The sequence below is a fragment of the Typopeltis vanoorti genome, chromosome 17 (genome assembly GCF_054136105.1).
Source record: "Typopeltis vanoorti isolate ZY-2024b chromosome 17, IOZ_Tvanoo_1.0, whole genome shotgun sequence".
In the NCBI taxonomy this organism is placed as follows: Eukaryota; Metazoa; Arthropoda; class Arachnida; order Uropygi; family Thelyphonidae; genus Typopeltis; species Typopeltis vanoorti.
The window spans coordinates 92,217,735-92,361,913 of record NC_143565.1 but is presented as its reverse complement, the minus strand read 5'-3'; the positions used below and the strand labels follow the sequence as shown (position 1 = coordinate 92,361,913).

General features: G+C 35.8%; 3 protein-coding genes across 4 annotated transcripts in view; 1 reads left to right on the top strand and 2 right to left on the bottom strand.

The window, feature by feature from the left end:
• Positions 1-26,711, bottom strand: part of Pu (GTP cyclohydrolase punch) — a 54,286-nt gene extending 27,575 nt beyond the window's left edge. The window contains exon 1 of the mRNA XM_090407028.1: positions 26,414-26,711. Within this exon, the coding sequence (XP_090263154.1) occupies positions 26,414-26,708 (295 nt within the window). The 5' untranslated portion in view covers positions 26,709-26,711. The remainder of the gene's footprint in view (positions 1-26,413) is intronic.
• A 34,500-nt stretch (positions 26,712-61,211) lies between these two features.
• On the bottom strand, positions 61,212-129,174 carry LOC150097633 (protein Churchill-like). Of its 2 annotated transcripts, none has more exons than XM_090407430.1 (5): positions 128,951-129,174; positions 126,869-127,007; positions 103,517-103,587; positions 92,227-92,351; positions 61,212-61,964 (listed from the first exon to the last, which is right to left on the bottom strand). In XM_090407430.1, exons 1-4 carry the CDS (start codon positions 128,987-128,989, stop codon positions 92,259-92,261), a joined length of 342 nt encoding a protein of 113 aa, XP_090263556.1. In that variant the 5' UTR covers positions 128,990-129,174; the 3' UTR covers positions 61,212-61,964; positions 92,227-92,258. The 2 variants fall into 2 exon arrangements, with proteins under 2 accessions (XP_090263556.1, XP_090263555.1); XM_090407429.1 differs by lacking the exon at positions 61,212-61,964 and adding an exon at positions 86,074-86,337.
• A 13,204-nt stretch (positions 129,175-142,378) lies between these two features.
• LOC150097632 (zinc finger MYM-type protein 6-like) lies at positions 142,379-143,107 on the top strand. The gene has a single exon (XM_090406962.1). It carries the CDS (start codon positions 142,379-142,381, stop codon positions 143,105-143,107), a length of 729 nt encoding a protein of 242 aa, XP_090263088.1.
• The last annotated feature ends 1,072 nt before the right edge of the window (positions 143,108-144,179 follow it).

Below are 144,179 nucleotides of genomic sequence, written 5' to 3'. Positions count from 1 at the left end.
GCAGACAAAGTTTGTTTCCTACTGTCTTGCCCTCTGCATGAAATATACAAGAGGTCTGGCTGGCAGGCCCCCACCTGCAATGTGGGCCACTGGTGGAATTATGGTTTTATTTATTTAGGGAGGTAAGATTTCAATCTGTGGTCAAGTGATTTCGTGACACTCCTTTTCCCTACTGTAGGACAGCTAGTTGTGTTTTATTGCTGGTAGACACCTGAGAATGTCTACGGGATTTGCTAGTGGACCCTCAAGCCCACAGGATTACTTGCAAATTGCTCGGGACACCTGAGCAACCTCTGTTCTCCCTTCTAATCACAAATTCAACCAAATCATGGACCCTCCATATGATGAGCTAGACTTCAAACAGCTATTGGCAGTCTTCAAGCATGTAGGTGGCCTGTTGCAAAGAAATATGGTCAGGAAAAGGTAGCAATACACCAAATAGCAGAGGTTGAATCAGAGGACTACTAATCCCCTGACCCTTTCCTCAGCACTTCTCAAGATAACACCAGGGATATTATGTCGCCAGTTATCGACCAACCCCTAATTGACTCAGATGACTCTACAGATTATCAGGTTGTTAGCAGAAAGAAGCGCAAGAGGGAGTCGCCAGCTGCAGAAATAATACCTCAACCCTTAGAAAGAACAGCTCCAATGGACTTAACAGCACAACCTGATGAAACAATAGAGACTGACTCCAGGGCACAACCCAAAGAGAAGATTCCACCAGTAATTGTAAGAACAAAAGAAAAATGGTCTTTAATTGCAGAGATGATGAAGAATACAAACATCAAATTTACATCAGCCAAGAGTACAGATGAAGGAATCCGGATTCAACTAGAAGTCCCATATCACACGTTTCAGCTTAAGAGTGAAAAAAAATCTAAAAGTAGTTATCAGAGGCCTGGCTGAAACCATGCCAGCTGAAGAAATAGCGACTGACCTCAGATCACAAGGCCTAGAGCCAATTAAGATTTCGCGCATGCACCGTGCAGACAAACGTCCCATACCCCTGGTTTTAGTTGAAATTAGTAAAGACCAGAGAGAAATATATAATTTAAAAATTGTCTGCAACCTGGTGATTAAGACAGAGCCTCTCAGAAGGAAGACATCTGCAGGTCGATGCCACCGCTGCCAGAAGTATGGGAATGCGCAGAAACTTTGTAGAGCAGAGTACAAGTACGTTAAATGTGGAGGCAATCACTCCTCTCATACGTGTTCTACACCACTCACTACTCCCGCCAAATGAGAAAATTGTGGTGGACCGCATCCGGCGAATTACAAAGGTTGCTCATCCCATCCATCTAATATGTCTAAAGTTAGAGAAACAGTAGTCCCATCATCTCAGAAGCATGCTACACCTCTTACACCAGAAAACCCTTTGCGAGCTTCTACAAGTAACAGATCGTACGCCTCAGTGGTTTCCTTACAAACCATAACCAGCAGAAACTATACCAAGCAGTCAAAACTCGGCTGCGATGCTTGCCGCCACTTTAGGAGAAATGATAACAGATTTTAGCAAATCAAATCCCAACTAGGCTGATACAAATAGATTTCTTAAAAATACCCAAGTCATATTCTCAATCATTAATGGATAATCCGGCCATCACAATAAATTCCATACAGGTCGCATTTTGGAATGCTAATGGGCTCAGTAATAATATTATAGAACTTCAAGAATTTACTAATCATTTCAAAATTGACATCCTATTAATCAGTGAGACTCATCTACGGCCCTGTGATAATCCCAAGCTGAGGAATTATTCTTTAATTAGAAATGATAGACCTAATGCCAGAGGTGGAGGTACTGCAATCTTTATCAAGAAAAACATCCGTTACAATGAAATAAAAAAGATTCCTACTACAACTAATCTGGAAAAAACTGGCATAGAAATTCACACCATTAATGCAGGCATTTTAAAAATATATTCCGTTTATAACCCTCCAGGCAGAACTCTGTTATCCTCTGATCTTTCTCAGCTGCCTGACACTACGGAAACAACAATAGTAGCAGGAGATCTAAATTCAAAACATCCCTTATGGAACAGCAGGTGTGCCAATTACAACGGAAAATCCTTCACAATTTTGCTAAGCTGAGAAATATTATCATCGCAGGTTCGATTGAACCAACACACTATGGAACACACGGAAGGCCCGATGTATTAGATATAGCCATATTCAAAAACATCTCATCAATTCCAGTTGCAAGTGGTGTTAACGACCTCAGTTCGGACCACAACCCAGTACTTCTAAAACTGGGAGAGGATCCGGAACTTATTCACAGTCAGCCATTTACTAATTTCACAAAATTCAAGGCTACAATCAACACTATCATGGATTCAGTACCAAATATCTCCTCCCGTGAAGACATTGTCGCGGCAGTCAACAACCTAGAAAACAAAATTCAAACTGGCTTAGCCGCAACCTCCTCTATTTCTACTCCAGCTCAAGTAAACCTACTTCCAGAAGAAATCCTTGCTCTAATCAGAAACAAAAATAAAATCAGACACCGCTTCCATAACACGCTATCTCCTCCAGACCGCCAAGAGCTGAACAGAGCATCAAACGTACTTCGTTATGCACTAAACGATCACAGAAATCAACAATGGGAAAGAAAACTTTGTTTCCTGAAAACTGAAGATAACTTTTATGGAAATTGGCAAAAACTTTCCGTACAGATCGTTCCAATATCCAGCCCATTCACGGAGAAAGAGATATCGTTTATGGAGACGATGAAAAGGCAGAAGCTCTCGCTGAAGCTCTTCAACTTCAGTGCAGTCCTAATTATGCGCATGCGGATTTGGTCTTCATAGAGAAATTCACCGTCGAGTCCGTACTGCGCTCCAGCAGCCTAGCAGCCGTGAAAATATCTGTCCCACCTCGCCTAAAGAGGTCTACTCAATCATTAGGAAGCTTAACAACAAAAAAGCCCCTGGCCCAGATGAAATAACCAACAAAACAACCAAGGCCCTTCCGCACAAAGCTGTCATGCATTTGGTAGCCATTATAAATGCAATACTCAGACTAAATTATTTTCCCGTCCGATGGAAACAAGCAGACATAATCCTCATTCATAAGCTGGGAAAAACACCTCAGTTACCGCAAAGTTACAGATCCATCAGTCCCCTTTCATGCTTGGGAAAAATTGCGGAAAAAATCATCCTCAATCAACTTCAAGATGTGGTGAACAAAAACAACACAATACCGAAAGAGCAGTTTGGGTTTCGAACCGGGCACAGTACTACACAACGAGTTCACAGACTGGTCGAATTCATCAGTACTGGATTCAATTGGCGACAACATACAGGAGCTGTTTTTCTGGATGTAGCAAAAGCCTTTGATAAGGTTTGGCACAAAGGCCTCAATTATTAATTATATATGGCCAACGTTCCGCTCTACTTACCAAACTTATTGACTCCTTTCTAAAAAACCGGAAATTTCAGGTCAAGTTGAGAGGACTCAAATCCTCTTTGAAAAGAATCACTGCAGGTGTTCCTCAAGGCTCGCTGCTTTTTAACATCTTCGTTGCTGACGTCCCTAACACGATATCAACCACCACTGCTTGCTATGCGGATGACATGGCAATTTTGAGTAGATCTCTCAGGTCGAACTTAGCTACGCAGTGCTTACAAACCGCAGCAACAAACCTAGAAAAAATGGCTCAGGAAATGGAGAATAGCTGTGAATGCCGACAAACGTACTATCATTTTCTTCACAAGACGGAAGGCATCCCACTACGGAGAATTCAAACTTTTCAACACAGCTATTCCATGGAAATCCAACACCAAATATTTAGGTATTCAACTAGATAACCGTCTCAACTTTAACTCTCACATCGACTATGCCTACAGCAAGTCAAACTCCGCAATTATGCAACTTTACTCTCTTCTCAACCGAAGAAGCCACTGAAAACAAACTACGAATCTATAAAGCAATCATTAGACCCCACATTGACTTATGGATCACTGACTTGGGGTCACACCTCCCTTGGAAACATCAAAAAGCTACAGGTCATCCAGAACAAATATCTCCATATGATGTTCAATGCTCCGTGGTTTGTCAGGAATACTCTCTTCCACAGAGACGCTGACATTCCTGATATTCACATGTTTCTCCGTGATAATACTGCCATTACATATTTGCCATTACCAAAGCAGCTAGTCATCCCAATCAACTCATTCGAGAGTCATCAAACTCAAGCGTCCGAAAGCGGCTCTGCTCATCGGTACAGTCGCTCCCACACTGCCCTAAAATGGGTGAGCCAGGTGCTCGATAAATTCTCATTAATTTAAGCCATTTTTCATAGAGATGAAGGGATTATAATCCAAGGGACTGAGGTCCATCCAGCCACAAAGGTTATAAGGAAATTATTATTGATATAAGTTTCCTTTCAGATTTGGAAGGTGTAGCTAAAAGCAAACTTGAATGATGCAATGAAGTTTTTAATGTAGTTCGCGAGTATTTTTAGTCAGTGAGTTGAATTCTGAAATTCTGAAACTGCAAGATTCAATAGAACAGAAGTGATTGAGGATATTAAAACAAAACACACACAAGTAAGTGAACTGTGTTTATAAGAGGGCGATTCGCTAGGCCTAACCGCCATCACAAGTACTATTGTTAACATACTTTACTAAATACTTCACAATGAGCGAAGAAGATGATGCTTATATTAAATCGCTGAACAACAAAAGGCGTGCGATTAGCATTCTCAAAAAAGATACTGAAAATGAATGGCCCAGCAGACTTAATTTCTACTCCCTGCCAGGAGAAATCGAAGAGTGCAAAGGCACTCCCCAGACAGAGGAGAAACTTGATTTAGTGATTTCTCCTTCTACAGACTTCGAGGAAGCTCGGGCGCGCAAGAAATGTAAAACCTCTGATGCAGAACCTCTCATGGATTTAGGTATTTAGGTATGGAAGAAGACACTCCCAGTTTTGATCCTACAGCCTCCCCCAAAGAGAGGGATACCTCCGATTGTCCTCCGAGAGAAGAAAAAATGGACACACTTAAGGTCCACCATGACAAACCTACAAATACAGTACGTCTCGGCTAAAAATACGGATGATAACATTAAAATCCAGTCTGCTACTGTAACAGACTTTAGAAAACTAACAAAAGAACTGGATTCAAATAATATCTAGTACCATACATTCTCTCTTGGCTCAGAACGAAATCTGAAGTCGTCCTAAGGGGTGTTATAGAGGATATAAACGCTGACAAAGTAGAGGCCGACCTCCGCCACCAGGACCTCTCACCCATCAAGGTCAGCAGGATGACTAGAGCGGACAAAACCCCTATGCCTCTAGTTTTAACAGAGATACATCAAGCCTATAAAAATCGATGACCTCAAATCAGTATGTGGACTCCGAATCACCACAGAGCCTTTGAGAAAGGTTTCAACTCGGCAATGCCACAGATGCCAAAGATTTGGTCATGCTCAGAGACTCTGCAAGGCAGAGTACAAATGCCTGAAGTGTGCAAAAAGCCACCCCACTAACACCTGCACAAAACCAAAAACCACCCTGGCAAAATGCGCCAACTGCGGCGGCCCTCCCACTGCCAATTATAGAGGTAGCACCCAAAACCCGAAAAACAGACAGTCGGAAGCAGACAGACTCTCTTCCTCCCCTAGCAGATCTATCCCAGAGACCACAACTCCACAACCCCCCACGGACAAGCAAAAACGCTCAGAAATCCATACTCTGAAACCAGAGGTCTCTAAAAAATCAACTCAACAGAGTCAGACAATGACATATGCAGACGTAGTTCGTACAAAAAAGTCAACCCTGGAAAAGAATCAGCCAGCACCACTATCAAACTTGACAGCTATCATTACCGCCTCTCTAGCAAATATGCCGCTGGACTTTAGCAGATCCAACCCATCACCATCCTCCACTAAAAGATTCCTAAAGTATACACAAACTATCATCACAGCACTCACTAATGAACAGGAATAAATTAAAACCAGACTCACTAGAGATCATCGCGTGGAACGCGAACGGCCTGAGGAGTAAGATCTTGGAACTCCAGGACTTCACCCAAAGACATCAGCTGGATGTACTTTTACTAAATGAAAAATGTATCTAAGACCTTCAGACAACCCCAAAATTAGGGGATATCAACTGTACAGAACAGACTGTCCCACAGAGGAGGCAGCACTGCCATTTTCATTAAGAATTACATCACTCATCATTCTATAAACATCCCTCCTACCACTAACTTCGAGGTCACCGGCATTGAGATTCTCATGAGCTCGGTTGGCAAACTAAACATTTTGCAGCATATAATCCTCCACAAAAAAATCACTGTCCTCAGATTTGAACGCTATATTGGATACCAGAGAGCCTACCATCATGGTCCAGTCTGGAATAGCTGTTCTACCAACAAAAACGGACACATACTAGCAAACTCTACAGGATTCAACAACGTGGTTGTGGTAGGTCCCGCCGAGCCCACCCATCACAACACATATGGTCGAGCTGATGTCTTGGACATAGCCATGCTACAGAATATCAAACTCCAATACAGTATAATGACACTTAATGATCTATCATCTGACCACAATCCAATACTGTTAAAGTTGGGAAACCAAGAAAAACTGTCTCCCCCTCCCACTCATTCATTCCTTGGGAATGAATGAGTGGGAGGGGGGGAGACAGTTTTTGGGAAAGGTTGTCCAAGGTACTCCCGAATTATATTGGTCCCATACCCATCATAAAATCCAGAGAGGAAATTGAAACAGCTGTAAAAGATCTAACTGAACAAATTAATGCAGCCTGTGCAGCAGTTACTACCTCCACAACTTCCCACAGATCCAACCACTTGCCAGAAGATATTATGAACCTGATCAGGAAAAAAAAAACAAAGCAAGAAAAAGATACCACAACACCAGGGCACCACAAGACAAACGGATCTTAAATAGACTCAACTCGGCAGTGAGAGATGCCCTCACAGCCCACAGAAGTCAACTTTGGGAAGAAAAACTGACCTCCATCTCTCATGATAGCTACTCAATATGGAATCTTATCAGAAAGACCAAAAACAGAAATAAACCTCTTCCCCCTCTCCAAACAGATCTAGGCCTCATCCACACCAATGCAGATAAATCTGAATCAATATCAAAACATTTAGAAAAGCAATGTAAACCCTCATATGATCATCTTGATTTCAATCACATATATAGATCCATCGACACTTCAGATGTTCACTGAAATCTTCTGTCACATACTCCAGTCAAACTGCACCCACATCACCGGCTGAAATATATGATATAATCAAGAAATTAAACAACAAAAAGGCTCCCGGTCCTGACGGCATCTCCAACAAAGTGATAAAGCTACTACCTCGCAGAGCTATTGTGCATCTGACAAATATAATAAACTCCATCCTTCACTACAAATATTTCCCTTCCTACTGGAAGCTGGCAGACATAATGCCAATCCATAAGTCTGGAAAAGACCCGCGATTGCCTCAAAGTTACAGACCAATCAGCCTCATCTCAAACCTGGGCAAAATTGGCAAGAAGGTAATTTTTATCAGACTCCAAGAATCAGTACACAAGCTAAATATTCTTCCTGAGAAGAAGTTTGGGTTCTGTCAATTTCACAGCACCACTCAACAAATATACAGATTAGTGGAATTTATCACCATGGGTTTTAACTGGCGTCAATGCACTGGGGCTGTTTTCTTTGACATAGCCAGCGCATTTGACAAGGTCTGGCATTACGGTTTGCTATACAAACTGATATCAACTGGAATACCACTGGGAATGATTCATCTAATTAAATCATACCTTTATGATAGACGCATGCAAATCAAGATATACGGTACAATATCAGCACAAAAAACGCACCCTAGCTGGAGTCCCTCAAGGATCCTTACTGGCACCAATTCTGTTTTCCATATACATGTATGACATCCCACACAACCCATTGTCATCTATCAAAGCCCTATATGCAGATGATACAGCGATATTAGTCAGATCTCTAAAGCCGCATCTAGCCATCAAGAAACTGCAAGAAAACCAACTGCTAATCGAACAACATTTTCGTCAAACGGCGACTCCAAGTGAATCCTCAGAAGAGGATTCACTTAAATAAGAGAAATAATTCTCTTATTTAACGCAAAAATCCCATGGCTAACTGAGATCAAATATCTAGACATACTACTGGACAGAAAACTGACTTTCAGCTCCCATATCAAGACTCTCTGTGTAAAAACATCAAAAATCATAGCGCAGATCTATCCACTGATTAACAGGAACAGTCAGCTGAGCACCAGAACCAAACTACTCATATATAAATTGATGGTTCGTCCAATACTCACCTACGCTTCTCCGGCCTGGAGCCATACCGCTAATACTCATATTCTCAAGTTACAACGTGTGCAAAATAAATGTCTCAGAATGATCCTAAACGCTCCATGGTTGGTATGAACTGTGCAACTTCATCGGGACGCAAATGTCCCCTACATTTACACTTTCACTCAGACTATAGCAACCAAATTCTTCTCAAAAGCATCTGTGCACCCTAACAAACTGATCCAACTGGCTGCAGATTATGACGCAATGGATTATTTCAAACATAAAAGACCTAAAGCCATTCTAAACTTCAACACTGAGGACTAATCTCCAAGCCCACCCAGGGCGAGCAATTGGCTCATAAACTTTCTCCACTCACAGTTTCTCTCAAGATAGCCGGGAATATGAAAAGCATTTGCTTCACCACTTAGGTCAGTAATGTTGTAAGAAATTATTATTCACACTTCCTACACTTTTAAAGACATGGATATGGATTTTAGGGAAAAATTGTATTTTGAGAACTTACTACAGTTTAAATGTTCATTACAAAATAGGGAAAGCGATCAGTCAGCATCTGTTAGCGTCATCTTAAAAATCCATGAATGTTGACGCAATGGAGGGCACTTAAGTTGATTCGTGATTCAAATCTCATTTATTCAGTCTATCATTCACACAGACTTTTGTTTCTGCTGCTGCTTGTATTTTTTTAAGGATGTTTCCATGGTTACTGAGCATCAGAATTGGTAACAATAATTTATCCACATTTATCATTCTAAAACGTGGAGTGAACGTGTCAAAACATATTACATGAATGTTTGCATTGCGAGAAAGAAAACAAATCTGATTGCGAAACTCAAAGAATATTAGTAAACGAACTCATTTTGGAAATAAGATAAAATGCAATACACACAATTGAACTATTTTGATTATTTAGTATACAGTCATACCCCGACTTACGCTACCCCGTCTTACGCGAATCCGGAGTTACGCGTACTTCATTTGTATTCATATATGTACATAAATATACGAATATTTATTAATACTTTCGAAATAGTATATAAAATTCTCTCTTAGATTAATTAATAACATAAAAAAGTAATCTAACTTCCTCAACCATATGCCTGTATCTGGTAGTTGGAAAGACCTGAGTTCGAATCGAGCCTAGGACGCGAAATTTTATAAGGAAACTCTTCATTTAAAGATGTTATCTCTTATGAAGTTGGCAAGGTTTTTGTCTCCAAAAAACTCTCGTGTTTCTCATTCCCAAAACAGCCAAACTGACCACAAGAACACACGTAACTTGTAGCCATAATAAACTGGCCTCATAGTTTTAATTGCTTCAGCTGTAAGTCGGAATAACAGAACCCAACCGTCTATACTAGCGTGCCTTTATACGAAGGGTGTTTCCTGTTCGGAATCATCATTAAAAAAAAAAAAACACATAAAAATGAAAAGAATAGAGATGCAATGAATATAGTCAAGTACTTCAACTATTAGTCTTATCTTGTTCGAATATTTCAGCTAATGTGAACAAATCTACATTACACCAACAGACTCGTTTCTTCTAACAATTTAAATCTTCTCGAAACAGGTCTATCTGTTTTATATTTACGTCTCCCCCACATACACACCAGACCACGCAAGCTGTCTAAACCACATACTACCCCAAGGTTTCCAGGAAGGGAAAAAACAAAACCGTGCAATCTTTACGTGAGAAGCAAAACTGTTGATAAAGGTTGTTCTTCTTGTCTTAGATGGGATTTGAATCCAGGTCGCATTGTAACATATACTCCTATGGGAAAATATCCAATGGAATTCCTTGTGGAATCTCAGGATTTAATACCAAGCTAAAAATCTGATGCAAAGCTGATGAACATCCCGGTAATTATGAACTACATACAAGGGAGAGAGAGAGAGAGAGAGAGATGAAAGATAAAGTATTTATATTCGACATTTTTTTTTTTTTCAACAGGGGCCAACACTAATGCTTATGTGTATATTCTTCAAGCCTCCGAAGGTCTCATTGAGTACCCGCTGGGAGTAAATTGCCAAAGGACGCAATATTTCTCTTTGTCACCGCTTGGTATTAAAAGACGGAAGCTTAGCTGGCTTCATGCTGTCACCTGACCCACTTAGTCATCTAAGAATGATGCCGAATAGACATAAGGGAGTTAATACGTGCTCTTGCTTTTACTTTAGTTTTGGACTAGCTGGAGGTCTGTCTGAATGGTGAGCATAAATGAAGCTATATTAAAGGGAATGCGATGGTTTTAAGGCACTATAGCTGTGTGTGCGTGCGTGCGTGTGTGTGTGGATATTGCAGTTATTAGTATTCAAATAAATACACGTGAATTAGGAATATTATCTTAGTTCGTTCAATATCCTGTCAAATTCTCCAGTACCGTTTTTTTTTAAATCAGAATACATTTCTTTTCCTTTTAATTTTTCTTACCTCCCCTCCACTCACTAAACTGGATCAGAATGCATCTAATTGAAATAGAATTTAATTATTCATACTAACGATTTGCGTAGCTACATGTATCGACGTGGATAGTCCTCATCAGTTGAACAACCAGTTTACTTTATTGTACTTCGTGTAATACTTCATTTACTTCGTGGAAGTTCTAGGCTGAGGAAAATCCAAAGGTAAAAAACCTCTCGACGCGACCAGACACATTTCAAAAGAAGCAGGAAATTCCAGAGCAAATAATGAAGTGTGGCTAGTGTGAAGGATAGACTCATACGCCCATCCAACCAACCAACCACCCACCCACATTTTCCAAGCTCTGAGGCATCCTCATAAAGCGGAAACATATTTGATAAATTACTGTTCTTAACTGAAGCGTAAATTCTCACGAAGTTAATGATTTAATTCTTTCAGCTCTTCGTATATATAAATAGACATTTATTATTATTATTATTATTATTATTATTATTATTATTATTATTATTATTATTATTATTATTATTATTATTTAACCACTTGGTATTTTCCCTCTTAAATATAACTTTATATAAATTATATTTAAATTATACATGTTTTTGGTCGTAAAATGTTACAAAATATAAAACTTATTATTAAACTGACCATAGATTTTTAATTCGTACGTATGTTCGTACAATATTGCCTACCGGTTTCGCTAGTAACTGTGCAAGCCTTGAGAACGCTAGAGACTCTAGCTTTCTCAAGGCTTGCACAGTACAAAAAATGGTAAATGCAAAAAAGTTTAAGAATACAAAAAAACGTTAGTACCTGTTAGGTAGCTAAGGTAACAGGTTCGCGTGACATTTCTATTCAGTATCATGAACACGCGTTACGTGCAAACGCGTCATATGATTATTCGCGTACTGTAGTTCTGTTGTACTGAGGGAATTCATTAGATTTTTCCAAGTATCGTTCAGTATGGCCCCTTGATTTCTGTTTAGGTTGCTGCCTGTACGTAGCACTACTGCTGCTGCTTCTTTAAATAATCGATGTCTGTAATCTTCGTTTACGTAGGGCATAGAGCTGTTATTCCAGTCTATCGTGTGGTTCGAAGTTGAAAAGTGATGTGCTAACCCGGAGATTATCGTTCTGTTGTGATTTACATCGCCAACATGTTCTTTCTGTCTTATTCCCAGGCTTCTCGAAGTCTGTCCAATGTAGGAAAGACCGCACGTGCATGGAATATTATACACACCTGGATATTTATAAAATGGAACACTGTCTTCAGGAGATCTTAGAACCTGTCTGATGCTAGTAGTTGGTTTAAATACAACCCTGATGTTATGGGCCTTTAACAATCTCGCAATTTTGGTGGAAATTGAACCCATAAAGGGGATGACTGCTGTTGAAATTTACTATATAAAGTTATTTTATAACTTTATATAGTAAAATAATTTTCCTAAAAAATATAAGGTTATGCTTCCATGTTTCCATGACAACAAGAGATTGTGATTGTGGCAGAATACTCCATCTTTTCCCTCTGTCGGAAGCGAAATATTGTCAATATCATCACTACGACAGGCAGTTGGTGACTCTAAAACAGAACACTCGTATTGCTGTTGTCTGAATTCTGAATCAGTATGAGTTCTACGGTAGATTTTTTATGAGATGCCAGGTTAAAAATCATGCATTATATGAGAGGAAAACCGTACTTGTCTGTACTAAATATCGACTGAAAAAAAGAAAAAATAACCTTAGGATTTTTTTTTTTTTTTTTTTAGTCAGCTGGGATCGAAGTTATAAAGGTCTTTCTTCTGACAGTTGGGAATCATCCCATCCGAAACGTTGCCACAAATACATGAACAGCACCTGGCAGCAATGTTTTCATCACAATGCCATTAATCAACGCTGTTTGGTTTACAAGAACGCTAATTTCCCCCTATCGTAGTGGCAAAATTTGCATTAGGAAAACCTACGTAAAAACGCGTTGGTCCACCCCTCTGTACAGTCACGGCTCACAGACGCCTAGGAACAGATTCCACAAGGGGTCAAACATCCTCCATGCGTAACTCGACCCATGTCCACTGCAACAACTCCGTCAGTTTACGCTCCGTGCAGGAGGATCAGCAGTTCTCACACCCCCCGTTCTAGCATATTCCACATATGTTCAATTAGGTTACACTCAGGAGACTTTAGAGGGGAAAGGCAATGTGGCGAATTCGTTGTCGCGTTCCTCCGACCACTCAGTAGTTGTACGAATCCAATGAAAAGGTGCATTGTCCTGTTGAAAGATGGCACTGTGTTCGGGGTAGTCATCTAACAAGTCACTTCAGGAAAAAGCTCCCCAGAAGACAACACTACCTTCACCGGCCTGTTGCCAGAGGATAGGGCTTCATGCTGTTTACGCCAAATGCAAACCCGACCATCAGTATGGTGCAGCAGGAAAAGGGACTCATCACTCCAGAACACCTTCTTCCATCCGTCGGTGATCCATTGCCGACGTTTTTTGGCCCATGCGAGGCGTTGCTTGCGATACCTCTAGAATCAACCACGCGTAGCTGACCAATGTGAGCCCTTCTGCTGGATGTCTGTTCATGGTTAATCCAGTCCTGGTACGCACTTGTGGGTTCCTCCCGGTACGGGAGGAACCCACAAGTGGGGCTGTTTACGAATTGGCTTACGTCGCTACGTTTCCCCATTACTGACAAACGTTTGATTACGTACAGAAGATAGGTGTGTGCCCTACAGAAGCTGCACGTGACGCTGATATCACATAGTACTTTTTTTTTTTATCGCGCCGAATATGTAAATCGATAGGGGTGTTTCTAATGCTAAGGTAACTCGGTGTACAGTGCTGCCATGCGCTGTATTAAACGAACGATGAGGATGCTATGTTATTTCTGCTTAGTAATGTGTGACAAACGAGGGACAATGTCTTTTCTTTGACATTTTCGCTAAAGTGGAAAATAACATCTCTCTTTTAATCAAATGTGTATATGTGTGCGTGTTTATTTTTCGTTTCTAACGCTGTTGTAGGAAATATGAATAAAATATTTTCATAGGTACTCAGACGTAATTTTTACCCTTTTTAACTGTCGTCTGCTTGCCAAATCCATTTCCTACGTTTCTGTAATAAAATTCAAGCTATTTAAAGTTGGATCGATGAGTCACCATAATAACATTACAATTAACATCACATATGAGCAAAAATGGAGGAGGAACAAAGGTGGCTGCAGTTTTAGAAGAGACTACTTTTAATGACATTTTAATTAGCGGTTTTGTGGTAGATGCTGTTATGCTAACAGCATAACATGAATGGCAGATCACGCTTTGCATTCTCAACAATTAAAACTATAATGTCAGCCAAGTAGTCGCGTCTGAACTCCAATTGCTTGATTCTTTAGTACTCACTTTTTTAAAGTTTTTTTTATTCTTATTTTTAACGTTTCAAATTTGGCAGAATGCGTCCTATCAACCTCTCTCGAATATCATCAACAAACAGTTTAGTGCTGTTAAAACCTCATGTTTCGCTGATTTTAAACATAATTTTTAAACATAATGATATACGGAAGCATAAAAGATAAGATTATAGAAGAAAACAAGTAACCGTATTATTAATATTTATATAATTATTTTCATAGAAGATAGAAGATGTATATAAGTTTTTGAAACATTTGTGTGCAGATATTAAAGAAAGCGTAAAAATTCAACACCGAATTGAAATTAGAGGAATTTCTATACAGAATTGTGGACAGATAAATATTTTAAAAAAGATAACTTGCAAACATTTAATGAAAATGAAAAGGAAATAACTAAAGAAGAATTAGAAATCAGCCTGAAAGAAACAAGAAACGGAAAATCACCTGGAGAAGATAAACTAGGTTCAGAACTATATAAATATGCTGGAACTAGATTCAAAGAAAGACTCTTATTATTTTTAAATAAAATTTATTCAACTGGTATCCCCCAATAAAATGGAAAAAAGCAATTGTAATTCCTATCTTCAATAAAGGTTGTAAATATGACCTTGAAAATTATAAAAACGGCACTAAATAGCAAACTACTAAAATATTCTGAAGGCTTTATCTTAGAAGCACAAAACGGATTTAGAAAAGGACAATCATGAATAGATCCGGCCTTTTGCCGAAAATTAATAATAGAGCAAAGAAGAGAATACAATTTAGAAACACATTACATTTATTGACTTTGAAAAAGCATTTGATAAAGTTAAAAGAAGTATTTTATTTAACATATTAAAAGAAAGACAAATACCAAATAATATTCTAAAAGCTATCACAAGTATATATGAAAATAATCAAATAAAAATAATATTAAATCACGAGCTATCATATACGAGAGAGATAAACCAAGGGGTCCGACAGGGATGTCCCCTCTCAGCAACTCTTTTTAATATCTACTTAAATGAAATAATAATAAAATGGAATAAAAATTTACATCAGGGAATTAAACTTTCTCCTAAAGTTAACTTAAACACTCTCCTCTTTGCAGACGACCAAATAATAATTACAAATTCTGATAACTTACAGAAAGCTATTTTAAATCTAAATGAGATATCCAAAGATTATGGTATGATAATATCAACGGAAAAATCAAAAACCATGGCCTTTAAAGGACAAGATCCAGCAAGAACTAAAATAGTATTAGATAACAAGATCTTAGAACAGGTGAATTCATTTAACTACCTTGGATGTATGATCACATATGAAAATAAAAAAGATATAAATGTAAAAATTGCAAAATATTTAAAAATAACGGGTGTAATTAACTCTATATTTAAACCAAACCTAGTTCAAAAACAAACCAGACTAAAAGTATACAATACATTAGCCCTACCGGTCTTAATGTATGGAATCGAAATCTGGACAATAAAACAAAAAAGACAAACAAAGATTAACAACAGCAGAAATGAAGTTTATGAGAAAAACTGCGAAGTATACCCTATTTGATCACAAAAGAAACGAAGAAATTATGAAAGAATTAAACCAAGAACCAGTAATAGAAAAAATTAAAAAATATAAACATAAATGGATGGAACACGTTCAAAGAATGAAATCAGAAAGATTGCCAAAGGATAAAAGAAAACCAAGGCGTCCTCTTTAGAGATTCAACGATGACTTTTAAGGCCTAGAGTGGCCTCTTCCGGAAGAGGCCACTCTAGGCTTAAATCCTTGAAAGATGTGATGATGATCATTTTGATAGAAAATAAAAAGGTGTTAAAATTTTAGACAACATATTTATTAACATTTCTAAACATTATAAAAATTAAATGAAATTTCAAATGTCATATAACAGATTCCGTGATGTTAAATGTTGAACTAATGAAAACTTTTCAAATAAAGTTAATAAATAAAAAACGCTATGATGTCATTCAGATTGGTATTTAATATTTAATAGTTTATGTTCCTTTAGTGGTTTCGAAGCAGTGAGCGTCATTCAAAAATGTAAATATATTTAACATTTGAAATCAAACTCGAATTACTGAATGGAATAAATAAATTAAAAAAAAAATCAATAAGCATTACTCATTGCAATAGGCAGCTGTTGAGATCCTTTAAGAGCACTGTTTTAAGACTTGAACGGTGCGTTAAACTTTCTGGAATAATACAGTTAAGTACCGGATCATTAATCACAGCCATAACACGAAATTAACCTTTGATCTTTTCGAACTCCTGAAGAGTGTAATCTTTTAGTGTCATTAAGTGCTGCCTCATGCGACTACACGAGCGCGTGCCATCCATATTTTCCCGATAGCTCCCATTCTATGGTTCTCCAATACCATCAATTGCCGTAACAATAGAGCTGAGAACTGGATGTTGTCTGTTGCTTAGTTTAAATAGCGACAGGAAGGCCATCTACTGGAACCTCTTAACTTAAAAGCCTGTTGCTAACTTGTCCCTTGTGGGACAACAGGTTGGCAGCAAACATCGCAGTTTTTTTTTTTCTTTTTCGAAAATAAGATGCCCGAAGATACTTTTCAGTAGTTTTCCACAGAGACACATTCCTGCGTATAATTTAACTCTTTGTTTAATGGACTGATATATTTTACGTACAGCTAATGAAATATTTCGAATTTTTTTTGTTTCACTTCGCAATGCATATTGTTTTGTTTGCTTTCTTTATATTTTCTCTCTCTCTCTATTCCAACTTTCGAATTTTTCCTTAGATTACTTGTTTATAGTACTACAAGTACTATTTGATACATTAGTAATATAAAGAAGTTTATATTACTATTAAGTGCCATCAAACAAGTTCACAGAAGCACGATTACTATATTAAACACTATCAGCAAGAAATATTTGTAGTAAAGTACTTCTTTAAGTACTTGATCGTACTTAACATACTATGTTACGTATGTATCGACTTTAAAGTACTACAAGTCGTATACAAGTACTGTTTAAGTATTATCAAGTACTACAATTAGTATACTAAGTATTATTAACATGTTTGGTGTACTACGAGTACGATATTAAGTACTCTCAACAAGTTTATAGTACTACAAGTACTATATAGTAAATTAGTAATATAAAGAAGTTTATATTGCTATTAAGTACCATCAAACAAGTTCAGAGAAGTACGATTACTATATTAAACACTATCAACAAGAAGTATTTGTAGTAAAGTACTTCTTTAAGTACTTGATAGTGCTTAACATACTATGTTAAGCACTATCAAGTACTTAACAGGGAATATTCATCGGGTGACAATTATAAGGACATTAAAAGGCAAAAGTATATCGGGTAAGATGGAAGGATGAGAAAACAGTGTTTTGACTTGAAATTAAGAGCATTTAGTTTGAGATTTTGCAGCCTTTTATGTTAAAAAAAAATTAACTTATCGCCAACTTTTTATTTCGTTCCTACATTTATGAGGACAGACACACCAGCTTTTGTACCTTCTGCTTTTATCCACTCCACTCCATATACGTAGATATTTGCTCATTATTTCAAAAACCTTTACCTTTTTTCTTTGTTTATGATAGAACCATAATATCTACTTTTCGTTTTTCAACTTCCTGAATTATGTCAGGATATTTAATATTTAAACCACGTACATGCCATGTCGGAGTGCTTAAGGGTCAAAGCTGTATAACTTGGGAGGAGACTTCCACACAGCGGAGAACTAACTGGGACAGGGTACACCACGAGAAGTTGAGGATTGGACGTAATGTCCAATCCTCAACTTCTCGTGGTGCACCCTGTTAGGTGTCTGCCTGGATACTGAACGAACGAGGAGAATGGACTGGCATTTTGGGATTTAGCCAACCAAGCTGTATTCTTATTGGCTTCAACCACAAATAAAATGATGATACAACATGACAGAATTTCATGCCGGCTAGGGCGTCGCCCCGGTTAAACAAGGCCCAGTTGTTTTCGCCAGCGAACAAGAGCGAACAGTGAAAAGTCAGCTACTGGAACAAATCCTGGAACACATCCCAATTCAACATCACCAGAGTTCAAGATTGGTACTATCAATGTAAGAAGCATCAACTAGCAGAAGAATTAGATAAGTACCAGATCGACATAATAGGGGTGACTGAAACAAAAAAGACAAAAACTGTGAGATCTTTCTGAGAAATAAATACAAAATGTTATATTCAGGAAATGACAATCAAGAAAAAGAAGGAGTAGCCATAGTATTCAACACAAAACACGAGGCTAATCTTCTTGAATGGCAGTCAGTCCCAAGTAGAGTAATGTGGGCAAATATGAGAATGGGAAACTGAACAATAAGACTTATTTGTGCCTATGGTTGGTGTCACAGAAGGGTCGACTAAGGTAGAAGTGGAGAAATTTTTGAGGCTTTAGAGAAAGCAACTGACACAATCTTCTTCTTCTTCTGCAGCTTCTCCCACTTAAGTGGGGGTCACTGTTGATGATGAGTCTCCTCCACATCCTCCTGTTTTGGGCTGTCACCAGATCCAAGTTCTTCATCCTCAAGTCCTCTTCTACCAGCTCCTTCCGTCTCTTCTTTGGCCGCTCACGCTTCCTCCTTCCTTGCACATACATTTGCAAGACTCGTCTTCCCAGATATTCGTCCTCCCTCCTCATCACATCACCAAACCATCTCAACCTTGCCTCCTGTATCTTCGCTCCTAAGTTCGTAACTTTCACTGTTCCCCTCACATAGTCATTTCTCAGACAATCCTTTCTGGTCACACCCACCGCACATCCACCTGAGCATTCTCATCTCTGCTACTTCCATCCTGCTGATGTCATTTTTCCTCAGGGCCCCAGTTTCCATATACGTCATAGCTGGCCTCACTACTGTCCTATAGATTTTGCCTTTCAGATTGATCGGCACCCTCTTATCGCATAGCACTCCAGTCATCCCCTTTCAGTTCCTCCAACCCATTTGTATCCTGCATCCCACTTCCTTCTCAGCTCCTCTATCTTCTTCCACTGTTGAACCTAAGTATCTAAAGTCCCTCACCTTCCTGATGATATTTCCTTCCAGCTCCAGGTCTGTCTCTTGGCCGCCACCCACTGTGCAACACACATACTCTGTCTTACTTCTGCTCAGTCTCATACCTCTCTCTTCCAGTACTTTTCTCCAGTTTAGTTCCCGCTTCTTCTCTTGAATCTGCACACAGCAAGATGTCATCTGCATACAACATTGTCCAAGGCGCATCTTCTTTCACCTCCTCCGTCACCACCTCCATCACTATGTTAAACAGAAACGGACTTAATTCTGACCCTTGATGCAAGCCAACTGTTACTTGAAAACTTTCTGCCTGTCCCAGACAGGTCCGAACACTTGTCTTCACATTTCTTTACATATCCCGCACCAACCTGACATATTTCTCCGGAACCTTCTCCCTCAGACACCTCCAGACTTCTTGCCTTGGCACTCTATCGTATGTTTTCTCCAAATCAATAAATGCCAGATGTAGCTCCCGTTGTTTCTCTCGAAACTTTTCCATCATCTGCCGTAACCCAAAGTTAGCATCTGTTGTTGATCTACCAGGCATGAAGCCAAATTGTTCCTTTGCAATCTCCACCTCCTTTCTCAATCTTCCATCAAGAACCCTTTCCAGGATTTTCATTGCGTGGGACATCAACTTTATTCCTCTGTAATTTTTACAGTCTTGTGCATCCCCTTTACACTTGTAGATGGGGACAAGTGTACTCTCCCTCCATTCCTCGGGTATATTTTCCTGTTGGCAAACTTTCATGAACATGTCCCACAGCAGGTCAATTCCCTCTTCCCCCAGTGCCTTCCATGCCTCCACTGGAATCCTTTCGGGGGTCCACCGATTTTCCATTCCTCATCCTCTTCATGGCCTAAGTCACTTCCACTTTACTGATGTTCTGCACCATCCCCTCAGAAGGCTGCCCAACTTCTCTGTGAGTCCTTGCATTTTTCTCATTCAAAAGTCCCTCAAAGTATATTCTCCATCTGTTTCTTATGTCCACATCCCTCCATAATACTCTTCCTTCAGCGTCTTTGATCTGACTCACATGTAAGATGTCCTTAACATGTTCATTGCCAAACACGCGATATCGCGCGATGCGAGTTCTCACCAAACGGCCGATGACGCGTTATCGCGTGGACGTCGCTAACTAAATAAAAAAATAAAAAAAAGTTGGCCACCACACGAAATTCCAATTTTCAGCTTGGCAATGAAAGTGTTAAAGCAACTGACACAATGAAAAAGGAAAAGTTGGTCCTTGTTGGTAATCGAAATAGCTGAGTAGGAAATAATTGTCAGACATACAAAAATATTTTGGGAAAATGTTGGAGAAAAGAGCAAAGCTAACGAAAATGGCAAATACCTGTTGGATTTCTGCTCAGGACATGGACTGGTTATTACTAACACCATGTTCCAACATAAAAATGTGCACAAATTCAAATGTGGAAAAGATGCAAGAATTAATCAAGAAAAATCTCATCGAGTTTGTTATAGTTGACAGCGATGTTTTCCTGCTGGTTCAGGACGCAAGAGTATACGGAGGATTTGAAACATGAATTGATTACCATCCAGTATTGAGCAGGATAAAATTGAATTTCATATTGAAAAGAAGAACATGTAAGAAAGTTTTAAAGCGAATAAAAGTTGATCAGCTTTCAGAGAAGAACTGTAGACTAAAATACACAAACATCATTGAATTAAAAATGAAAAACAAATGAGATGAAGTGGCAAACGCTGAAGAAAACATTGACTGATTCAGCCAGAGAGGCATGTGGTGAGGTTGTCTGCAAGGACAGAAAAGTCAGAACTCTATGGTAGACCCAGAAAGTTAAAGAAGAAGTCAAGGAAAAGAAGAAAGAATATAGAAAGTTCCTGGGAAGTAATTCAGCTTGTGCTCTTAGAGAATACAGAGAAAAATGTAAGCGAAACACCATGTAAAACCAGCTAAACAAAAGTCAAAAACTACCTTCCTGATATTATTTTATTAGAGATGATAAAGTGACATGAAAACCGAAGATAAAGATTTTGAAGTTTTTTCCCACTTGGTTAGACTATAATAAATTTAGTTTAATCCTTTATCCAAGTCTAAGCAAACAAAGTTTGCGCCTGAAGTATCTTCAGGAATGAGGCAACTCCTGATAAAGGTGGACCAAGCTCTCATCACTCCTTGTCCGCAAGGAGATGTGTTTTGCATTATGGAGATACTAAGATAAGCGATGAGAGCTTGGTCCACCTTTACTACGAGTTGCCTCAGTCCTGAAGATACTTCAGGCGCAAACTTTGTTTGCTTACACTTGGGTAAAGGATTAAACTAAATTTATCGAAGATAAAGATATTCTAGATGTCTGCAGTAATTACTCTGAAAGACTGCTAAATGAAACAAGTAGTCTCAGCATGATGGTAGAAGATTCCCAACAGGAATGCACTAAGGAATAAATATCCATACTTGAAGTAGAAAAAGCCATCAAAGGCTTGAAATGCGGAAAGGCAGCAGGAGTAGATGATATTCGACCAGAAATGTGAAGTATGGTGATATACGAGTAAAAGTCTTGCAGTGGCTGCACTGCATAGTTCAGGAGACCTGGACAGAGAGTCGAATTTCGGATGATTGGCTCTCTCATTTTATTCATCAATAAAAAAGAGAAATAAAACTCTGTAGGGAATTACAGCGGTATTTCCCCACTCAGCGTTGCTGGTAAAATTTATGCAAGTATACTTGAGAAACGGCCAAGAAAAATTGTGGGGAAGCTTGATGAAGAACAAGCTGGATTCAGGTCAAATAGATGTTGTCAGGATCAGATCTTCACTTTAAGACAAATAGTTGAGAAATCTTGGAAATATAACAGGGATTTGTACTTAAGTTTTGTTGATCTGGAAAAGGCATATGACAAGGTGCCAAGAGAGAAGCTATTCAATACGGTACAGTTATATGGTGTCAATGGGGCATTATATCAAGCAATACTTAGTCTTTATTTGAGTTGCAAGTCAGCAGTTAGAATTGAAGGAAGTACAGGAAGGTGGTTTAATGTTAAATCTGGTGTCAGACAAGAATGTACATTATCCCCTCTGTTATTCATTATCTATATGGATCACATTATGAAGGAAAGTGGTATTAAACCTGATATCAAAATTTGAGATGTTAATGTCAGCTCGTTGCTTTATGCAGATGATGTTATACTTTTAAATAAATCTGCTACAAGTCCGTAAGATTCCCTGACTAAATTGAATAACTGTTGAAATAAATTTGGTATGAAAATCAGCAATAAAAAGACAAAGACAATGAAAATAGGCAGAAACATTCGAAATACCAACTGCATTGTGAATGGCGAACCTATAGAACAAGTAAAACATTTCAGCTACTTAGGCATGATTTTTAGTGAAGATGGTAAATTAAATATAAAAATAGACAACAGAATCAGCAAAACTGGTATGGTGGGAAGTCCATTGAATAAATTCATATGGAATAAGAGAGAAATTAGTCGGAACACTAAATTAGCTGTATACAAGACAGTGTTCAAACGAATTTTAATTTATAGATCTCACAGTTGGGTTAGAAACGAAACACTTAATCAAAGACCACAGATGTGAGAGTTCTGAGGGGCCTGAACAGATGGAATCAGTGGCAGAATCATATTAAAAATGACGACATTTTGAAGGAAATTGACATTGTTAGCATCCAGGAATACGTTAGCAGAGATAATCTCAGGTGGTATGGTCACTTAAACAGATAAAATGGGAAAGCAAAACAAGTGTTCTGCCAGGTTGGCAGGAAAAAGAATCAAAGGAAGACCAAGATGTACGTGGATTGATACAGCAAAAAAGTGCCTTAAAAGACAGAAATATAAGATCTGATAATGTTGGAATCTTGACAGAGAAGATTAATTTGGAGGAAAGTTCCAATTGAGGGTTAATATCAGAAATTTGATGATGATGACATTTCATGTCCCCCAAATCATAATTTCGAAATCAGCCGATTATTTTCGGATTTACTGTTCAGAGAACTAAGAAATCCGTCGTTTTCACGGACATTTATTTGTTCTTGCGAATAATGCCTGAGAACTTAGCCTCTCTCCAGAAATGGAACGAGGCTAAGTTAGTGTGGCGAGGACAACCCTGAGAAGTTCGCTAGTACAAAAATACAGTCTTGTTTTATTTCTCTTAGGAAATATCTGACTTCCCCTTATTTTTCATAAGCTGTTAGTCCGAATGAAGGTCTGATATCTCTTCTTGCACTGATTCATATCTGTAGCTTTAATGACTAAACTTACATCACATCAGAATTATTTGACAAGTAATTTAGATACCAACTATATAGGTTATGAAGCATTCATATATAGGAAGTGAACATGCTTTAGTAATTGGGATAATAATCGATAATTATTGCTCATTATCCACAATCATCTGAAGAATCTGGGATGATTAGCTTATATCCGGAATTCATCATCCAGAAGTTGGTCTAATTATAAGTGAATCTGTTCACGTACGAACAACTAAGTGATTGAATCTCAGTGGAGCATTCGCAAAAAGGATTTGACTATAATTAAATTTAAAATAGCTCCTGAATTCAGTTTTACATCGCCTTAATTGGAAGATTTCAGATTGATACGTATGGTATTTTGTTGAAATGCCAGTTCCTCTCATACGTATGTGAAGAAAAAGTTTTGTAATAAAAATGAACTTATTATGATCTGGTAACGTAATGAACTCAAAAACTCATCGAAAGTTTTTTTTATCTCCAAGTAAACAAGCACATAATCGAATCTTTACATAACAAAATGGGCATCTTTCATGCATTTCTTTAAACTCCAGTTAATTAACGAAAGAAACTTCATGGAAATACTAATTTTGCTTTTGATAATTCGAAAGGTCTGCTGGAGCGCATCGTATTTAAAAAATACGGACCTTTTCTTTGATGTTTTGAGATGATCAAAAGTGAATGGGGTATTTAATGAGGACTCTGTCATCCCTACCCATCCCTCAGAATTCTGAATAAGGTCTCTGTAATTTCTCTACGGATTTTTTTATTTTTTCTTTATGATATATTTTTTTCTTTAATTTTGATGGCGTCTCCTGATTTACGTCCTACGAATCCATGGCAAGCCACCTTAAATCCATTTGTCCTTGAATGCTGTTCAAGTAGTAGATTAATATGATGCCACAGATGACATTAATCTCCTATAGGAGACTATCGATCCTTATTAATTTCTCTCGCTGTCACTCACTCAGGTCTGAATACGTAGATGGCTTTGCAATTACGAAACCAATAACAAACAAACAAATAAACAAAGAAAAATCTTAAGTATTTCCTTAAAGACAGAACGCAGGATTATGCCCAACTCCGGACAAACTTCCTAATCTATTTAATGCCAACACTAACCTCGAGACGACGATCATTTCCTGGTAAACAGATGACCTCCGCACGTCATGAAGGTTGATAAGAAAGAGTTATCTACTGCAAGGAAGCCCATCTGAAACATATTTAAAACGCTACCTCATTGGCCAATGGTAGTCTACCGTGTTATTGGTAGGCAAGGATTCAGTTATTGTGTAAGCGTGAGGTAAGCAACAACCAGACAGAGAGATAACGAACAAAAAAACGCATATAGTCAGTTACGATAAGTAGATCGTTTGTTGCGTTCTCAGCTGATGGTTCGAGGATCAAGGTCGTGTAACTCTGATACCCAAGAATTGAAAATTCGACGTCACTTGACCCACAGATGATTTTTGGGGATTAAGGTAGAGGAAATGGAATTATCACATAATGTTTTTGGGTACGGGTTTAAGAATTACGTTATAACTAAATGGAAACTATGGAGTAATTCAACCACACCATCCAGTCCTTTAGGAATCATTCCAATAGCTGATTACTGATAGTAACAGTCGGATCTCATAGGTGTAATAAGAGTAATAATCATCCTGTCTTCTTTATAAGGAAGGAATTTTAATGCAAATAAAAAAAGAAATAAAATTAGATACGAAACAGTGTTTTAGTGCTAAACGAAGAAGTGGGGAAAGTGATCATCTTGAAAAAATTAATTCAAACAACGTGACGAACTTAACTGTCCCTTAAAAATAATTACTGAATTGCTCCTACAATAAAAATAATGCTGAGCACACATGTTTAGGCTAAGATGGTAGCAGTAATTTAATATAGAAATAATGCGTTTCCTATGGGAGTGGGGGTGGAAGCCATCCCAGCTCCTACGTTGCTGAATACGAAGCAAACTTTCATTAAAAGTGATTTTGAAGGACAGCAATTAGGATGTGATCAGAGCCGATGGTTTTTTTTTTAGCATGTTAAGATTTAAAAAAAAAAAAATTCTTTTAGAAGAGGGTTGAATAGAGAAGGAAGCAATGGAATGCAGAATGAGGAAACAAAGAAGAGGTAAGAGAGAGAGAGAGAGAGAGAGAGAGAGAGAGAAAATTACAATTTTATTGGCATTCTATTGTTCACAAACATGCTAAAAAGACTTAAAAGCAAGTCCTCCCATCCCAACAAAACCAACATTGGGTTTCAGTTTTGTGGTTTTATCAATTTAAAAATTGCCCATATTTGTTGGTTACGAGGAGAACAAAAAATTACGAAGGAGAATCATTACTTATTCTTAATCAATTGCATATCCCTTTAATCCTCTCCATCACTAGGATGGGGAATTATAATCCACTTTCACAACCCACGATTGGTTAAGGCCAGAAAATTAGGAACTAGGTTTCGATAAATAGGAGCCATTTTTTTTTTTTTAAAAAAAAGGACTCCACCATTAAAAAAACCTACCGGACGTAGCTGTCAGTTTTTACCATCAGTTTGTTTCTTGTTATTACAGGTGTTTAGTGACAGGGTCGGTTATTTTCCGATGATCTCTTGAGATGTTTTTAAAGTGGTTCATTAACACAATTCACTTTTCTCCCATCATCATTTAACGAACAATGGATCTTGAATGCTCTTCAAGAAGTAAATTATCTAGAAACAACATGCAGACGATCCTAACATCAGTAAAAATAATGACTGAAAAGGGGTAGTCAAGATAATCGACTTTTTTCGACACATTTTCCCATTCCGAAAAAATCGCATAATGGATTAAAACGATCAGGTTTCAACCCATTTAAAGGTGTAATGGTAGCCTTTTATTCAATTCAAATCACGTACGGGAAAGTAAATAATATATATATATATATACAGAGAGAGAGAGAGAGAGAGAGAGAGAGAGAACGCCTAAGTGCATTCTCCAACAGTTTAAAGTTTCATTACGTTTGACCTACCTTCTAACCGCTGATCATAACCCTTGGTGAAGTACATCAACGCTTTCGCTGCCCTGTCCGGAGTTTTCAGGAGTCCTTGTCTCTCTGGGTTCTCTCCGATCCCAATCAACAGCATCCGATAAGCTCGGGACAGTTCGACCACTTGAGACGGGTTCGAATCTTCGTCGCTGCCGTCAAAGTCTCGATCGTAGCGGTCGCTCGGTCGATGCTGGTGCCCATTCACCAGCGTCTTCACGGGGTGAATGGCTGACAGATCTCCGTTGACACCGTTCACGTGCTTCGTCAGGACCATCATGGATTTCTGTTCCGACATTGTGCGTGCCGCGGACGTGCCTGTGCGGCGATAGTCTGGTTTCCCCCTTCTCCGTCAACGCACCTTATTATCTCGCCGCATGGTTAGTGTCGCAACACTGCACCTAGGAGGCGCTCCAGTCGCTCTCTCTCTCTCTCTTTCTTTCCATGTGATTACAACTCACTGGGAGTATACGCAACATCGACACAGGGAATTAATGGGGAAAATGCACAGCTGATTGGTACGCAAGTTTCCGGAGAATGGTCTGAGTTTTGACGTTCGTTCAACATTGCCGCTAAATGACCCTACGAGAAAGAAAAAAAAAAAAAAAAGAAAAAAAAAAAGGAAGCGGGAAAACTTTTGCTACGAAAGTTCGACCTTCTCTTGATTGATATGAAGTATTAACGTGGGCGTTATGACCAAGATGATTCGCTTGTCATGTCGAGAAGAAATCACGGTCGGAATTCCCTTCTCTCTTTCTCTCTCTTTCTATCTCTGAGAACGAACCCGATAGATTCAAAATAGATGTCGTGTAAATATACTAATCGTATCAAAAACGTATTTTTTTTTGCTCGTTGTAGAAATTAAGGAAAAATAATAAGAAATAAACCAAATAAAAAGCATAAAGAAAATAATTGACAAGATACCATTTAATTTAAGATGGTTATACAGTCATCACACTATTAAAAAAAAATTTTTTTTTTTTTAAACATATTTTATATTTTCAAAAACATGGCTACAGAATAATCGAAACCAAAAAAAAAAAAAAAAAAAAATTGCTGAACAAACAATGAAGGAACGAAAAAACAAATTAATTGTAATATTCGACTATTTTTCATTGATTTATAACCTTTTTTTGTATGTATTAATGATGATAGCAATCTGAATGCTAGTAAGATAGATAAAAGGTAAAAAAATTTTTATGAAGTTATTTGAATATAATAAATACGATAAAATCATCGAAGTATTCATAATTCAGAGATTATTAACATACACAAATTCACCAAAATAAGACCAACGAAGAAATCACGAAATTCACAGAGAAAATTACCACTCAGTGAATGGCTTCTTCTTCGTCTATAATCTCTTGTGCTTTTAAGCGTCGAGATTTTGCCAAAGAGATTTCCGTGCCGCCTGTCCAAGGCTTGTTGTTTTGCTTCTTTTCAGTTAATTCCCTTCTTTTCCAATTTTTCTTTAATTTACCTTTACCAACCTTTCCTGGGTCTGCCTATGTTTCTTTTTCCTATTTTCTGGCTTTCATATACAATTTTTGCTATTCTTCCTTCTTCCATTGATTAAGATGTCCAAACCATCTCATTTGGGCTTGTGTCATGAATTGATTCAGAGGTGCAACTTGAAGGCTGTCTCTTATGGTTTGATTTCTTATTCGGTCTAGTCTTGTTTTTTGTGCCACCTTCCTAAGATATTTCATTTCAATTGTTTATAGTTTATTTGTGTTTCCCATTGTTAAACACCAAGACTCGCAACGGTATGTTAATGTTGGTAGAAACACTGAACGGTACACTGCCATTTTGGTATTCTGGGTGACTTCTTTCTTATCTGGGAGTGGGCCTTTCATTGCATAGAATAGCTTTGTTCCCCCGGTTATCCTGTTGTTAATTTCTGTGTCTAGTCTACCATCTTCTTGTATATATGATCCCAAGAATTTAAAAGGGTGCACTTGTTGCAGTTGATGATTCTCTATTTTTATTATGTGTTTGGTTGCTTTCTAGATATGATCATTGTTTTAGTTTTATTTATATTTATGGTCATATGTTGATGTTGTACTGCAAACCTTCAGCTGTGTTTGCTAGAATCACTGCATCATCTGCAAAAGCCATGTGTGAAATCCTGGTTTCTTTCAGTTTCCTCTATCCTAGGTGGGATTTTTTTGTTTTTCTTTGGCACGCCTTTTAAATATTTCATCCATCACAATAATGAAGAGAAGAGGGCTGAGGATACAGCCTTTCCTCACTCCTACATTTGTTTCAAATTCTTTTGATCTATTATTACAGGTTCTTACATAATTTCTGTTACTACAAAAGTAACAGAAATTATGTAAGAAATTATGTCTTGTATCTTGTTTTTCTTTAATGTTTCCATATTAAGTGTCTGGAAACTCGGTCAAAGGCCTTTTCGAAATCTATAAAACATGCATGTAGTTCTTTTCCATATTCCAATGTTTTTTCTGACATCTGTCTAAGACTGAAGATAAGATCCTGCGTGCGTCTGTTTTTTCGAAAGCCATATTGCATTTCGTCCATTTGGTTCCTAAGCCTCTCTTCTTCCAAAAAAATTGTACGGGCATACAATTTTCCTGGAACACTTAAAAGCGAAATTCCTCTATGGTTTTCACATTTACGGTTGTCTCCTTTCTTAAATATTGGGATTATTATTGCTACTTCCCAGTCTTTGGAATAATTTTCTTTTTCCATACGACATTGAATAGATGTAAAAGAAACTTTATGGCTTTCGTTACTAAATTCTTTACCATTTCTAGTGTTATTTGGTAACGGCCTGCTGATTTTCCCAGTTTTATTTTATTTATTGCTGCTAACAGTTCATTTGCATGAATTTCCTCACTTTGATCTTCTATTTTGCTTGGACGTCTTCTCCTAGGATTCTATTTTTTTCCTGCATCTTCCAATAATTCTTAAAAGTACTATTTCCATCTTCCCATGTCTTCGGAATTTGTGAGTAACTTTCCATCCTTATTTTTGATAAACTTTATGGGACATTCTTTCTCTGACCTCATTATTCTTAAAACATTATAGAAGAGTTTTTGGTTTCCTTTAAAATTTTGTTCTAAAGTATGTCCGAAGTCTTCCCAGCATTTTCTTTTCTCTTCTTTCACTAAGGCTTTAACTTTATTTCCTTGGTTGTTGTATAGTTCTCTATCAACCTGCAGCTTTGGTGTTACATATCTCCTCCACAATTGCTTTTTCTTTTTAATTTCTTCTTTTAGTTCTTCAGTCCACCAGGGTGTTTTATGTTTCTTCTATTTATTATTTAATGATACAACACAAATTTCTTTGTTTGTTTCTAGAAGAAGTGTTTTGAACCTGTACCATAGACTTTCTACATCTTGGTCTTCATATATCTCTTTTTCTACTTCTTTCATCTTCTCTTCTATTTTGCTTTTATAGTCACTGACTGTTTCTTCTTTCTTTAGTTCGTAGTTCTTTATCTTAACATTTATTTTCTTGCTACTTTTTCTACATTTTTCAACTTTTATTTTATGGATTGTATCCAATACTAATAAGTAGTAGTCACTGTCTATTTCAGGACCTCTATAGACTCTTGCATTTTTTGTATACTTCCAGTATGACCTTCTTATGATGGCGTAGTCAATTATAGATTTTTCATTTCTACTGGGCTCTTCCCTGGTAAACTCATGGATTTCTTTATGCTTCAACATAGTATTCGCTATTAATAAATTATTTGTAGGGCAAAGATTTATTATTCTTTCTCTATTATTATTCCGGGTTATTTCTACTTGTGATCCCAACACTTGTTTCGTTTCCTCATCTATTTGATTCCCTACTTGACCATTAAGGTCTCCTAGTAGTATGATATGCCCTTGAAGAAGTTCAAGGGTATGATATGCCCTTGAACTTCTTCAATTGTTTTTGTAAGAGTTCGAAGAATTCATCTTTAATTTTTTTATTAGCATTATCATTTGGACCATATGCAACAATTACAGTGAATACTTGGTTATCTGATTTAAAATCTATAGTGATTCTCAACAACCTTTTGTTTATTAGTTGCCATTTAGTAATATATTTTTTCAAATCTGGTTAAATTATGCAAGCTACCCTTTGTTTTCCCCATTCTCTTGGGTTTACCCCTGGATTTTAAAATTCATCCATTAATTCGTTTTCTTTTCCATGTAGACTTTTAATGTTCCATGTTCCGTATCTCATGCACCTTTTTCCTCGCTTTGTTGTGAACCATTTAGACAGTTCGGCTATCTCTTTGTTATTTCTTTTAATGGGTGAAATTTTAAGGTGTATATTGAATTAGCCTTCAGCAAGTCTAGTGGTGGGGGTGCCAACTTCTAGGCCCCAAGACCGGCCTATGAGAGAAGTGCTATCCTGTGCTATCCGAAATAAAATACGGGAAGTATTTTATTTCGCTCCTACCCTTCATGGTAAACTATGACGAGCATTCTCCGATCCGCCACCAGGGGACGCGCCCGATGGTGGTTACAGGTGTCCCCACACGGGAGTCAGTGAATGATCACATGAAAAATGTATCGTCTGCTTTTTTTCAAATTATGTAAAATTTAACTTAAAGCATGAAATTAACTCGAAAAATGGCGAAATCGATGAGTACTTTTGGGTTCTAGTATTATATATATATAATCCCTCCTTTAAAATAAGTTATATATGTTATATATAAGATAATATTAGAGTTGTGAGCACGTGAACTTAGTCACTGTCGAAGTGAAAGAAAGAAGAATTTTGAAAGGGTAATTCCAAAATTGCCATGCCTGAAGGAAATACGAAATACATGCTTATGTCATTAAGTAGGTGGGGAAAATTTCGCAGTAAGATAAGCTTAGACATCCTGCTTTGTTTGGAGAGGTTGCCTTTTAGAGAAGAAACATCCGTCATGCATCAATGAAGTGTTTATTTTCATTCAAATATGAAAATGAAAGTCAACTTCAGTTTATATTGTTACTCACTTACTATTGGCAGTAGTTCAACGTACATAGAGAAGTGACATGCACATTGTAATAACTTGCAGTTGTTATAGTGGTTGTATAGCCTTTTGGTTGTTTAGGGGCAGCTATTATATGTCACCATCTAGGGAAATTACTATGAGCAAGGAACTTGCAGTTATTGCATACTATTTCTATAAATGTGAATCGGTACCCCCCCTGATCTATGAAAACAATTGCTTTTAAGATAATCACATTAACGCGAATATATTGTGAAAGAATACTAATAAAAAATTACAACAAAAGGTGACTAACATTACTAAACGAGAGTATCATGTTCTTTGTATGTATGCGTATTCTTCTGCCGATTGGTCTGTTTGGTAAAACTAACACCCAAAATACTGGTAGGGCTAATGTATACAATACATTAGCCCTACCAGTCTTATTATATGGAATTGAAATGTGGACAATAAAACAAAAAGACGAACAAAGATTAACAACAGCAGAAATGAAGTTTATGAGAAAAATTGCAAAGTATACTCTGTTCGATCCCAAAAGAAACGAAGAAATTATGAAAAAATTAAACAAGAACCAGTAATAGAAAAAAAAAATATAAACATAAATGGATGGAACACGTTCAAAAAATGAAAATAGGAAGATTATCAAAACAAGCCTTAAAGTACAGTCCAAGCCATTAGGAAAAAGAAAACCAGGACGTCCTCTTAAACTCAACGATGACTTCTAAGGCCGGAACAGGCCACTCTAGGCCTAAATTCTTATTAGGCATGATGATGATGATGTAATGATGTTTTTACTGTTTATTTTACTGTATATGAGTGCTCCGTCATCCAACTAAGTTATGGAACACCTCTTCGACCTTGGAAAAAAATTGGATGCAACTACGCAATACGACAAGTGACAGTCCATGATCTGGTCTTCATTGTTACGTCATCATAAAAGTAATTATTGAATCTAAACTCTTCTGGTGGGTTCAATATTTTTGGGATGTTTGTTTTTCTCCCACTTTCCTATCTACTGATGCAGTATTTTACACATTCTTGACGTTTTGGTGTCTAGCATTCAATGGCAATAGCAATATCAGATCGTACTGCCTGTAAATTATTTACCAAGTATTCAATATGGTCTGCCCAATCTCAAGATGGGCATTTCACTCCCCCCCTTCCCCCAGATGCATCCTAAACTTTTTCATGGATAGTATTATAGTACTATTTTGAAAAAACTAACGAAAACCAAGTGTTAATAACATATTTTTCGAATGAAAGATAATTCACTGTGTTCTATTTATATGAATACAAAAATCACACAAATCTCTAATGCTTCGATGGGAATGTTCTGTTGAGAAAGAATTCAATGTCATAGTATGAGACAATGAACAATAGTTGCATTTTTTTTATCGTTAGTCGTCAAGAATAAAAAAAAATAAAAATAACACATTTGGGATATTTCCATATTCCATCAGTAAACTCGATTTAGTGAGACATTCGCTAGCACAAAAAAATTCAAAAAATTGTAATTTTATTATCTTAAACAGTAATGTAAACAAAGAGAGCAAAATATCTAGTTTCTTCCCGATTCGTCCTCCTCAATCGAATTAACTTTCGTAATTTTAATATTTTAAAAAATAAATTCCAATTTCCCGTATTTGCACAGGGGAGATACTGTTAATGGAAATTACTCTGTCTTAATCGCGAAAAAACATTTAGTTTCCTCTGCACTTTTCAACTAAAGGTGAGTTAGTCAGTCTCACGCAATTTACAAACAAAAATACACTGGATTAATAGCCTAAGTTACTTGAGAGTCTAATTATGGTTCCACAATTAGACTGTCATGTCTGAATGAGGAATAAACACTTTGGCAATGAATCCTATGCAGTTTAGGACCAACTCACGTTTAAGCGTAAGCCTAATCAGTAGACAAGCCATTGTGTGTGTGATGCTATCTAATTCATTGGACATTTAGAAGCTAAAAGAATTGGGGAAGAGGGTTTTGACGAAGATAATGATTATCCTTTTACACATTTTTCCTCATTAATATTACTGCTGTCGAAATTAGGGGATGTATATAAGTATCTTAGAACTTCTTGCTCAAATCCATTTTATGATTTTTTTGATCTGACGATATTACCAGTGTTGTAACCTATTCTTCTTATTCTATTCTATCTATTCTATTAACCTCCTTATACTTTATATCCTACCGGCTGCGCCATTTATGTTATGTCCCATTTTACGAATTTTATTCTATTTTATAATTTCCGCTTACCTAAGTTCTTCTATTATCTACGCACGAGATATCACCAAAACTTCTACTAATACTTAAATTATTTCTCCCCTTAGTACCCCTAATATTTGTATTTATACTGCGCCTTTTGGGATATTTAGTTTAAGATATTATATACAAAAACAAGGAGAAAGAACTCAAATATGTCTGAAAGTGTAACTATGTTGCAGTTGTGACACTTGATCTCGTTTCTTAACATTAATTTCCCGCGTGATTAGGTTCGTAATTTTTCAAGTGGTGCATTGGACAGCAATTTCAGACAACTCTTTTATCATTGAACAAAGGTTTATTAAATTACTTAACATGGTACAATAAATTTTTATGATTACTCAATTTAATGCAAAACTAAATACCTACAAACTCACATTAGCTTATTACAAGTAATTAGGCTATGATCCTTCAATGGGTATTTCGATCATGCCGCCATAACAATTCAACACATAAATTCACTTGACATGGACAAATAAGATTACTTCACACTATTTAACTATTCGAACTTAAGTAGATTAACTAAACCTTTTTTTGCACTAACACACAACTATGACATTTTAACTTTCCTATACATTACAACAGACATGCAAAATTCTCACGACACTTAATTACTTATATAATATTCCTTAGCAAGCTTACTTTCATTATATTCTGTCAGATACTAAAGGCCTAGTATAAATTTTCCTTGGTCACTTCAACAGTTCAGTATTAGAATAATGATACTTATCACAGACAAATTTTAGTTAACATTAGATATATTTCACAGTACTTTTCTTTCTTGAGTTTTTCATATGGGCCTTTACCTTCTTCTGATTGAGCTAGCTTGGTATAACCTCTTCGATAATCTGCTACTCCTACGTTCCTTTTTGAGTTGAACTATGCTTAGACACACTCTGAGTCATCTATATGACGGCTGTGCGACTCGCCACATGGACATCGATTTCTTTACTTCTTTCCCCTTCTCGTAGTTGTCACTGAAGTCGGAACACAAAGAATATGCTTTCTTTTCCTCGATTTTATGGCATTCTTCGCTTCTCACATAGGAAATACGGAACCGAAATTCCGCTCACTCTTGTTTCCGTGTTGTGGTGTCGGAGATATAACCCCTCTCGCCACTAAGGAAAACCCCGTGAAATCCCTACGAAAGAGCATGCGAAGGGCTCTCCTGGAACAGAATCAAAACCAAAACCAAAAAATCTTCATGGAGGGGGGGGGTTTCCAACCCTTTTATACCTGTTCTCCTAACGGCACTTTTTCTAACTTCTTTTCTCCGCCCCCTACTTGTTTTTACTTCACCGACCAATTAGGGTGGCGTTTTTCTGCCAAACGTCCTTTGATCAGCGAGCCTGTAACGATGTCTCAATCCGGGAATCGGCCCTGAGCGATAGTCTGTTGTTTTCCTTTGCTAGCCTCTAACTTAATCCCCTTTCCAAAATTTTTCTTCTATGAACTTACTTAATCTCTAGCCTCTCACATACCATCTCTTATTACTAATCCTTTTCTGTCTTATTTATTTAACTTTTCTCATTTAAATCATATCACAATATTAATATATTCTTTCTTTTGTTAGTTAGTTTAACAAAAACCTTTATTTTATATATATTTTATTGGATGCAAGAATCTTTCTTTTTCTTTTAATTAATTCAACTATTATCTTTTATGCAGGGTTTTTAATTTATTTTATTTATTCTTCATGTTACACCATGATAGCTGAGAATTCTATATTCTCAAGATTTATTTAACTTTTTATCAGGGTGTAACTTTTTATCAGGGTGTAACACCAGATCATTCGAGACATCTGTTTGTTGACATATGACAAAATATTTTTTCATGTCTATATGTTTATTTTTTGTGTCAATTTAATCAATTGGCAAAGTTAATTTTTTTTTTTCAATTTTGGGGATCCATGGATTAAATTTGCATACACATATGGGGAGAACGGGAACGTTCAGCAACAAACGGTGAATGTTTTCAAAAGTACAACCATCAATTCCTCTCCTCTCCACCAACCCTCCCCCACTCCGGATTGCTCTGAGAATCATGGAGTACTCTTCACTTATTTCCATCTTCGTGTCAGTTACTTCAGGAGAGTTTTCAGAATTTGAGAAAAATCTCCTTGCAGTATCATATAGTTTGGATTGTTATTTAGTAATGCTATTTTAGATGTAAGTTCTTTCTGGAAATGTTTGTTTTTCTGGTTTTTGAAAGCGTCCGAAATTTACCCTATAAGGGTATAAGATTGTCTGCAGTGGAGCATCATGTACCTCCATCTTGGATACTGCGCTAATCGTTTGGTTGCTCACGGATAACAGTTATCAAAAATACACCCGGAATGGCGTAAAATAAGTGAAGCCACCTCCATCAGAATTAGGACTAATGTCTGCTACGAGTCACCCATAGGCCGCTCGTAGCACCAGTTTCCAAATGTATGGCCGGAATCATCTGGAACGATCGATCATGTCATTGGAAGCTCAGGCTGCAAAGAATTGGTTCGAAGAACATACAGAAGAGATTATTCATTTTGAATGTCCAGCGGATTCATTGGATCAGCCAATCGATTATCTGTGTGTTCTTCTGGAACGTGCTGTGAAACGTATTGTGAAAAGTAGTAGGGAACCTCCCATGGAACTGAACACATCCCATAAACCCTTTCAGGGATTATGGGATGCCTTGAAGATATCATGCGTATAGATCCACGGTGACGTCATCAGACATCTATAGAATCAATGCCACAGCAGGTAGTTACTTGTGCGAAAGAAGGCTGAACACGATATTAGGAAGCTGGCCATAAATCCTTTTCCCAATGTAATTCAAAAAAAGAATAAACATCGGTAGTTTGTGTGTGTGTGTGTGTGTGTGTGTGTGTGTGTGTGTGTGTGTGTGTGTGTGTGTGTGTGTGTGTGTGTGTGTGTGTGTGTGTGTGTGTGTGTGTGTGTGTGTGTGTGTGTGTGTGTGTCAATAATAATAGATCAAGAAAAAAACAGCAAAAATCAACTGATTATATTTGAGTACTTGTGTCCGCCAGACTTCGTCGACTATAGATTTCTTCGCTATTCCTATGGTAGGTGGCCAGATTATGACCCAGCGAAAGTCCACAAAATTTTCGCTCTGTTAGTAGCCCTTTCATTTTATTTATGGTAAGGACTTATAGCAAGAAAATAATGGAGTGGAAAAGTTAAAAGGAACAGTTCTACGAAATGATTTTATGGGTTCTATCTGCAGTTGGAGAGCCTCCGTAGCTCAGTAGATCGATACGGAGTTGACGCCTTTTGGTTGGAGAGACCTGAGTTAGAATCCCGTCTAAGACCCAAAAACTTTTCTAAGGACTTTTCAGCTGAAAGTGAGGTACCCGGTCTTATATGGAGAAGAAAGGGTTTTTTATCTCGGAAACTCGGAATTTTCATCCCTCAAAACACCGTAGGAAGAACACGATTTATAGACATAATGCACTAGCTTTAAAGCCTTTAATTGCTTCAGCCATCAATCCAAACAATCAGTCACTTTCCAGTGAGACTAACTACTACACTTTTAGTTAAACGCATTTATAAATATTTCTCCTGGTTAGATGGGATTCATTCGAACTAGATCCTTGTACTTAAAGAATGGATGTAGTTCCAAATGCACTTAGAAAGTAACAACATATTAAAACAAACACATTTCATATTTACTTTGAGAACTACAATCCTAGTGGCCACGATAATAACTAAAGTGAGCAGACGATAGTTCGTGTTACTTTAATTTCCATTATACGCATGAAATCAGATAAGGCAACGTATTATATTCATTTCGAAAGATCTAATAATTCATTATTTACAATTATTTAGGAAATACAATTATAATACAGATTTAATTTTACATGATAAGAATAACTAGATTTTTTTTCTTCTCTAAACTTAAATTCATTTATAACGAACAAAATTCAAGCGATAAATCGCTTTATCAAGAAACTTGTAGAATGTCATATGCGTAGATTGATGTAGTAATACTATGGTGATGAGCCTTCTTGGATGAACTTTGGGAATGCATTTTGGGTGCTGAGGCTTGACCAATGTACTACCTAACAAGTGCATGCGCGTGCGACCTAATTAAATGTATGAGGTCAGTAATATACCTTAAGGAAACTCAAATACCAACATAATTGTAACTTATTGAAGTTATACGTCAATTATTGGCTTTTAATTTTTTTCGAGTCAAGTCATGTCTTGAATTTCAAAATGATTCCGTTGCGGCTGTTAATGAGGTTGTTCCTTGTTTTAACTGCAGAGATTAAATATAAGAGCTTCCTTAATATAGACCACATTCCCTAAAAGTGTGTAAACGTTGATTAACTATTTATAACTTTTATTATTATTAACTGCAGGATATATTTTTATTGAAATGAAAACTTTTTTTTTTTAAACTTACTTTCCTGATATATATTCTCTTCGAAGTAAAACGCTCTGGCTAAAGTTTCCTTGTTGCGAGTAAGTTAGACGTTTCTTCCAGACAATTGCTCTTAGATCATTACGTAACACGCAATTACTTCTTCCTTCGTACAAGAAAGTTTATTATGAATATTTTAGCAGACTTCTCGATAAAATATCAAAGTAATTTGAAATGATCCGTTACTAATTCAACAAGTTATTTCTAGAATGACGTCGGCGTATTACGTATGTAACGCCAGTTATTTTATAATTGGAGACATAAAACTAAATGACAGCACTTAATATATCGCTATTCTAATAATTTTCACAAAATAAAATAGTAACGTTGGATTTCCATGTTCGCAGCGCCCTCGAGCGTTTTTTTTTTTTTGTGGGTAATAATAAACTTAATGCTATTTTCAGTGATTTTTTTTTCTGTTGTATTTTACGAAATGAACAATTTATTATCCACATAATAACAAATATTAATTAGCATAATTAGAGTCGATGATTTCAATCTATGATGAAATAAAAATGAAAAAGAAATAGAAATACTGTATATTTATTTTATATAATAATAATAATAATAATAATAATAATAATAATAATAATAATTATTATTATTATTATTATTATTATTATTATTATTATTATTATTATTATTATTTGTTCTCACGGTGATTTCTCTTTAACTCTTCATTCTGTAATGATGGGATTCTAACGGTAGAGCCAAGACTAACCAAAGTCAAAATAACTGTATTTCTTGACAAATATTTAATTGTTATTTTACTTATTTGATTTATTTATTTACTTAAATAAGTCAGAGGAGCATGTTGAAATAACTGACACCTACATTTAACAGTTCTAAAATATAGAAAAAAGTCAAATAAATCAAGACCGAATTGCAATCACAGCGGAACTTGTTTGGGCACTTCTGAAAGTAATCATTACATTTAAGGAATTTCTCGATGATCGATGAGACTTGGTGGGTCACCCTAGGCAACGCATGGTTACCCTTGTCAACGGATACTTTTAACTATTGCGACAATAATGTCCGATCTTGCGGGTTTAATTAATAGCCCAGATCTGCTGTAACCCTTCCCCCCCCCCAGCCTTCTACCCACGTTTGACATCACACGATAGCGAAAATTGTATAACAAGGAGAAGTCCACAAGCATCTTTTTCAGTTATTTTAGCTGCCTTCACAACCTTTCCTTGACGTCCTAATGACATCCTTTACTATCAACTGCGAAGAGACGTTTGTGGCGTTGCTAAGGTAACCTCACCCTAGAGCAGTTTCGTGTCGTTGAGCGTAGAAGAGTGGCACGTCTTTTGATGAATGACACAAGTTGCCAGGGCTAGAGAACACGCTGGAATGTCGGAGGTGGTTACTGTGGTGGGGATAAAGGGCGGCAGTTGACTAAATGGATGGAGAAAGACGATCTGACAGAATAAAACTATTACGGAAAGGACAAGAATCATCATAATAATAATTCTCGGTTAATTGGGAAAACAATCCTGGACGTTTTCAAAGCAATATCTAAAGAGTAAACTAAAACTTAAACAGAATGGAATCGACCACATTTTTTATTTTGTGGGTGGGAGCTACATAAAAAAAAAGATGCAAATCAAATACACACGCAATTTACAGACAAAAAAAAATACTAGTTGTGGTGGGCGATAGATGGCGTTGATGGAGATGTTTCGTAGTAGAAGTGCGATGTAGTGGTTTAGACTGTTGTAGGTATCCTCCCGCGATGAGTCTTTGGACTGCTTGGAGGTGTCAGGAATAATAATAATAATAATAATAATAATAATAATAATAATAATAATAATAATAATAATAATAATAATAATAAATAATCCCAAGTATTCGGGATGATTTTTTATTTTAAATTAACCAAACTGGATTATCTGGCATGGATAACCTGTGATCTGGATTATTCTTGTCAATAGTAATATATATTGCAAAAATATACATTGCTTTTATATGTGATCATAACTAAACTAGATTGTTCGTGTTTACCACATTCTCTCTCTCTCTCTCTCTCTCTTTCTTTCGATAGTCAACCTGCATAATCTCTTGTTCTATACAGAAGCCTTCGTTTGAAATTAGTATTAGCATTAATACTAATTTCAAATTGATGTCATGGTATTCAGTCTACTCTCCTATGCGTCCATCAACTGATTTGCGTTTTGTAAAAAAGGGAAAACAGTCCTCTGTCTCCTCTCTAAGACGAGATTTGAACCGAGCTCTCAGGAAAGTGATGCGTAGCGCTGGTATTTTCTCCGTAAAGTAGAATAAACCAATGAACACACACACACATACACACACACACTTCGTGTCATAGCCTTAGTTGAACGTTCTTAATTCTTACCCGTGCAATCTAAACAACCCAGCCCAACACTAACAATGTATAAAAGACGGAACTGTCGAATAAATACTAAATACTGTTACAAAACGTCAGTTTATTACAGTGTTTCCCAACGTGGGGCGTAAGCCCCACAGGGGGAAATTTGAATATTTTGAGGACAATTAGAAAATGACGTACTAAACAAACTTACCATTGTCGGCGATAAATTGTCGATGTTGCAACCCTGACTTTCCGAGAAAAAAAGCTGACATCACTAGTACAGCTGTCAACATAAATACAGTATCAAGAACTCTGAGAAAAGAAAAGTGATGAGTCTATTAGAACTTTATTCAACATAAAAGGAACAATGACATGGGTTTCTGACGAGGGGAATCAAAATCTTTGAGGCGTTGAGGTGGAGTATGAATCCACAAAACGTTGGGAAACACTGGTTTATGACTATGTGCATAAATTTACTAATATCAATGTTTATTAATATAATTTTAATGTTTTTTTTTTTACTTAAAATTGTTACATTATACCTTTCCTGCCACGGAAGGAACTCGCAAAATGGAGATGAAAAAAGAAAGATGTAAAAAAAAAACTGGAAATGTTCTCAAAGATTTAAAATACGGACTCTCAATGATTTCGTTATCAACACGATGAAAATCCTGTCGGGAATACCAAATGAAGAACAAAAAACAAACAAACAATCTGCAGATGGATTGCCAACTTCCTGTCTGGGCGCACACTATGTGTGATGGTAGATGGTAGATGCCCTATCCTGCCACTATTCAACAAATGCCGGGGTCCAACAAGGTTCAGTTCTCTCACCGACCCTCTTCCTTCTACATGTATACATCAATGACCTATTTCATTTGACCTCCAACACAATACACAGTTTTGCACTCCTCCCTTTCATTTGATAAACCTCACCCTGTACAACTCACTTCAACCCACAGAACATCAACCACAACTTCCCTTAACGCAGACCTCCAAAACATCCACCAATGGGGCTCAGATAACCTCGCCAACTTCAACGCCAGTAAAACCCACTTCTGTCTTATTTCTCACAAAAAAAAGAACCATTTTCCCCATCATTGTTTTCGATAACACTTAAATTCCCAGACAAGATGAAATCTCTCTTTTCGGAATTACCATGACACCAGGCCTCTCCTGGCATAAACACATCACAACCATTGCATCCTCAGCTTCCAAAAAACTAGGTTTTTTCTTTCGCTCAAGACGCTATTTCACTTCAAAACAACTGTTAACCCTATACAAATCGCAAATCCGCCCAGCTATCGAATACTGTTCTCACATTTGGAGTGGGGCTCTTAAAAGCTCCCTCAAAATGATTGACTCAATACAGAGAAGAGCAATTAGACTAATAAATGATCCATCTCTTACTGACTCACTCACTCCCCTCTCCTCTCACATAGACGCTTAGTCTCTGCAATTTGTATATTCTACAAAATATTTTCATGAAAAATGCTCATCTGAAACAACATCAATAATTCCCCCACTCTCTACTAAACCCATTGGAACACGTACAGCCACCTCCCAACACCCCTTCACAGTACACCTCGAAACCTACAGAACAAGTTTCTTTTCCTCCTCCTTCCCTGCTACTGCTGTACTGTGAACAGTCTTCCCCCCGATGTATTTCCCAAGGAATACAATATACAGGCTTTTAAATCGAATGTTAACAAGTTCGTCCTCTCCCATCCCGCTACCTATATACGGTACTAAAGTACTATAGGTTGACCAGCCAACCTCTCGTACATGGGCTGCTCAACATTAAAAAAAAAACAAAAAAAAACTACAATATTATCTTAAATAAAGATTTGGAGAAGATGGGGAACCTAAGACGAAGATAATACTCTTACAGAAAATAGGATTTGACTTGACCGAGAAAGCTGGTGTTTTTGCTTTTTTTTCCCCGGATATAAACGAGGAGCAAAGGACGGATTTGCCAACAAGAAAGCTAAGAAACAAAACCAAGATCTTGTTAAGAAAATCGCATAATAAATAGCGTTGGTCTATGGGAACACTCCTCCTTTGTTTTTTGAGGGTGAAAAGGATTCAAGGGGAATGTGTGGGGAGGGAGGAAGGACGAGAAAATAATTGTGACTGCTGACAAGAATGAAATCTCTTTACACAACATTTTAAAAGATTAAATTTCAAACCTTTAAACTTTAAGCTGTTTGTCTCTTTGGGATAATAAATTGTGCACTCCCCCTTCCCAACAACCAGCAAAATATTTCTACTTATTCAAGAAAAAATTGTTCAGCATTACGACCAAAGCAACTTAGACTATGAAGTCCAAGTAAGAGGTGTTTGAATTGTTATTGACGGTTTGCTTACTTTGAGAGTTCGAATATCGGAGATTCCAAGATGCAAGCCCTGCCAGCTGTACATAGACTCATGAAAATGGTATTTACGAAAGTATAATATTATGTAAATTAATGCTGTGTAAAATATTAGTTAGTTTTATTTTATTTTTCAATAATAAGGTAAGAGGGGTGGAACGAACGTAACTGCCACGTATTTATTGATATTGTTTTCGTTTCGAACCTGGCAGAAAACTTTATATGTCACTGAGTCTAATTTAGTAACCTTTACTTCCGCTACTCACCAAACCAGCCATCTATGGACACAATCATGCTAACCGTGTTCCGAGACAAAGATGGTTTTGATTATAGACATTTTCGAAATAGCTGCTATTTAATTCAAAATATATGTAGTAATGCTGCAGAAATTATAAAAACTCATTAGTGGAATTCAGCCAACCAGAAATCTTCTTTCTCCTTGACCACGCCAAATTTCACATCGTTGGTACACGAGGAACATTTGGCTGAACTGATTTTCCCCATCCAACCGTAGTGCAGATCACTGAAGACACCATTTTGTGGATAAAGAAGCTGTCGTGGACAGATTCAATGTCAATGTAGTCTTTTTTTTTGGATCAGCATACAGCGTTCTCACTCGACGATGCAAAAAAAGTGTATATAGAATGTTGAAGATTTTATTGAAAAATCATAGAATGCTTACAAAAGATGAAGGATTTATCCTGGTAAAAGTCATTGCAAAATCAGTTATACTCTCAGAGGGAATAAAAGTGTGCGCACAGAGGTTTTAATATTAAGAATTATTTTAAAATTAGCTTTAGATATTTAGTATTTGAAAGACTAGGTGATTTCGTTTTCTTTTTTACTAAGCAAGACGTGGTTATAATATCAACTCTCCAGCCAACATACTGGGGATTTGAATCCTACCGTAGGCTTGGATGTTTAGTGAATGTTTTTAAAAAGTACGAAATGAAGTCCAGTGTATTACGCGTTAACTGTGTATGTGTTTCTCGAAAAAGGACACTAGTTTGTCCTTTAAAAACAAACAAACCATCCCGAAAATATCCCAAATGACAGAGCATAAAATGTGTTGACTCATCAACTAGTTTGGTTCTATACCAAACCATCCACAAAGAGTCCACAAATCATCTGCTGTGTCATTGGAGGTAGTAATTAACTGGTGCAACAGGCTACAACCATCGAGATGAAATGCAGCTCATTAGCTACTAATCTTGAGATAATTCTACAGTACTTTCGTCTATTACTTCCTTATGAGGAATATTAGTGAAGAGGGAGATAATGCCGAAGCTAATTAGCATATCAGTTTCCAATCGAATGGCTTTTATTTTTGCATGAAACTGTGGAATTTTATTTAGTTATTAAGTTATTTAGTTATTGGGTAAACCGTATATTCTAGGAGTCCTAGCATGAGTTTCATGCAAAAATAAAAGATATTCAACTGTTGGAAACTGACATGCTAATTAGCTTCGACATTGTCTCCCTCTTCACTAATATTTCCCATAAGGAAACGGTAAACTTGTTAACTCAAAAATTTCCATCTCATATTGTTGAATTATTCAAATTTGTTATTATGTCCGGTTACTTCACTTGGAAACAAAAAATTTACAAGCAAAGGAAGGAACAGCAATGGGGTCTCCCTTATCACCAAACTTAGCAACCCTGTTTCTAAAATACCTTGAAGAAAACATTTTCACGTTTAAACCCAAACCAAAAATTTGGCTACGATATGTCGATGACCTTTTTGGGGTCTGGGGTCATTCCCGAACAAGATCTACACCTGTTTCTAGATAAAATAAACCTTCTTCATCCTCGCATCAAATTTACGCTAGAAAAAGAATCTTCACAGGGCATCTCCTTTCTGGATTTACACATCCAAGAAAAGAAGATGGTTCCATCTCCACTTCTGTCTATCGCAAGGCGACATTTTCAGGTCGCTACATTCCCAATTCTTCTGCTCATCATCCATCTCAAAAATTTGGCATCATTAAATTATTAGTAGCCAGAGCACACAGATTCTGCTCCTCTGAAAAATCTCTAAATCAAGAACTGGAAATAATAAAAAATACAGCCACTAAATATTAAATGGATATAATCTTAAAACAACTCAAAAAAATCATCAATCACTTCCCCACATATCAACCTAGACAAGAACAAGCCCATAGGATTCCCATACCTTATGTCAACGGCATCTTTGAACGTCTTTCAAAAATTATGAAGAAATACAAACTTGCTACTACCTATAAACCAATCAACCAGATCTATAACTTGTTACCTTCTCCTAAAGACAAACTTTCATCTCTGAATGCTACCTGGCGTGTACGAGGTTCCATGCTCCTGTAAATTGTCTTTCTATGGACAGACAGGTAGATCTGTTCATAAATGCATTTCAGAACATCAAGACCATATCCGTCTTATCAAACCGCAGAAATCTGGCCTCGCACAACACGGAGTTGAAAACCCAAACCATAGGATCCGTTGGGGAAAAGACCAAACTTCTATATAGATCTTTATATAAACATGAAAGTTTATATATATATAAACTTTTTTTTATATATATATAGAAAGTGCTGAAGCTCTACTTCACAGACCAAATCTAAACCGTAATGACGTTCTTGCTATTCCTAAAGTATGGGAAATGTCATACAAAATTGCGTAAAATAATTTTTATATATGTTATCTTATTTTAATGTATTTTTTTCCCTTCAGATATATTTTCATTTAATTCTATAACACGCTACTGCACGCATATTGGGATTCCATTGTAACCATGCGCCCTAACTGTGTATTATTCCTAGCACTGTTTGAATTAACTGTACTGATGATGTCCTATGATACTTATGATGAAATATTAACTCATTAAAACTTATTGCTGTGGTTATTACGTATGTTTACTTAGTCATGAATTCTCCACAGGTTTTATTGTACAATAAATTCTCAATCTATCTTCATCTTCAGTATTCGATAATCTTCATATAATTTCTAACACTCTTTTTTGCACTCTCTCCACTGCATCAGAATCACCACGGAAACCAGGAGATCAGACCTATGCACAAGTCCAAGTGAGGTCTTATAAAAGCCTTCTAAAGAGGCGAAATAACTTCCTAATCTTTACATCTCAAGGTTCGTTTCAGCATTGCAATTATCCTCTGAGTTGTATTTGCAATTGCTATATGGTCCTTGAACTTCAACTTCCTGGCTACAGAAATTCCAAGATCCCTAGCCTAATCAGTTTATGCCACCACAATGCCACCAATATAATGAGACATTGAATGTCTCTGATCGAAGTTCATGATTTTATATTTACTAACATTGAACTGATGACCATTTTCCCATGCCCACAATTTCAGCCTATTTAAATCATCCTGCAAATACTGCATATCAGCCACATTCCTGAATACCATGCCTATCATTGCATCTTCAGCAAACAGCTGTATGTCTTGTTAAATCCTTCCTAACGTCATTCATGCAGAGATTGAATAACAGAAGACCAAGGATAGATTCATGTGATACACCACTGGTAACATTAAGTCATGCAGAATCACACCCGTTGATATACCACTTTTTGATATCTGTCAGTCAGCCATCCTGTTATCTACGCTAATATTTGATCATTCAAACCCATATTCTCCAATTTATGCAACCGTCTACCAAGCAGTATTCTGTTCAAAGCATTAGCAAAATCCACAAGTATCATGGTACATCCATTCTCGTTGTCCAACTGAATAATAATATTATTATAGAATACGAGCAAATTGCTAAAACAAGACCTTCCCTTAGTAATCCATCCGGTTGATTGCAAAGTATTGTATATACAATTACATTATTATATCTTTTAGTTGCATTTTTATGAAGGGGTTCTTTAAATCTAAAATCTAACAGACATGATGGATTAATTTTATTTAATTATGCCGAATGATTTTTTTTTTAAATACACTGCTTGGTAAAAGGTCAACGGACACCATTCTGTGAGGAACAAACAACCATGGCGCCCACTTTAATAAGTTGTAGGACCTCCTTTCGCTGCGATGACTTCAGAAATCCTATAGGGCATACTTTGCACAAGTGAACGATAGTAATCAATAGGAATTTTGAACCATTCGTGTAGGCATGTAATGAGGTTCTGAATTGTTGTGGGGAGAACGTCCCTTGATCTCACTCGACGTTCTAGTGCATCCACAGATATCCAATAGGGCTGAGAACAGGGGTCTGTGGAGGCTAATCAAGTGCGGTGATGTTCATGTCCACAAACCACGCAGTTAGGGCCGGTCCGAGAGTATCTGATTCCCCTAGGCAAAGAAAATTTAGGCGCTCCTATACATTGTCTCTATATATTTTTTCCCCGAACTATAGAGCAAAATCTGGTGCCCCGAAGCATAGCGCCCCTGCGATTGCCTTGGTTCGCCTAATGATAAAACCGGCCCTGCACGCAGTTACAGCAGCAACCTTATGACACGGTTCATTGTCTTGCTGAAACAGGCAAAAGTCAGTTCCACAGAAACCCACAAAGTAGGAAGAATTGCATTATACAGAATATTCAGATACCTCATACAGAATATTCAGATACCTCTCGGAGTTCAATGTTCATGGCACCACAAAAACAGAGATCCGTGGCCAACTAGGAAAAACATCACCATACAATCACACACCGCTAGCTCCGATCATAGTTGGGGTTACACACTCTGGTAAGAGACGTTCGCCTGGTATCCGCCAAACCCACAACCGTTCTTCTGCTCTGTAGATGGTGTACCGTGATTCGTCGCTCCATAGCAGAGCTTTCCAAGCTTCCACGTCCCACGGTCTTTGAACTAAAGACGACGGTGTATGTCGGTTGGGGCAATGTGGAGTTTGCATTTGGCGGTCCTACCATGGAAACTAATGTTGTGAGTCTCGGTGCTGAATGTTTTTGCGCAGATTCGTGTTCCAGTCGATGCCGGGAACTCCGCATTGAACGTTTTGGCCACCGAATGGAGGTTTTTACATGTTATCCTTCGTAGCACCCTACGGTCACGTTCAAGGAATGTGGTGGGTTGTTCACTGCGTGTAGTACTTGCATTTGATTCTCTGAGCTTCCGCTGACTCAGAGCATCACATTCCTCTAATTTATACCGGCTATAAACACGTTATTCCTTAACGATGCAACTCGCCCATGTGGGTGTCCGGTGACTTCTTTCCAAGCAGTGTATACAGAGTTAACAAAAGCTTTCCTTCCCTTTTTTCTCTGACGATTTTCTTTTATTTGCTTTTATATAAATATTACGTCTATTGTTTTAAATCCCCACTCAAGCAAATTAGCTTTTGAAGTTCGATTATTTTTTAATATTAACATGTTAAATTGTTACACCATTTATTTAATTTTTTTAATACTTTATATAAATTATTTAAATATCCGTCACGCGAGTATTTTTACTTTTTTTTATATTGATTTCACTGCTTTAACAGCTTTTTTTTATTGCAAATATTTTGTTATTTTCTCCCAGTGATCATTATCTTCTGGTTATATCATCTGTACTCTTTCTCTGTATCTTCTTCTCTCCCGTAGTCCTAAATGGACCATTCATGCATTTAAGGTCATTCATGGCTGGTAGGTGATATTCTTTGTTAGCCTTCTCCAATCATCTCGGTCTCTTGTTCTTGATGTCAGTTGAGAAAGGGAGGAATTTGTCCATTTTTTGATGTTATCAGTCCATTTTAATCGAAGTCTGCCCCTAACACTTGGTCCCGGAATGATTCCTTCTAGTGCTTGCTTTGGAATGTCATTAGCCCTCTCCACATGTCCGAACCATTTTATCTGTCTTCTTCTGATGACTGTCAGAATATTTTCCCTTTTTCACCCGTCTATTGAATCAATCAGTTGTCGGACATTTTCATTGGTTTCGTGAGCGGTACAGGGAATTCTCAAAAACCTTCTGTAAGTTTTCATTTCAAAAGACAGGAGTTTCGTCTCATCTTCCCTCAATAAAGTCCAGGCCTCACAGCCATACAAGAGGACAGAATTCACCAAGGTATCAGTTAATCTTAGTCTGGTTGCGATTGCTATTCTATTATCTCCCCACAATGGTTTTAACTTCTGTAGGGCCACGGTTGCCTTAGCAATTCGGTATTTAATGTCGGATTTTGAATGACCATCTTAACTCAACGTGCTTCCTAGATAAGTGAACTTGTTTACATTCTCAATTTGTTTATTGCCAATTTGTATCTTTAAGAGTTCAATGGCTGATTTTGAGGTTATCATTTTTATTTTTTGTAGGTTTATGTATAATCCATATTTTTTTAATGCTCAGAAAACGCGGCTGGTTATTCTTCTCTTGTAATTCTTCTTCACTTTCTGCCAGAAGATCGATATCGTCTGCAAAACGCAAGTTATTTATTCTTAGTCCACCAACTACTATTCCAGTGTCATATTCATAAAGAGCTTCATCTATGACATATTCCAGAAAACAATTAAAAAGAAGAGGGGACAAGATGCATCCCTGTCTTACCCTCCGTTCTGCCAGGAATGGTTCACTGCTGTAATTTTTAATTTCAATTCTCATATCAGATGAGGAATAAAGAGATTTAATAATCCTAATGATTTTGTTGTCAATACCATAATGTTCTAAAATTTTCCATAATGCCTTGTGCCATATTGAGTCAAAAGTTTCTTGAAGGTCTAAAAAGTTGTTGTGACAGATTATTTTGTTATGTTCTATGCAATTTTCGCCTAGTATGTGTATTGTAAAAATATTTCGATTATACATCTGGACTTCCGTAAATCCGCTTGTTCATCTGATAGTCTGCTTTCTATTTTCTTTTCGATTCTTGACAATAGTATTTTTAACAGGTTTTTTTCACTATATAAGTCAAGTAAATAATTTTTTTTCCATATTGAGTAATATAAAAATCATATCGCAATTCTTTGAGAGAGTCATTCATGTATTAAAACTTAATTTTTCTTATCTAAGAATTGCAGCCTCGGAACATCAGTTCGAGTAGACACACTCTTTTTTTTTTTTGGAAAGATCCAGGTTCAAATGGTGTTAGCCGTCTAATGCGGGTGTGGGAGGTTTTTCCTCCCCGAAATTTGGGTTTTTCGTCCCTTAAAACAGCAAACCAGCCTGATGAACACGCACGCACGCGCGCGCGCACACACACACACACACACACACACACACACACACACACACACACACACACACACACACACACACACACACACACACACACACACACACACACAAATTAGGGGAATCAATCCGTCTTGGGCAGCCGATTTATTTTATATCCCATCGTTTTATATTTCATATAGGGTAGTAAAAAGATTGATGAATCCAACTATCAGCCTATCAGTATCTCTGGAGTAGTTGTGAAGAATTTGGAAAATTTGGTCAGGGCTTGCATTCAGAAATGGGTTGACAGTGAATCTCTACTTTGCAATGACCTTACTAAAGAAGGTGTTTGAGAAACTTGAGAAACTTGCTCACATTGTATAACAATGTTAGCATTGAACTAGACAGGGGGAATGGATATACCATAATACTTTTGAATTTTGATAAGACTTTTGACACTTTATAGCATGGTTGACTGTTGCATAAATTGGAGAATATGGATTTGGATTATAAAATATTAGGGTGAATAAGAGGATGGCTGACTAACAGGGATGTGAGTCTTCAAGATTTAATGTAATCATGGTGTACCACAAGGGTCAGTCTTCGGGCCATTGTTAGTCTTGTTAGTCTATCTCTACATTAATGACATTGGAAAGGATCTGAGAGGCAATATACAACTATTTGCTGATGATAATGCGAAGACAAGTTAATCAGGAATGAGGCTGATATGCAGCACTTGCAGAATGAATTGTGGGCATGAGAAAAATGGGTATCAGTTCAATGTCAGTAAATGTGAAGTCATGCGCTTTGGCGTGATTAGATGTCCAATGTATTATACTGGTGGGGTTATGCTAGAAGAAACTGATCAGGCTAGAGATCTTGGAGTGTTAGCAGATAGGAAGTTGAAGTTCAATAGCAAAGATTGCAAATACAACTCAGATGATAATTGCAATGCTGAACCGAACCTCGACATATAAAGATAAGAATGTCATTTTGCCTCTTTACCAGGCTTTGATAAGACCTCACTGCACTATTATATACAGGTCAGGTCTTCTGGTTTCTTTGGTGATTCTGATACATTTGGAGACAGTGTCAAAAATATTATCACGATTTTGGAATACTGATAATGAAGGTTGATTTGGAATTTGTATACTGCAGACACTAGCAAACAGGGAAAAGAGGAATGATCTGAGTCCTGGAAACTTTTGATGCAGGATTTCAGTAAATGGAATTTGTCATTTATGGAGTGTGGGGAAAGGACAAGAGTCCTTTTGTGCACATGTAGTATGAATGAATTCAAGAACAAGTATGACATCTTGTGCGGATCATCTGGTCACCCTTGACCCTTGATGAGTCTCTGGCTCCCTTGGGGTTTCTCTTAATAATAATAATAAGATACTTATCTTCTAGATATATATTAAAATCAATTGTCTATAGATTTTAATTTTAGACATGAACTTTCTTTTCTACAGCCAAGTTATTCACTTCTTCTTCTTATAACGGTATCCAATCCGATTACTGTTTGTGTGAATTCTTTTTCCTCCCAAAACTTCTTTTGCTGTTATATTGTTAATAATTATTTTATCAGCTAACGCCTTTTTGTTCCCACATAGGGAGTAGGCGAGGCCGTTTTAGCCCTATCTAACTTTTGGAGACTGAGTGGGCAGTTCAATTTCCATAGGTACCCAATCAGACCAATCAGAGATAGCTGGCCCAAGGCTATCACTAATTAATCGGTACGCAGTGGAGAAGACGGCTAAAACGTGACGCCATCTCATAGTCCCTAACCCTAATGCCGATTTTTTTTTTTGAGTTTACGGGATGGAAAACCCGAGTTTCCGGGAGAAAAAATCCGCTTGCCCGTGCCAGAGATCGACTAACTCGGGAACGGGTCGAGAAAAAGCTTAGAAAATGTTCCTCTAGTGGGCGACTACATTTGAACCCGTCTTTCTTCGTGCAGTCAAGCGCACGGATGCGCAGACGCCACTTCTACTGAGTTACACAGGCTCTTCTTATCATATTTAATATATTTATTTATCTATCCTTTTTATTTTTGGATTTTCTATAAAGATTTTTTGATTTCTGTAAAGATTTGTGTCACCTCTCTCTCTCTCTCTCTCTCTATGGTAACATAATGCTAGACTACCAGAAGTTCAATTCCAGTCGCCTGTTAGATGAATTTATTCGCTTTTTTTAGCTTGTTTACGAGTTAGTCGATACTTGTCTCAGATAGTTTTTTTTCCCTCTCTAGAAAACTCAGGTTTTTAACCCCATAACTTCGAATATCCCCTAGAATTCATTCACAGTACTCGTATGATTATAGCATAATCATGAAGAGTAATAGTACACTTATGTATACGGTGTGACATGTTGACAAATACAAAATTATATTTAAATTAGTTATTAATTTCTACCCTAATGAAACCTTGTAGCATATTGTAGTTTCCTCAGGCCAACATCACTGAATTATTTTGTGCCGATTTTCGTTGACATATCCCAATCTGGTCAACAAAAATTTATAATATTATTCAGTGTATAATTGATTATTGTATTATTAAATTGATTTTAATGACGTTGGTTTGAAAATAAACAGTAATGAGAAAAATATTTATGCATTGTAACCCACCATACAAGTCAGCTGAGCAGGGGAAGCAGCAGAAGGATGTCAACTTGTCGCCGAAATGCTTATTGTCACATACACACGTCAAGTATTTATTTATGTCAAGTATGTAATTTAATAAATAGAAATGTATAAATCTTTTCTAAACACTAGTTCCAACACCAGTTAATATTTTGAATTTAAAAACGCAGACTTTAAGACAGCAATTATAAATTATTGAAAAAGTTAAACTTAGTTTCTTTTATTACAAGTGAGTTTTTGAGGGTTTTAGTTAGGCTAGAGAGACTTTTATTGCAGTCTTCTGTCCATTAGCTTATTAATTCTGGGATGAATTGAAGTGATAAACAAACGGAGTTCTAGGTGGTTCCTCTGTTTCGTTTGAAGTACACTGATGGCAGAAAATGCAGTTTCACAAAGATATCTGGTGAAAAAACAAAAATGAAATTTACTATTTCATGTAATGGATATTCATTTTTCATTCTTATCCAGAATTGCGAATGACTCATAGAATTAAAAGTACTTTCCAGTCCTTAGTCCGATGATAATTCAATAAGTTGAAGGATTCTTCATGGGAAAGGGCTGTCTCTTTGTGTTCAACAAAGGGGTTCACAACTCACATATTCTGCCTCCGGAGATCCTCATATTCGGGATAATACTTTTCAAACGACAACATCTTCAAGTTGGCTGCAATAATATCTGAAACTGAATTCTGTGAATAGAAATCATCTACTTTTATAATATAATCTGAGTACGACCGAAACATTTCAATATTTCATTAAAACGGAGTATGAAAAGAAATTGGCCATGCAAGCTAAAGGCAATCCAAAAGAATCCAATATCGTTATGACGCAAGCAAAAGAAAGAATGAATATGGAAGAATAATTTTATTGAATGCAGATGGTACACGAGTGTTGGAAGCTAACGAGATTGTAAAGTTAATGAGTGCTCACTTTGCTAAGATATATCAACCAGGTATATGTAGCATGGTACACAGTGCTACTGCTACGTTAAATGAAGAGTTAGTCGTTCATGAAAATGAGCTTGAAGAGCTCTTGCATAACCTGGATAAGAATTTGTCAATAGGGACAGATGGAATATCAACCTGTTTGCTACAGGAATGTTCAGCTGAATTGGCTTGGCCTTTCACACATTTGTATAAGTCTCAGCTCAGGAATGATACCACAGGAATGGAAGGAATGCATGATAGTTCCATTGCACAAGGGCGGTGCGAAAACTGATGTGTCTAACTACAGACCTATTAGTATCTCTGGTGTGGTAGTGAAGATTTTAGAGAAGTTGGTAAGAAATCGCATACAGAAATGGGTAGACAAGCATTCTATACTCTGCAGGGAACAGCATGGGTTTACTAAAGGAAGGATGTTTTAGCAATTTGCTCATATTTTATAACAATGTTACGGCCGAGTTGGATAAAGGGAATGGATACACTATGATAATGTTGGATCTTTCTAAGGCATTTGATAGGATACCACACGATAGGCTGTTGCGTAAACTGAAGAATATAGGATTGGAATATAATCTATTGACATGGATCGGGGGATGGTTGGCAGACAGATATCAAAAAGTGAGTGGTATACAGTGGGTGTGAATCTGCCAGATTTAAGATAACCAGTGGTGTACCTCAGGATTTAGTCCTTGGGCCATTATTGTTCAATCTATACATTAATGACATGAAACAGGGTCTATCATCAGATTTGCAATTGTGTACTGATGATGTGAAGATAGGCAGGGCAATCAGGGATGCTACTGATATCCAGCAATTACAAAATGATTTGAATAGACTGGAAATCTGGGCAAACCAAAATGGCTATCAGTTTAATGTTAGCAAGAGTAAAGTTATGCACTTTGGCATGATTAGAGTTCCAGCAGCATATTATATTAGCGGGGTCATGCTACAAGAAACTGAGGAGGCAAGGGATCTTGGTGTATTGGTGGATAAGAATTTAAAGTTCAAAGGTCACATGACAAAAGTTGCAAATTCAACTCGGAGGATAATTGCTATGTTGAAGCGAACCTTGAAATGTAAGGATAAGGAAGTAATTTTTCCTCTTTATAAGGTTCTGATAAGACCACACCTGGATTACTGTGCACAGATTTGATCTCCTGGGTTCCAAGGGGATAAAGAAGCTGTGGAATGGGTGCAAAGAAGAGTTACAAAGATCATATCCGGATTATGGGATTTAGATTATGAGGACAGATTGCGAGTATGTGGATTGCAGACTCTGGATAACAGGAGAAAGAGGGGTGATATGATACATGTCTATAAAAGTTTTGAATAGGTGTTATAGCATTTCGAATGATGAAATTTTTCGTTATATGGAAGGCGGGGGGGAGGGCACGGGGACATCCATGGAAGTTAAGGTTGTTCTCAGTCAAGAAAGGGGTAAGAGCTAGGTTTTTCTCCTAGAGAGTAGTGGGTGAGTGAGTGGAATAATTTGCCCTTAGGGTAGTGAGTGCATTTAGTGTAAATGAATTTAATGCAATGTATGATAGGTGGGTTGAGTAATTTAGCCTCTCTCGATGAGTCCTTGACTTCCTGGAGGAAAAAATAATAATTATTATTATTTCTTCCTGTAATCATATTAAGTCAGAGTTTGAGTTTATTTAATGATTCAATATTGTTGTATCTGGACCTTGGAGTTTTAAATTCAACTCGTTTATTTAAGAAAATATGTCGGTGAGATATGCTAGCCTGGCTACCCATTTCTTATTCTGGAAATAACGGAACAGGTCACTTTCCTTATCAATTAGAAACAGCTCAACTTCTTTTTGGCGTCCATATAACCTCTTGAGAACTACCGCGGGACAGCCAACGAACTTCCGAATGGAAAAGAAGATTTTGATGATCAGAGCCCATTACATTGTAGAATGCTTTTAACAGTCTTGTATTTAAAGCACTGTTTTTTATATAATTAATAATTTTAGCAGATTGAGACAGGACTTCATTTAGCTCAGGTGCCATTTTTTTGCCTATGAATGTAGCAAAGCATTGACAATAAGTTCTTGCCTGCCATATTCTTAATTTTAGTCGTCTAAACCTGAATTTCTACCTGTAAGACCGGCAGCGACGTCAGTACAAACTCCAAAGCAATTTTTCCATTCGAGACCTCTCTCTCTTCAATGAAACCATTTATTAAGTGCTTCTGTGCGAAGGGAATTCAGAAACACTTAAAATGTCTTCCTTGATTTCGCTTTCATCATGATCAATATATCGTACATACGTAAATAAAATGCTGTTGTTCTGAATATCTGTAGGTTGGTCCAGTTGTAATGCAAACAATTTCAATTTTTAATTTTTTCAATGAGTTGCTTTTCTATATCATCTGCCATATCAAATGTATCATTCGACAATGGGATGTCTTTCATTTTTTACTCGCCACAGACTGGCCTAATACTTCATCACAAGCAGCAATCAAAGGTTTATTGAGTTCTTCGCCAATGGAATACGGTTTTTACATTTGGCTATCTGGAATAATATTAAATAGCATGCCATCAGAAGTGTTAGTGGTCGAAGCTTGGAAAATAATTTTATTTTCTATTTTAAGTGTGTTGACTACATCGGAATGTTTCGTGTTGAGATATTCGGGTAAGTTGCATTGGCTTCACAGCTTCATTTCCCAGAACAGTAGCATAAATGACACATTGAAGTCTTGGGTATCAATTAGTCAGTGTCAGGGCATTGTATGAAACCAAATTTTAAATAGCTGTCCATGTACTTACGAGTGAATGCAGACTTTTTTCTCCTGTGTGCTGGTAGTTTTCCCCCTCCTTTTGTACATCCGGCAGATCGCTTTGTAGGCTGGAGGTGGATGAATCACTATCTGTTGTGACACAAACACCTTCAATACGAGATTTCTTAACACCAAAATACACAAAGTCCCTTGTCTCTTATTCATGTTAAAATTTAAATTTGTATGCTTATTATTTAAAAACTCACGACGAAACAGTATTCAGTATTACTAGATTTGAGAATCGGATACAGACTGCCTTGATCTTCAATTTTAGTGGGAAAAAAATTTCATTATACTTCCTTGCTGATTGGTCACTGACATTTGCAACACAGATGTTATTTCTTTCAGTTTAGAGAACAGAGGATATGCCGCCCATTGTTGTAATCGGCTTGCAGGCAATTTATATGACCGGTCGAAAACAGCGGTATTCACTTTCCAGAATGTTGAAAGATTTCGATGTCTGAAAATTCCCAGCAATTCATGAATACTTCCATGTTTAAAAATATGTGGTTTGGTCACTCACATTTGCTACACAGATGTTATTTAGGGCGTTCTGGGTCGAAGCTTTTCGACACATTCACGAATATTATTCTCCTCAAAACATTTCCACTATAAGATATTTATTCATGAAAAATGCTTAGAAAACTAAAATGACAAATTCTAGGAAAATTTCTCGCTGTCCGGTACTGGGACGCAGCCCAGCGCTTAAGCAATACTGATCTCACGCATTCTCAGCTCGAGGCCTTGAAATAATCGGGGACCATAAGCTCATCTATCAGCTGAGGGAGGAGACAGTTGCCAGTTGTGCACTCATTTTTAAAAAGTTACTTAAGGTTAAAAAACTTCAATTTCTCTCTGTGGAGAATAAAAAGCGTTTAAGAACTTATTTTACTCATTTTTTCTTGTTTATCTTCTGCAAGTAAATGTGCTTTGTATGACGATATAGTTTATATGAAATGCATATACAATATTTGCAAAATACTTCTATCCTAGAAAGTTGCCTGTCATCTGCTAAACACGTATTTTTAACTGACTCAGGTCTATCTACCGAAACAAACATTTTGCAGTTTTTCTCTTATTTATTCTTGACTCTATCATAAAAATCTTTTTACCTGCTCATGTGAAACCAAAAAGTTCTATCTCTTTAATGTTTCATTATCTCAATTTCATTCTTGGTACGTTCGTTATTATATTTTTATTATTTGCCATGAGTTGCATTTATTTTATCGACAAAGCATATAAATCCAAGACGCTATTAAGGAAAATAATGAAAATAATATCTTCCTGGATTTATGCGCTTTGTCATCATCATCATGCGTATCAAGGATTTAGGCCTAGCATGGCCTGTTCCGGCCTTAGAAGTCATCATTGAATCGTTTAAGAGGACGTCCTGGTTTTCTTTTTCCTAATGGCTTGGTTAATCTTGGTTTAATTTTTTCATAATATCTTCGTTTCTTTTGTGATCAAATAGGGTATACTTTGCAGTTTTTCTCATAAACTTCAATTCTGCTGTTGTTAATCTTTGTTTGTCTTTTTGTTTTATTGTCCAGATTTAGCTTCCATACATTAAGACCGGTAGGGCTAATGTATTGTATACTTTTAACCTGGTTTGTTTTTGAACTGGTTTGGTTTAAATATAGAGATAATTACACCCGTTATTTTTAAATATTTTGCAATTTTTACGTTTATATCTTTTTCATTTTCATATGTGATCATACATCCTAGGTAGTTAAATGAATTCACCTGTTCTAAGATCTTGTTATCTATTACTATTTTAGTTCTTGCTGGATCTTGTCCTTTAAAGGCCATAGTTTTTTATTTTTCCGTTGATATTATCATACTATAATCTTTGGATAACTCATTTAGATTTAAAATAGCTTTCTGCAAGTTATCTTCAGAATTTGTAATTATTATTTGGTCGTCTGCAAAGAGGAGAGTGTTTAAGTTAACTGTAGGAGAAAGTTTAATTCCTTGATGTAAATTTTTACTCCATTTTTTTATTATTTCATTTAAGTAGATATTAAAAAGAGTTGCCGAGAGGGGACATCCCTGTCGGACCCCTTGGTTTATCTCCCTTGTATATGATAGCTCGTGATTTAATCGAGGCTATAAAAAAGATTTACAAAAAAAAAAAAAAGATTCAACTTTTTTTTTTTTTTGAACAAGCAGTTATTTTAATTAATCGAATTTTGAAGAATATATGCAGAACTCAAGTTGTATGTATTTTATACCGAGCACCCAAAGTTAGTTTTCTTCGTTTTTCTATATTAAAACCAAATTCACTTAAAGTTAAAAGAACTTCAATTACTCTCTTTGGGGAATAAAAAGCGTCTAAGGACTTATTTTACTTTACTTTTTCTTTGTTGTTTATAAGTAAATCTTCTGCAAGTAAATGTGCTTTGTATGAAAATGTAGTTTATTTGAAATGCATATACAGCATTTGCAAAATACTTCTAATTCGGGAAGCATCTGTAGAACACTAATAACACGCCAGATTCTATTATATTTCAAAGCTCATTTATGTAATATTCCTAATTATACGGTAAATTGAAGTGTTGATTAATAACAAATGTGATTTTTTTTTTCTGGCAACAATTGTTTCAACATCGAGAAAGCCCGTGCGACAAGGTAACCCTCTCTCCCCTCTTTGTATTAGCATTTGAACCACTATTAGAGCAATAAACACAAATAAATAAATTCAAGGAACAAATAAACATGGAGAAAGCGAAGCAAAATTGCTAGCTTATGCCAATGACATAACACACTCTAGAAAATGAAAAATCCATAGAGGAAACAATAAGATATTGGACTCCTTTGCAAAGGCCTCAGCTCTTAGGGTGAACGTGGCGAAGTCTTGCTGTTTGGTGGTCGGCGACTGGAAAAAGGAACCTAAAATACCGGCGGGAATGTTGAGAAAAAACTACTTGCCAGTATTAGGAATAAACATTGAGGGCCCAGACACATATGTGGATCAATAGAAAGAGTTGCATGAAGCCATATTAAAAAAAAATTAAGAATATGCGAAATAGACACCTCTCTGTGAGAGACAAAGCTAGAATTTGCAATATTTACTTAGCCTCTCGACTGTGGTACAAAATAGATAACAATTCCATACCACGGACAATGGGCAGATAAAAAGCCATAGGCTCTTTGCGACATACATATGGGGTTCACAATATGAACCAATGCCCCGTACAACACTCTTCCACGAAATAGAAGCTGGAGGTCTCCGTCTAGTTAATATACACCTAAAAACATCGATAATTAGAGCCATAACTACAGTTGAAGCACATAAATCACACCACGATACGCAGTTGCTTTTCTACAAAAGTGCCTCCCTGACAAAGTCATCAGCTTCCTTTGATCAAAAAAAGACCACTAAGGATGTTCACTGAAATGGCTGAAGGATAATGCCGGTTTATTTATTGAAGAAAATTACGGCATTGAGAAGTTGGTACATATCAAATCAAGAGCAATATATGCAAAGCTAACTAGAATCATTTTCCCAATACCTCAGCATCGAGAACAAAAAAGAGGAGAGAGAGAAAGATGAAACTAAGCTCAGTCTTAAACAATGTATTTCGTCTTGTACTTCCAATAAGTCCGTTCCATAACACATTTTTCTTTTAAGTTCATCATGCATGTTTGCCAACCAAAATGTGGGTTGTGGTAAAAGAAAGCAAGACCGCTGGTTGGTCTTGCAACTTGTCAATTCTGTAAACAGCCAGAAACACTTTACCAAAAAAAAAAAGCAGAAGAAATCTGGAGTCTTGTGAAACAATGGATGCCACAGAATCAAATAATAAAAAAAAATCTAATATTTTAGCTAAACGAAAAAAAGTTAAGCAGAGTACAAACAATCATAATTATTATAACTATCTTTACTATTTGGATATACAGGGGTGAGCATATATAGGACCGAACAGGCGGTGAAAATATCCAAACAATCTTCAAGATGTCACGAGGAACTCTATCCTTTTTAAAAAGGTGAACGCAGAGGAATTCATCCCTCGTCCTTAGGAATTCACTTGCATCAAATTAACTCAGGCTATTTTTCAGATAGCTGAACAGAAAGAACTTTTATAAGTTTTGTGTGTGTGTGTGTGTGCATGTGTGTGTGAGAGAGAGAGAGAGAGCATCAATTAACTGGAATGCTAAGTGAACTTTAAGAAATCAAAATGTGTAATCAAATAACGGTGCGTTAAAAGAGCTAACAATAAAATAATTAATAACAGTAAAACAAAGGTATTAAGAGTTAAAATCTGAATGTAACTAATAATGTAATTATTATCATGTAACGATTCACTCTTAATGACTATGAGAAGTAAATTCACAAAATGAATTACTTGTAACAAATAGTAATATCCTTATGGAGATTAGAGCATATGTATATATGATGTATTCATTTGTTATTGGTTCAATAAAACATACTCAGTAGAAGTGGCGTTTGCGCTCTATGTCGCTTGACCGCACGAAGAAAGACCTGGGTTCAAATCTAGTCGCCGACAAGAGGAACGTTTTCTAAGCCTTTTTTCGACCAGTTCTCGAGTTTGTCGATATCTGGCACTTGCAAGCGGGTATATTCTCACGCAAACTGTTTTTCATCCTGTAAACTTACGAAAACCGACTGTCGAACCCACGCTATTTTCAGACATTAAAAATATTGTTAGGGATCAGGAGATGGCGGCATTTGTTAGCCGTCTCTTCACTGCGTGCGGCTTAATTAGTGATAGCCTTGGTCCAGCTATTTCTGATTGGCTACCAGTGGAAATTGAACTGCCCAATCAGTCTCGAAAAGTTAGATAGTACCTAAAACGGCCTCGCCTACTCCCTATGCAGGACTAAGAAGGCGTTAGCTGATTTTTTTTTTTTTTTTAAATCTACACTCAATATTTATATATCCCATCTACAAATCTGCAAAGTATAGCCACTGACTTTTGTAAAAAATATCACATCCAAATAAAAGAAAGCACAAAAATAATTTTATTATTGTCAATTTATATTATTTATTTTACAAATAACTTAATCAACCCTGTTCAAATCACCTACAGTTCCAAGTTCGAATCTAGATGCAAGTAGCCTTTTAAACTTGAAGAGATGACTTCTCAAATAAAAAATGGCAGGAATTTTTTTCTCTCGGAATTTTGGGATTCTTCGTACAGAAAACAGAAAAACGATCCAGGAAACACACACACACACACACACACACACACACACACACACACACACACACACACACACACACACACACACACACACACACACACACACACACTAAACCTTAGCTGCTTTGACGTAATTTCAAATGTGGAGACTCTGGTTCGTATTTTTATATATTTTTTTAAATAAGACAAACTGTGGAAGAAGAGCCGTTCACTTCTACGCGCTGCGCTACTGACGAAGGCTTTTCTTGAGATCGGTAGACTATAGCAGACGTTTGACGTCAGTCTACGATTACTGCGTAATCATAGAATGACGTCGATAATAATGGCTGAATCTTCAGCCATTACTATTACCATGCAGAAATGCTGAGGTGATAAGACACCACTTATTCAGCGAGATCTGACTTAAGTTTGTCTTATCTCAAGACACGTAAGAAACTGGAAGATTAAAACCCTTTTTAGACTTGCAGAGTTGTAGATAAAACATCCTTATGAACAATACATAAAGGCAGGAGAAAACTCCAAAATGGGGTCATCATTCATGGAAGCGAGTCAAGGTTAGCTAATAAAAAAAAAAAAAAATCAGACGTCATCTAGGAAACTGTAGGAACAGAAACAAATGAATTAAATATTTCATTATTTTGAATAAAATAAATAATCAGTGGTTAATTAATTAGATTTTTTTTTTAAATCATTGTACAGTTCTGCTAGAACTGAAGACTCATCAAGCGAGAAATTTCTATAATCAGATATTACAACAAATAATATTAAAAACAACACAAAACAAAATGAATATGATCTAATCGAATAGGTGAGCAATAATCATACAGAGTTATGAAAGAAACTGTGACAAAATAGCAACATTTTAATTATTATCCATAATTATCAGTTTATTTCTTGACTCAGTCATGAAACGTGCGGTAGTTACAAGTCCTTAAGGCCCATGATCTTTCTAGATTAGCTTTCGCAATAATAATTTTAGGATAAGATGGTTCATGAATATATATTTTTGGATATACTTTGCGTGTGTTCTGACCAATTTGCTTAGTTACGGGATGAAAAAGCCGTATTTCCTGGGAGGAAGAACCTTTCTCCTTCCGTATGACACCAGCTAACTCGCTCGCCTTTGGATCAGAAGCCCTGATGAAGTTCTTCGTGTCCTAGATTTAAACCAAGGTCGATCCAGCTAAAGAACTTAACTGAAATCGAGTGAACTACGCTGGTCACGAACTTCTAATTTTTCCGTGGGGAAAGCAATAGTCAATAATAAACTGTAATAACAGACCAGTTGTAAATGGCAATTCATCAATTATGACGGTATAAAAAATAATTTTTATAGTTAAAAATTAAAAAACATTACAGTTGTATAAAAAAACAACATGCACAGTGATGATTGGCAACATTAAAACTTTTAAGTGAATCCACACATGAACCACTTGAGTTGCAGTTCCTGCTTGCATCCAAGACTGTACTTTTCCAGAGGCGGGCGGAGCCCTAGGCACTTGAGTCCTTCGCTCCCCCCCCCCCCCCAACTCGAGCCTCGTGCACCTTTTCATAAGTACGGCCCTGCTTACATCTGTCAAGCAGTATATGTCAGACTAATGGAGAAGTTGTTAGTCGCTATTATGGTCTACAGAGCGGAAACCGAAATTTTTGAGACGTACTCTGATCTACAGGAACTCATATTAACATAAGTGAGCACCACCATCTATTCATTTGAGAAATAACACACTTCATTTGTTAAGTTACTGAAATATAGTTGATGTTCTGAGGACGTCGCAGTTATAAAACATGGTTGTTTGCAATTATAAGTACGAAATATATAAACAATCAGAAATATAAACAGGTGCCTTTTCACAGCATTTTTTTAAATTCATTAACTATGACATCTTCAATTTTATAGCAAATTTTTGGATATGTATTGTGTATACGAGGGTGGTTTGACCATAGATGGCTACACTGTCGGTAAGATTTTATTTTTTTCTAAGTTGGTACATCTGTCATAAGCATCCATGTGAAATTGCAAGTCATTCTAACAAATAGTTAGTTTTATACAGCTGTCTGAAGCAAAAGTGTTGTCTATGAAATGGATAAAATTGAGTGTCGTGCGGTTGTAAAATTCCTTATAAAAGAAGGTTTAGCAGCAAAAGAAATTCATTCGAAGTTGATAAAAGTTTATGGACACGTTTCTCCTTCGTTTTCGACAATTAAGAAATGAGCTGCCTTGTTTAAACGTGGCCGTACCAGCCTTGAAGATGATCCACTTGAAGGACGTCCAAAATGTGTAACAACACCAGAAATCACCGATCAAGTGCATGCTATGGTATTGGATGACCGGCGAGTCAAAGTGCGTGAAATTGCTGAGACTATAGGCATTTCAAATGAACGTGTAGGATATATATTGCATGAAGAATCACAAATGGAAAAAGCTTTGCACAAGATGGGTGCTGCGCTTGTTCACAGCAGATCAAAAATGCACTCGCATGAAAATCTCTGAACAGTGCTTGGAGCGTTTTAACAAGAATAAAACTGATTTTGTGCGTCGATGTATTACTATGGATTAGACTTTGATTCACCATTACACCCAGAATCCAAACAGTGGACAGAAGCCGGTTGTTCCGCGCCAAAGAAGACAAAGTCGGTTCCATTAGCAGGAAAGGTCATGGCATCAGTGTTGTGGGATGCTAAGGGCACGTTGTTTATTAATTTTCTTGAAAAGCGTAAAACAATAACCGGGGAATATTATTCCGATCTTTTAACCTGACTAGACGAAAAAATTCGTGAGAAAAGACCCGGTTTGCAGAAGAAAAAATCATCTTTCATCAGGACAATGCACCAGCCCACAAAAGTGTTTTGGGAATGGGAAAATTAAGGGTGCTGCACTATGAATTGTTGGAACATCCATCCTATTACCCAGATTTGGCTCCCTCTGACTTCTATCTCTTCCCAAAGCTAAAACTCTTCCTCGCTGGTCAGTGTTTGTCTTCGAATCAAGAGGTGATTGCAGCAGTAGAGGGGTATTTTGCAGATCTTACTGAGAACCACTACAGAGACGGGATAATGGCGTTGAAGAAGCACTGAAATAAATGTATTAGTCTTAAGGGAGATTATGTTGAAAAATAAATATAATTTTGAAATTATAAATAAATTTGTTTTTTCATTGTTAGGCCGAGAACTTTTCAGACCACCCTCGTACATAAAGAATATTCATCATCATTTTCCTATCTTGAATCAGGCCTCGGGGCCTGTTATGGTCTCATCCTATCTTTTATATTATCTTTCTTCCAACAGATCTCTTCCCCATGGGTTTGTATTCAATTTGTTTGGCGATTCTACTATTGTCCATTCTTCCAATCTGCTGTTTCCATTTCCATCTATAGTTGTGGATGATATTCTATTATTGGTTGTTCATTCATTTCTTCCATGATTTCTTTCTTTTATGATCTAACAACGTGTACCCTGCGGTTCTCATAAATCTCATTTCTGTTGCAGTTATTCCTCTCTCATCTCCTTTTTTATCGTCCATATCTCACTTCTATAAGTCAGCACAGGACGGGTCTTGCTGATGTTTTATAAGCTCTAATTTGAGTATTTTTTTTTACCTTCGAAGGCTTAAAAACTTGATGTATGATATTTAAAGCTCTATCGAAAGTTGTAATTTTCATTACTATGTCTATTTCTTCTCTGTAGGTTACGTGGTATCCAAGATATTTCAGAGTTGATTTGCTCAATAAATGTATTGTAGACAATAGTCTTTATTGGTTCTCTTCCCTTAAAGACAAGTACCTTTGTCTTCTCTTTTGAAATTTCCATATTTTTTTTTTTTTATCATTAGATTAAGATGATGGAAGAGTACTGGAGATCAGTTCCAGAGGTTGCAAATATAGCCTGATCATCTGGAAACGGTATTGTCTATATTAGTGCGTTTGTTAATTGGGTTATAACCATGTACTGAGTCTCCAATGTCTTACTATGGAATTCATATATAGATTGTAAAGAGAATGGGTGATAGGTTACAGCCCTGACTTACTTCTGTTTATAGGTTCCCAGTCATATATTCTTCCATTAACTTTTACTGCAATCATGTTGTCTCTATATGTATCATGGATCGCTTTAATTAGGTGATGAGGAACTCTACCATTTATTAATATTTCAAAAAGTTTATTGCGGTTAACTCTGTCAAATGCCTTAGAATAATCAATAAAATAAATATGGGTTTCCACATTGTATTCTTTGTTTTTCCAATAAAATGTTTAAGGTAAGCATCCATCTGCACAAGAGCAGACTCTCCTGAATCCATAGAATTGGGACAGTCTATTTTTCAGAATTTTACTATAGATTTTATATCCAGAGTTTAGGAGACTAATTCCTCTTATAATGTTCACAGTTATTAATATCACCCATCCTGTGTATAGGAATAACTATTGCCTTTTGGTGGTGGTTCACCATTCCATATTTTATTAGTTTAAGAAATCGAATTTTGAGGCTTGGGACTGCATATTTGATTAATTCAGTATTTAACCCATTTTCACCTAGTGTTTTATGGTTTTTACAACTTTGTAGAGTAGTTTCTAGCTCGTCTATTGATATAGGATCCAAGAGTGTCTCATTATCGAAGTTTATTGTTTCAAAATCTTTATTATGAGTTCCAAAGGTTTTTATAACTTAGCCAGATATTCTGATCGCTGGGTGAAAGACGTGCATTTTCTCTTAGATCTCTACCTTATGCTTAATTTTACCACTAAACACAACTAAAACAGATTACTCGGGAAATTTTTAGTAAAATATCCAAATACCAAGGTTCATTAAAATCTGTCCAGTACATGCAGGATTTATATTATATATATATATATGTTAAAGATACCAAGCTATTTTAAACCTGGTTTTTACTCCATTTCCCAAGTAAGCAAACAGACAAATAAGTCAAGTTTGCGCCTGCACGTAATGCAAGTTTAAGTGACCCGTAAAGTAGTACAAGGCCAAGGCAACTCGTTGGTAAAGTTGGAATAAGCTTTGATCACTATTCTTAATATTTACCCTTAATGCAAAGCCCATCTCCTTGAGATGTATGATGCTATGCATTAAAGGCAACTTTCTACATATATACACACGTATTTACTGACAGATGGATAAAACTCACCTCATGTTTCTAAAATGACTAAATGAATATGATTACAAAATTGAGCATCGTATTAAAATAGCAAAAAGTAACTGAGTATGTGAATATTTTCATTGGTACATCGTATTTTTATTAACAGATCTCATGACGTATTAGGGGAAAATATCTGGGATTTTTTGTTTATTTTTTAAACAAAAAACTTTTCGAAGCATCACTTCAAAATCCTTTTCTACTTTTAAAATACTTTACATCAATTTTCCAATTTTCATAAAAAAACGAATAAGATTGGGCTGCCACATAATTAAGGAACTTTTTTTTCAGCAATTCATCTTTGATAAAAGATGTTAATTATGCTTATTGTAAGAAACAAACATATGTAAAATCAATATAGATCGTGTAATTATATTTTTAAAATAGAACGAAAGCGTTTTATTTATAAGAACGTTGATCATGATGATGATCGCATCTGCGTTACAACAGTAGTGGCTACATGTAAATAATATTTGTTTTATTTACAGCAAACACCACCAACAAATTCTTTCCTATATCAGCTGCTGCTGTGGAAGCTATGGCCAAAGCAATCAAATCTCAACATCATGCTGCACCAGCGAATTGGAATGCTTGCGCTTCGGCTGTATTGATTGACATAGAGCATGCTGGACAAACAGGGAATTACCATATTTTGAATCGGAATGCATATCAGTATGTATTCATGGAATTCTTGGTATCGATACCTCTTCGCCCTTGCTACTGCTGATCAAAATAGTAGCTGCAGCTCTATGGTTGCTTAAGAATATATAATAATGAAAACTAATGGTTGTATCATAACGAAAATTAACGGTAATAAAAACTCAATATACTGTATAATCCAACAAAACAACAAATGTACAGTATTCGCTTTTTATCAGGAAAAATAGATTCAAATAGAATTTTTATCCTTTGATTATTATTATGTAGTTAATTTTTGTGTGTAATGTTTATATTTTTAAATCAAGAGTTTCTTAAATAAAAATAAATAAGTCCTATAATGACTATTCAGCAAAGTTTCCCAAAGGGAATAGGCGAGTGGTTTTAGTCCTAATTAAATTTTTGGAAGCTCAATGGGCAGCTGGTGTCTACCATCAACTATCACTAAAAGCTGAGCCCAAGCTTATCAATGATTCCAAGAGGCATCAGGAGAGAAAGAATACAGCTGACAATTGCTGCCATCTTGTTGTCCTAAACTCAAACAGATATATTATCTGAAACAGTGAGCTCTACGGACATTTTGTTGAGTTGTGAAATTAAAACTAATATGAATTTCTGGAAAGGAAACACTCTACACTTCCTGCCAAATATCGACAATAACTCTGGAAGATGATGAAATAAAGACGGCCCAGCAGTATAGAAGTAAACACCATTTCAACAGCCGGCCTGGTTGGCCGAGTGGATAGCGTATCCACTCTCTACCCAAAAAAGGCTGCGGTTCGAATCCCGCCGTGGGCATGGATGTTTGTGATTGTCTGTGAAAATAGTGGTGGCGGTGGTGTAGATGATGAAAGTAGTTGCGGCTAGCGGAGTGGTGGAGAGTCGTAGAGTAGATGCCCTCCCTCCAGATGAGTCTTTGGACTCCCTGGGGTTTGTTGTATAATAATAATCAGGGCCGGCTGGTGGCGTGTGCAATGTATACAGACGCCGCAGAAGAAAAGGCACCTAAAATATGTCAAAAAATATGAGATAACGAACAACGAATGGTACATATAATTATGAATTTACGTCGTCTTCCGTTCGGGCCCCTGCAGATCTTCCCGGAAACGAACAAATAAATTCTGACATTGTATCCTGGACCCGATTATATCACTATAATTTTTGATTAAAATGTACAAAAATATACCTAAAATAGTTCTTTATTTTTTGATGTATCATAAATCACCTTATGATTAATTATTTAAAAAAATTTTAAAGCCGTGTAAAAAAATTTTGTATAAGCAGGACTAATCCGTAGATAACATTATACTGCAAAGCGGTTTTCATTTATTTTTTCATTTCCTGTTCGTTTTATTCACACTTTATTCAAGAAAAACTTTTTTTGGAAAAGCGCCGAACATTAATCGCAAACACAAGAAAAAGACTAGGCGCGGCGCTGATAATAATATTACAAACACCCAGGACTTCTTTTGCAGCTGCAAATATGAATTCCAGGAAATCTTTATAATCACATATATTTTTCTCTATGGACTTATAAAGTAAAATGAATTACTTCTGCATCTGTACAAGTGATTCATAAGTCAATATGTGAACATCATTAGTCATTATTATACCCTTTGACTGTACAATAACGTTCTGTCATCACAACAATTTACTAAAAGTATTTTTGAAATCAGAATAAAAACCATTTAACGTCATAGAATGAAAGAAAAAAAGTCCTCTCTAGGTAGTGCCTCTTAGAGGAAGTCTGTACAGATTAAAAAGCTGCCTAATTCTTGAAGAATTAGGTAGTTTCTAATCTGTAATAATGTTAGGCCATATAAGAGAGGTTGGTTGGTCAACCTACAGTATCTTTCATGGGAAGAGAATTGGGAAACAAGGAACTTGTTCACATTGGATTTGAAGGCTACGCATTGTATTGTTTGGGAAAAACAGGGGAGGGGAGGGAAGGGTGTTCCACAATACAGCAGAATTGGAAATGGAAGAGAAACTTGTTCTAGGAGTATGGGCTTGACTGTGAATGGATATTGGGTGGTAGCTGCATGCGTTTCAATGGATTTGGTAGAGAGAGAGAGAGGGAATTACTGATAGTTCTGATGAACATTTACCATGGAAATATCATAGAAGATGCAAGCAGTAGATTATAGATGCTTGTGCGAGAGAGTGACTGTAGTTGATAAGAGATGAGTCGTTAATCAGTCTGACTGCTCTCTTCTGCACTGCGTTGAGTATTTTTAGGGAGCTCTTTGGAGCACCTCTCCAGATGTGCAAGCAGTACTTGATGGATCGGCAGATTGGTGATTTGTACAGAGTTAATAGTTAATTAGGGATAAAGGAATGCCTTGAACAAAAGAATCCTGAATTTTTGGATGCCGAGGAGAAATGGTTATGCGTTTATGCGAAGAGTCTTGGTGTCAAGGTAATCTCAAGACGACAGAAAGAGATCTCATCTTACCTAGAGATTTGAATGTTGTCAAAAGTAAGGCTAGGAAAATATGGTTCTTTTTTTTGAGGGAAATAAGGCAGAACTGTGACAAACTTTAAATATCTCAGATGCTGGTTAAATGAAGAATGCAACCCAGAAATGGAAATAAAAGTTAAAATTGAAATGACAAGAAAAAATTTTCTCCTGATGAAATCAACACTGTGCTATATTTATTTGTGCTATATATATATATTTTAGGAAGCAAAGGTTGGTTCATGAGATTTATGTCTCGAAGTAAGTGCAACAGTGTCAAATTATGTGGTGAGGTGGCAAGTGCAGATGTTGCAGCAGTGGCTGCTTTTCCTAAAGAATTTCAAGACTGTGTAGAACAAGGAAGTTATCCTCCTGATTTCATTTTTAATGTTGATGAGACCGGGCTCTACTGGAAAAAATTGCCATCACACACCTTCATTTCCTGTGAAGAACGTTCCACTCCAGGTTTTAAATCTGCAAATGTTTGCTTACATTTGGATAAAGGATTAAACTAAATTTATTATAGTCTAATCAAGTGGAAAAAAGCTTCCAACGTCTTTCTCTAAATCCAGAGTAATTTAATAATAAGGTGAGACACCTTTTGGCAACTCGTATAGGTAAAGATGACTTCTCCATTGCTTCCATCACCTCTGGGTCTGGCTCCCACTGATGAGACCTCAATAAAGGTCGAAACCGGTCTGGGTAGTGGCCCTTCCCTTAATGCATAGCATTATACATGTCTTGCAAGGAGATGTGCTTTGCATTATGGGAGATACTAAGAAAAGGAGTGATGAGAGCTTGGTCTACCTTTACCACGAGTTGCCTCAGGTGCAAACTTTGTTTATTTACACTTGGATAAAGGATTAAACTAAATTTATTATAATTAAACTACATATTTAGCTTCAATATTTAGCTACAAGCCATTTATAAAAGAAGAAATTATTTATGTGAGTTTGGTTAATTGTGGAACTTCACTGTTTAGAATATGTTATGACAAATACTAGAGGAAATGCATAATATCTAAAAAAAAAAAAAAAAATCAATCCTTTCATATTTTCACTAACACCCAGGCTGCTGTGGAATTTAAATCCACAGCATACTGGTTGAAAAGCAGAGATACCATCCACTTAGTCAACCATACGAGATAAATGCTTTATCAAACAGGAGAATACAATGCTAACTTTCATTATATTCTTCTAAGAAAACACTAATACTATATAGAGGAAATTTTAGAGAAAAAAAATTTAAAAAAATAAAAATAATAATAAAATAAATAAATAATAAAAACTTCCATTATAATTGTATTCATTTATGTGTTTATTGAAGTTTCAAATATAATGCCCATGATGGTGATTTGTCTAAATAAGGTTTAAAAATGAAGAGAAACTCCTTTTTGTAACAACCCTCCCCTTCGTCCCTCTGCAATGAAAAAAAAAAAATCTTTTATATTCATCAGGTACTGGGATGCGTTCCAAGAAATGAAAAACAAAAGATGATGCTCTCATCAATGTGAAAAGAGCATTGGACACTTAAATTGGATAAAAATATATAATTTCTGCAGTAAATAGTTTGCAGACTACATCATGAACTGGCAATGCCACCAGTGTTGATTTTAATACAGCATTCATTGTTATTAAATAGACAGTGAGAAATGGTTATTGTACCCTTGTGTACTAAGTGATAATAAGTTGTTTCAAATTCTGATTGTACACAGAATTCATCATCAGGATCATTCACTGAACAAATAACACTTTTGAATGCAAACCAACTTAACACTGAATTTACAGTCACTTTTCCCATTCTAAAGATTAACATAGTATCATCTTATCCACAAGTATGTTCATTTATTCAAAAATTGATGATTACACCTCTTTTTACTGTTTTACAGTCTACACCAGGACTGTCCAAAGTACTGCCTGCAGGCCACATGCGGCCCGAGGTGCGATTTTGTACAGCCCACCTGTGGGTTTTGATTTTCACAAGAGAAAAAATAAAATAATTTGAATCAAATGCATATTAGATATTTTAATTCTATCACTAATCAATAATCTTGATGTTTATAATTTTATTTGGTGTTTTTACATCACTATATACCCACGTGTTTTTCAAATATTAGATGTGTCAAATAAGTGTTCTTACAGTGTTTTTGTTCCAACGAGCATGCTCTGGGCCCTCATGGGGAACATGAGCGCGCGATTACTGTTGTTCGTTTGTTCAGTTTTCGAGGTTGTGTCGCTGCTGCTCACGAAATTACTAGATACGCATTGTGATGCGGCCCTCGGATAAATTTTTTTTTCTAATGCGGCCCTTGGATTACGTAAGATTGTGTAAACGGATGCTATTTATTGCTACCATTATCATTATTTTTATATATTATTTCGTTTCTTACTCTACTTCCTCTATCTTACTATTGTTTATCTGCCTTCTGTATTTACTAGCCGTATGCATATGAACACTGAAAAATTTATTGCTCAGACTGCGCCATCAGAAAACAAATATTCAGCATAAGACTCAAACTTCCAGTAGATTTCTCTCTCTCTTACTAGCGTAACTTCCTTCAACAAAGTTTACATAAACAGTTGTGGTTCTTAAGTAATAAAACTGCGCTTTTAATGCCTTAGTTGTTTCCTGCTCACAAGTAGGATTTATTTAGGAACAGTGCAGTTGTAAAATAAAGGATCAGGCAGCACTCTTTTAACAAATAATTAAAACATTTATTTACATTAATATTAATCAGTGGTGTAGCTAGAGCTTTTGAAAGTCTATTTCATAGTAATGTAGGTAATTCTTAATCTATTTTATTTAGAAAAACTCCTCTCACAACTAGCAACACTTACAGCAATTGTGAGGAAAATTTGCAGTAGTATTACGGTATTTGGAAATGAGTTCTCGAGACTGTATTTCAGAATTAACTGCAAAAGCTCAAGAAGGTTCAAAGTGCCACCCGGGGCAGACTGCCCCCCCCCTAGCTATGCCTCTGATATTAATATACATGAATCAAATGACAGGGAGATTGCTTTCTCTACCTATCTAATCTTTAGCATAAAATTAGAACCCTTTCACTTCAATACTAAATAATCTCTTTAACTCAAACACTTATTTGCTCTCTGCTTACAAATTCAACTTATTAAACTTCAAGTTTACTTGCAAAGAGGTTAGCTAACTCTCTGTTAAGTTATTTTTACAAATATTCTTATCGCCTTCTAACATGCCAATTGACTCTCTTATGGACACTTCTAATTACTATTAAACGAACTCTTAACAGTCCATATACAATATATCTCCTAGATTATAAGAGAAAATATACAAAACGATACAACTTACAGAGGCTCTGTATCACATATTCAGTCAAGAGTCTTTTACTAAAGTCTTTATGGCTTTTCTTTCATCTCAAGCTTAGGCTTCCTTCAGGAGTATCTTGCTTCAGTGGTATCATTCAGTGGTATGAGCTATTTGCACATACAAGAGGTTTCAGCATACAGGCAAATTCTCCTCTGGATCCTACTTCGGGAACTTCTGCTTTTAATTGCCGCCACTCCTGCTACTAATCGCCGATGACTGCAACTGCCGCTGACTGGCTCTTCTCGGTAACAGCGCTTCACCTATGCTCTTTAGGCACTTGGACCTCGGCTCTCCTCTTTGTAACTGGAGCCTTACTTTTCCTCGTTCTTTGCCGCCACTAATCTGATTCGAACTCAGCATATAGTCTCAGCTCGCTTCCGCTCTGGTTCCAACTGCCTTTAGTTCAGACTTCTGATGACTCTCTCTTGACGTCCGGAAGCCCCTCATGCTTGGCTCAGTCTCCTTTTATTCTCTGATCTCGGGACCTTGCACTAAGGGTAGTAAACCCCGAAGAATTCGGCATGACTCTTTCATCTTCCTTTAAGTTTGACCTGCTCTTTGTTCTCCTCCATGCATTCTTTTGATCGTATTTTGCCGGGCGCAGAACTTGTCTAAAACTAGCAGACCTCTTTGATATTTCTCGTCCTTTCGGGCTGCAGAAACTTCTCTAAACCTAGCGGCACTCATAGATACTAACTTTAAAGGTGTTAGCGCAGAGCTTGTAAGCACTTCTCTCATACACAAACCTAGTAAATAACTTTCCTGTGCTCTTACACATAATTATATACAAAGTTCCGATGGCAAAACATTGCCTTTGTTTTCGACGTTAAAACAGTAAATATATTCACTTCCCACAGGGTTAGCTACATTAATATTTAGAAAAATATACATAGAAACAAACAAGGTTATTTACAGTTCTCATGGGACTTGACCTATCTAAAAAATCGATGTAAAGCGTTTTGATATTTTTAAGCTACATCGAGTTTTTAAAGTTGGATATCCCTGGTCTACATTATCCAATGTCCAGAAATGTATTTTTTTAAATAAGTACCTTTTATTTATTCATTTTTCAGTCAATGGGATACATATATAATATAAATTTTGGGTGCATTTAAAAAAATTCATTGTTATACCCGCATTTTGTATGCATGTAAATAATTTTTATATTGTCAGATATATACTGTAATTAATACAAGGAATATACACAGTAATCATACTGTGTACAAAATTAAGGAAACAGCCAATTTTAAATAGCAATGCCAAGGAATATTTCAAGATATGAATCAAGAAAATGATGGATGCTGTTTGCAGCAACAATGAAAATCTAGCAGCACGGTATTCACACAGATTCAAAATGGTGAAGGAATCTGTCTCTTATTAGAGTAAACATAGTCACATAGCATGATGAGGTAGATACATCTTAAAATAATATGTAAAACTAATGAAAAAACTGACATAAAATTGAATTTCGACCATCTCATTCAGAGGGAAATACATTGTTTACAGTATGAAGGTGTATAGCACTATAAGATAGCACAGTATACTGAGCATATGATTATGCAACATGCTAAGGTTGCAGGCAACATGAAGAAAAGGAAATAATATCATTGAGTTTGAAAAGGATATGCTCATCAGCACTTAAGTCACAGGTGACTTCATATTCAAGAACACAGAGCCTCCATATCTGAAATGTAAACATTTCAGATATGGAGGCTCTGATGTGCAATACTAGGTCAGGTGCTTATAGTCCACAATGTATCTAATGTGTACAAGGTGTAACCCCAAACACCACCTCCACTGATGAAAATGTAATGGAACACAAAAAAAAAAGTGAATGTTTATGGTGAGGAAGGAGTGCAATGTTTCATATGAGTTAATCAATAGGTGATGATGCCACAACTGACAGTGCTCAAGGCCCACAAGACATCCTCTAAATATGTCATTAATGAAAACAGCTGAAGCAGTGTTGTTGAAAACATTCCAGCTGTATACCAGAAGAGTCGAAAAAAAGAACATTGTGCTGGTCAAGGTTCCTGCTGCACCAAGAAATGAATACCTATGCTTAAAGATACCAAGAAATTATTATTATTATTACATAACACCTCCAAGGAATCCAAAGACTCATCAAGGGAGGGCACCTACTCTACAACTCTCCGTCTCCACCACTCAATCCACCAACTACTACTACTACTACTTTCATCATCTACACCAACACTATCTATCAATGCCACTAGCGTTTTCACCAGTAGCAGCCCATGAAGCTTTAAGTGGGGGTGCTGCCTACACAAAATAATTTTAAAAAAATTCTGTGTAGGCAGCACCCCCACTTAAAGTTTCATGGGCCACCACTGGTTTTCACAGACAAGCACAAATATCCTTGCCCATGACGGGATTTAAACCCACAGCCTTTTTGGCAGGAGAGCAGATATGCTAACCACTCGGCCAACCAGGTGGGCAATTATATTATTTAAAAATTATATCTTGGTTTAATCCTTTATCCAAGTGTAAGCAAACAAGTTTAAAACAAGTGTAAGCAAACTGAAAATAGTTCAGGCACAAACTTGTTTGCTTACACTTGGATAAAGGATTAAACCAAGTATATTATTTTTTGGTATCTTTAATTTTTAGAATACATATGCATATTGTGCAAATAACATGATTATATATGTACATCCTCATAGTGTCTGCACTATATGTAAAATGTATCTCCCAGCATCAGTGTCTTACTCCATTCTACTGTGTGATGCCTTGCAGACATTTGGGCTAAAGATCACTGCCCTGCCCAACAGCATTAGACATCTAGTTGAATCAATGCTAAGGATACTGGTTGTTATCTATACAAAAGCTGATCCAGTATTAGATGGGGGAGCCATAATTCAACATTTGCAGCACAAATAATAAAAAGTTTCTTTTTTTAATTGACAAGAATGATATTGATGACAGCAGTAAGGAGTCAGATAGGAGATTATTACTACTGTATTGAAACTCCTACTAATTGCAGTAATTAGGATATATATTTTATTATTATTATTAAATCTGAAAGCACACCCCAACTCAACATCACCAGAGTTAAAGATCGGTACTATCAACATAAGAAGCCTGAATGGCAAAGAAATGGAACTAGCTGAAGAATTAGATGAGTACCAGATCCATATAATAAGGGTAACTGAAACAAAAAAGACAAAAACTGGTGAGATCTTTCTGAGCAATAAATACAAAATGTTATATTCAGAAAATGAAAATCAAGGAAAAGAAGGAGTAGCCATAGTATTCAACACTAAATGTGAAGCTAATCTTCTTGAATGGCAGGCAGTCTCAAGTACTATGATGTGGGCAAATATGAGAATGGGGAATTGGACAATGAGACTTATTTGTTCTTATGATCCCACAGAAGGTTCTACTAAGGTAGAAGTGGAGGAATTTTTTAAGGCTTTAGAAAAAGCAACTGACACAATGAAAAAGGAAAAGTTGGTCCTTGTTGGGGAACTAAATAACAGAGTAGGAAATGATTGTCAGCCATACAAAAATTAGTTGGAAAATTTGGAGAAAAGAGCAAAGCTAATAATAATGGCATATACCTGTTGGATTTCTGTTCAGGACATGGGCTGGTTATTACTAACACCATGTTCCAACATAAAAATGTGCACGAATTCACATGGAGAGAAGAGACAAGAAATAAGAAAAGTCTCATTGACTATGTTATTGTTGATAGTGATGTTTTCTCCCTCCTGCAGGACACCAGAGTGTACAGAGGATTTGAAATTAGAAGTGACCACTATATAGTCTTGAGCAGGATAAAATTGAATTTCATATTGAAAAGAATAACATGTAAGAAAGTTTTAAAGCGAATAAAAGTTGAGCAGCTCTCAGATGTGAACTGCAGACTAAAATACACAAAGATTATTGAAGAAAAAATAAAAGAGTTTGAGAACAGGAACCAAACCTTGGAGATTCAGTGGCAAGCCTTGAAGAAAACCCTGATTGATTGATTCAGCCAGAGAGGCATGTGGTGAGGTTGTCTGCAAGGATAGAAAAATCAGAACTCCATGGTGGACACAGGAAGTTAAAGAGGCAGTGAAGGAAAAGAAGAAAGAATATCAAAAGTTCCTGGCAAATAAGTCAGCTTTTGCTCTTAGAGAATACAGAGACAAAGGTAAGAAAGTAAAACACTGTGTAAAACTAGCTGATCAAAAGTCATGGGAGGACTTTGGGAAGAACATAGAAAATAAATATCAAGAAGGTGGTAAGATATTCTGGAGGTTGTTGAAGAAGCTTAGAAATGGAGTAAAGGGTGCTGTAAAAGGAGTTAGAGATGATAAAGGTGACATGAAAACAGGAGAAAAAGATATCCTTGAAGTATGGAGTAATTACTTCGAAAAATTGCTAAATGAAACACGCAGTAATAGCACAGCGGTAAAAAACACTCAACAAACATACAGTCAGGAATACATATCCATACTTGAAGTAGAAAAAGCCATCAAAGGCTTGAAATGTGAAAGGCAGCAGGAGTAGATGATATTCGACCAGAAATTCTGAAGTATGGTGGTATAAAAGTCTTATAGTGGCTGCACTGCATAGTTCAGAAAGTCTGGACAGAGGAACAAATTCTCAATGATTGGAGTAGAGCTCTAATACTACCCATATATAAAAAGGGAAATAAAACTGAATGTGAGAATTACAGAGGTATTTCCCTACTGAGTGTTCCTGGCAAGATCTATGCAAATATATTTGAGAAACGGTTGAGAAGAATTGTGGAAGAAAAGCTTGGTGAAGAACAAGCTGGATTCAGGCCAAATAGAGGCTGTCAGGACCAGATCTTCACTTTACGACAAATAGTTAAAAAAGCATGGGAATATAACAAAGATCTGTACTTAAGTTTTGTCGATCTGGAAAAGGCATATGACAACGTGCCAAGAGAGAAGCTATTCAATACGTTACAGTCATATGGTGTCAATAGGGAATTATATCAAGCAATACTTAGTCTTTATTTGTAAGTCAGCAGTTAGAATTGAAGGAAGTACAGGAAGATGGTTTAATGTTAAATCTGGTGTGACACAAGGATGTACATTATCCCCTCTGTTATTCATTATCTATATGGATCACATTATGAAGGAAAGTGGTATTAAACATGATATCAGAATTGGAGATGTTAATGTCAGCTCTTTGCTTTATGCGGACGATGTTATACTTCTAAATAAATCCACTACAAGTTTGCAAGATTCCCTGACTGAACTGAATAACTGTTGTAATAGATATGGTATGAAGGTCAGCATTAAAAAGACAAAGACAATGAAAATAGGAAGAATTGTTGAAAATGTCAACTGTGTTGTGAACGGGGAACCTGTGGAACAAGTAAAACATTTCAGCTACTTACGCATGATACGATTTTTACTGAAGATGGTAAATTAAATATGGAAATAAACAACAGAATCAACAAAGCTGGTATGGTAGTGTTACACCTGATATCTTGAGAATATAATATTCTCAGTTATCATGGTGTAACATGAAAAATAAATAACATAAAAAAAAAAAAACCCTGCATAAAAGGAATAATTTAATTAATAAAATATTCTTGCATCCAGCATAAATTGAGTAAAATGTAAAGGTCTATTGTTTAGTTAAGATAACAAAAGAAAAGAACGTATTAAGATGTATTATGGCTAAACAAGGAATTTGTATTAAATAAGTAGCTAACTAAGAATTAATATAGTAATGCGATTAAGAATGAAAGAGTTAAGTACATAAGTGGAAAAGAATGAATCATGGAATATGCTATGTGAGAGGCTACAGATTAAGCATTAAGTAGAATTCTGAGAAAGGTATTTGAAAGGGGTTAAGATAGAGGCTAACAAGAGAAATAACGGAATATCGCTTAGGGCCTATACCCGGATAGAAAATTCGTTACGAGTTGCCGATCAAAATGACGTATGGCGGCAAAATGCTACCCAATTGGTAGACAGACGGAAAACAAGTAGGAGGCGGGAAAAAGAAGTAAGAAAGGGCGCCATTAGGGGAGCAGCTATAAAAGGGTTGGTAACCCCCCCCTCGAGGAGAGAGTAGGCTTGTGGCTTTTGGGAGAAAACGTTTAGATAGTCAAGGAGGCTTTAGGCTTTTTTGCCTCTTGCCAGAGGAGAAGAAACGTTTGGATAGTCGTGGTGGTTTTAGTTTGGTTTTCTAGTGGATTTCACGGTGTTCCTGAGTGGAGAGATATGGCTTATATCCTCATGCCACAACAAGGAATCGAAGGTGAGCGGGAAAGCTATTCCCGTATTCCTATGTAGAAAGCGAAATATACCATAGAGTCATAGGAAGCCGTGAAGATATCGATGTCCTCCTTTCGGATAGTACAGCCGACCACGCAGATGTTTATATAGCCCTGAATTGCAAGAAGTGATAGCAAGCAAGTTCGCTCAGTAGAAGATAAAGACCCGTAAGTGAAGCTAAAGAAAGGTATTGTGAATTTTATCTTATGTTAACTGGAGGTTGTTTGTGATAGGTACCTTTGTCATAATACGGAACTGTTAAAGTGATTAGGGAGAAATTATAATAGGACCTTAGAATTTGATAGAGAGTGTTAAAAGTAAGCTAGCTAGTGTTGATGGTTTGTGAATAATTAATTGTCCTAAGAATCTTGAGTGCCTACTATATTGTAAAAGGAAAGTTAATGACATAGTTGTGTTAATGAAGTGAATGGTTTTGTAAATCTTCAGTTTGATTAGTGTGAATTGAGAATTAAGTAGCCTGAGGAATTTGAATGCCTAATGTAATGTGTAAAAAATCGGAATTGTCATAAGTATGCGTTAGAGTAGTAAATGAATTTTGTTAGTGTACTTGAAGTTGAATAATCTAATAGTGTGTAGTAATCTAATCTGTCCATGTTAAGTAATTTTATATTTTGAATTGTGGTGGTTGCATGATCGTAGTGATCTTTGTCGGATCATAGCCCAACTACTTGTATTAAGCTGATTTTAGTGTGTAAGTAATTTAGTTGAGTATTTTGAAGTGTACCATGTTTAGAGAAATAATAAACCTTTTGTTCAATGATAAAAAAAAGTTGTCTGATATTGCTAATCCAATGCACCGCTTAGAAATGTTCGAGCCTAATCACGCGGGGAATTATTGTTAAGAAACGGGAAGTCTAATGAATTGAGATAAGTGTCACGACTGCAATAGTTACACTTTCAGATATTTGAGTTCTTTTTCTCTGTTTATGTATAAAATATCCTACACTAAATATCCCAAAGGGCGCAGTTAAAATACAAATGCTAGGGATACTACGGGGAACAATAACTCAGATGTTAGTAGAAATTTTGGTGATGTCTAGAGAGTAGAAGTTAGAAGAAAATAGACGAAGGTAATTTGTAACATGAGAACTAAAAAAAAATAGTAAGTTAGAACAGAAGTCGTAGAATGGGACATAACAAATGGCACAGCTGACAGGATGTATTTTAGCTAATAAAATCTAAAATATAAGCTATTTACAATAAGTTGGTTTTGGTAGCAGATCAGACAACTAAGAGGTACAAATTAAGTTAAGTTTTGTTGAGAAATTTTGAGAATTGACTAGTGTAAATTGGATGCACGTATGACTGAACCCTCCAGTAGTTTAAATATGGACAACAGCGAATTTTTTAGGTATATTAATCCACAGCAAGTGTTCCCACAATTTTCGGGCGAGGAGACTGATGACGTTCTAATTTTTTTAGTTACATAGAAGAGCTTAGAAGAGTTGGAGGATGGACTGATTTTCCGTTGGTAGTCCTACTCAGAAGTAAACTGGTGGGAAAGGCTAAAGCTTTCCTGTATTCTTCCCCTATTCTTAAGGAAACCCTGGATTACTCCCGATTTAAGTCAGTCCTAATTTCTGAGTTCTCAAAACTAGGAAGCTTGGGACCTAAGTTATGGAAGCTCCAGAGGTGTTCTCAGGAAGAAAAGGAAAGTGTGGCTGAGTTCCATAACAGGTTACTGACGATAGCTAGTACCCTAAGTGTCAATAGTGAAGAAAATCCTCACTTGGACTGGGCCATTTCCCAACAATTCAGGCAGGGAGTCAGACCTGAGTTGAAAGAAACAGCATTCGATAAGAAACTATCTAATTTAAGAGAATGTTACGATGCTGTAAAGGAACGCGAATAATTGCTCGGAGACCTTCGTCCCGCACATGTTCAGGCGTCAGTGAATGTGATTGAAGAGAAGAAGGTATTTGAAAGAGAGCAGAGACATAGTAAAGAGAGTAAGAAAGAGAGAGAGAGAGAGACAAATCAAGGACAAGAGTGAGACTAGAAAAGGATAATGGGCAAGAGATAAACAATTTGACAGAGTCTAGTATTGATTCAGATAAGATAAGAGATATTGTAAAGCAAGAGATCGAAATACTCCACAAGCCCCTTATGGATAGGTTAGATGAGGTAATGAAACAATTAGGAACATTATCTGTCAGAACCCCAGAGCCTAATTGTAGCAAAACTGAGGAAACAATTAAGTTGGTTAGAGAAGAAGTTGAGCGTCTGCAAAGACCTCTTCTAGATAGAGTAGACTCAGTTATGCAGGGATTATCCGAAATTGTACCTCAACAAGAAACAGTTATTTTCCAGAATCAAGAAAGAGCTAATGAGCCTAGAGACAGAAGGGAGCCTCCTAGATGCTTCAATTGTAACGAGATAGGGCACTTTGCTCGTTTCTGTTTTAGAAATAGGAGATACCCCATGAATAATAATAGATGTGAGTCGAAGTTTGGGCAAACTCCTCATAATTATGTAGATAGGCAGAGAAATCATGAACAAAGAAAGACGGATATGATAATTAAAGGTAAGATACAAGGTTTGCATTGTGATGTATTGCTAGATATGGGTTCACAGGCTTCTATCATATCGTATCATTGTTTTCAAAGAATAAAATCCCATGGATGGCGAGGCATTTCTAGATTAAAGAAACCGATCAGATTATTGGGGATTGCGACCTCTAGTGTTTACATAAATAAGAAGGTTAGAGTGAAATTGTACTTACCTGAGTTTAATATGTGTGTTTGGCAGGAATTGTTGGTCCTCCCAAGGATATCTCGCCCAAGCTCACAAATAATTTTAGGAATAGGATTTCTAGAGAAGCATAATTTCTCATGCGACTTCTCTCGTAATGAAATGTTCCTAAACGGAAAAAAGCGGTCAGGTAAAGAGAGAAACAATAAGGTAAGGAAGTTTAGAGAATCACATCAAGACAGGATGAAGGATGAGACTAACGTAGCACAGTCTAAGAAGGATAATGAAGAAAGCATTGATAGTCATACTGATTCTTCATTAACTTCAACATCCAAAGACAACAGCCAGATGGAGACTCACCTCATAACGAACGTAAAAGTAATAGATGATCAAAGTGTAGGGGAAAAGAAATTAGAGGAAAGTAGTCAGGAAAAGATCGATGTTAACTTAATAGAGAGATTTGAAAGGTCTAGAGGTTTCTTTAAATACTCAAGGTGGAACGTGAATAGGAGAAAAGAAGAAAATGTACAATCTAAGAGGCAGTTTATTTATGCAGATTTCTTATGTTTCATATTTAAACTTAGAAGGACTATAAGTGAGTGGTTAGTTTGTGATTTACCTCTTGCTATGAAGGCTGCACGCTTACTCACTGATTGTACAAGACTTGTAAATTATTATAGTCAGGAGGAAAGTAAAAGAAAGAAAAAGGGGGAAGAGGTACACCTCAAAGGAAAAAGAAATTTCTCTTAAAGAAATTTTTTTGTTTAAAGGGGGGACCTTTGTTACACCTGATATCTTGAGAATATAATATTCTCAGTTATCATGGTGTAACATGAAAAATAAATAACATAAAAAAAAAAAACCTGCATAAAAGGAATAATTTAATTAATAAAATATTCTTGCATCCAGTATAAATTGAGTAAAATGTAAAGGTCTATTGTTTAGTTAAGATAACAAAAGAAAAGAATGTATTAAGGTGTATTATGGCTAAACAACGAATTTGTATTAAATAAGTAGCTAACTAAGAATTAATATAGTAATGCGATTAAGAATGAAAGAGTTAAGTACATAAGTGGAAAAGAATGAATCATGGAATATGCTATGTGAGAGGCTACAGATTAAGCATTAAGTAGAATTCTGAGAAAGGTATTTGAAAGGGGTTAAGATAGAGGCTAACAAGAGAAATAACGGAATATCGCTTAGGGTCTATACCCGGATAGAAACTTCGTTACGAGTTGCCGATCAAAATGACGTATGGCGGCAAAATGCTACCCAATTGGTAGACAGACAGAAAACAAGTAGGAGGCGGGAAAAAGAAGTAAGAAAGGGCGCCATTAGGGGAGCAGCTATAAAAGGGTTGGTAACCCCCCCTCGAGGAGAGAGTAGGCTTGTGGCTTTTGGGAGAAAACGTTTAGATAGTCAAGGAGGCTTTAGGCTTTTTTGCCTCTTGCCAGAGGAGAAGAAACGTTTGGATAATCGCGGTGGTTTTAGTTTGGTTTTCTAGTGGATTTCACGGTGTTCCTGAGTGGAGAGATATGGCTTATATCCTCATGCCACAACAAGGAATCGAAGGTGAGCGGGAAAGCTATTCCCGTATTCCTATGTAGAAAGCGAAATATACCATAGAGTCATAGGAAGCCGTGAAGATATCGATGTCCTCCTTTCGGATAGTACAGCCGACCACGCAGATGTTTATATAGCCCTGAATTGCAAGAATTGATAGCAAGCAAGTTCGCTCAGTAGAAGATAAAGGCCCGTAAGTGAAGCTAAAGAAAGGTATTGTGAATTTTATCTTATGTTAACTGGAGGTTGTTTGTGATAGGTACCTTTGTCATAATACGGAACTGTTAAAGTGATTAGGGAGAAATTATAATAGGACCTTAGAATTTGATAGAGAGTGTTAAAAGTAAGCTAGCTAGTGTTGATGGTTTGTGAATAATTAATTGTCCTAAGAATCTTGAGTGCCTACTATATTGTAAAAGGAAAGTTAATGACATAGTTGTGTGTTAATGAAGTGAATGGTTTTGTAAATCTTGAGTTTGATTAGTGTGAATTGAGAATTAAGTAGCCTGAGGAATTTGAATGCCTAATGTAATGTGTAAAAAATCGGAATTGTCATAAGTATGCGTTAGAGTAGTAAATGAATTTTGTTAGTGTACTTGAAGTTGAATAATCTAATAGTGTGTAGTAATCTAATCTGTCCAAGTTAAGTAATTTTATATTTTGAATTGTGGTGGTGGCATGATCATAGTGATCTTTGTCAGATCATAGCCCAACTACTTGTATTAAGCTGATTTTAGTGTGTAAGTAATTTAGTTGAGTATTTTGAAGTGTACCATGTTTAGAGAAATAATAAACCTTTTGTTTAATGATAAAAAAAAGTTGTCTGATATTGCTAATCCAATGCACCACTTAGACACGTTCGAGCCTAATCACACGGGGAATTATTGTTAAGAAACGGGAAGTCTAATGAATTGAGTTAAGTGTCACGACTGCAATAGTTACTTTCAGATATTTGAGTTCTTTTTCTCTGTTTATGTATAAAATATCCTAAACTAAATATCCCAAAGGGCGCAGTTAAAATATAAATGCTAGGGATACTACGGGGAACAATAACTCAGATGTTAGTAGAAATTTTGGTGATGTCTAGAGAGTAGAAGTTAAAAGAAAATAGACGAAGGTAATTTGTAACATAAGAACTAAAAAAAAATAGTAAGTTAGAACAGAAGTCATAGAATGGGACATAACAGTAGGCAGTCAATTGAATAAATTATTATTCCATATGAATTTATTCAATTGACTGCCTACTAGAAATTAGTCAGAACACTAAATTAACTATATACAAGACAGTGTTCAAACCAGTTTTAACTTATGGATCTGAGAGCTGGGTCAGAAGTAAAACACTTGACCAAAGACTAGAGACTGCAGATATGAGAGTCCTGAGAAATATTATAGGCGTGAACAGATGGCATCAATGGCAATATCATATTAAAAACAAGGATATTAGGAAAGAACTTGACATTGTCAGCATCCAGGAATACGTTAGCAGAGCTAATCTCAGGCGAGGAACGATTAGCAAAACAAATGTTCTCTGCCAGGTTGGCAGGAAAACGACCCAGAGAAAGACCCAGATATAGATGGATTGATACAGTACAAAGTGCCTTAGACAATAGAAATATAAGATTTGATAATGTTAGAGTCTTGACAAGTAACAGGCTGATTTGGAGGAAAATTGTAGATAAGAAGTTAGTAATGATGTCAATTTTTCATGTAGTACTATCATATCCTGTACACCCCTTCTTGAGGATACATGTCAGGAATTTGATGATGATGATATATATATATATATACTTTTTTTTTTTACTCCACACGCACGAGAAGTTGTAAACCTATAGCACATCAGTACCATTGGTGGGCTGATCTTTTTCTATTTTTAATAATTTTATATATTTTGTATTTCTATTTATTCTTTTATAGTCTGGAAAACCCTAGTCTACAGACCAAACATGGAACTTTTTTTTCAAGTCATTTCAGGGCTTCAATAAGCAGGAAGCCAATGAAATTCATCTACCACCTAAGAACGATCACAAACATCCATGCCCACAGCAGAATTTGAACCCACAACTTGTTGGTTGGATTGGATATGCTAACAGCTTGAACAACCAGGCTGGCAAATATACAGTTCCATTTTGCATATATGATTAATTCTTTGTTTCATGTGAAGCTTTTTCTTTGGTAAAATGAAGTGAAGGAAATCTCACTGATAAGGACACTTCTTTGTGGTCATGTACCTGCAGCCATTGTTAAATAAAAATATGGAGCATTAATTTTTTTTGTAAAAGATGGGGGTAATTGTACGTTCATTTATAATTCAAACAATGCTGCACCTATATACTCTAATCTTAGGACACACAGAACCAGGAGAGCATGTTCTCTTGTTAATTACTATACTAATACCTTACCAAAAAGTATAGAAGAAATATTTAATACTAATAACATAAAATGGTGATTATAAATGAATTAAAAGAGAAGAAAAAAAATAAAAGAGCAATGTAAAATATTGTCAAAAATAAAAAGACACCACACAATATCAATATTTTAAAAAGGGAGATGCTATTATATTAAAACAGCTTTTAATAAGCAATTTATTTCTTTCATATTAATCAACAAATAACAGAGAATAAATATAATGAATAAATATTTATGCAAGTGTGTGTATATTTTTTGGTCATGTGTTTTTTTAATAACATACCACTGGTCATCTATAAAAATTGAGATAAAGATGAAATCACACTTTTTGTTATCACCAGCTCTTATCTCCATGTATGCACAGTTCAGTTATCCATCAGTCTTTCTGTAATGCCCCGAAAAAAAAAAAAAAGTAAAAATAAATAAAGATATACAGCAATTTTTTCCCTCCATAAAAATAAACATTACTTGTTGTGGAGTGCTTATAAACTTTGAAAGGATTTAAAACATTCAATTTTTCAGACAGCATGTTGTAATACATTTAATGATTTATTTCCAATATAAATGAAAAAAATTATGCAATATAAAATATGAATTTTTTTTTTTAAAAAAGAAGCCAAATAAACTAGTCTCAGAATAGAGGAAGTGGAGATTTCCATTATTTCACCAATTTCCTGATATGTCCTCTCAATGAGTGTACAGGATACTAACAATAACATATACTACATGACAGGATTACATTACTACTCACTTCGTATTGATAATTTTCCTACAAACTAGTCTGTTATCTGTCAGAAATCCATATTGTTAGTTCTTATATTTTGGTCTTCTAATGCACTTCTAACTGGCATTAATCTACATCTTAGTCTCCTCTTCCTAAGGGACTTTTCCCTGCCAATCCCAGCATAAACACCTGTTGTGCTACTGTTGTACCTAATCCATTCAGTTTAAGTGACAAGACCATGTTAGATTAGCTCTACTACTTGCTAACCATGTCAAGTTACTTTAATAATATCTTATTTTTAATATGATTCTACCATTGATGTCATCTGTTTGTTAACTCGTCTAATTTTTCTTGGAATTCTCATATCTGTGATCTCTAGTCATTGGTGTTCTATTTCTAATCCATCTCTCAGATATATGTTTAGTGTTTTGACTAATTTCTCTTATTCTATATAAATTTATTCAGTTAACTCTTACCATACCAAATTTACTCTTTTAGTGTCTATTTCCATATTTAATTTGTCATATTTGCTAAAAATTATTTCTAAATAGCTGAAATATTTTCTCGTTCTACAAATTTTCCATTTAAGATGCAGATGTTTTCCCATGTTCCTGCCTATTTTGTTATTACACCACATAATTGTAGTGCTTTGAACTTGCTTTGCTCTTGGTAACTTGTCATTCCTTATTATATTCATGTTATTTCTCAGCTATTTATCTTAAAGTAAAAATATATGTCTGACAACCCCTATTTGGTCAGAAGCAAGATTATTTTTCTCTCAGTTTCTCTTCCACAATTTTTCTTGGATTTAAAAGCATGATTTCATAAACCTTAACTGGAATATTCACTACAAGAATTCCTCTATAATTCTCACATTGTTTTGTTTTCTTTTTTGTTGATGAGTACTATATGAGCTCTACTCAATCAATCCAGAATTCAACCTACTAACCAGGCCTTCTGAATTATGCAGTGCAGCCACTATAAAACTGTTATACCTCCATATTTGATCTTTTCTGGTCAAATATCATATACCGTAGCCCCCCCATCCGTGGGGGGATATGTTCCAAGACACCCCGTAGATAGTACTGAACCCTATATAAATATATATATATAATGTTTTTTCCTATACATACATACATACCTACCTATGATAAAGTTCAATTTATAAACTGGGCACAATAAGAGATTAACAACAATAATTCATCATCATAGGTTATTTTATTACTATTTATTTATTATTTTGTGAAGTTGAGAACTTTCACCTTTTTCACTTTAAAGGAGACATTTTAAGGCTTCTCTTTGGCATATCTGAATTGCCAACATCACTACTCTTGCACTTTGGGGTTATTATTAAGTAAAATAAGGCTTATTTGAACACAAGCACTGTGATACAGCGACAGTCGATCTGATAACCAAGAAATACTCAGAATGGGCACAATTTAAAACTTATGAATTCTATTACTAAAAGAAAGAGCCATATGGCTTCATTTCTGCGATGTAAAATTATATAGGAAAAGTGGATATTAGATCAAATGTTATTTCAAAGCCGAACGTTTGTAGAAAGTATGAAAGTTCTGGGCTGTTCAGGGGTACATGAAAAATAATCGGTAATGGTGGAAAAACAAGTAAAGTAAACAATTTTACATTAAGATAGGCATTGAACAAAACTGTCAGTATTTAAAAACAGCTATTTTAAAAACAAGGGGTACAATTCATAGAAATGGGTTTAAAAGGGGTACACAAGTGGAAAAAGGTTGGGAACCACTACTCTGGAGCATTCTTTCAAGACACATGATGATATATTTTCAAGTCCCTACTGCCTTATTAATGTCATGTTAATTTAATTCCTCATGTACCTCCTGCTCACTCACTCACCATCAGTTCCTCCTCCACCACCATACCTTCCACATTCCAGCTTCTCATGATGTCACATGACTTCAGCAAGTATGAAATACTCTGATAAACTGCTCAATGAATGCTTCAACTATATCCTCATCAACTAGTATCATGCCCTGACAGCCATTCTTTCTTCTACTTGCTACATATTGAAATAACTTCTTAATATTTTTCTTGGCTTAACATTTCTGCTTATGCTGTCTTTACCAACCAAGTCACCTTCCTGGCCTCCTCTCTGTAGTCTTTATGCAAATGATTATTACCAACATTAATCTTGTGTTGCCTCCACAGTGCCTGTCTTCTTGTCCTTCCAGAGTTCGTGCTTAATCCCTTCATTCATCCACTTTACTCCTACCCTATTCACCTTTGGAATACATTCAGACATTGCTATTATTAAATAGCTCTTGATCAATGCCCAAGCAGCATTTGTCTCCTTTCCAATCAACTTCTCTTTCCATGATATGGCTCCTGGGTTCTCTTCTAAGCTTTTAATAATCACTAGCCCTGTTCACACCATACTGCTTCAAAACCACTGAAACTATTTGACCATTTCTGCCTTGTATTTCAATCTTGTGCAGACATAATTCCTCTACTTTCATCAGCAGCACTCCTCTCCCCCTTCTCTTTTTTCCTTCCTATCCTTATGATTATATTCTGAATCACTACGAAGATATCACTATCAACCATAACATAGATTTTCTTATTTCTTCTGTGTTTTCTCCATTTTAATTTGTGCACATCTTTATGGTGAAACATTATTAGTAATAACTAGTTGATGTCCTGAACAGAAATTCATCAAATACTGACCATTATTATTAGCTTTGCTCTTTTCTCCAACTTTTCCCCAAATATTTCTATATGTTTGGTATTCATTTCCTAGTTTGCTGTTTAAGATATCCAACAAAGACCAACTTTTATTTTTCATACCAACTGTCTAATGATTTGAAAAATTTCTCTACTTCTTCCTTCTCCAAATCATATGCACAAATAAGTCTCACTGTTCAATTCCTCATTTTGATGTTTGCCCATATCACTTTATTGAAACTGCCTTCCATTCAAGATTATCCTTGAATGGCAGGCAGAATATAATTTGGTTGGCTAAATTCAAATTGCTAGTCCATATCTGATTGTTTTGCATCCAGATAGATAATAACATGGCAAACCACAAGGAAGATTGGATATAAGGTCAGAGGTCCAATTAGAATGGATATAGGAATAACCATTACGGGATTGTTCTATTAAAATTAGTTTTCAAAGGCTTTTAGATGAAATACTGAACAGAATGATTAGTATTAATTATTATTTTTTTTTATATATGAACGGTTTGTTTGCTATGTTTGTTTCCTATTTAATTCTCTTTATCCCTTAGTGTCACTACCTACTACAAAAGGTCCACTGATTCAGACTACTGTTGCTATAGTCTGTATGCTTTGCTGTATAATATTTAAGTGTCAGAAGTTGGTCAGTGTTCCTGTGCACACTATACCTGTGGCTGATTGTTGTTATATAACATCTCTGACTTTGTATAATGTACATTCCTATGCACTGCACATTTTAATATGCAATCTTGCAGAATACTGCCCTAATGCATGAATCTGGTCACCTCACATAAACAAGTTGCCTCTAATCATGACAGCGGCTCAAATGTTTTCTGGTTGCTGGGTGATTTTTTGTTACCTCTGGACACTGTTGTTCATGAGTACTCAGCAATAGAATACACTGAAGCCTGCAATACTTGAAAAAAAAACATAATTAATAGGGTTAAATGCAGAAAATTCATCACCCCCTGCCATGGTAAAAGCTCTAGCACTATTGAGGTGAGAGCAACCTGTTACTCTCATCTCAGTGTTGTCTAAAGTAATGGAAAAGGTTCTCAACAATCACCTTATTCAACATTTTGAGAACTGTCGATTAATCAACAATGACCAATATGGATTTCAAGATCTGCTCTCCTCAATCATATACCACTGAATACTTGCCATGGAAAAATTTAGAGAAACCTGTGCTATTGTACTTGACATTTCCAAGGCATTTGTAGGATCTGGCATCAATGGCTTCTCAGCAAATTGCCATCTTATAGTCTGTTTTCTTCCCTTTGTAATTGGATTACCAGTGAAATGTAGTGAAATATCTCTCAGATATTTCACTACATGTTGAGGGTGTTCTCTCTCTTCAGATTTTCCCATAGGTGTCCCTCAGGCTCTGTTATTTTGGCCATGCTCTTCCTTTTCTATATATATATAAATGAATTGCTCTCACTGACCTCAAAATCCTACAGTAGCGAACAAATTAATCCAAACAATCACATTTTAAAGAAAAATTTTAATTTTTGCAAGAAAATAAGTACAAAAATTAAACTCCAACTTTATCTAATAATTTATACATGCTCCTCTGTTCCTAATAAGTTCATTAATTCACTTAGGCATGGACTCTACCAATGTAGAACACATTTTTCTTATTTCTGCATTCTTGAAACCATACTTTTATAACGGAGTGTATTAAGTTATCCTTTGTATCATACTTTAATTTTCCAAGTCTCTTTTTCACTATGGCCAACAAATTTTCTACTGGATTAATGTCAGGAGAGTTACCTGGTCACTGAAACAATTACATGTTGTGATTTTTGAGGAACTCTTTCACTTTTTTTTAAAGTGTCGCATGGAGTGTGATCCTGTTGGAAGATGAGTTCTTTGTCTTTCTGAATCTGGGACCATTCTTTTCTCCAATATTTTTATGTATTGGTCACTTTAATTCACACTATCAACAGGCACAAGTGATCCTGGTTCATCATGTATAAAACAACCCCAGAACATTTTTTTAGTTGGGTGTTTAATAGCTTGTTGAAAGTGGGAAGGAGAAGTCTTCTCAGCTGCTGATTTGCAAACAAGATACTCGCTCTCCTTGGACAAAGAAATGGCTCTCATCTGAGAATATGAACTTCTTCCACTTCTCAACAGTCCAATGTTTGTACATTTTTGTTCAATGGAGCCTCTTTTTCTACATAGCCTTCGTCAACAGTTGTTTCTTTTTTTTTTTTTTTTTTTTTGGTCTGTGGGCAATACTCCCAGCAATCTTCATGTCAGAAACATTAATCCTATTAGCTGCCAAGTCTCTATTTAAGTCTACAGCAGACAATTCTGGATTCATTTTGCTTTTCCTAAATGGTAAACAATCTTGAGTAAGTGTAGTTTTTTTTTTTTTTTTTTCACCCACATTTTCCTTTTCTGTCAGGAGAAGAGGTACCTGTTTCTCTAAACCTCTTTAACATCAGATTAACAGTACCCAAACCAACACCACAATCATTGACAATTTGTCTTTGAGTCATGGATGTGTGCTGAGAAAGAGTACATATTTTTGAATGCTTTCTTGGAGATATATACATCTTATAGCAATGCAAAATGAATAAAATATTACAAATGTCACCTTATTAAAAATACACAAGACTATTAATAAACATTGTAGAGACAGTTAAAACATTTAAAACATGTAGCACTCAATGAAAACGATGAACTAAAGTAAAATCAAAACAAAAACTTAACAAAAAATTATCTTGTTCAGATTAATTTGTTCACTACTGTAGATAACACTCTCTTCTTCTAAAATAAATTAAGCATGTCTTTTCAGTATATTCTTATATACAAAGATATGACTTACTTGAAAAGAAGATAATTTAATAGGAATATTTATCAAAAGACAGCTCTTTCATATCTTGGATCTTCAGGAAGAATGCTAACAATATCTTCTGCCCTTCCACAAAGCAAGCATTCCATCTCATACTCCTGTAATATATTTATTAAATATGTATGAAAAATCATCTTCAGGAAGTTGCAATAAAAAAATGTATGATGAATTATATGAAATATAACAATTAAATTACAAGATTTCAGTTAACAAAATGAACTATATAATCAAGTTCACATAAATATTTATTAACATGCAATGTAAAGTGCCTAATATTATTTAAGACTCCACAAAGAGTTCTATCTCGACAGGTGTCACCCAGAAATACAAAAAAACTGTTACTTTGGGATGCCATATTAGATGGAAGTAAATATTTTCTCTTTAAAAAATATATTACCTCTAAGAATAAAAAATATCAAATATTGTACTCTTCTTTCTGCTTTAACTGAAAACTAATTTATTTTTATTTTTTATGCAAAATCTCAAAAGTGGTTATAAATCAATACCACTTTAGTGACATGGGTGAAGGGTGGATAATCAAATGCTCTGGAGACTATATATTATGTTTTGTCAATCTGATTTAAGTGGTGCATATTTTCAGTAGTAATATGAAAGTTCCCAACAGTTTTTATCCATAATTTGTAGAAAATGCAGTTCAGTACAATGTATTTTTCCCACAAATGCTGATTGTGGATCATAAAACTGTGAATTATTTCAGCAGATAAGGTTAGCATGAGAGCAAAAAATCTTACTTAATTACAGCTAGAATGGGAGGAAAAAGACAGTGTTTATACAAATATGTTTTTATGATAACAAATAATTCTTCAGAAAGTGTTCTTCACAAATTTACATTTAAAGTTGTATATTGTTGATTAATTTAAATGTAGCTAATGGACTTTTAAAAATGCACAAGAATTGTTTAGAAATGAAGGTGTTTAGCAGAAATTTTAGAGGGGGAAGAAGAACAAAAGTGGAATGAGTTTATAGCCAAGAATAAGTTTAGTTCCATCTATCACCAGTCTTATTTTTTATTAAAATGACAATTTCTGATTCAGGGTAGCATTCTCCACCATATTATCAAGTCACAAGGGCAGATACTGGGAATTTACTTACTGAAATCTATTTTTACACACATGCAAGTCTGTCTAGTGCCATTCTTAGTATGAGTCTTGAAAAATACAGAAGTTTAATTACAGGATAGAAGGAGGAGAATGTTAAACAATGTGTTTCTGAACAAATATCACCTTCATTTGTGAAGCATCTTTTCGTTAATATATATCAACTAAAGTTTTTTATTTATTTATTTTTAACTAATATAACTGAGTAATGTTTTATTCACAAACTTGAATTTAATTAATTTAATATTAATGCCTGGGATTCATATCTATTTATAATATTTTGCTTCCATAACATTGCTACCAAATTCAATGCATCAAGCAGAGAAATTTTTTTTTTTTTTTTTTTCAATTGCACTTGTATCAGATTGGTCTTTTATATAATCAAGTTCAGCTATAATTCCTGCATGAACTTCCCTTTGATAATAAGCTTTTAAAAACTGGTATGATGCGTTGGTCAGATGGTTGAATTGATAATGTAGTATTCGAAGGCAAGAAGATTACTTTGATGTTCTTTAATGATGAATTGTTTGTGTGTGGAGTGCAGTTGTCTACTACAATTTTTCGCTTTAAGATCCCACGTAACTAACCAATTGTTGAAAATGACATTAGTCATCCAAGCATTTGCACTAGAACAGTAGTTAACAGGCAAACTTTTGAAAACACCAAGGATTTTTACTTTTTCCAATCACTAGGAGCTCTCGTTTCTCATCTTTCGTATTAGCACAACAAAGAACTATCACTTGCTCTTTTGAAGATTTAAATCCTTTAATATTTTCATTTTTAAGCAAATAAGTATGCTCAGGCATTGCATGAAAATCGAGTCTTGTTTCATCTGCATTGTAAATATCCTCGGGAGAATAATCAACAATAATTTTTGGCCACTTGGTGTTAATCCAAGCATCAGCTGATAAAAAATCAGCACTTTTTTTCTTCACCATGAATACACTTGTACACAATATTCTCTCGCTTTTTCCACCTGTTAAACCATCCATCAGTTGCAGTGAAATTTTCTTTGCCCATTGTTTATGCAAGTTCTGCTTTTTGACACAGCAAAGGGCCATTAATCGACGCATTCTTTTCACGAACATTACTAAACCAAATTTTTAATGCTGATTCAACTTCAGTATCTTTATCAGATCAGGCTCTCTATGTTCTTTGTTTGATCTGTTTTTTAAGATTTTACACAAGAGTGATTGTGAAATTTTTAAATGTACAGCTGCACTATGCTGACTCGTTTTGAGCAGCTTATCATAGCACTGCAAAATTCTCTGCTTTTCTTGAAAAGATAAATCTTTAAGTTTTTTACTTGTTTCTGCCATAATGCTAAGGGCTGTTTTAACGAGCACTTAAATTCAAATTCACTTAGTGAAAGAGAGCACGAAAATAAACTCGAAAAATCAAAATTAGACTGTATTTATACCCACCTGCATTTGCCTGGAAGATTTAAGATTATAAGAAGAAAACCCATCTGCACTGGCTTGGAAGATACAAGTTTTACAGAAGAATAAGATTAAAAGATGATTAACGCAAAAGTCAAATTTTGAGAAATGTTCTTTGTCAAATTTTCTCCTGATTAACCCTTATAAAGTTCTTAATTCTGAGATGCAAAAGGCTAAGCATTCGAGGATTTTGATAACAATAACCGGAACTTTGATTATAATAGATGGATTATTATTCATCTCATCTTCCTTTTTCCTCTTTTACCTTACAGTGTCGAGGTTTGGTTAATCATCGAACCTCAAACCGTTCAGAGGATAAGGTGGTCAGCCCTACGCCCCGGTGTATCCTATGTCCATAATGTTGAGTTCTCAAGGCAGGTTTGCCTGCTTTGTGGAATGAAAGAACCCAGGATAAACTGGGGGAAAAAATCCTACTGTTTCTGATCCTTAACCATGGATTATTATTAATTATTTTAAATGGTGTGTTTTGGGACTGAGTGGTTTTGATAACAATAGCCAATTGATAATATTATCTGCAATCACAATAAGCAGATTCTACTGTATATGTGTATACTCCGGATGATGACCTTAATATGAAAGTTGAAACATTGGGAAATTAAAGTAATTATTCCTAACATGGTTGTAGTCTCCATAATTTTATTATTGTTGAAAGTTTATTTTTCACTTGGTTAGAATATAATAAATTTAGTTTTATCCTTTATCCAAGTGTCAGCAAACAACGTTTGCGCCTGAAAGTATCTTCAGGACTGTAGTAAGGTGGTGCAACACCAGGGCGACTCCTTGCAAAGGTGAAGCAAGCTACTACCACTCCTATCGGTAGCAAGCTAATATCACTACTATCACTCCTATCCTATACGACAGGAGTGATAGTAGCTTGCTCCACCTTTGCAAGGAGTCGCCCTGGTGTTGCACCACCTTACTACAGTCCTGAAGATACTTTCAGGTGCAAACGTTGTTTGCTCACACTTGGATAAAGGATTAAATTAAATTTATTATAATTTTATTATTCTTATTACATCATTCTTATTACATCATTCTTATTACATAACACCTCCAGGGAGTCCAAAGACTCATCGAGGGTAGTACCTACTTTACAACTCTCCGTCTCCACCACTCCACTGACCACAACTACCTTCATCATCTACACCAGGGTTTCCCAAACTGTGTTTTTTTTGTGAGAAGTTCTCCTGGAATTTGTCATTTTAGTTTTGTAAGCATTTTTCATGAATAAATATTTTATAGTGGAAATATTCTGAGGAGAATAATATTTGTGAATATGTCGAAAAGCTCAGACCCAGAAAATGCCTAATAACATCTGTGTAGCAAATGTTAGTGACCAAGTCGTGTATTTTTAAAAGTAGAAATATTCATGAATTATTGTTAATTTTCACACATCGAAACCTTTCAACTTTTGGGAAAGGGAATACCACTGTTTATGACTGGTCATAAAAATTGCCTGCAAGCGGATTATAACAATGGGTGGTGTATCCTCTGTTCTCAAAACTGAAAGAAATAACATCTGTGTTACACATGTTAGTGACCAATCAGCAAAGAAGTATAAAGAAAAATTTTTTAAATCAAATCTAGTAATACTGCATACTTTCTTTGCAAGTTCGTATTGTAGGGTGAAAGTTTCAAAACCATAGTGCCATGATTTTTTAAAAAGTAACAGGCCTGCATATTTAAAGTTTAATATGAATAAGAGATAAGGGACTTTGTTTAATTTTGGTATTAAGAAATCTCTTATTGAAGATATTTGTGGCACAACAGATAGTGGGTCATCCACCACCAGCCTACAAAGCGATCTCCAGGATGTACAAAAGGAGGGGAAAACTACCAGCACACAGGAGAAAAAGTCTGCATTCACTCACAAGTACTTATAATATTATAAATTTTTGGTGATCAGAATGGGATATGTTAATGAAAATCAGCACAAATTAATTTAAGGATGTTTATGTTTAATTGATGTTTAATTAATTATTAATTAATAGTCATTATTATTAATAATAAAAATCAGCTAAATTAACAATTAATTATTAATTAATACATTACTAAATAACCTAAAATTTTCACGGAACACCATGAAAATTTCAGGATTTCTGCAATGTTTCATCATCGGAAAAGTTTAGGAAATGCTGATCTACACCAATGCCATCTGCCACCGACCACCACAACTAGTATTTTCACATACAACATCCATGCCCACAGCGGGATTTGAACCCGCAGCCTTATGGCTAGAGAGTGGATATGCTAACCACTCGGCCAACCAGCCCAGCAAATTTACTGAAATGAAGTTATAATAAATTGTTGTTATATATACAATTCCTACTTTGCATTCGTTTCCTGGGTAAACAAGGAGAGTAAATTTTAACATAAAGTAGCTGGGCTATACAAATTCAAATTTGCACTTATACTTATTTTGTGAAGTGTTTTGAGACAGATCTTACTAGTAAGAAATTTCAAGTTAAGGACTTTGGTATACATTTCATCTAATAACCAAGACAGACTAAGAGATTTTTTGAGAGATGCAATAATGAACATTTTTGAAAAGAAACTTGTAGATTGAGGAGAGATACGTTCATGAGATCGACGAGAAATACAGATTACCAACAGATTCTGAACCAGAATGAACATACATTTAAAGAAAGAGGTAACAGTTCACATATGGAGCAATGTTTCTGATCTTTAACCAATGCAGGATTAAAAAGAAATACTGAAAATGAATTTCAGTTGCAGCTGAAATAGCAATCCAGGCAGTTAAAGAATGATTTCTGTAGGTATCTTAAATTTGAGTTTAATATCTGTTTTCAAATCTTAATTTGAAAACAGATATTAATATACCTATATAAGGATGATATTGATTACAGCATGGAAATTCAAATGATAAATTAAATAATTTGAAATAAACATCACTGACTTGCACTCAATGAGGTTTATTTCAAGGCTATCCCAACATCATCACAGGCAATTTTAGAATTAAATTTGATAAAGATATATTTTGATTCTTGCATGTAACAGATCAACTGCAGTTTCAACAGAACACAAGATATAGTACGCCCACAGATTCGAGACCCTTCAACACTTCTGTGCATGTCAACAGAAGGAGAATCCATTCCGATAATAGGGTAATCAATCCGTATTGTGGGATGAGTTTATTATTACACATTGGAAAATTAACTTCTTTTTTATGATCATTGTAGTTTTTAAAGTGGTAACTATTTTGTTTGTATAACAGTTGGAAAATTTTATCTATAAAGCACGTGATTTGCATGTTGGCGACCAATTCGTACATCCTTCATTTCTTTCTCCCCTTCAGAATGAATCTACTATTCTTGGCAAGTCTCCAAGCGAAGCTCTCCAAAGCATGGGTGTACTATACCTTGTATTTTGTGCTCTTCTGATTAGCATCATTTGAAATGGATAGTGAAAACTTTGTAACAAACTAGGCAATAAGTTTCCCAGTTTGCCAAAAAAATTGCAAAAATTGTTAAAACATTCAAGTATCAGCTACTGAATGGTTTATCCAGTACAGTATAATGCATTAGAATAAATTAATTAAAAAAAAAAGAGATATATATATATATATTGATATACACACAGACATATATTGTTATTTTTCACTATCCATTTCAAATGCTAAATAAATAATGAAAAATCTGATCATGAAGATTGCAATCTTTTGTATACTGAATGTGGAGATAGTTAACATTAAAGTTAACTAAGGGTGTGAAAACCTTTGAGTCTGTTCTGAATTTTGTTATACTCAGAAAGACAAAGAGGAATTGTAAATATTTAAAAAAAAAATACAGAATTAACTTGTTAAATTAATTTATGAAAATTACTAGTGATTTATGAGTAATCATTATTTTTCAACATATTAACTTTTTTTTTTTTTTTTTTTTGAGTATGGTATCCTGATTGGCCAGATGGTTAACACATCCACTTTCTAACCAACAGGCTGTGTCAAGTGCAACAGCACTGTGAAAACCACGAAGTGAAAAATATCACTAAAGCAGCAATATATTCTGGAGATTACTGAAAAGGCTTAAGGGATGGAGTCAAAATACTATAAAAGAAATCAGAAAGGAAAAAGGTCAGAGAAAGACCAAAATATATGATCTGATGGTTACCAACTGTTTTGATACATACATATATATACACACATAAGAGCTCCTCAAACACAGCCTTCTTGAAGTCATCTCACACACTTTTCATATCATGATTTTGTAAGCTAACTTTTTCATAACATCTGAGCAACTCATTCTAGTAAATTCTGGCAGTATCAGCATGGCTCAATGCTTCAGTGTTAACAGTAATATAACATGGAGAACCTATAAAACAGTAATAACAGTTTTATAGGTTCTCCATTCACAAAGCAGTTGATATTTTCAATGCTTCTGCCTATTTTCATTGTCTTTGTCTTGTTATTGCTGATCTTCATATCATATCTATTACAACAGTTATTCAATTTAGTCAGGGAATCTTGCAGACTTGTACCGGATTTATTTAGAAATATAACATCATCCACATAAAGTAAAGAGCTGACATTAACCATCTTCAATTTTGATATCAGGTTTAATATTGCTTTCCTTCATAATGTGATCCATATAGATAATGAATTACAGAGGGGATAATATACATCCTTGTCTGACACCAGATTCAACATTAAACCATCATCCTGTATTTCTTTCAATTCTAACTGCTGACTTATCAGCATAAATAGAGATTTTGCATTGTTCGATATAATGTCCCATTTATACCATATAACTGAAGCGATCTGAAAAGTTTCTCTCTTGGCACCTTATCATATGCCTTTTCCAGATCAACAAAACTTAAATACAAATCCCTGTTATATTCCCAAGAATTCTCAACTATTTGTCTTAGAGTTGTTGTTAAGATCAGATTTTCTGATTGGTCTTAATCCAGCTTCCCTTCCACAATCCTTCTCAACTGTTTCTCAAGTATATTTGCATAAATTTTACCAGGAACACTCAGTAGGGAAATACCTCTGTAATTCTCACATTCAGTTTTTATTTCCCTTTTTTGTATATGGATACTATGAGAGCTCTACTCCAATCATCTGGAATTCGTCCCTCTGTCCAGGCCTTCCGAACTATGCAGCACAACTTCTGAACCATGTTAACTTGTTCAAGGAATGAGTAACTTAGGTTGGTTATCCGAAAGGTTAGATAATTAAGAGATCACCATGTGCACGTGTGTGTATTTATGTGAATTCCACCTATGAGAGGTTAACATCATAAATTAAGCACGAGTGGTAAAAAATAAGCTAGAAGAACTCTAAAAGGTTATTTTTTGTATCTGTAGCAGAAATGAAGCAATTTCCTAATCTTCATAAGATACAAGTAAGCTAAACCACCAGTATCAAGGTTTCTCTGATTTCTCTCCACATGAGGTACAGTGCAAAGCAATATCTAATGCTATGGTATATATATGCATCTCACAAGTGTTAAAAAAAATATACACAATTTTTCACATGTTCCGTACTCTTCATGTCCAAGTCCAAATGAAGTAAGATAGGGTTCATGTGAATTGTTACAGATGATATATTAACAAACTTAAAGTTCGACAAATATCACATTTCCATTATGGTACCATTCAAAAACATTTTTTAAATACAATAGAACTTTAACTAAAAGGTTCAGTGATTGTATTTTATTGGTAATATATTGTGAAATTAGGTATCAGTTGTCTGGTGAAATTATTTACTGGTATGAGACCTACGGACCTAATAAAGGGAAACTAAACTAGATCATGATGGAAAAAATAGATTATACAACTGTGTGAATGATGAATGGGCATAATCATAGAGGTCATTATGATAAAAGGATGAATGTGGGCTCATTCATTTCAGATTTATTAAATACGTACAAGGATTTTTGCATAAGTGAAGCATCAAATAAGAATAGAGATCCTGATACTTCACAGACAAAGTTATACAATTGTGTCATACAGTCTATCAAGGTGAGTATACCAAAAAAGGTTGGCGTAACTTATTATGATCTGTATACGAATGCCAAGTGAATTAGGAACAAAGGGGTTGAGTTTGTTGCCTTGGTGAATACACTGCAGCCTCAGATTATAGGCATTAGTGAGACCTGTCTCAGCGGCAGTTATACTAACTTGTACTAAGTGTAAAAGGTACAGTTTTTTTTTTTTTTTTGAAAGGATAGGAAAGGAGGGGGTTTTGATGCTAATAATATCAGATGATTTGAATCCAGTTAGGATAGAAAGTTAGGATTGTAATTTTAATAATAATTCCATGTGGCAGTGAATTTGAAGCTATCTGACACTAGGTGGAGTTGAATAACATCAAATACATACTGAATCATTGCTTCAGACCTAGTACATCAATTGCCGGTCAGTGAAATTTCATCATCCAATCAACTGATAGGTTGATTAGATGAGAAGGAGGAGAACATGTAACAGAAGGAACTCAAGGTCAAAGAATGTTAGACCTGATTATAGTGTCGGGGGAGGTAGTTAAAGATGCAAATGTTCTGCCTCTGATACTGACTTGGGAAGTGGCTAAGCATATGAATGTTCAATTTAGAAAAAGTTACATGCTAAACTACAAAGCATGGAATCATGACCAATTGAAAAATACTTAATAATGTAAAATAGGGATGTGTCAGCATTTAAAGAACAAATAGGATCGGAATGAAATGTTAAGCAAGAGACTCTTAAGAAAGTGCACATAAGAATGACATCAGTTATGAAAATTATAAGAGTTACAAGTATTGTATGAAAAGTTAAGTCTAAATATGAAAAGAAACTGGCTCTGCAAGGTAAAATAACTCTGGTGGAAGGATAACTCTACTGAATGCTGATGGTATGTAGGTGCAAATGTTATGTAGATGGTAGGTAGATCATGCAGGACTGTTCAATTAATAAGTGTCCATTTTGCTAAAGAATTATCAGCCTAGTTATCAAACTTAGGTATATGTAACAAGGAGCTCAATACTACTACTACAATGAATGAATGAACAAACTTAGGTGTACAAAAGCTTGCATACACTGAATAAGAATCTGGCAATAGGATCTGATTGGATATCAGCAGGGATGATAAAAGGAATGTTCAGTTGAACTGTCTGTGCCTTTGACTTGGAAAAGTCAAAGACTGATGTTTCTAACTATCAACCTATCAATATCTCTGGAGTGGTGATGAAGATTTTGAATAAAGTTTTGGTCAAAGCTTACATACAGAAATGGATTGACTGAGAATCTGTACTCTGCAATGTTTAATGCAAATTAAAAGAGTGTCATGTTTTGGTAACTTGTTCAGATTTTATAAATGTTGTAGCTGAATTAGACAAAGGGAATGGATAATGCCACAATACTTTTGAATTTTGTTAAAAAGTATTGTGGCATTATCCATTCCCTTTGAGAATAAAGATACAGCATGTAAGCTGTTGCATGATATGGGATTGGATGCATAAGTTGCAGATATGGGATTGGATTAAAAACTATTAGCTTGAACAAGAGGATGGCTGATAGTTATCAAAAAGTGGTATATGATAGACATGAGTCTGCAATATTTAAGGTGACCAATGGTGCATCTTAGGATCAGTCCTTGGTTCACTGTTATTCAATCTTTATATTAATGAAGTGGGAAGGATTTGAGAGAGGAGACAGGCAACTGTTTACCGATTATGCAAAGATAGGCAGAGTAATGATTTGAACTATTTAAACAGATGGAATTGTGCACATATGAAAATAGCTATTAGTTCAATGTTAATAAATGTAAACTTATGTACACTGGTGTTATGAGATATCCAATAGCATATTATATTAGTGGGATTAGGGTAGGGATCTTGGAGTTTTAGTATATAAAACTCCAAGATCCTTTAGCACCTCAAATTGAAGTTCAGGCTCCGTATAGCAAAGATTGCAAATAATACTTTGAGGATAACTTTTAATGCTGAAATGAATATTGCCATGTAAGGAAAAGGAAGCCACTTTGCCTCTTTACAAGTCCCTGGTCTCACCTGGACTACTGTACACAGATCAGGTTCCCTAGTTTCTGAGGTGATGCAGATACAGTGGAGAGGGTGCAAAGGAAAGTCAAAGAGACTGTGGAATAGATTATGAGGACAGATTGAGAATTCTTGGATTGCACACCAGCAAACAGGAGATAGAGGAGTGATATGAGAGAGACCTTCAAACTTCTGAAAGGATCATATAGAATACCAGGAATGGGAAGAGGATGAGAAGACAACCGTGGAAGCTGTGAATGAATGCAGTGATGAAAGGGAGGGTGGAGTGCTACATTTTGCTCTCACAGAGTAGTACATGAATGCAATGGTTTATCTGTGGAAGTGGTAAGTGCAGATAGTGTGAATGAATTCAAGAACAGGTATGGCAGCTGGTGTGGGTGATGTGGCCTCCCTTGATGAGCCCCTGACTCTCTGGAGGTCTCTGGGAATAATAATAATAAAATTAACAGTCCATATACTACAAATATTATCTATATAAAAATTAATCTTTATTCATAGACTGGGCTGAGTTTGTTTTGATTTTTTTTTCTTCCCTTGTGTTTCAACATTCAATAATTCTAAGCCAAATTTGTCAAATTATTTTGAAACTTAACAAAAGCATCTTTACAAATAACATTCAAAAACTACCAATTAAAAAAAAATAATAATAAAATAAAATAAATTACCTTACCTGATAATCTCCTTCTATGCGAAATACATATTCATGCTTAGCAACAAGGTGGTTGCAATTTGGGCAAATATCTAAAAATATACATAAAACTGTATATCAGTTATAATTCTATTTCCATATCTATAAAAATGTTTTGTTTGATAGCTAGAGAACAGATGTGATCCTATTTCATGTATTCTAGTTTTACACAGTTTACATGGTTTTATGAATATAATTTATACTTTATTTATAACCTAGAATTCAACATTAAAAATTTTTATGACAGTTCTTCCACCCATGAAAGATTGGTAACCTGTAACCCATCAGAACCATGGATGGAATAAGTACAAAACAATTAAAGGATGCTGTTTTAGAGAGCAAATATGGTATTTTTTTAAAGCCACTTAGTAGCTCAGTAAGTAGGTCAGCAGTGATAATCACACTGGAAATTTTTTTAAAAAATTAACACGCAAAAACATCACCACAATTATTCATACTATAATGGAATTCAAACCTATAGCATGTAAGCTGGAGATCAGAGATGCTATCTACTTAACATCAACCAGGCTGGCATTTAGAAAACAAGCTGTAGCAAATATTCTTAATGGCACTTGTCATATAATATAGATCAGGGGTTCTCAACCTTTTCCAGTGGCATACCACTATATTTAATTCAATATATTAGATGTACCAGTAAGGCAGTGGCTCGCGTACTGTAGGTTGAGAATCCCTGATATAGATGATTAAACTCACACATTCATTCACAAGAATAAAGAATAACAATTTTTTTTATTGCAAATATTTTGGCCAAAAATTAACAGGCCATCAGTGCATGAGCATAATGATAAGATGAAACTGGAACAAAGAATGTTAATATCCTATTTACAGAGCTGAGCCACGTGCTGTGATGTTACCATAAGATGGTTACACAATAAACTGCAATTGCAATTAAAGCTAAAACTAAAATTAAGAAGGAAACATCTTAATTTTACAAAATTTAACACATTTAGCTAAATAAAATTACCGAATGACATAGCATTATATTAAAAAAAATGAAGAGGGGGTGCATATTATTGTTTACCATTGCCATAAGAAGATGAGACTTTTTCAAATGTTGGCCATGGATAGGCAGTCATTCCAATTTAAGTTGGGTAGTGTAGAAGTATCTTCAACACTCTCTTTAAATTACAGTTCAAACCTAAACTGGCACGAATGTAAAAGGTGAATACCGGTTCACAGGATACTGTGATGTGTCCACTCAAAGGTGAGCAAGGACAGATTTTTCAGGTGTTCTGTTGTTGATATCCTAGATATATATGATAGACTATTGAGAAGAGTGAAAGATAACAGTGTAGTAGGAAAGGTTATCAGTGTGTTACCTAGATATGACGATGATGAGTTGCGACGGAGAGCCAAAATAATGAACGGTACACCAGCAGAGCTGCGTGAGGAGAAGGGAGTGGAGTTCGTGGATGTATGGCATACGTTTGAGAGTACAATGAAATTATACAGGCATGATGGACTGCATTTAAATGACTTTAGAGTGAGTGTGCTGGAGAAAGTGTTGCTGTATGGAAGTATAGTGTGCAGAAGTACAGTGTGTGATGGGTGCAAGAGCTCAGGTAGACAGGGAATCATGGCATAGAAAGAGTGAATGTTGAAAGTGGAAGTAAATGTGTGTATGAAGATGGAGTATATTGTAATGTGGGTGGGGAAGTTGAGACTGAGCAGATGTATGGTAAACAGTGATAAAGATGATTGGGCAGGTGTAGTGGGGAAATCGTAACCAACACATGGCTTGGGTAGTACTGGCTATAGACCTAAAAATGAACTGCTGTGTTTGTTTACAAATGCCAAAAGTATCAGGAATAAAGGGGATGAAATGGTTTCTGTGATTGAGTTTATTTGTCCCCAAATCATTGGAATAAGTGAAACATGGTTGAATGAAGATGATATCGTAACGGGAATAGAAATGGAAGGCTACAGTATTTTTCACGAGGATAGAAAGGAGAAGAAGGGAGGGGAGTGCTGCTGATGATAGCAGGGGAATTAAGTCCACATAAGGTAGCTATGAAAGGGGGAAATAGTGGCAATGGTTATGAGGCAGTGTGGTGTAACGTGGAGGTTGAGAGGAAGACGTATTTAGTTGGATGTTGCTATAGGCCTGGGAATGTGGAAGGTAGTGATGTAGAATGTATAACAACTTGGATTAGTGAACAAAGGAAGGGTAATTATTATGGGTGATTTTAATTATGGTGGTATAGATTGGAATGAATAGACAGCATCTGGGAATAAGGAAAATGAATTTCTCAAGTTCTTGAGAGATAACTATCTCAGGCAGCACATAAAGAAGAGCACGTGAGGACCAAGAGTTCTAGATCTCATCATTTCAGAGGATGTAATGTTAGAGGGGTTTCACATTCTCCTTTAGTTGGTGAAAGTGATCATGAAGTAATCACCTGTGTTGTGGCTAGTCACGGGCAGACTTTTGTGAGGAAAGGATATATGTGGAATTATAAGGCTGGTGATTATGACAAGCTTAGGAGACAGCTTGGAGCTATAATGTGGGATGAGGAGTTGAGTGATAAAGAAATAAATGCTGCATGGGAAATGACAAAGAAATACATAACAGAATCAATGTATGACTGTATTCCAAAGGCCAAAAGGTTGAATAAGGTAGGTGTAAAATGGATGAATGTGAAGCTTAAACATGAAATCTGGGAAAAGAAGGTACTTTGGAGGAAGTACAAGATGAATAATGGTAATAATCACTCACATGAAGAGTATAAAGAACAAGCCAGGAGAGTGACTCAGTTAGTAAGGAAAACAAAAGTAGAGTATGAACAAAATTTGGCAAATCAGGCAAAGAAAAACCCTAGAGAGTTTTTTTTTTAGATATGTGGCAAGTAAAAGGAAGAATGATCACAGAAAGATGAAGTTATGATAACTAAATACTTAAGGAATTGACAGCGTATACACTGAAATATAAATTAAATCAACTTTAATATATATTTTCCGATATTTCGGCAACGTCACGTCGCCATCTTCACGGGAACTTAAGATAAAGACACGTTCATGCAAGTACTACATAACAGCAAAAGAAACAAAGCGAGGAAGCTACTGTTTTCCTAAAGTCCTGATGGTGTCTCATGGTGGGCACCATCAGGACTTTAGGAAATTATTAGGTGTTCTTTGCCTTTGGGCTGAAGTTCTTCTGATATATGTTTTCCAAATTTGGGGCAGTCTCATGCATCCAAATTTATTGAGGTTTGGCATATTCCTAAGGGCTGAGGCCGATTCCATGAATAGTCTTTCATATTTGAACTTACTGCAGTGTATTAATGTGGCTATCTTCCACCTTATTCTGTGGCGAGTATCCAGAGCATGGTCTGCAAGCCCAGAGTGGCTGTACTGGTGACATCGGATGTAGTCCTTGTGTTCTGAGATTCTGATATTTGCTGTCCTGCCTGTTTGGCCAAAGTAGGACAATTTACAGCTGCAAGAAACCCGGTATACACCAGTAGGTCTAGGGGAAGTGGTTGGTCTTTAGTGGAGCGGATAAGGGATGCCAATTTTCTATATGGTGTGTAACAAAAGGTCAAGTCATATTTTATTTAGGATTCTGTTGATTTTTTTGGAGGTGCCTTGGATGTAGGGAATGATGATGGATTTAGAGTAATCTTTTTTAGATTACGATATTAGATTGGATGTAGCCTGTTGTTGTTGGAATGTCCCATCTTGCTGACTGATCTAATTATGATGGTTAGTTGAACTTATCCTTACTTCTTTAAATTCCGTTTGTCAGATGTTGATTGATACTGATCCGAATATAAAGAAATTTATATTATCCCGTGCCACCTTATATTCAGATTAGTCTATATAATATAGAGGAATCAATCATCAACTAACGTTTGCAATCTCACTTTTCTACAGGCCGAGGTTAATATTATCTTTTAAGGCTTCTGCAAGGTCCGATAAATTTTTATGAGCGGTACAATGAAAGAAAATCAGGCAAACATCAACTTGAATTTAATAAAACAAAATTTACTGCAGGGTTATATAACATGTACATCTAAGTATAACTTTCTAAACAAGATGATGCAATTGAACAAATCCAAGATATCTCTGAGATACAGGTAGCTATTCAGTTAGGTCCTAAGATTAAAGCTACAAATCTTAGATCTTATTATTCAAGACATAAGTACTTCTATCACAACTAGTCTCTATTTTATGAGACAAATCATAACATCTACACATCGATTTAGTTCTAGTGCTTAGAATAGATACAATGCATTAGGTATCAAACATTCAACTCTCAGTTCTCTATATTCTGCCAATTAATAGAAAATAGTTCTCGCAATTCAAAGTTCCAGAATCCACAATAAATATTTTTATAGTTGTAGTTCTCTAATTCGCTTCTAGTCTATAAACACTCAATTGAATTACAAGGCAATTATCAATTCAAGGGGGAAATACTTTAGTGCTTCATTCCTTCGACTATTTATAGTTAAACACCTGAGCTAGAGTATAGATATATTAGGCGGAACTAACTTTCATTTGCCTCACACTGGATACCGGGTTACAACTTCTGCAGATTGAATTCACTTAGGCACATTTTCAAAATTCCTGTAAACTAATTACCATGAGGAAACACAATTCAAAGAAATCTTCACTATGTTAACTGAAATATTAAACACAGAGCTACATAAGTCTTGACACATTAGATTTACATCATGTACTAATTCCTTATCTTCCACTATGTATTGACTTCAGCTCTGTAGCTTTCTTCCCTCTAACCATTAGGAATCTATCGTAATATCAGAATTCCATAGAGGTAGTTTTTAATGCCTATTTATTCCTGGTCCTTTCCTTGTCAATTTTTCCTCATATCTCAACTCGCTTTTCGTTACACACGACCAGGCTCTTCGCTGTCCCTAAGCTTTCTCCCCCTTTTTTTGTTTACTTTTGTTTTCCAATTAACTGCGTTTATTCTTCCTGCCAAAAGCCAGTTCAGCTTACATTTACAGGCTTGTCTCCATATCATAGCTGTTCACGTTCTAAGCATGCACTAACTAAAAACAACTCTGTTTCTCCTTTACTAGCCAATCAAATTCCATCAGAAGAATTACATAAAATCATATCAGTAGAATTCCACATATTTACATTCTCTTTCAGAAATAACAAATAAGGTAATAATCCGCAGTTTACATAAAATACATTTAACTATGATAAATACAAATTCTTATAATATATATATACACAGCTTCTTATAATATTAATACAGGAATAAATAAAATAAATTGAATGACATTTTAATACAGAGTCCTTTCAGTACTAATATATATTCTAGATTAAATAATCAAACAATAATAAACAAACTCAAAGTAATTATATGAACAATAATTTACGAGCAAGAAATTAACATCAAATAATATTTACAAGTATTGCTTAAGTTATGGCAGATTATGTTAAATGTGAATGAAGTATTATAATTCTCAAATATCTTCATTCACAATTTAACTGTGTTCTCACAAAAGCAAAACCACCAAAAACCAACATATCCATTAGTGAATACAAGTCTCTACAGGAATTGAAAAAAAAACAAAGAAATAGTTATCACCATAGCGGATAAGGAGAATGCCACTGTGGTACTCAATCATAATGACTACACAGGTAAGCTTAAGGCTTTACTATTAGATCGAGCTACTTACCTCCCCATTGAATACAATCCCACCAACTTACAAATTAGAAAACTCCATAGGCTCCTTAAGAAGGTCACTTCTTGGCATATGGAGATTACTAACCATATAACTCTACCCCCCCCCCCCCCCGTATATATGGGCTACCAAAAATACATAAAGAAATGTGTCATTACGTCCCATAGTGAATGGTGCTGTGTCGACTTTCTTCTTATATATCTTTCTTTTAGTCTTTCATACAAATACTCGTTGCACTTTCTCAGGTATCACGTGGTACCTCTGAATAACAATGGAATTGCCCCAGGGTCAAGCCAATAGCAGAGTATCTGAGATTAACCTCTCCTAAAGCATTTAAGAAATTTATTTTTTTGAGGCGCCACTTAGGGCTTTTACATTAAATAGACTATATCAATCAAGAGGCAATCTCTAGATTGTACTTAAGTGATACCTTGACCGTGCAGACGTGGCCAGAATTTCTTCTATCTAATTTCCTGCCTAGATTTGTATTAAGTTTTATAAGAGGTGCATCGGATTCCAAATTACAAATAGACTTAATTTGATTCAAAAGCAAGGTTTATTAGACACTATAATTATATACATATAACACATGTTAGTTTAGTTCTCATTCTAAGAGAGTTCCTGACAATTAGGTTAACATTAAAACACTCCAACAATATACGGATACACAAACTGATTATTGTTAATTTAGCAATATAAATTTTATCATCATTAAGACACTCTAACTACATACGGATACACAAACTGATTATTGTTATTTTAGCAATATAAATCTTATCAACATTAAAACACTCTAACTAGGCATGATATTCACAGTAATACTTTTCCAATCCAGTAACAACCAAACCACTCTAGATAGCATCTATCTCTCTTACAATCTTGTCATTAATATCACCTTTTATCCTGAACTTTATCATAACACTCTTTAAACACATAACATAATTCGATTACATAAGGGGACAGTAAATTCATGGTATTTATCTCAAGATCACTACAGTTCAGTTCTATATAATACTATTAATGTTCTTTCCTCTGAATCACAGCACAGCACAAATCCTTTCATTCATAGTTAACAAAATTCAATAAAGTGTACTTATCTATATTGAACTGCATCACATTAATTGGTCTTCGGGAATCTGTTTCTCCTTGACCGAAATTTCCATAGGTTCCTATCAGGCTTTCTGTGGATGACTGGGCCTATACTCACTCCGCGGGACTACGAACTTCGAGTTTCCGCCGATACCTCGATCAAAACCTCTGGAGTGGAGGTGCCGCCATCCTTCCCCCGTTCACAACACCAGGAGATCAGGAACAAAAAAGCCTTGTGTCGGGGTTTCTTGAACTTTTATTTTGCCTTGGTTCCCGGCGATTCTCGCACTTCGCGATATCCGCCTAGCGCTTTCATGTAGGATGACGTCACAGCGTCCAGCTTTCTCCGCTACGTTTTTCGTGCCCTGTCAGTACAAGATTGCCCGGGGCAAACCACTTCCCTCGCGTTACTGCTTCATGACCTTTGGATTTACATCCCCTTTTGAAATTTGTGCAAGTCATTCAACAACTCTTAACACTTATGGCTCTAACTAATATTAAATATTTACATTTCCACTGTTATTTGCACAAACTAGTGAGTGGTCTTTTGTTGAAATACTAGATAAATAACTAGTTGTTTTCCTTAAGTTTGAAACATTTAACATATTTACAAAGCTGTATTATAATACCTAGAGTCAAACACACGTATTTAATTTCCTTTTCATTTTGTTATGCATATTAAACCGTGATAAGATTGGAGTTCCTAAAATCACAATTTAACAATGGCATTGATTCCCCCACTTACAAACTAGCTAAACATTTAGCGAAAGTGCTCTCACACTATACTGGCACCACACCATCACACATAAAATACTTCAAAGCCAGTATAGAAAACCTTACACTCCAACATAATTACATAATGGTCAGTTTTAATGTCTCCTCCTTATTCACAAATGTCCCCCTCAAAGAAACCTTAGAGCAAATCCGAGCTAAATTTCCTCCCAATATCTCAGCCCTATTTCAGTTCACAATAAACTCAGGCTATTTAGTTTGGCAAGAAAAATTCTACAAACATATAGAGGGGACAGCCATGGGTTCACCACTTTCCCCACCCTTGGCCAACCTCTTTATGGAGACTTTTGAAGAGAAAGCCTTAAACTCTGCCCCACAAATACCTACCATATGGCTTCGCTACGTTGATGATGTGTTCGCTATTTGGCCACATGGCCTGGATACACTCCTCTCCTTCTTAACACATTTAAATAACAACACCCTAGAATCAAGTTCACCCTGGAAAAAGAGAAAAACAATAGCCTCCCCTTCTTAGACACACTAGTCACCCGCCAACCTGATGGAACTGTGGGTTTCTCAGTTTATATAAAACCCACCCATACAGGCAGATACATTCACCAACAATCCCCCCCACACACACACACACAACAATATGGAGTTATTAAGACACTATTCAACAGGGCAAAACTAATCTGTTCAAATGACCAAGCCCTAACTACTGAACTAAATCACATCCTTAACACTTTCTCAGCCAATGGCTATCCCCCAAAAAATACTAAAACCAGTTATCCACAACTCACCTCCCCCTTTCACAAAAAAGATTACTCTAAATCCATCACCATTCCCTACATCCGAGGCACCTCAGAAAAAATCAACAGAATCCTAAAAAAACATGACTTGACCTCTTGTTACAGACCGTCTAGAAAATTGGCATCCCTAATCCGCTCCACTAAAGACCGATCACTTCCTCTAGACCTACCTGATGTATACCAGGTCCCTTGCAGAAGTAAATTGTCCTACTTTGGCCAAACAGGGGACAGCAAATATCTGAATCTCAAAACACAAGGACTACATCCGATTTTACCAGTACAGCCACTCTGGGCTTGCAGAACATGCTCTGGATACTCGCCACAGTAATACACCGCAGCAAAATTATGAAAGACTATTCATGGAATCAGCCTCAGCCCCTCTTAGGAACATGCCAAACCTCAACAAATTTGGATGCATGAGACTGCCCCAAATTTGGGAAACATATATCAGAAGAACTTCAGCCCAAAGGCCAAGAACACCTAATATAGCCTGCCAGGAGGCACCATCAGCTTCCTCGCTTCGTTTCTCATTTGCTGTTATGTAGTACTTGCATTCACGTGTCTTTATCTTAAGTTCCCATGAAGATGGCAACGTGACGTTGCTGAAATATCGGAGAGTATATATTAAAGTTGATTTAATTTATATTTCTAGTGTACATTGTTAATTCCTTAAGTATTTAGTTATCATGTCTAACCAGCATATAAGCTTTTCTACAAGATGAAGTTAAGGGATGAAAGTGGTAGAATGGTAACTGCTGCAGAAGACATTGTTGAGGTATTTGGTGATCAATTTATAAGGGTGTTTCATCCTGATCAGGGTGGAATCATGAGGAACTTAAGTGTAGAGGACATAGGATAGGATGGCTTAATTGTGAGTGAGCAAGAGATATATGAGGAAATAAATAAACCTGATGTCAATAAGGCAATAGGATTTTATGACATATCACTATGCATCTTAGGGGATGTTCTAGGGAACTGGCAATAGCATTGGCATGCTTGTTTAATAAGAGTTTTGCAACAGCACAGGTTCCAAGGGAGTGGAAGGGTAAAATTGTTCCACTGCATAAAGGAGGTGATAAGGCTGTAGCTTCAAATTATAGGCCGGTCTGTATATCTGTAGTTGTGGTGAAGTCCTAGAGAGATTGGTGAGAAGATACAGAAATGGATTGACAACAGCAGTATTCTCTGTGGTTATCAGTATAGGTTTGTTAAGGGGAGATCATGCTTCACTAACTCACTTATATACTATAACAAAGTGACAAATACCGTGGACAGGGGAGATGCACATACAGTGGTGTACTTAGATTTTGCAAAGGCTTTTGATAGACTGCCACACGATAAGCTCTTAAATAAATTGAAACAGATGGGATTGCATAGGTATCAGAAAGTTGTATAAGGGGGTGCAGTATCCTGAAAGAGAAAGGTAACTAGTGATGTGCCTCATGGGTCAGTTTTGGGGCCATTGTTGTTCAATTTGTATGTCAATGATATTGGGTTAGGTTTAACTAGTGATATCCAGCTGTTTGCAGATGATGCAAAACCGGGGAGAGCAATGCAGAGTTCAGCAGATGTTACTGCCTTACAAGTGGACTTGAATAGATTGCATGATTGGGCAGGTAAGCGAAACTATCAGTTCAATATTGCAAAGTGTAAGGTTTTGAGATTTGGTAAGTAACGATGGGATGAAAAGTATACACTTGGAGGGGAAACTTTAACGGAAGTAGAGGAGATGAGAGATCTAGGAGTAATGGTGGACAAGAAACTGAAATTCAGGGGTCACATTGCACAAGTTATGAAGACATCACATCGGATAATGGCAATGATGCAGAGGACCCAGACATGCAGAAAGAGACGTTATGATTCCATTGTATAAGGCCTTGATCAGGCCTCATATGGATTATTGTGCTCGGATTTGGTTGCCAGGTTTCATGGTGACGAGGATATGTTGGAAAGGGTTCAGAGAAGATTCACAAAGGTAGTCAGTGGTCTTTGGAATGCGAGTATGAGGACAGATTGAGAGAATGTAAGTTGCAGAGCCTCGTGAATAGGAGGAAGAGGGAAGATATGATTGAGACACATAAGCTAGTCAAGGTTGTTATCGGGTCGACATGGAAGAAATTTTTCATAGAATGGGAGAGGGGAGTAGAACAAGGGGACCATCACTGGAAACTGTATAAGGAAGGTGTCAACAGAGGAGTGAGGAGTAGGTTCTTTGCATGGAGGGTGGTTGGTGAGTGGAATGCATTGCCTGAGTGTGTTGTGGGTGTAGACTCATTGAATCAGTTTAAGGCACGGTTGGATGAGCATTGTGTGACATCCCATGATGAGTCTCTGACTCCATGGAGGTCAAATGTTAATAATAATAATAACAATAATAACACTGGAAAAAGAAAAGGATGGAATATTGGCTTTATGGACATCCTCATTTCCCATACCCCATCTGGAACACTAACAATATCTGTTCACTATAAGCTTACCTTTAAAGGCTGCTACATAGAAGTCAGTCCATCATCCATCTCAGAAAATAGACATCTTCAAATCTTTGCTAAATAGAGCACACATTATCTGCTCCAATTCCCAAGCTCTCTATTGAACACCATCCAATAAATCATACTACAGAATGGCTTCATCTCAAGAAAGTTTAAATGCATCCTGGACACATACAAGTCTAACCTCAAGAACCCTGAACCTGTACAGCAAGTTCCTATCTTATACATCACAGGCATCTTGGAGTCTAGTGCAAAGATCCTCAAAAGATACAGTTTAGCACCTACATTCTTCCCTATCAACAAAATCTCCTCCAGGTTACCATCCACAAAAAGATAAATAGTCCCCCCCCTCTCTCTCTCTCCCCCTTCCTGATGTTTGCCAGGTTAAATGTGAGTGCCTCTGCTTTGGACAAACAGAACATTCTGTTAAAAAATGACTACAAGAACACCAGTCTTACATCAACAACAATAAATCTGAAAAATCTAGCCTTGCTCAGCATGGAGTGAACACTGATCACAATATCCTCTGGTCCAATACTCACCTTTTACATTGGTGCCAATTCAGGTTTGAAATGTTATTTAAAGAAAGTGTTGAAGTACTTCTACACTGCCCAAACTTAAATTGGAATGCCTGCCTAGCTATGGCCAACATCTGAAAAAGTCTCATCCTTTTATTGGCAATGGCAAGCAATTATATTCCTCTAATTATTATTATTAAAAGCTTTCACTTGGTTATATTATAAATTAAAGATACCAAGAAATTATATTATATAATTGGTTTAATCCATTATCCAAGTGTAAGCAAACAAAGTTTGCGCCTGAAGTATCTTTCAGGACTGGGGCAACTCGTGGCAAAGGTGGTATATGACTTCACATCACTTGCCTTAGTATCCCATAATGCAAAGCACATCTCCTTGCGGATATGTATAATGCTATACATTACGGGAAGGGTCACTACCCAGACCAGTTTTGACCTTTATTGAGGTCTCATCAATGGGAGCCACACCCAGAGGTGAGATAGCAAGGTTGAAGTAATGCAGAAGTCATATTTTCCTATATAAGTTGCCAAAAGGTGTCAAACTTTATTATTAAAATACTCTGGATTAGAGATAAATAGTCGTTGAAAGTGAAAAACTTGGTCATATTATAATTAAAGATACCAAGAAATTATATTATATACTTGGTTTAATCCATTATCCAAGTGTAAGCAAACAAAGTTTGCACCTGAAGTATTTTTCAGGATGCGGGCAACGTGTCGCAAAGGTGGTATTACTTCACATCACTTGCCTTAGTACTTCGGGCACAAACTTTGATGTGAAGGACATCCAAAAAGTGTAACAACACCAGAAATCATTGATCAAGTGCACGATACGGTATCGGATGAACAGCGAGTCGAAGTGCGTGAAATTGCTGAGTCTATAGGCATTTAAAAAGAACATGTAGGATATATTTTGCATGAAGAATTGCAAATGAAAAAGCTTCGCACAAGATGGGTGCCACAATTGCTCAGAGTACATCAAAAATGCACTCACATGAAAATCAGTGAACAGTGCTTGGAGCTTTTTAACAAGAATAAAACTGATTTTGTGCGTCGATTTATTACTATGGATTAGACTTGGATTCACCATTACACACCAGAATCCAAACAACAGTGGACAGAAGCCGGTTGTTCAGTACCAAAGAAGATAAATTCGGTTCTCAGCAGGAAAGGTCATGGCATCAGTGTTTTGGGATGCGCATTTTGTTTATTAATTATCTTAAAAAGGGTAAAACAATAACCAGGGAATATTATTCCAATCTTTTAACCAGACTAGATGAAAAAATTCGTGAGAAAAGACCCGGTTTGCAGAAGAAAAAAATCATCTTTCATCAGGACAATGCACCTGCCCACAAAGGTGTTTTAGTGATGGGAAAATTAAGGGATCTGCACTATGAATTGGTGGAACATCCACCCTATTCCCCAGATTTGACTCCCTCTGACTTCTATCTCTTTCCAAAACTAAAACTCTTCCTTGCTGGTCAGCGTTTTTCTTCAAATGAAGAGGTGATTACAGCTACACAGGGGTATTTTGTAGATCTTACTAAGAATCACCACAGTGACGGGATAATGGTGCTGGAGCATCGCTGGAATAAATGTATTAGTCTTAAGAGAGATTATGTTGAAAAATAAAAATAATTTTGAAATTATAAATTCGTTTTTTCATTGTTAGTTGGAGAACTTTTCAGACTACCCTCGTAATTACTTTGAAAGATTGCTAAATGAAACAAGGAGTGACAGAATATGGGGTAGAAAACACTGAACAGGAATGCAATCAAGGGTAAATATCAATATTTGAGGTAGAAAATGGAGTCGGGGCAAATGATATTCTGTGAGAAAAGCTTAAATATGAAGGTATCACAGGTATAACAATAATACTTGATATTACTGCATATTTGAGACAGTCACACCTATATGCATTTTAACTTTTACTGAGATCAAATTTTATAAATAGGTGCTCACACATTTGCACACGTGCTCATGCATACACAATAAATTGCATCATATTTTAAATAACATTTTAAAATATGATGCAATATAAAGATTAACACAAAATTTGCATGACAGCTGAATGAAAGTATACTTCTATATAATATTTGAGTGCACCTTCATGGCATTTCAAAGCAGCATTATTTCAAAGCTGAATGTAGAAACTATGAGCGTTTTGTAAGTTGAGTAGAGAGCTTGCGAGAATACGTTCCTTGGCATTCACGAGTTGCCTTAGTGTGGACTACTTAAAAGACATGGGTGCTGCCCAAGCATCCATATATTCGCCTTTTATTAGTCCATTTTGATAAGATGTCACTGGCCTGACAGCTGTTTCAAACTGTTTGGTTCTCTTCAGAGACCAGACACTGCATAAAGGCCTCTCTAAAAAATTAGGCGATTACCCAGATCACTCTAAACAAGTGACCAAAGGAACGTCCAACTCAGCAGTGGTTCTACTTGGTAACAGGCTCACCCTATCACCGAGCAGAAATGCTCATATTCCAAGGCAAGGTATTCACTGACACAACCTCGATAGAGGCCACACCAGAAAACACCAATCCTAGAGACTCAAATTGCTCTCCTAAGGGAAATCTTAAGAGAGCAAAAATTCTCGTTCAAGTACTAAGAAACTTGTCAGAAATGTGCTTTTCGTAAGCAAAATTTAGGTCAGTGCATAAAAGAAATTACTAAAATAAAGAACCAAAAGGCTCCAGTTTGGTGATGCAAAATTACATAAGCAAAGTGGATTTTAGATCCAGCATTATTTCTAAGCCAAATATAGAAACTATGAAAGTTTTGTAAATTTACCAGAGAGCTTGCAGGACAGCTATTTGAAACAGCTGTCAGGCCAGTGAAACCTTACTAAAATGGACTAATAAAAGACAAATATACAGACACATGGGAAACACCTATGTCTTTTAAGTAGTCGACACAGGTAACTCATGAATGCCAAGGAATATATTCCTGCAAGCTCTCTGGTCAACTTATGAAACTTTCATGGTTTCTACATTTGGCTTTGAAATAATGTTGGATCTAATATCCACTTTGCTTATGTAATTTTGCATCACCGAACTGAAGCCTTTTAGCTCTTTATTTTAGTAATATATCCTTATGTATTTAAGACCATGTTCGATCTAATATGATATTCAATATTTCTATACAAAATATCTTTATATATGTAGAAGCATTAAATGTACCATATTAAACTATGGTACATAAAATTCATGAGATGATGTAAAATTACAGGATATTCATGACAGCTGACAAAAATACAATGAGTGGTATCAGGCAAAATACTCACTCATGCAAAGATTTAATTGATTAAGTGTGCAAACATGGAAAACCATTAAAATAAATTACTGTCATTTACAATTAATGAGATTAAACAAATTAATACACACTACAGCATCAGTGCTTATCCATAAATCACTAAATACATGCATCATGTGAAGTGAGTTTTGTTTTTTTTAAGATATATGAAAGCTACATGGTAGATGCATCAGCTTTAGAATAAAAAAATGCAGCAATGTGAACTCTGCATTTTTTTTTTTTGAAAATATGCATTCAGAATAATAAGTAATCAATATATTTCTCTTAAGGTGTGAATGGTATTCATGTTTGTTGCAAAATACAGGTCGTGAACTCAAATGTATATTTCACGCCTTGTAGATATCTGTGAGTGCATCCAAATTTTTCCACTAGAAATTTCCCTGATATAGATGGAGAGAGCATATTGAGAATTTATATCATTTAGCTAATAAAGTAAAGCAGAATACAGAAAAGTGCTTGTGACCCCCCCCCCCCCCCACACACACATAGCCTCTGAACTGAGCTCCCTGCCATAACATGTTTAATATTAATTTTAACTTTATGCATTCCCATGTTAATTATTTTGGCATGAAGTTGTAGGGGAAGGGATCTATACTCTATTACTCTTTTCACCCTGCTAAGTGTATGCCACTGCTACCCAGTCAGCCAGCCTTGAATCATGCTATGGGCATGGATTTTGTCTTTAAGTAGGAGATGAATTTCAATGCCTGTGTGTGAGACCATTGCTGTTAAATGGAGGCCTGAAGTGGATTGAAAAAATTCCATGTTTGGTCTCTAGACTATGTCAAAAATAAATAAAATAATAAAATATAATAATTCATTAGCAGGCCACAATATTGATATACTATAGGTTTACAATGTTTTGTTGGTGGGAGATACATAAAAAAAAAAATGTAGTGATTAACTATATCCTGCACTATATTTCTTATTATGAAGGAAATATGTTTATATGTAGATACTTTTTTTTTGGAGGGGGGGGGGAGTTCATGTAATGCAACGATAGCAATCTAACACCTTTCTTATAACCATTTCTAATAATTTCATTAAAAATAACACCTTTACTCTATGCTACAAAACCCACTTAAATCTAACCATGCCTATGAAATGTATGCTTTCTCAAGCTGTTTTTTTTTGCAGGAGGAAACAAATTCAAGTTTCCTCAGAGGGGTAAAACTTGCTGTCTCCATGTGAAACTAAGGAAGTCTTGTAAACATGTCTCAAATCATGATGAGATTCCAACCTAGGGCTTTTCAAACAAAAGGACATGGCTATATATGATAACTCATACAGGTATATGCATGTTTTGTCCTTAATTTATTTTATATCTCTGTATCCTCTGAAATGCAAAAAATCCAACCCTTCCAAATAAAAAAATAAAAAAAAAAATCCATACTAACATTCCAAGTTCACTTAAGGGTCAAAGCTGAAATAACTTGAAGCACTCTAGTGTGAGATCAAGGCCAATAAGACAACATATATAGTTATTATTGCTATAGGCCATAATAATCACTCAACCTGTACTCATTGTACAGGTTGGGTGATTAGTATTATGGGAGACTTCAACTATGGAGATATAGACTGGAAGGAAGAAAGATCACATGGCAGGAAGGAAATGGAATTTATAAATCCCATTATAAATTATAAATGCCTACTGAGAGATAATTACTTGAGACAGCATGTGATAGAGGGGGGGGGGCTAGGGGAGTGAGAGTACTGAACCTGGTAATAGGATCAGAAGAGCTATCCATGATCAAGGTGGCCACATTGTCTCTGAATGGCAAAAGTGACCATATGGTCTTGACTTTTTGGGAGATTGTACAACCTGAGGACTATTCCATCAAGAAGAGGTATATGGAGAACTACAAGGCAGGTGATTATGACAATCTCAGGAAGAAGAAGCTTAAATCTGAGACATGGCATAAAACACTGCAGGGTACATATGTTAGTAGTGCATGAGAGATAGTTAAGAGTCATCTAGAGGAAGCAATATTAAATTGTATACCTAAGGTAAGAGGGTTAATCAGGTAAGAGTTAGATGGATGAGTAATATCATTAAGCTGCAAAAGAAGAAAATAATGTAGAAAGTATATAAGGAGAAAGGTAACCAGAAAACTCATGAACAGTACAAGGCTAATGCAAGAAAGGTGACCAGCATGGCAAGAAAGGCAAATCAGATTACGAGAAGAATCTAGCAGCCAAGCAGGCCAAAGGAAATCCCAAAGAGTTCTTTTGTTATGTGGAAGTAAGAGGAAGAATGACTATGGAAGATTAACTCATGAGATGAGAGAAGCAGATAAAATAGTCGCGTTATTGAGTGACCACTTTGCAAGGATATATCATCCAAATGAGGCTACTGCTTTAACATATGTGACACACACTAATGTGGGAACAGAGTTGGATGGAGTTCTTGGGGTATTGCAGAATCTCAATGTAAATACAGCTGTGGAATTAGATGAGATAATCAGCTTGGGTTTTGCAAGAATGTGCAAAGGAACTGGCAATGTCTCTGACTAGGCTCTTTAATTTAAGTCTCAGCTCTGCTAGAGTTACAAAGAAGTGGAAAGAAGGGAAAAATAATTCCCTTGTGTAAGGGAGGTTCTAAGACTGCAGTAGCAAACTATAGACCAATCAGTATCTCATGCGTGGTGGTAAAAGTACTGGAAAAATTGGTCAAAAACAGAATTCAAGAAAGGGTACATAAAAATATGATACTGCATAAAGGGCAACATGGCCTAAGAGTAGGTCATGCCTAAGTAATTTACTACCTTTTTTATAATAGGTAAAGAAATTGGCTACATGATGATTTTGCTGGATTTTGCAAAGGCATTTGACAGCATACTACATGAAACTCTGTTATGCAAATTAGAACAAATGGAGATGGATATGACACTGGTTAAGTGGACAAGAGGGTGGATGAGGGATAGATATCAAAAAGTCATAAGAAAAAGTCATAGTTTAACAAGGATCCTTCTGATGCATTAGGGAACCAGGACAAGCATCTTAAAAAAACTCTTTAACAGCTAATAGAACAAACTCAATATCATCAGCAGAAATTAAGACAGGCACCATTACATAAGCACTATCAATGGAAAAGAGATACTGCTAAATAATAACTATAGGATGATATACTCAGGATGATAGATGATAGGTTGAATACTGAATAACATCAGCATTCAACACTAAACATGATGAATTTCATGAATTACAGCAATTTCAAGCAGAATGATGTGGAAAAATTTCAAAATGGGGAATTGGACAATGAGATTTATTTGTTTGTGCCTATTTATGCTACAGTAGGTTCTATTAAGAAAAAAATAGATTTTATTTTATTATTTTTTTTTTATTATTTAGACAAGGCAGCTGACATAAACAGAAAGGATTCTCATTGATAATCTTAACATCAGAATAGGATAAGAATATTAAATAAATAGGAATGTTTTGGAAAATTGGGAGTAAAGTACAGTACTAATAAAAAAGTAAATGCTCACTTTCTGTTTCAGAAATGGGCTAGTCACCACATACACCATACTCTAACATAAGATATGCATAAACTGAAATGGAGAGAACACACAAGAAATAAGAAAAGTCTTATTGACTATGTTATTGCTGATAGTGATATCTTCATAATGGTTCAGGATAATATAAGAGTATAGTGGGACCTGAAACAGAAAATGACTATTTAATTTTGAGTGAAATAAAAGTATCACTTTGAAAAAAAAAAAAAATCTACAAAAAGTTTTAAAAAGGAATCAAGTTGAGCAGATTTTGCAGGTTAACTGTAGACTGAAAGATACAAATATTACCAGAATTAAAAAAAAAAATTGAATGAGTTTGAAAACACAAAACAAACCTTGGACACTCTGGTAAAATCTGAAATAAATGTTGACTGATTAAGCCAGTGAGACATGTGATGAAGTATCATGCAAGAATTAAACAATCTGAACTTGGAACTCAAGAAATTAAAGAGGCATTCCTAGAAAAGAAGAAATCGTATCAAACTTTCTTGGCAAAGTAAGACAGGAAATAACTTCAAGTATGTAAGAAAAATGTAAGAAAGCTAATATGCACGTAAATGTAGTGAAACAAAAGTCATGGGATGGCAGTGATAAAAATACAAAAGATAAATACCACGAAGATGGCAAAATATTTTGCAGGTTATTGAAAATGCTAAGAAATGGGAGAAATTCCTTTCTTTCATTTTTTAGCATTAGGAACTACTACAAAAGAAATCAGATATTAAAAAGGTGACAAAAAATGATGATATTCTGGATTAATTACCTTGAAAGACTGTTGAATGAGAGTGAGAAGCAGTGACAAAACAGTGGTACAAAATAAACAGTGAGAGTACATATCACATCATTCAATACACAAGGCAGAAAAACAATCAGAAACCTAAAATGTGGAAAGACAGCCTGGAGCAGATGATACTGAACCAGAAATGGCTAAATATGGAGTATAAAAATTTTATGGTGCTACGCTGCATATTTGGAAGAATTGGTCAAAAGGTTGAATTATAGATTATTGGAGCAGAGATATCATAGTACCCAGTTTGGGGAAAAAAAAAAAAAAAAAGGTAAACAATTGAATATGAGTATTACAGAGGAATTTCTCTGTACACAAAATACTGAAGACGGGGTTAAGAAAAATTGTGAGAGAAATGTAGGGAAGAATCAGCTAATTTCTGAAAAAATTAAAGGTTGCCATGATCAGATTTTTACTTTCAAACAAATAGTCAAGAAATCAGGGGAATATAATAACAATCTGGAATTCAAATTTGGTAGATTTGGAAAATGCATATAATATGGTGCCATGGGAAAGAGATGTTTAATTCTATAAACATATGTAAACCAGATATTATACAGAACAATATGTAGCTGTAAGTTTAAGCTAGAAATTTGCAGTTGAAATTGAAGTATTCCTAAATAAATCAAATGCAGGTCTTCAGGATCCTTTAACAAAACTGAATAACTTCCATAACAAATTTGGTACAAATCAGCAATAAAAAAAAGCAAAAAACCATCAAAACAGACAAGACAAGATAGGAACATGAAATTTATCAAGTACATTCTAAGTGGAGAATCTATAGATCAAGCAAATGTTTTAGCTATTTATGCAGAATTTTCAGTGAAGGAAGAAAATTAACTTTAGAAATAGATAACAGAATAAACAAAGCTGGAATGTAGTGGGGGAAATTAGTCAACACCCTAAAGTGTATGGTGTATATATAAAACAGTTGATCACAGACTAGAAATTAAATTCAGAGCAGTGAATGAAGGGCATCAATGGTAGAATCATATTAAACATGAAGACATGAAGGATTTCAAATTTGTATTTTTGTAAGACTGTATAATAAATTTAATCAATAAAGAGCACATTGAGAAGAAAAATATAAAGTTTATTAAACAAAAATATTAAAAGTTTATATTTCTCTAGTGTAACACTAGCATCATCATAAAAAAAAAAAAAAGAGAGAGAGAGACTACCAGGCAGAAACAATTAACATGCAAAATAAACCAATAATTACAACAGAGGCTATTAAATAGCAATTTAAACATGGAATCAGTATTGCTGAGATTTGGTTAATATACAGAAAGTCATCACATGAAAATTTGAATAACTCACAAATTTTAAAAAATTGCAAGGAGGAAGTGTCATATTCTGCCATTTAATAAATGGCGATCTGTATTAAAACCATGATCATCCGATTTGGATGTACTAAGTTGATGTAAGGGAAGTAATTCTTCATGCCTAACACCAGAATGATCAGTTTGACTATAGAAGTTGAGGTGAACTAATATACACAAATATGTCAAGAAGAGACCAAGGATGTACCTTATCTTTTGTAAAAGAAACTAAATAAGAAAGCTTTTAAAATAAAGAAAAGGTAGAAACTGAATTTTTTAGGATATCAGAAACTTTTTTTCAGAAACATTTTTAATATATTAAACAATCATCCTAATCTGATATATCAAAATAAAATATCAATGAAATAATACTAATATTCTTAGTATGTTATTTTATTCATTGAGACAATAGATATTACAAAGGAAAGTTTGAGATTTTGAAGGAGACTAGGTGACAAAAACATCCCAGGATTGACAAAAACCTAATAAGAGTATTTTTCCCCTTTAACATGTTTTCATATGCTAAATTTATAATATTAAAGGAACTTGACATTGCTAGCATTCAAAAATATGTGAGCAAAACTAATGTAAAGTGATATGGAAACTCAAATTAATTCAGAGGAAAGCAGTTGACAAGAAGCTAGTAATAATATAAATATAATCATGTAGTATAGTTCGCCCACCGTTTGTAGATCTCTCCTTGGCATTTTGCCAAGAATAGTCGATTCATGCTGAAGGGGAAAAAGAAATGAAGGATGTACAAATTGGTCGCCAACATACGAAATCACATGCTTTCTTGTCTGTTGCTGTACTAGTACTAGCTTGATTTTTGTTGTCACTTTTTTGCATTAATTTTTTATTATTAATTTGTATGATGGATCCAGTACAGTCAACAAGTTCTGTTGTTAAACATTTCAGTAGCTCTTGCAAAAGAATATTGAATAATGTGCTGACATTCTGCGAAAAAGAATCATCTCCTTGTTCCCCTTTCTCAAGTCATAAAACGTGCAAGTGCAATTGCGGGCGTATCGGGGTCGACTGTTAAAAGAATTCGTAGGGAATCAAAAGATGAAAGTAAGCCAAAATTTAAATCTCCTAAAAAAAAGCGCCAGAGTAAAGAAAACCATCGAAGCTTTGAATGGTTTTGATGTAGACGTTAAAGAAGAACTATTCACGAATTTTACGTGGTCGAGAAAAGGGTGCCAACTGTTCTGAAATTGATTCCTGTGCTTAAAGAAAAAATTAATTTTCCTTGGAAAAGAGAAACTTTAAGGAAAATACTTCATCAAATCAGATTTTGTTTTAAAAAGTCCCAGAATAAAAGGAAACTTATCATGGAGCGAAGTGACATTGTTTTATCTAGAACGCAGTATTTGAGAGCAATAAGACGTTTCAGGGAGGAGAAAAGACACCGATTGTGTATCTAGATGAAACTTGGATTGATAGTAATTTAACTTATGGAAAATGTTGGCAGTCTAAAGAGGAATGTGGAGTGCTACAAACCAGAAATGCTTCACAGCGCATAATAATCTTGTGTGCAGGTGGAGAAATGGGTTTTTTACCAAATTCAAACTTACTATACAAAGCCAATTACCATAGGCAAATGAATTCTACGATCTTCGAAAAGTGGGCAGAAGAAAAACTGATTCCAAACCTTCCTAAAAATGCTGTTGTTATAATTGATAACGCTTCATATCACTCTATTTGATTAAACAAAGTTCCAAATTGGTCTAATAAGAAGCAAGTTCTTATGGATTGGCTCTCTGCAAATAATATTTCTCATTCCCCAGATATGCGAAAAAGTGAATTGCTTAATTTGGTCAAAAGAAACTATTGAAATTCGTCACGATGCTCAAAGAGCATGGATTTCTAGCTTTGAGGTGACCACCATATCATTGCGATATTAATGCTATTGAGTATGTTTGGGCAGAAGTGAAAAGTTTCATTCGCCATCGCAACGTAACTGGAGATATTGACATGTCGAAACTTTTTAAGCTTTCAGAACAGGTGATTGAAAGTATTATAGTTCAAAACTGGGGAAAATATTGCTTTCATGTCACCTCATTGGAAAATATGTATTGGGACAGAGATGGAATTATTGAAGAATTATGCGAACCTTTGGTGATCAGTTTAAGTGAAAGTGATGGCGATTCGGACAGCGATTCAGATGACTATGAAGATTAAAAGGATTTGATAATGGTATTTTTTTCCAACCTTTTTTTGCATGGGTTTGTTAAAAGAGTCACAACAAGTCATAAATAATTAATCGGTTTAGGACATTAAAGTGTCTCAGTTCTCTCAACTGTAAGTTTAGAATATCTAAGTTCATTTGAAAAAATTTCTGTTTTTCTGTATAATTATTTTTATTTTATAGAAAACTTTGTTAAAATTAACTTAGTTAAATTTTTGTTTTATGCTATACCTTTTTTAATTTTGTTAATACTTTACGTACATTTTTCCAATTGTTGTACAAGCAAAATAGTTACACTTTAAAAACTACAATGTTCGTAAAAGAAAAGCTAAATTTTCCGACCTGTAATAATAAACAAACTCATCCCAGAAGACAGATTGATTACCCTATTATCGGAATGGATTCTCCTTTTTCTGACACGTGCAGAAGTGTCGAGGGACCTCTAATCGGTGGGCGAACTATACTATGATAGTATCCTGTATATCTTCTACAGATACATATCAGAAATTTGATTATGATGAAATTGTCTATATATCTGCATCCCAATCAGAGTAGACCTATTTATGAGAGGATATTCAAGAAATCTTACAGAGATTATTCTATCACACAGAACATTTAACAGTAATCAGAGGATAACATTTTATAATTGTTTTTGAAATGTTTGTTTTGTAGTTCTTTCTGTATTTGTATATAATCATTTCTAAAGATGCAAAAAAAAAGTTATAGAAGAATGTAAACAGGCCTAAATAAAATGCTATTTGTCAACTTTTTCATGTAAATTATTATTTCACATAGTCTTATTTTCTCATTCTGAATGAATGAAAGAATTGAAATATTAAGTAGCATAATAGCATTAAAAACCTTACGCTGATATGTGACAATCTCTTCTCCATATTCTTCAATACATCCTTTTTTGTTGGCAATATAAAGTTCATCCTTCTTGTGGCATTTAACACATTCTTGAAAGTTGACCAGGTAGGACCCAGTTTCAAGGCACATTCTACCCTAATAATTAATTATAATAACATTAGAAATAAAATATATCTTTATGAATAAGGTCAATAAATACTTTCTCACTTAATATATTATATTAAATGTCCTGTATTCTGAGTATAATACAATATATCATGTGATAAGAAAGAGAAGCTTAATGAGTAAGTTTTATACCATAAATAAACTTTAGATTATTAAACACAAACAAGAAAACTCTTCCTGTTTCTTTGTATAAATTTCCTTATCTCTATAATAATTCAAAACATTATTCTACTTCTTCTTCTCTATTAGAGCCTTGTGCTGTAGGCACAAATAACTTACTGTCCAGTTTCTTTTTTGAAACCAGTCCACCTCACTTTATCTGAAACAGGTTCCCATTCAGGAAGCCCATCTTTGTGTTTAATACACATTTAATACTATGGAAGTTTATTTCAGGAGTCAAAGGAACAGTATACAGTCTCAAGTGTATGCTTTGCTGACAAATGTGGTAAAACTCAGGTACTGCCAATTATTACTACCAAATATGATACATACATATCCTCACCATGGCTCCTAGGCAACGTTTACACAGCCTAAGTTATGTAATGGCACACAAAAAAGCAGGGTTCTGATGCTTTTTTGTGTGCCAAAAAACAGAGCTCTGACAGAAAATATCAGTCCTCCAGGATTCACGGGAGTGAAGTGTGGGATGGATGAACCCATCCTAGAAAAATATCTTATTGTGAAATCTGAGAAAACAATGGACAGACAGATTAACTTCAAATGAAATGACAAATGTTTCAAGGACCATGGAACATTTTCCCTCTTTTAACCAGGAGCCTTAAGAATGCTGTGAGAGAAGTTCCCATAGAGGTATTTTTTGCTGGCCTGGTTGGCCGAGTGGTTAGCGTATCCGCTCTCCAGCCAAAAGGCTGTGGGTTCGAATTCTGCTGTGGGCATGGATGTTTGCGATTGTCTGTAAAAATACTAGTGGTGGTGGTTGGCAGTAGATGACGTTGGTGTAGATGATGAAGGTAGCTGCGGTTGGTGGAGACAGAGAGTTGTAGAGTAGGTGCCCTCACTCAAGGAGTCTTTGGACTCTCTGGAGATTATTATGTAATAATAATAATAATAATTAACTAACTTGTACATTACTGATACAAGGAGATGGAAAGGATTACAGAGAATGAGATATTTCATAGCTGTAAAAAAAAATAAATAAATAAATAAAAAATCATATGCTTGCAATTGAAGAAAAGAATTGGGAAAAACTTATTCTATGATGATTTTAATAAGATTTATGGTGAGCATCATAATTTTAATATCCAATGAAGGATATTAGAAATATTCCAAAAATTTGATTGCCAAGATTGGCACAGAGATACATACAGGCTAATTTATAGTTGGCTTGTATGTATGGATTCATAAAATGATGTGGAAATCTTCTGACAGAAATACTTTTAATCAAACTGACCACATCACAAAAGAAGCAAGATACTTGTTTAATTTGATGGCCATTAGTCTACAGATGAGTAAATAGTGATTTTGACCATTATCTACGTAAAAAATAAATAAATAAATAAAAATTGGAAGTAAACTTTCAAATGCAAGGAAGATTTTTTGTTTGTTTGTTTAGACAGCTATCGTAATTATATCCACTAAAACAATAGGGTTTAAAATAATTCAAATGTGTTCAATAATGCACACACCCTCTATGCATGAATCAATGAGTATTATACTTTGGGAAGTTGCCTAGAAATTCATTTCATGTACTAGTGAAAAATAAATTTGTTACAGTTAAATACATATGATTCCGATTCAAGATCCCGACGTCTTCTATGTACCGATATTATAAACTTCAATTTGTAAAACTGCGTACGAAACAGCCATTCCTGCAAAATTTTAAATCCAAATTAATTAAATCGATTTATTTTTAATACTACTAATACAGCTTACATTACATTTAAATGACTTACACGATCAGGATATTCCACTTTAACACAGCCTTTGCACATGATCGATTTCTAAGTGTGTAGCATGATATTAAAATAAAAAATGATGTAATTTTATTGTGGTTTGTATCATCGACTTTCAAAATGAAAACGGTGCTAAGACAAAACAGACTTAAATCATATAACGATTCGACTTTTAATTTAGAAATAGCTAGTCGATAACAAACTACCCTACCGATTACTTCCTATGAATAACGAGAGTAGTCCAACTGCTCAGAGGCACAGCAGCGCTCTCAAGTGACTTAAATTCAAAAAATTAGTTCTCTCGATATATATGATTATTATTATCATCGGACCTCCAAGGGGTTAAGAGATTTATCGCTGGGGGGGGGGGATAAGGTCATCCAACCGTGACTGAAATGCATTCACTGTCTCTGTACTCACCACACATTCAGTCAATGCATTCCAATCATACACCACTTTCCACGCAGAAACTACTATCCTCCGTTTTGCTCACTCACTCCTTATTACAGTTTCTAGGGATGGCCTCTTGTTCTTCCCCCGTCTCCAGCCAATAGTATACTGTCAAAACAATTAGGGGATATTTTGGTTTTCTTGTAAATTATAAAGTTATAAAAATAATTTACAAATGTAACACATTTATTTTAAAATATTCTTAATATACAACAGTGTAGACATGTAACTTTGTACAAAATCATGTTAAGACTTGTCGAAACGTGTCTTAGCCATATTAGCATGTTGGGGGGGGGTATAAAAGCATGGCTTGTTGCGCTCACTGCATAATTATCACTTCAACTGTAAACTTGTGTCACTTACCACCCATTATTTTGTTAAAAATGGCAGAGCAACATGATATCCTAGAATCCATGGCTTGGAGAGCCATTGGTCGATTAGAAGCTGGACAAACGCAGTAAGTTGTCGCTCAAGTGTGTATTTCAAAGCGTAATTTCAAAACGTGACTTTGGAATCGATTTCTGGAGACAGGAAATGTTCAAAATCGTCTTCATGCCATAGGTTTATATGTTCGAAAACCAATGGTTTGCTGCATTCCACTTACTGCAAATCACAAAGAATTTGGGCACAGGAACACCATAATTGAACGAATGAGGATTGAACTCATGTACTGTTTAGTGACGAGTCCAGAATCAGTATGCAACCAGATAACCGAAGTATCTTGATATGGCGTGAAAGTGGAACAAGAAATAATCCACAGTTTGTTCTTGAAAGACCCCATCATTAAGGTGGGAGTTTGATGGTATGGGCTGGAATAAGTATAGGTGGCCGTACTGATCTCTGTTTTATCAGAAACACTTCCTTAACAGCCCAAAGGTATCGCGATGAGATTTTGGAACCTATAGTTCGTCCATATGCTGTTGCAATTGACAAAGATTTCATTTTTATAGATGACAATGCTCGTCCACACCATGCAAATTTGGTACAATAGTGGTTTGAGGAAAAAGATATTGAATGAATGGACTGGCATGCCTGTTCACCGGATTGTAATCCAATCGAATATCCCTGGGATGATTTAGGTAGGCGTTTCGACTGGTGCCACCACGATCGCTTCGAGTGCTCGAAATTGCTCTCACCGAAGAGTGAGGAAATATCACACAAGAACTGTTTGATCTCATCTGGTCCATGCAATCAAGATTTATCGCTTTTTTGGCTGTTAATGGAGCTCACACACCCGATTAAAAATTAACAAAAACGTTTTTGTCTTTTCTTGTTAAAATTATTTCACGCTAAAATGTATAACTGTTAAATTTGTAATAAATATCGATTATTTAAACAACATCTCATCAATTATGCCCTATCCATAAGTAAGAAATATTTATTCATATATAAAGTACCCAATAGCTATAATTATTTGCAGAAATTTATAATTATCTGACAGAAACTAAAATATCCCTTAATTGTTTTGGGCAGTATAATTATCCCTTACCAACTTATTTCTAAATAATAAATATAAGATGACTATTCCGGAAACAATCATATGGAAAAAAGACTATAGTAATTCAACTCCAGAGAAGAAGATAAACTTGAATTGATAAACTTGAATCGAGTGTGGTAAGAAAAGCAACAGCGGATTATGAAAGAAAATTAGCCATGCAGGCTGAAGAGAATCCCAAGCAGTTTTTTCGATATGTTGCAAGTAAAAGAAAAAAGTATACGGCAGAATGATTTTAAAGAATGCCGATGATAGGGCGGTATCAGTTGATAGAGTGGAATTACTGAGCAAGCACTTTGCAAGAGTATATCATCCAGGTGGTGACATTGCAGGAATGAATGAACCAATAGCTTATATGGGAATTGTGGTAAATGAAGTGGAGGTGAATAGTCTATTACAAAACCTCAATATCAATACATCTGTGAGATTGGATGGTATACCAGCTTGTGTCGTACGTGAAGCGGCTAAAGAATTGTCAGTGCCCTTGACCATTTTGTTTAATTCGAATCTCAGGTCTGGGTTAGTCCCGAGGGGGTGGAAAGAAGGGAAAATAGTTCCACTGTGCCCAGATTTGGACACCAGGGTTTCTTCTTGATGGGGAGGAGGTGGAGAGGATCCAGAGATGAGTGACCAAGATGATAGCAGTTCTATGGAATGTACCTTATGAGAACAGGTTGAAGATTTGTGGGTTGCAGAAATTGGCTGCTAGGCGGAAAAGGGGTGATATGATTGAGACATTCAAATTACTGAATGGTTTCTATAAGATTAATTGAGAAGATATTTTTGAGAATAGGACTGGTGGTGGGAGGACTACAGGCCATCCATAGAAGCTGGGCAAGAGTGTGGTTAGCAAGGGTGTTAGAGCTAGGTTTTTTACTTGGAAAGTGGTGAATGAGTGCTGGCAAAGGTTGACCGATTGGTAGAGCCTTTTCTACCAATGGTTCAGTTAAGTAAGTTTGAGTGCGGTTAGTAGTTGGAAGGGGACTCATCGTTCGATGCTGTTGGCCCACTCTTCCTCAATGAGTCTTTGGACTCCCTGGAGGTGTCAAATAATAATAATAATAATAATAATAATAAGTTGATTGTAAATGACTGTAAATGAGTTCAAGGCAAAGTATGATAGATTACGTGTGAATGTTGAATAGTTGTTCTTGACATGATGTTAGAGCCTCCCTCGAGGAGTCTAAGGACTCCTTGGAGTTGCTCGTTCTAATAATAATAATAATAATAATAGTTTCAAGCAATGTGGAGAAATAACAAAATGAAAAATTGGACAACTCAAATCATTTGTATTTATGATCACACTGAAGAACGTGGTATTCAACATAGAGGAAATGTGCTTGCCATTATTATAAGGCAGCCATGATCAGGACAATGACTATCCATTAATAACATCATGTTTTATCATGAGATGTACATCTACTCGTATGGATGTACATCACATTATCCAAAGATTGATTAGGTCGAAGAGAAATCTCATGATAAGAATAAAGAGGAATTTATTGAACTTGCGGGACAACTTTCTTAAGTAGCATATGAAGGGAAGAAGTTGAGGTCAAAGAGTGTTGGATTTGATGGGAGTCTCTGTTAAGAATATGGCTATTTCACCACCAGTTGGAGACAGTGATCATGCCGTGCTTTCTTGGGACGTATCTAATTATTATTATTATTCGTCACACCTCAAAGGAGTTCAAAGACTCATCGCGGGAGGACACCAACTGTACAACTATTCATCTCCACCACTACCGAACCTCTACTACCAATTAACTACATCAGCGCCATCTACGGCCCACCACCACCACAACAACAAGTATTTTTTGTCTGTAAATTGTGTGTGTTCTGAAAGGTCGATTTGTCTGTATGCAGGATGAAAAACCCGAGTTTCCGGGAGAAAAAATCCTGCTACCTCCTTAGGAGATAGGCTAACTCACCTTGATTTGAAAAAGTCCATATAAAGATTTCTCCCGTTACGACGGGAATCGAACTGAGGCTTTTTCCAATCGAATGCCGCAATGTACCATCGTTCTTCTAATTGCGCTACGGAGGTGCTTTTATTATTATTATTATTATGTGGATGTTCTCATTAGAATAGGTTACATGATGAATTACGAAGCTCGAAATGATGATCAACTTGGCGAATATTATCTTTAGTTCCTTGGTATCAGTTACTGGATGGTAAAAATGTCAGCAATGTATGGAAATCTTTGAAAAATTGCTTAAATGAGGCCGTATCTGAATGCGTCTCTAGTGTTCAAAGAATAAATAACTTGAAATTCAAATGGAGGTGCAACCTCATTAAGCAAAAATCCATAAGAAGAAAATGATGTGGAAAGAATATTGTGAGAATAAGAGTGAGAGGAGTTATGAAATATATAAAGCGGAAGCCAGAAAAGTAACGAGTATTGTGTGGAAAACTAAATACGAATATAAAAAAATTGCTATGCGGGCTAAAGGCAATCCAAAAGAATTTTATCATTACAACAAGCAAAAGAAAGAACGGATGTGGAAGAATAACTATACTGAAGGCAAATGGTGCTCTAGGCCTGTGTAACTCAATGGAAGTAGCATTTGCATCCTCTGCGCTTAGCCTTACAAAGTTAGACTTATAGTTCGAGTCTAGTCGCCAACTGGAGGAAATTTTTCTAAGCCTTTCTTCGACTGCTTTCCGAGTTAGTTGATATCTGGCATGGGCAAGCGGGATTTTTCTTCCCTGAAACTCGGGTTTTTCATCCCGTGAACTCAAGAAAATCGACCGTAGTACCTCATTATTTCAGACAATAACATATCCTATTAGGGTTAGGTACTAAGAGATGGCAGCACTTGTTTGCTGGTCTCTTCGTCGGTGGCTGTGTATGATTAGTGATAGAAATGGGCCAGCGATCTCTGATTGGCTACCGATAGAGATTGATCTGCCCACTCAGTCTACAAAAGCTAGATAGGGTTTAAAGCCCTCGCCTACTCCCTATACTGGAATAAAAAGCCGTTAGCTTATTATTATTATTATTACAACATTACCATAGCAACATTACCAATTATCAATCAAATTTTGGAGCGGATCATACTGAAGAAATTCACAGCATACACAGAGACCTTTCATATTATCCCAAAAACAATATGGTTTTCAGAAAAATAAGGGAACAACATCTCTCTTGGAAGACTTTACAGACGTAATTAACACCGCCTTAGACAAAAACAAAATTGCCATGGTAGTCTTTATTGATCTAACTAAAGCATTTGATACACTCACACATCAAACCTTGTTAGAAAAATTGAGGCATGTTGGAATAGACGGGCCTCTTCATGGGTGGTTTACAAACTACCTTCAAAATAGAAAGCATATCGGGTCAAACCGAAGCAGAGAGCCACCAGTAACCTGTGGAGTACCACAGGGAGCTGTACTCTCCCAACTCTATTCAACATTTACATGCACGATATTAATCAGCTACCACTCAAAGGTACGATATTCCAATATGTAGACGATACAGCAATAATATCCATCCATAATAATGCAAGCATAGCCCAAACAAATATGCAACATGACATAAATCTAATCAGAAACTTGCTCACGAAAAACTCCATACACCTAAACTCCGAAAAGACAAAATTAATGATATTCAGAAATCCAATGACTCGACCAGTTGATAACAAATATGTAACCATCCAACATCCACTTTCCAACATAAAAAACACACAGAACAGCAAAACCACTACAATCACTCAGGTTGAAAGAATACGATACCTTGGAATTTACTTCGATGCAGATATGAACTGGAATAGCCAAATAAACCATCTACACAACAAATTCAGAACAATAAGGCAAACTCTACAGGTTAAAAGACATAGTTCCCATACGCCTAAAAATACTTATATGCAAAGCACTATGCCAAAATATTCTAAGATACGCTATAACAACGTATGCTTTCTGTGCACCCTACAAATTAAATAGATTAAAGTCGCTACAGTACAAAATGATAAAATTGATCTTTTGGGAACAAAGAGAAAATAGCGACCTTATATACATTGCAATGTCAGAACACAAAATACTGACAGCAAAACATTTATGTCACTACAGCTTTGCTAAAACATTATTTCGATGCCAACTACATGACAGTCAGAAATACATACCGTATAACAAGACCTCAGACAACTAATTATATCACATATAAATACAATAATCACTACGGAAAGGCCACTTCTACATCCCAGACATTATAAACAAATTACCATTTGAACACAGAAACCTTACAAACTACAATAGCCTGAAAAGAGCTCTAAGGACATACTATGAACAAGAAACACTCACCCAAAATACCATACAAATTTAATGAAACACAATATATTCGTTCAGGCTTCCAGTTCAGTGACACATCAATACATTCCAAGTTATTGTGTGTGTGTGTGTGTGTGTGTGTGTGTGTGTGTGTGTGTGTGTGTGTGTGTGTGTGTGTGTGTGTGTGTGTGTGTGTGTGTGTGTGTGTGTGTGTGTGTGTGTGTGTGTGTGTGTGTGTGTGTGTGTGTGTGTGTGTGTGTGTGTGTGTGTGTGTGTGTGTGTGTGTGTGTGTGTGTGCGTGCGCGTGCGTGCGTGCGTGCGCCCGAATTTCTCAACCATAGATTTCGTAGCTTCCCAACACAGCAAAAAAAAAACAAATAATAACCAACTGGTGTCATCCTCAGATAAGCTTACATATAAGCTTCGAGGATGAAAGCAGAAATTAGTTCTCATCCAAGATGTATCACATGTAACCAAATGCATGTAATGTACGTATCACATGTAAACCAATGTAAAAAAAAATCAGCTACGCCTTTTTATTCCCGTATACGGGGAGTAGGCGAGGCCAATTAGCCCTATCTAGCTTTGTATGTAATGTATTTATTATATGTAAACAAATGTATGTAATGTAAGTATCATATGTAAACAAATGTAAGTAATGTATCATATGTAATCAAATGTATGTAATAACTGTAACAAAAGTATGCAATATGGAGTGATTATATCCATTGATATTGTATATATAGAATGTAAAATTGAAAAGAAACGTCTGTGATAATCATCATTATGAATATTATAATAATATACGTTCTAAATGGTTATTGTTATTATTATTATTTAAAAAAACTTTATGTACGAGAAAATATTTGTTATGCATATTTGTGTTTATATAATGTATGTAATTTATCTGAAGGAAAAAAAATATCATTATAGCTGGTACTCTAGTGTCAGAAGCTAATGAGATTATTCAGTTAATGAGTGTTTACTTTGCTAAGACACATGCACAGTTATTCCACTAGTTTTCAATGTATAAAGAGTGGTAGAGAACTCCCTGAAGGATGAACCACGCACGCTCTGGATGGCCATTTTCTGCACGGTCAAATGAAAGTGTGGTGAAAGATAAAGAAATTATTGCCCATGCCAGGCGAAGATACTTGCTATACAGCTTGGTGTCAGTAAGAAAACCGCCAGATTCAGCTTAGAAAGTGATTTGCACAAGAGGAAGATTCGTTCCGGGTTTGTGCCACACACACATTGACACACGAAAGAGAGAGAGCACGCGTGAAACCTCTTTTCCTCGGCTGAAGAAAGTCAGGTTGCAAAAATCACGTGTCAACACAACGATCATTGTTTTTTCTGACGCTGTTCTAATACTCCACTGCGAATTTGTTCCTGAAGGCAACACAGTGCACTGTTAGTATTATATAGGAGTAATGCAACGTCTGTACGCCCGCATTCGACGTGTCAGGAAAGAACTGTTTCACCAAGAACTGTTTGGTTTCTGTTGCACTAGAGCGAGCCCAGGCATTGCGCGATGCCTGTGAAGCAGTTTCTGGTTTCGAAGTCGATTTTGTGATCGAATATCCGCCCCCCTCCCATTCGCAAGATTTGGCTCGGACAGACTTTTTCCTCTTCTCAAAGATAAAGTGTGCTGAAAAGGGAAAGGGCACTTCAGTGACATTCAGGATATCCAACGAGGTGTAACCCGGTACCGAAGGAGATTCCCGATCAGGACATCCACCGTTCTTTCGAACACCTATACGACAGATGTAAATGTTGTGTGCAGTTGGAGGGAAATTATTCTGAACTGTCTAATTGAAAATTCCAAATATAGTTCTTTGTTTCGATATAATCATTGTCGTCTCATTACTTAAGGGACACACTGTGTATATCGATGTTCCTCTGGATTATTTTTTTACGAATTTGTGTTTCACAGAACGTTTTTGATAATCTTTCATCTTCCATTCTTATAAATTTATTTAGCTTAGCTCTCTTTATTCTTGAATTAACAATGTCAAGCTCATTCTAATGTCTTCATTTTCAATATGGTGCTGTTGTTGGGTCATTCACACCCGTATAATTTTCTCCAAAACTCTTATATCTCTGCTTCATTTTTCATTAGCTATTTTATTTCTAACCGAATCCTCAGAACCATGTATCAAAATTAGTTTGATCACTGTTTTACATATGCAAGGCAATGATCAAACAAATCAAGCTAAGGTAATCAAAAATCAAACGAATCAAATCAAGCGATCGAAACTTGTTAGTTTTGGTTGATTCATTTCTTGGTTCTGATAAATCTATTTAATAGATCATAGTAATCGTGTCATCCTTAAGGATTCTATTACCTATTTTTATAATTAATTTGACAATTCAATGAAAATTGTATTTAAATAGCTGAAATCTATGACGTGGATTCATTACTGAGAATGCATTTCATATTTCCTATGTCTATTTTCATAGCTTTAGTTTTCTGACTTCTGATTGCAAAAATTGCTGCACTTCGTTTGGTTAAAACGCTTAAAGACATGGCATATTTATTTAAGAGGATCTTAGAGTAAAGAACTAAGCTTAATTTTCTCCATTTAAACACGGTTTTAATATCACTTTCCTTAATAAGGCATTTAATAGAGACTATAAGTAACAAAGAAGATTATGTACATCTCTGCCTGATTTAATATCCGCAAATAGTTCAAATTGATTTTCAATCTATTTATGAGTTAATCATTACTTTTCATAATATTTCGCTTGCACCGGATAGATTCAAACTGCTCAAAGCACTTAACCTAAAGTGGTTTGAGCAGTTTTCTCTTGGTATATCATATTATACAGGGTGTTCGGGATAAATTTGACATATTTATAATTAATTATATTTTTCCGTAAGTTACATGTATTAACACACACTTCTCTTCATTTAAAAGTTTGGACCCTTCTTCATTCATATACAAGATGTCAGAAAGGATGGATAGCTGGAACCCACCTGAATCATGGAAGAGAATAACTTGTATCATGATGATTCGTGCCCGCCATCAAAATAAGGATATTACGACTGCTGCCCAATGCTCCCTGAATACAGTAAAAACAATCAGGCATGAACTAGAGACTTGCAATGGTGACTACGAGGATGTAGCAAGAAGAAAGATCCCTAGCAGACGATCTGATTGCGTTCGTACAGCAGAATTCCTCGCAAATCTGCAGGAACAGGTGTTGAAGAACCCTGGCATTGGAATTCGGGCTTTGTTCGTGGAGTTGCTAACTGTAGTCAAGCCCTGGATAACAAGGGTAGCCAATGGTAGGCCGTATGTATGGCAGCAGGATTCGGCCCCTTGCCACACCTCTGGGAAAAGTCAAAAATGGTTGTCTGAAAATTTCTACGACTTCACCAGTCCAAATGTTTGGCCTCCAAACTCCCCAGACCTTAACCCCATGGATTATTTTGTATGGGGCGCAGTTGAAAAAGACACCAATCGCACTTCCAGTAATACAAAAGCCCAGTTAATGGATAAAATTAAAACAGTTTTTGCGGCCCTTCCCAGGGAGACTGTAGCATCAGCTTGTTCGAGGTTCCGAAGCAGAATTGAAGCTGTGATCGATGCTAATGGTGGTTATTTTGAGTAAATCTTGTTGATAGTATTGTAATTAACTCTGCCTGTAATGTTTTTTTGTCAATTCATTAAATTTAATAGATACAAAGAAGATTTTCTTTTTCCTTACGAAACTGTCAAATTTATCCCGAACACCCTGTATACTATTTTGAGATCAACAAAACTTAATTAGATATATTCGTTATATTTCCATGATTTTTCAACTTTGCGTTATGACGTAAACATGCAACGTTGGTTGCCAAGATTATCACATAATCTTGGCAACCGCTCCAGCCAGTTTTTCCTTTAACTATTTTTCTTATCTTTCCTCAAGTAGGCTGCATTTAACATTCCTGGAACGTTGAGTAAGACATTCCTTCGTAATTCTCAATGCATGTGTGGCTCAGTGGAAGTGTCATGTGCTGTCCAGAGGAGTAGACTGCCTAAACGAGTGTTGTAAGTTCTATTCTGTTCACCAACTAGACGAATTTTCTTAAACCTTTTTTTTTTCTTTTTCTGATCGTTCGCGACAGCTATCTCGGATTGACTACCGGTAGATATTGAACTTCCCCTTAGTCTCCAAAAGTTAGGTAGGGCTATATTCGTCTATTCCCTATATGGGAATAAAATGCATTAACTGATAAGCAGACAGAGGTATACATTTCAACATCATTTCATTATTTTCCAAATAGGGATTTTATACTGATTCAGTTCTAATATTTTTTTTTGGTTTATTTTAGTTTTATGCCAATATAATTTTATTTAGAAATAAAAATTATATTTTATTTCTAATATATGTGTAGTCTGAGGAAATGGTACGTTTCCATGGTTTTTCCATAGCTGTCCAAGGAGAGACTGTTATAGTTTCGAATCAATTCGCTCCACAGAATAACATTTTTTTAGGCATTTTTTCTGCAGATTCTCCAGTTAGTCGACCTCGGCATGGGAAAATAGGATTTTCTCCTCCTGGAGACACATTTCAAAAATAATCGATTGAAGAACTCATACTATTATTACCAATAGTAACAATAGTGTTAGGGTTTAGGGTCAAGAGAACAAATAGCTTTTGTGAAATGTGAAAATAGTAATCTCGAGCACTTCATCAGAAAGTTTTCTTGATAAGGTGAAAATTGCTTTTAATGATTTGTTGTTAAGGAGAACTTCTCCTTTTTTCGAGTAGTTCCGAGTTAGATGACCTCTGGCATGGCAAGAATATTTTCATCCAGAAACTCAGGTTTTTCCACCCATAAACTCAAGAAAATCGACTGTAGAACCTACACAATTTCAAGCAATAATATATTGTGCCGAGGTTTAGGAACTCTAGATGGCTGTACTTGTCTACAGTCTCATCACCGGATGCTGTTTAAAATTAGTGATAGTGTAGGTCAACTGTATCTGATTGGCAAATAGCAGAGTGTAACTTCCACTCAGGTTCCAAAAGTTTGAGTGTCTAAAATGGCGTCGCCCATTTCCTATGAAAATAAAAGGAGCTTCAATATTTTGGTTTTCACGAGCTAGTCACTCTTTTCCTACCCTTCTATGACAAGCTTGTCAAGGCTACACTTAATAAGTTCCAGATTATCATTGATGGCTATGTGTTTAGAAACTTCAGACCTTCCATTCCTTTGACAATTGTTACTATCTAGGTGAGCCGTCGTTTACATTGGAGCTTCTTCTATCACTAACCACTTCAGGCAACAATTTTCGCCAATACTAACGTTAATAGTAGATGCCTCAACCGATTTCACTATGTTAATCAGGTAATCAGCAGAGATATAATACATAGTTCCAAATTTAGCTTGCAGTTAAGCATGCCTTCGTTTTCTATTTAATTTACTAGGCATAATAGGTTTTAAAAGCTGCGATCACATTTTGGTTCAGTTATAAAAATGACATTATATGGGGGTGGTCTGAAAAGTTCTTGGCCTAACAATGAAAAACGAATATATAATTTCAAAATAATTTTTATTTTTCAACATAATCTCCCTTAAGACTAATACATTTATTCCAGCGATTCTCGGGCGCCATTATCCCATCCCTGTACCCCTCTACAGCTGCAACCATCTCTTGATTCGAAGAAAAACGCTGACCAGCGAGGAAGAGTTTCTGTTTTGGGAAGAAATAGAATTCAGAGGGAGCCAAACTCAAATCTGGGGAATAGGGTGGATGTTCCAACAATTCATAGTGCAGATCCCTTAATTTTTCCATTGCTAAAACGCCTTTGTGGGCAGGTGCATTTTCCTAATGAAAGATGATTTTTTTCTTCTGCAAACCGGGTCTATTACCGCCAAGGATATATATATATATATATACTGATACGTTTGTGCATTGCCTATCTTAATGTAAAATAGTGGAAATGAAGTAATGAGTTGGGAAAGGAAAATTACTACCCTAAAAGTACAAACCACAGATTTAATTTTAAAATATTCGTAACACAGAAATAAGTATAGCTTCATGTTAAATATTGATAATGATGATCAAGTTTAACAAACTTTTCATTTATTATTATTAATGATATTTATTTGTGTTATCTGGAAAAAATCTGTAATAATTGGCATACAGATCACTAGCCGATTGAAACGTTGTTGGGGAGATCGCTGAGCTTGCTTTGATGAACTTAGTTTCTTGAAATCAGGCTCAAAAGATGAAAGGTACAGTCTTAAATCCAGACTTGTATTAAGCTTGTTGCGGTACTTATTTTTTATGAAGGTGTAAGAAGAAAAAGCTCTCTCCACTGGTTCAGTATTAGAAAATGGCAAGAGGTATTGGAGTGCCTTCTCACTGAGCTGTTCATATTCCTAACTGATATCTACCGAGAAGGTAATAAGATGCTTTATTTTAAAATCAGAATTTAAAGAAGAATCGGCTACATATGTATTTATATTTTTGGAGAAGTTCTAGAAACGTCGCAAATGGAAGTCAGTAGAAGGTTCTTTATCGCAAAGGTCATTTCTTAGTAACACGTGATTGTTCTGGAATGACAAAAGTGACACATGAACTGTGTGTAATGATTGGTAGAAGAGTGGTTTGGGGAGGGGTTCATAGCCACGCCCTCACCAATCATCATTCGCTAATATGAGCTGTTTTGAAGTGTCTCCATTAGCGGTGATTCAAACTTAACATTTATTGTTCCATAACTAACGTGCTGCATTGTGTTTACTTTACTTGTTTTTCCACCATTACTGATTATTTTTCTTGTACCCCTGAATGGCCTAGCAAGTACCCCGGGGGTACTCGTACCACCGTTGGGAGCCGATGCTCTAAATGAAAACAAAAGTAAGAAAAACATTTAATATAAAATTTCAACTTCAGATATTCACATTCTATGCTTCTATGCCTATCCATGCCTATTGACTTTAGTCTCTCTCTCTCTCTCTCTCTCTCTCTCTATCTCTCTCTGATGGTACTGAAAGTATGCCAAATACTAGTGCTTCAAGCTTAGAAGGAACAAAGAAAAAGAAATACGTTGATACTTCAGAATGTGCAATACAAACCAAAAAAAGAAAAGGAGACTTTGTTAGGCGTTTCGACAAGGATTTGTTAAGCTTGGTTTCATTGTAGCCCCTGGCAGTGAACTATCGCCACGGCCTTTGTATGTAGTATGTTTCGAAATTCTGTCAAATGACGCTATGAAACCTTCCAAACTTGCTCGTCATTTGCATTCGAATCATAGAGATTTTACTGATAAGCCACTGGACTTTTTTCAAAGATTACGTGACCAGATGAAAAGTCAGAAAAGTGAAATGAAAATGATGACGACTAGTGACAAGTCGTTGCTTCGAGCGTCTTATTTAGTTGCTCTTCGAATAGCTAAAACAAAAAATCCGTTTACTATTGGTGAGGAGTTAGTAAAGCCTTGCATCTTAGATGTCGTACGAGAAATTTTGTGTCCTCAAGCCACTAAAAAACTGGAGGCTATATCGCTTTCGGACACCACCATTCAGAGGAGAATTATGGATATGACCACCGATGTTGAAAAGCAAGTTGTGGAGGGGATAAAGAAATCGAGATGTCTTGCGATTCAACTTGATGAATCAACTGACGTGAGAAACCATGCTATCCTACTTTGCTTCGAGAGGTATAGTGAAGAAGACTTAAGGGAAGAACTTCTTTGTTGCCTTTACTTACCTGAACGAACCACTAGTTCAGAGATATTTAATGCTCTTGACGGGTATTTTCAAGCGCAGGGCTTAGACTGGAGGAAATGCGTTGGAGTGTGTACAGATGGTGCTGCGAACATCAGTGGACGTTGCTCAGGAGTACTTGCGAAAATAAAGGAAGTCGCGCACCCAGAAGTTTTGTCCACTCACTGTATGATCCACCGGGAGTACCTAGCTGCAAAAAAAGCTTTCTACTGAACTAAATACTGTGATGAATGACTCAGTTAAGATCATTAATGAAATTTGTAGTCGAGCTATGAACTCCAGGCTGTTCACGACACTGTGTGAGAGTATGGACTCACACCACCAACATCTCCTTCTCTATGCAGAAGTGAGGTGGTTATCGAGAGGAATGGTTCTTGCACGCCTTTTCGAACTGAGGGAAGAAGTAAAGCAGTTTCTGTGAGAGCAAAAATCTGACTTAGTAGAGCCTTTGTTGAATGAGGAATGGATGGCTAAGCTTGCATATATGGCGGACATATTTAGCCTTCTTAACGAACTTAATATTTCTCTTGAGGGATCGTGTACAAATATTTTTACATTGAGAAATAAAATGGATGCGTTCAAAAAGAAGCTGGCTCTTTGGGATGATCGCGTATAAGAGGAAGATATAGAAATGTTTCCACTTTTGGGAGAATTTTTGATTGCTGATGTCACCAAGAAAGTCATAATCAACATAATAAGTCAACATTTAAGGGCGTTAGCTGAAAACTTTAATAATTATTTTCCTGAAAATGAGGAGCCTCGTAAAGGTAACCTCTGGATTAACAATCCCTTCTTGGAAGATATAAAACCACATGCGCACTTGATCCTCGTGAAAAAGAAAAGCTGATCGAGTTGTCTTCTGATGTCACTCTGGTGTCCAGACATAAAATGCAATCATTGTCTCAATTTTGGATATCGCTCGAAAAAAAATATCCATCTCTGAGTTATAAAGCTATCAAATTGTTGGTCGTTTTTTCGATTTGCTATTTGTGTGAAAATATTTTTTCAGCCATGTCAGTAATAAAAACCAACCAGAGAAATTGAATGGATATCATTGCAGCACTTCGTCTCTCAGAAACAACGCTCCAGCCACGTATATCAAATTATCTAAACTCTAAGCAGCAGCAGATGTCGCACTAGTTAAAAATTGTAATTTTATAAGATTGGATCTAATAAATAAAATATTATCTACATTGGTTTATGTGTCTGTCTTAGTCGTCACCCGGTCAGCGAAATATCTTTATTATTATTATTATTATTATTATTATTATTATTATTATTATTA

Bases quoted from the DNA above. Each gene is read 5' to 3' on its own strand.
- LOC150097632 (XM_090406962.1), top strand. From the start codon at position 142,379: ATGAAACCTTCCAAACTTGCTCGTCATTTGCATTCGAATCATAGAGAT.
- LOC150097633 (XM_090407430.1), bottom strand. From the start codon at position 128,989: ATGTGCAAAGGCTGTGTTAAAGTGGAATATCCTGATCGT. The intron at 127,008-128,950 runs GTAAGTCATTTA...ATTAATTATTAG, and splicing joins AAGTGGAATATCCTGATCGT to GGTAGAATGTGCCTTGAAAC. The intron at 103,588-126,868 runs GTAAGGTTTTTA...GTATATTTTTAG, and splicing joins AGAGATTGTCACATATCAGC to ATATTTGCCCAAATTGCAAC.